General features: G+C 37.4%; 2 protein-coding genes across 11 annotated transcripts; one reads left to right on the plus strand and one right to left on the minus strand.

Moving 5' to 3' along the window:
- Positions 1-36819: 36819 nt before the first annotated feature.
- On the minus strand, positions 36820-66836 carry LOC146004038 (WD repeat-containing protein 37-like). 4 transcript variants are annotated; one of them, XR_014443884.1, is made up of 11 exons: positions 66419-66527; positions 64825-65035; positions 59009-59079; positions 56876-56998; positions 53585-53776; positions 49414-49586; positions 47097-47337; positions 46439-46577; positions 42758-43004; positions 37578-41248; positions 36820-37544 (listed from the first exon to the last, which is right to left on the minus strand). XR_014443884.1 is itself a non-coding variant. In XM_083142631.1 (10 exons), exons 2-10 carry the CDS (start codon positions 64986-64988, stop codon positions 41114-41116), a joined length of 1485 nt encoding a protein of 494 aa, XP_082998757.1. In that variant the 5' UTR covers positions 64989-65035; positions 66747-66836; the 3' UTR covers positions 36820-41113. The 4 variants fall into 4 exon arrangements, 3 of the variants coding, with proteins under 3 accessions (XP_082998757.1, XP_082998748.1, XP_082998768.1); XM_083142631.1 differs by lacking the exon at positions 66419-66527 and adding an exon at positions 66747-66836 and having other exon boundaries at positions 36820-41248; XM_083142622.1 differs by having other exon boundaries at positions 36820-41248.
- Positions 66649-118355, plus strand: LOC146004004 (uncharacterized). Of its 7 annotated transcripts, none has more exons than XM_083142583.1 (12): positions 66991-67434; positions 80414-80531; positions 89369-89517; positions 90832-90995; positions 94705-94809; positions 102320-103551; positions 107404-107851; positions 109293-109530; positions 111485-111668; positions 113017-113136; positions 113749-113961; positions 114784-118355. In XM_083142583.1, exons 4-12 carry the CDS (start codon positions 90883-90885, stop codon positions 115989-115991), a joined length of 3861 nt encoding a protein of 1286 aa, XP_082998709.1. In that variant the 5' UTR covers positions 66991-67434; positions 80414-80531; positions 89369-89517; positions 90832-90882; the 3' UTR covers positions 115992-118355. The 7 variants fall into 7 exon arrangements, with proteins under 7 accessions (XP_082998700.1, XP_082998709.1, XP_082998726.1 ...); XM_083142600.1 differs by having other exon boundaries at positions 90832-90875; XM_083142574.1 differs by lacking the exons at positions 66991-67434; positions 89369-89517 and adding an exon at positions 66649-66967.
- The last annotated feature ends 6684 nt before the right edge of the window (positions 118356-125039 follow it).

Here is a 125039-nt window from a genome sequence, read left to right on the forward strand (position 1 = left end):
TTTCGCTTTACTGCCTGAATTCACTGATTTTTACGTATCGGATCTGTCTGAAAACTATGTATATATAGCCGAGAAAAGAACATTTGTTCACAACCTCGTGTTGACAACACAATAATTGTCGCAATTTCTTTACACCTTTGAACTACATGATATTCTATTGAAAACAGGAAGTAAAGTTCCCGCCCTCGCCAAGGAAGCACAAAAATGTAAACATCCGGTGAATAGCCCCCATTATTACTTTGCCCCCTTTGACTCAGGTCCCAGGAGGTGAACAAAAGTACCCATAATTGTAAATTTTCATGAAGCAGATAAGATAAGCAGAAGCAAGTAACCCTCTTACCCCCGCCAAATTACGCCTATGATGAATGCCTTTGCATAACTGTTCAACAGAGGTTATTTGTAGGTAATGGGCGCTATTCACCGGATGTTTACATTTCTGTGCTTCCTTGGCACTGGCGGGGACTGCACTTCCGGTTTTGAAAAGAATAACATTCAGTTCAATGGTGTAAAGGCAGTGTCTTCGGAAAAGGCGACAATATTAGCGTGTTTTTTTGGTTTCAACATGAGATATGGAACAAACAATTGTTCTCAGGTATCTATGCATCGTTTTCAGACAGACCCGATACGGAAACATCAGTGGATCTATTGGTGAGCCCAACTTAAGAGTTCAGTATGGGGCTTATGGCAACAGCGTTGCCGCATGGTGCGCAGTACAAGAAAGCTCCAGCGCGCATCGAGCGTCTGCTGTAGTACACGCCGCAACAAAAGTTAGTGGTCAACGGGGCTGTTCACTGTCAAACTTTTCCACTAGAGGCGCTAGCCCTGTTGTGTCCCTAAATAATTTCGTTCGTCATCTGGTTGCCCTAAGCTTTACATTGGAGCGCGATAGGATGGCTATTCAAACGTTATTTTCAACGAAGGTAAGAATTTCTCGTGTAAATCGATAACAAAAATTGTTTAGCAAACCTTTAGGATTATGTAGCAAGTCATAAGTTTCTGAAAATTACGTTCTCCTGAACCTAAGAATTAATATGTATATTAAAGCGCAACGACAGGGTAGCTCAGACGGGCTAAATATAGTATATTTATGCACAAAGAGAACTAAACTTGACATTGTTTTGGTCGTCCCTAGCTGCCATGGGTCTATAATAAAAAATTAAAAAATAAATTTTTGCACTACGCTTTTATGTTTCCTCTTGTTGCGACTTGCGAGTATGTGCAATTCAACGGCGGGACTAGGAATCGGAGAAACTACCCAAATTACAAAGAGAAAATGTATTAAGTGGATAAGCGCATAATATTTATTATTATACACTATGCCCTATCCGATAACTTAATATTAACATATGTTTTCTTTGTATGAAGCAGACATTTCCCCCTCGTATTTTCGTCCTTCTAAAATTATAATTCCTGTAAATAAGAAAGTCCTAGAGGTTGCGAGATATGAAACAGAATGCAACATATTTTTTGTAATAACTATTCTTCTCGATAAATGTGTATGTATAAAATAGAGAACCATATTTACTAGCCATGAGGAAAAGTATGATATCACGTAAAAAAAATGAGTCGGGTATTAATAACAACTAGCTATAAAAAAGTGCAGTCGCGTGGAATTATTATGTATTATTCTTTACCAGATTCACAAGAATGAAGCACTTAAATTGTGAAAATTCAAAGTGACGTAAACAAGAGCTGTGCAAATTTTAAGGCTTTTTTTAGTTCCGATATCTTTTCTGTTATTGACGATCTTAGTTTCACAACACTGATGTTCCGACATAATTTCCGATGTTAAGATGAAATTAAACTTGCAATTTAATGTAATAGCAGCACGTTCAGCATCGGGGAGGCCTCTTTCACATTTTTCGGTGCACTGTCTCATTTGAAAAGGAACATTGTTCATTATAATTACACCAAAGCACCCCGGTCGTCGCATTTTAATTAAGGGATTAGGGTTCCATACCCGGTGGAGGCATATAAAGGTCCGTATCTCACATAAAACCGCAAATCCGTCCAGTCCCAATTAACATATCTGTGCAGAAAAGTGAATTTAAAACTCAATTAATCAATTACTAGAAGTGTGAAATAGATGAAGTTTCGTTGTATTTGTGTGAACAATGATAACAGAAAGAAAGAGATAGACATTGGAAATATTCAATCTAAAATGCTCTCGCTTTGTGTCCATCAGTTAACGTTATTGCTTTGCAAGCAACAAGTCCCGGATTAAATTTACTTAGGTATCTCATAAATCTATTCCCTATTTATGCATTTGCGTCAAACTTTACTATCTGGAAAAGAACTGCTCGATCATTTTATGTTATTTTAATATAATGATATCTAACTTTTTATAATAGTTAGTCATCCTTTGGGAAGAGCAAGTGAACCGGGGGTATTCCCGCTAGATCCGCCAATGCATACAATATGTCTGTTTTCAGAGAAAAATTCCCCAAAACGAGAAAGCACACACACAAACAATAAATTTCTTGACCTGGCCCCAAGACGGATGCCTATTCACGAACTTTTGCCTGGCCATTCCCCACCCCCTTCCTTCTTCCCAACACGTGTTTGCAGCGAGTGGCAACAGGCGGACGGCTGTTATTTTTGACTCCCCAAATCGCGCTTAACATAACAAAGGAAAGCGCATTTTTTTTATGTTCTGAATTGTAATAGAAGGTATAGACCATCAAAACCTTACATTTCCTCTCCTTTTTGCATATTTATTATTTTCTCTTCGCATGTTAACGACTTTTGTTTCTGACAGAATTGGGTTGGGGATCTCAAAAGTAAAAGCCCATAGCAGCCCATCCTGAACTCTTAACTTGGGCTCCTCTATAGGCAGTTGAGTAAAGGGAAAAGATTGGACACAAACACGAAGGAGTAGCAGTGACGTGCATTGAGGAGTAGCTAGTCTAGCAGAGATAGATCAATCAATCTCACATCTCGAATTATATTCAAATCACAATATTTATTGTCTTGTTAAAGCCACAGTTCATATGCAACACTTCCTTTTCCACGCGCTTCTCGTCCATCGGTGTGATCCGCGGGCAAAGCTGGCTGGATACCCTAGCTCGCTCTTCTTCCGCCTGACCAGTTTCCAGATAGAAACGGCCGCCCGAAGGAAAGAGGAAGATTTCTACCTCTACCTCCCTTGCCCCGTCGATCCCCGCCGCAATGGTTGAAAGCCCAGGCTATCAGGTCCCCCAGTCTATCTCCTATAGGACAGATAGGGGATTGGTTTCTCATAGATTTTTTTGTAAATCCTCTAAAGAATTCAGGGTAAAATTTTCTGCAGTACTTATGTTCTCTGTATTTACACAACCTTTTACACGTTGTACAATATGTATGTATAATACGGATGTAGTTTTGTTATTTATGAAATGGGAACGTGTTATGTGCAGACAATAATCTTATGCTTTCTTTCTTCTTTTTTTTTTCAATCATGAAATATATAATGATTAAATTACAAATATGTGTTCAGGCTCTCTCTCACTCTCGTTTTAGTAGTGTTTTATTTAAATTTACTACTCTTATAGCTCTTTTCAGTTCTTACGGCAGGCGCTCTAGACCCTGGCAAGGGAAGTGGGGAGAGGGAAGCGACCAACCAGCGCGATAAGAATCGCAGCAGCCACGTTCACGTAGTACTTATTTCCGCCATGTCGTTTCTCTCGGCGCCACTGATGTTGTCTGGTTGGTCTGCAGCGAATTCCCCGTTCCCCACTTCTCTTGCCAGCTTCTAGAGCGCCCGCCGTAAGAACTGAAAAGAGCTATAGCCTCTAACAGTCATAAATAAGGATGTATTTATTTGGGGAAGAGAACGCGTGTTCATATTGTTGTTGGTTTGGTATATTTTACTTCGCTTTTCTGCCACTTTTGGTTATCACAAAAAATGAGGATGAGTGTGATATTATGAAATTGATGAACAATCCAGGCCAGGATTCGAACCCGTGATGAGTGCGCATTCTTATCCTATGTGTTGTACGGTGCAGTGAATAATGAAATAATTTGGAATGAAAAATGTATCTCAGAACTCAAAGAGCCAAATGAATATTATTGAAGAAACTACAAAAAAAGTGTGTTTTGTTACCTGTTTTGTTTCTGTGTATAAAATGTGCTTAAAACACCAAATCAACCAACCGTAGGGGAGTGGTTATCACAGCGCGCTACCTCAACAGGAGTTCCGGGTTCGAACCCCTACCTGGACATGGGTGTTCTTCGTGTTTGTCCCTTCATTAATTTTATCGCATCATCTTCGCAATTAACCAAATGTGACAAAAAAGCGACCCTAAGTAACAAAAATGAATCAAATCATTGATTGCTGATTGCTCGATTTGGTTTATTTACTTCGCTTTTCCGCCATTTTTGGCTAATCGCGAAGATGATACGATAAAATGGATGAAGGGCAAGGGACACACACAAAGAATACCCATGGTCAAGCCGAGATTCGAACCCAGGATCTCTGGCTTAGTAGTCAAATTGTTTTTTATTTCGAATGTGGGTGGGGGTTACGTGTACTTTCCTTTAGTACTCATTCATCATTTTGCAATCTTTTCCTGTTATTGACATTCTTCTTTTAGGAATACTGGGCTCTAAAGGGGGAGGGGTGTGACCCACACCTCCTGAGTACGCCACTGACTGCTACCCCAAGTGTCGACGTCACCGCACGTCACTGAGTAGTAGGCTCTGCAGTCGGCACTTCAAATGAAATGAAAATATTGTACCTGTTTCGAAAATTCTCGTAATTGTCTAACGCATATGTGTTGACTAAATTTAAAAGTTGGAACTATTTATAATCATATTATAACGCATTTGCCTTTTGGTTGTTGATAAGCGATCTCTCCATGGGCGTCGCTGGGGAAAGGCGACCCCTCCCCCTCCCCGGAAATTGGTATCCTTCATTTGAAGTTGCAATAAAGCAGAAAGTTTGTTATTTTTAGTGTTAATAACAGAAATAAAGTTCATTTGGTTAGTATTTGAACAGAGTAATCAATGTAAAATATGCATTAGATCGGAAAAATGAGTGAAAATACAGGAACCAGGATATTTTTTCATATTCTACCATTTAATTCAAAGAATAATTGGTTCCACAGTTTTCAGAATTCGAAAAATTATAATTTTAGATGGGGTCACACATATAAACTTTGTGAGCATTTTTCTAACTTCTCAAGTCCTTTCTTGAACGACACTTGCAAAAGTTAATAACAAAATACAATAACTGTGCATTTCTGTATTGTAACTATGAAATGTAAAAGTATTAATGGAACGTAATTGTACTGATATTCACTCAGCTTGTGGATTGAATAGCATGATAATAATAAACAACAATAATAATAATAATAAAATTCGAATAACATTTATTTAATTAGGTATATAATTTATTTAGTATAAGTAATTTTAATCGTAGTAATTATTGCTATTTCTTTTACTGTTGTGATCGAAGTATTTCAATGTCTATAATTATTGTATGCTTCATTTCAACCTGGAGAAGTCTTTCCATAAACGAACGAAACTGTTGGTAGAAGATCAACATTGCCTTGGAAAATATTAATATTGTCCCTATTATCTGCATCCAAAGGATCAGGGAAATTGCCAATCTTTTCTAGGTACACTTCTCAACATCTTATTTGACCGCCCCGAAAGAATTCTAAGTCCCAAAATCGTAAACTTAGCAACATTGCACTTCAGCTCCAGGTGAAAGTAGCCAACTTTGAGCAGGTCCTTCCACTAGACGAAAAACGCTGCGGTGATAGGTTTTCAATTTAACACTTTCCATGAACTTAGAAACTATAAACCGCTATTATAATACAGAATCAAACAGAAATAATAATTTGGAAAAAGAACCTTGAAGGATATTCACGATTTTGCTTGCTCGACTTGAAATTTGGGGGGTTTGAAACACTGAATAGAGTTTTTCTCCACCTGGAGGAAATTGCCATCATGTTTGTGCAGAAAGAAGCAAATTTGTGACGAGTTTATGCCACATTTTATTTACAATACCTTGCATATTATCGAACAGTTCTCAAAAACATATATCTTGCACGACTTGTCGAGAAAATGTGCTTGAAACACAGGAAGGTGGGAGTTTTCATAAACGTCAACATGTTTTTAAGGGTATAACGTCATTAAGTTAAGGTAGAGCAGTTGGTTAGGCGCTGCTATCCTTATTTTTCATCAAGCGTGAAAGGTCGCGGGTTCAAATCCCACCCTCTTTTTTCTCTTTTTTTTTGTTTGCTGAACAGATACCGTTGATATTAGAATATTTAAAAAATGAATCCGATGCACACTTGAGGGACGTCCCTTCTGCGCATATTTCCCCTTAGAAGTTGGAGATTTCCAGGATTTAAAGTTAAAACTTTTCTTTTTAGTTATTGTTCATATGTTGTGTTAACACACACATAATGATTAATTCATAAATCACATATATGTATTCAGGATGTTATAATAATATTATGTAATGTTATTTGGTGACGGAGGAACAGTGTGGGAGGGAGACCAGCAGTCGGTAGGTAAGCCCAGGCCCTTCAAGGGCTGTAGCGCTGTGGGGTTATGGTTAATGTTATTTAAGTTATGTATTATTTGTTCTTCACTGACACCTAAAATATTGACTATTTGATTTCGATATACTACAAAAAGATGTACAGTTATGTTAAGTAGTGATGTAGTGCAGTACTGTAACGAAGGAGAGCGTTTAATGAGTTCAAATTGCTAACATTTGTAGTTTTATGTCCGTTCCTTCGTAATGACTGTTGTCAATCCCCTCACCACCATCTTACCATGCGTCTAAAACTAATAGTAAATCGCTAATTAACATAAATAAATTGTTATTGCGACGAAGGCCGATTCGATAAGAAACTACTAATAAGTATTTATATAGTGAGTGACAAACAAAAAATTCAAAACCTCATAATGATCGTTCATTCCTCACTGCTTTGTATCTAAAATGTTTGTCTTCTTTGAACAGAAAGTACGAGTATCAGATATAACAAACTTTCCCCACTAACTTTGCAATATTCGAAATCACCATTACAAGTCACCATAGCTCTATGTAACTTGATTCTGTGCATTCCACGTGGCATGTGACTTCCTCCTATCATCGAAATAACTTTCTCTTAGTATTTCCTTTCCTCTCGTGAAATACAGAGACCAATGTTAACTTCTTAGCCCGGTGGATAAACTTTACACCCAACGATATACTCCTGAAAAAAGTCCTGCCTAGGTGGAGAATCGAACCTTCGACCTCCCTCGTAAGAATCAAGCACACTACCTCTTCTCCAGGTAGCTATTGTTAATAATATTCAGTTTTCGAGGGCTCGTAGCGTCGAAATGAGGAGTCAAACAAACAAAAAAAGATCATGAAGAAAAGTTTTTGTTTTGTATTTATAATATGGATGCACTATGAAAGTTTGCACGATAAGCCTTTGCATACGTTAATTCTATATTTTTCGAGACTTGATACGAGAACGAGAATTGGACTCCGAAACCGAGACGGATGTTTATAAATGGAGACGAGACTGTAAAAGAGACATTTACAAATAAACACGAGGCAGACATTTAAAACTCTCGACGAGAACGAGACCAAGGCTACCATTCCTCGTCTCGATATGATCTTTAGTAGTGAGGTTGTAAACCAACCAATTAATGCGTTCGGGGTAAAGAGAAGTGACGGCTTTTTTCGCAGTAGAAAATTCAAAATATATTGTACTATTTCAGTATGGGATATAATGCTATAGACATGGGCGTTTCACGTTCTTCTTTTGGTATGATTAGGGTTGCTTTATTTCGTAAGTGAGAATCCAGGACACTGCTGGCCGGAAGCTGGTTGAAGATGACTCGAGGAGGAACAAATAACTGATTTGACTGATTTGATTTGGTCTGTAGTCCCATCTGGTGTGTGGAATTACGTAATTTCCTTCCCATTCGTATCCCGTCCTATACGTCTCTAATTTAAGAGAATGAAATAAGTTCGAAGAAATCTTATGAACAAGCAGATAGAACAGGTAATGTGGTAACTTTACTGAACCAAAAGGGGAAGAGACCCGTTAAACCCCCTTAAATACGCCCATGGTTACACACACTATTGCCTTGTAATAATTATACATAAACTAAGTATTGATATATACTGTGCAACTAATGTAATCTTCTGTGTATTTTCTCTTATCGGCCCAAAAATATTTGATCATAATTTGCGCAACAGAAATTAAACACAAACTGGAATTGCTTTATGGAAAAGAAAGTAAAATAGGCTTTATAAATAAAGTGAAGAATGTGAAAATTTTTATTTTGCACTACATAGGTTACGGTAAATTTCGTGAAAGTTTGGTCATCAACAAATTTTACAAACAATATTTTCGCATTCTGAGAACACGCACGCAGCAGAACCCTTTCATTTATCTTGCACGTGAGCAACAGGGATATTTCATAGAAGAATGATCATTACAAAGCATAGCATTTCTTTCCACTATCGCTCCTTCTTCAATTATTTAAATCTGTACAGATTTGTAAAACTGCTGCACGTGTTCGCTCACCGTGGGCTACCCCCGGTAAACTGGTCGCTCGAAGCAGACGACAAACGAGCTCTCTCGTAAGTAGTGACGTATTAACATGGCGGCAGCGTATTTTCAGCGCAACGCTAGCCTCGCAACTTTGGAAGTCTCGTTTTTGCCTTATGCTGGACGCAGAGAAACGCGAGAACTTGCAGGGGTCATTTTTCCGGGATATAGTTTTTAAAATTTTTGTACAAAAATTGAGTGGAAATGTCCATACTAACGAACATCAAACTATGAAAAACATATTTTCGTGGTGGAAAAATCCAAGTCATTTTCGAAATATGAACTTCAGGTTTTTCTTTATTATGAAGTGGATATATGGGAGGGACGTTACGATCCCTCAGCAAGAAAATTTTAAGTAAGCTACCTCCAACTTTTTCAATGGTCATAACTACTAATTAGGGTCCAGAAGTTGATGAAAAATTAACTTTTTTCTGACCCTTAAAAACAATGCTAAACCTGATATGTCCGTTTCCATTCAGTTAGAGCAGGAAAACACTTTCTATTTTACATTTTTTTTTGCATTTTTCGGCCTTTTTTGGCTTTTAGTTTATTTGTCAGTATTTTTAACAGTTTTTGTTGCATTTTTACTTATTTTTTAGATTTATTTTTCTCCTCCCCTGTTGTTTCGTGCATTTTAAATGCATTTACTAGTAAAACTTACATATTCAGATTTCTTGACATGGTCCTTTTAGCAAATTCACCATCAATCGAAAATACGGTCAATGGAAAAGCATAATATTATTTGTAACTGAAATGTTTGGCAATGAATTAAAATACTTTGTGTGAAGATCTACTTTGAGGTTCTTTTTCTGGACACTATTATCGCTTTAATCTGTAGTTTTAAAGTAAAATTAGTCACAATATTAAATGCAATTACACTCTGGTATACGCGAAGCAGAACTGTATTTTCTGATGCTGGCCGACTACAGTATCATAGAAGGCCCACTCTGAAAGGAGATGAATTGGTTGATTTGGTGTTTTAAGTCAACTTTATGCATAGTAAGGCTAATCGGGACTGGACCTACAGTTTAAAGTGGGATTCGAACCGAGTGCATAAAATAACGTGAACCGTGTGGTGTAGGGGGATCGTTTGCTTATGGAATGGAAGGTCATGGGTTCAAACCTACTTCTTTGCAAAATCTTTATCGGGAAGTAAACGGCTTTGGACGAGAATGTTTATCTACGTTTCTTGGATATTTCCGTTGATATTTATGCGATTTATGTCCAGCATTTCCGGATGCAGAAAGTTGACATGTAAGTTCTTAATATTTGTTAACTTATAACAGCTGAATGAGTGGAAAAGTATTTCCTAAAATTCTGCCAATCACTGAAAGATTAAAAACATTGGTAGAAGCATTACTTGAGGCATGCACAGTGGCGACGATTATGAAGTGTGGAGGGGCGGATGACCCCGCACTATGCTAAACATTATCTACTAAGGGAAAGGAACTATCCTTGCCCCCCTCCCCCACCTTGCCCCATCAGTTTTGAAACCCAATCGCCGACACTGAGCATGCTTCGCATAAATATTTACAGTAATATCATATAATATTATATTACGTTATTAGAACACTTCGTACTCGGTAAATAAAAAGGAAAAAATAATAAGGAAAGGGTGGGATTTGAACCTACGATGTTTCGATCTTGACGAAAACAGTAAAAAAACGAAAGTGCTGTCATCTAACCAACTACTCCAGGAGATTGCTAACAGAAAGTTCAGTAAAGCACGTTGATCTCAGTTGAAGCAACATTGTGACGGAGTTTCGAACCATTTTTCGCCAAGAACCAAGGAAAAGACACACTTTACAGAATCGTTTGGTGTTGTGCAAGGCATCTTTACTAAACATTTCGCATAAAATCATCATAAATTTGCGTTCTTGCATTCACATGTAACCGCAATTCTTTCCAGGTGGATGAGAACCTGTTCAGTGTTTCACAATGCACATAAATTTTCCTATTTTCAAATTGAGAACGAAGAATCTTGAAATATTTTCAACATTCGTATTTCTACTTAACATTTTTTTTTGTCTACTCATATATTTTATTACTGCTTTAGGGTATCTTTACTTTATGGAATATGAGAGAATGAAAGAACATCACGAGCGTTTTCATTCAGGAAGAGAAAATGTTGCAAAGTTGGCTACTCTTAGTTGGCTCTGAAGCGCCATGCTGCCAAATTTACGAATTCCGGACTTTGAAATTTTTCAGGGCGGTCAAATAAGATGTTGCGAAGTGTACACTTCGCAACATCTTATTTGATCGCCTCGAAAGAATTCTAAGTCCCGAAATCGTAAACTTAGCAACATTGCACTTCAGCTCCAAGTGAGAGTAGCCAACTTTGAATAGGTCTTTCCACTAGACGGTAAACGCTGCGGTGATAGGTTTTCAATTTAACACTTTCCATGAACTTAGAAACTATAAACCGCTATTATAATACATAATCAAACAGATATAATAAATTGGAAAAAGAACCTTGGATATTTACGATTCTGCTTGCTCGACTTGAAATTTGGGGGGTTTGAAACACTGAATAGAGTCTTTCTCCACCTGGAGGAAATTGCCATCAAGTTTGTGCAGAAAGAAGCAAATTTGTGAGGATTTTATGCGACATTTTATTTACAATACATTGCATAACATCGAACAGTTCTCAAAAACATATATTTTACACGACTTGTCGAGAAAATGTGCTTGAAACACAGGAAGGTGGGAGTCTTCATAAACGTCAACATGTTTTTAAGAGTATAACGTCATTAAGTTAACGTAGAGCAGGTGGTTAAGCTCTGCTATCCTTCTTTTTCATCAAGCGTGAAAGGTCGCGGGTTCAAATCCCACCATCTCCTCTATCTTTTTTTCTTTTTTTTGTTTGCTTAACAGATACCGTTGATATTAGAATATTTAAAAAATGAATCCGATGCACACTTGAGGGACGTCCCTTCTGCTCATATTTCCCCTTAGAAGTTGCAGATTTCCAGGATTTAAAGTTAAAACTTTTCTTTTTAGTTATTGTTCACATGTTGTGTTAACACACACATCATGATTAATTCACAAATCACATATATGTATTCAGGATGCAAAATGTAATGTTATTTAAGTTATGTTATTGTTTGTTCTTCACTGACACCTAAAATATTGATTATTTGATTTCGATATACTAAAAAAAGATATAAAGTTATGTTAAGTAGTGATCTAGTGCAGTACTGTAACGAAGGAGAGCGTTTAATGAGTTCAAATTGCTAAGATTGGTAATTTTATGTCCGTTCCTTCGTAATGACTGTTGTCAATCCCCTCACCACCATCTTACGAAGAGTCTAAAACTAATAATAAATCGCTTATTAACATAAATAAATTGTTATTGCGACGAAGGCCGATTCGATAAGAAACTACTAATAAGTATTTATATAGTGAGTGACAAACAAAAAATTCAGAACCTCATAATGATCGTTAATTCCTCTATGCTTTGTATCTAAATTGTTTGTCTTCTTTGAACAGAAAGTACGAGTATCAGATATAACAAACTTTCCCAACTAACTTTGCAATATTCGAAACCACCATTACAGACTTAGCTCTATGTAACTTGATTCTGCGCATTCCACGTGGCATGTGACTTCCTCCTATCATCGAAATAACTTTCTCTTACTATTTCCTTTCCTCTTGTGAAATACAGAGACCAATGCTAACTTCTTAGCACGGTGGATAAACTTTACACCCAACAATATACTCCTGAAAAAAAAACCGCCTAGATGGAGAATCGAACCTACGACCTCCCTCGTAAGAATGAAGCACGCTACCTCTTCTCCAGGTAGGTCATGTTAAAGTTTGCTACCAATTTGAAGAAACCAATTCACACATAATGTCATATCTATAATTTCCTCATGGCAATTTTCATGAGGAAACGAATTCAGATAAAATCGAGAATCGCTGAAAGGGGAAAATGATGAACATATCAATTGGCGTTTTGTAAATTGTGTAAAAATTCCGTGTTTTGAACAAGCAACCGTTTAGTTACGAAGTATTTTGTTGTTTGTTTAAAGTAGGAACAGGAGATCGAAAAGGAGTCATTTGAACCAGACTCCGTTTGACAAGAATCTTCAGCTTTTTTCCAAAGACTGTATGAAAAGAGATAGGAACGTATGAAATATAAAATATGCGTGAAATTAAAACAATGGAAACCTTGAAAGATAATACTAACGAACTTCAAACTATGAAAAACATATTTTCGTGGTGGAAAACTCCAAGTCATTATCGAAATATGAACTTGATGTTATTCTTTATTATGAAGTGGAGATATGGGACGATACGATCCCTCAGCAAGAAAATTTTAAGTAAGCTAACTCCAACTTTTTCATTGGTCATAATTACTAATTAGGTCCGGAAGTTGATGAAAAATCAACTTTTTTTCTGACCCTCAAAACAATGCTAAACCTGATATCATGTTCGTTTCCCTTCAGTTAGAGCCGGAAAACACTTTCTATTTTTCATTTTCTTCTTGTTGCATTTTTCGGACTTTTTTGGCTTTTAGTTTATTTGTCAGTATTTTTAACAATTTTTGTTGCATTTTTACTTATTTTTTAGGTTTATTTTTTCCCCTCCCCTGTTGTTTCGTGCATTTTAAATGCATTTACTAGTAAAACTTACATATTTAGATTTCTTGACATGGTCCTTTTAGCAAATTCACCATCAATCGAAAATACGGTAAATGGAAAAGCATAATGTTATTCTTAACTGAAATGTTTGGCAATGGATTAAAATACTTTGTGTGAAGATCTACTTTGAGGTTCTTTTTCTGGACACTATTATCGCTTTAATCTGTAGCTTTAAAGTAATATTAGTCACAATATTAAATGCAATTACACTCTGGTATACGCGAAGCAGAACTGTATTTTCGGATGCTGGCCGACTACAGTATCATAGAGGGCCAACTCTGAAAGGAGATGAATTGGTTGATTTGATGTTTTAAGTCAACTTTATGCATAGTAAGGCTAATCGGGACTGGAACTACAGTTTAAAGTGGAATCCGAACCGAGTGCATAAAATAACGTGAACCGTGTGGTGTAGGGGGATCGTTTGCTTATGGAATGGAAGGTCATGGGTTCAAACCCTACTTCCTTGCAAAATCTTTTTCGGGAAGTAAACGGCTTTGGACGAGAATGCTTATCTACGTTTCTTGGATATTTCCATTGATATTTATGCGATTTATGTCCAGCATTTCCGGATGCAGATAGTTGACATGTAAGTTCTTAATATGTGTTAACTTATAACAGCTGAATGGAAGGAAAAGTATTTCCCAAAATCCTGCCTATCACTGAAAGATTAAAAACATTAGTAGAAGCATTACTTGAGGCATGCACAGAGGCCACGATTATGGAGTGTGGAGGGGCAGATGACCCAGCACTATGCTAAACTTTATCTACCAAGGGAAAGAAACTGTTCTTGCCCTCCCGCCTCCCCCACCTTTCCCCATTAGTTTTGAAACCCAATCGCCGCCACTGAGCATGCATCGCATAAATATTTACAGTAATATCATATAATATTATATTACGTTATTAGAACACTTCGTACTCGGTTAGTAAAAAGGAAAAAATAATAAGGAAAGGATGGGATTTGAACCTATGATGTTTCGATCTTGACGAAAACAGTAAAAAAATTAAAGTGCTGTCATCTTACCAACTACTCCAGGAGATTACTATCATAAAGCTCAGTAAAACACGTTAATCTAAATTGAAGCGACATTGTGCCGGAGTTTCAAACCATTTTTCGCCAAGAACCAAGGAAAAGACACACTTTGCAGAATCGTTTGGTGTTGTGCAAGGTATCTTTACTAAACATTTCGCATATAATCATCATGAATTTGCCTTCTTGCATTCAAATCTGACCGCAATTCTTTCCAGGTGGATGAGAACCTGTTCAGTGTTTCACAATGCACATAAATTTTCCTATTTTCAAATTCAGAATGAAGAATCTTGAAATATATTCAACATTCGCATTTCTACTTAACATTTTTTTTGTCTACTCATATATTTTATTACTGCTTTAGGGTATCTTTACTTTATGGAATGTGAAAGAATGAAAAAAACAATCATGAGCGTTTTCATTCAGGAAGAAGAAATGTTGCAAAGTTGGCTACTCTTAGTTGGCTCTGAAGCGCTATGCTGCCAAATTTACGAATTCCGGACTTTGAAATTTTTCAGGGCGGTCAAATGAGATGTTGCGAAGTGTACCTTTGTTTCTCTATATCACTCAAAAATTTCAAGTGATCCATTTTGTTTCCGATTTTTTTTATAAGAAAATAAGCTCTGTGACGATCTGTATTCCACTTGTTTACATTGGAAAATTCGCCAAACCGGAAGTTCTTTCCCCGCCATCAATAATCGATTTGTCTGATCGATTATTTTTTGTTTACTCAGAAATAACCCCCATAAGGGGCTTCCCGATGGCGCAGTGGTAGCATCTTCGCCTTTTAATCAAGGGGTCCCGGGTTCGATCCCCGGTGGAGGCACATAGTGTTTCGGATCTCACTTTAAACTGTAGGTCCAGTACCGATTAGCCTTACTGTGCATAAAGTGGACTTAAAACACCAAATCAATCAATCATGAACGTTACTATACTGCAGAAGGTTTAACCTGGCACAGTTCGCGCCAAACCGTAGATTTCCTTCTGCTAGCCGACTTTCCCGGGTGTTACGTCAGTGTTTTCAACCATTGGCATAAGCCTTGGAGACAGCACGTGCTTTGTCCTCTGCCTACCAGGGGTCGCCGCTGCCTTCGCGTGTCCTTTGTTGCCACATTGTCAAGGAAGTGAATGCTGGTGGCGGAGACATCTGTGCTTGCACCCGCAAATGATCGCTTCCAGCCCGGCCTGTCGCCATGTTTGCTCGCTTGCACCGAAATCAGTGGCAACAACGTCCCGCAAACACGGAGAAGGTTTTGTCGGGAGCCGTGCCAGGTTAAACCTTTTGCCTTTTGCAGTATAGAGGCGGCCTATTATAAGAGTATGTAGAGAATGCATTTGCACTTTCCCTCGAAAACGAGTGATGAAAAATTTATAGGGGTGTGTGAGCGAGATCAGAAAAAAAAAATTCTGACTCCGATCCAGACTTTTCGAGATATCTAGCAGTCAGGAAATTCCAAATGATCATGTTTAGAAGTAGTATAATTTCTTGATATTTTCTGTATTATTATTGTAAATGCCTAAAATTTCTTGAAAATAACAGTTTATATTTCAGAAAAAAACGCGTGGCTTTTTACGGGAAATTTCAGACCGAAGCAACATGTGACAAGCAAGCATCATATTAAGAAAACGGACATCCGAGTGATAGCGACATGATGGCGAAATGTGCACCTTGCTGTGTTGCTTTGCTTGAAAATGTTGCATTCATTTTTGAATGTTCACTTCCATGCAACACATGTTGCTTGTCGCTTGGGTCTGAAATCCCTATACCTCGTAAATTATTAGATCTGCAATGTTTTTACTAGACCCAGTCAACACACTAACGTTGCCACAACGTTGTATGAATGTTGTATTTATGATGAATGTTGTATGTAGGGGAACAACGTTGTGATAACGTTGCATCAACGTTGCAAAAAACATTCCACTGAGTACGCTTTAGTTTGGATGATCACCACCATGAGCGCCACAAGCGTCAGATCGGAGTGTTTTGTTTATTCTGAATTTGTGTGTGCACTGACCACCAAACCTTATATTTCCTACAGCGTACACTAGATGGCAGTGCGACTCAAATGCAAAACAAACATAACTTTTAATAACACAAATAAGGATACTTTCGATTGTAATTAGTGAAAAAATGTATTTTATTATCCTTCGAAAGATGTGTTGAAGTTGTAAGGAAGATCAGAAAATAAAATGTGTTACATACAAGTGAAACTCCCATGATAAATATTTTTATTCCAGACTATATAATCAGGAGCTAAGTACTGCAAAAAAGAGCCTATCTATTATTATTATTACTATTATATATTTAAAAGTATCTAGCACGTACCGAAGAGAGGGACATAACCCTCTAAACGGATGAACGGGAGAAAAAAACTGCAAAAAGACATCATCCAAGGAGGGAGTCCCTGGTGTGGTGGATACCAAGCCACGCCAGGGGATTACGGACGACGTCGCCTAGTTGTGGAACCTTTGTCTAGATGTCGGACAAGCAGAAGATTTCATTAGACGACCGCATTCCTTCCGGTGTGTTGTTCATCTCTTCAGCCATGGGTACCGAAGGAAGACACGACTGGTCAGACGAGGTCGAGATGGAAGAGAACCTATCAACAGAGACTGCCAACCAGGATGGCACGCCAGCAGCCCAGATGACTCCACATTTCCAAGATCTGAAATCCAGAAATATCGGCGCCATCCCTCGGCATCATCCCTACCCAAGAGGTGGTTTTCGTGGTGGCCTGAACCCCCAGACCGGTGAGTAGGCTAGATTTTGAAGAATCTCGCAAGAGAGAACATCAACAGTCGATTTCCAGTGCAGACCAAGATACCAACTCCGATGGTTTTCAGTTAGTGAATCCAAGGAAAGCTGCGAAACCTAGTCAATCTGTGCCGCTTGCTGCCTCAGTGCCAGTGTCCAACGCATATCAGCTTCTTCAGACTTATACCAAAGACACTGATTCTATGGCAGGAATAGTGTTGCCCACGGGACGAGACGGGACAGGCTTTTAAAAATTCGAGACGAGACGAGATTGACCATGTGTCATAAGACAAACGAATATTTTCGAGACGAGACAGCATTTCCACGAGACTCCACGAGACGAGACAGGCCAAAGTCTCGTCTCGTGGGCAACACTAGGCAGGAACATCTGCCACCAACGGACATCAAGATGGAATTGAATTCGCGGGTGAAACAACTTCGCCCAATCGCAAGATACCTCCGATATTTATTTACAATGTATCGTCCCCGCACACATTTGTGGCTACGTTGCACAATATTCTGAAATCCGAACAGCGAATTCGATATACAGCTAGCAGTATCCGAGTTCACTGTCAAACAACTGCTGACTTCGAATCTCTCGAACGCAACCTCACCACCAAGAAGATTGAATTTGCAAGTGCACCGGTTCGACAAAATCGTCCTCTGAAGGTCGTAATCAGGCAATTACCTATCGACGTGCCCTATGATACTTTGTTTGCGGAGTTGGCAAAGAAAGGCTACGATGTGCAAAATGTACAACGCATGACGCAGAGGGACCGAAAAACTCACGTCCGGAAGCAAATACCTCTGTATCTGGTCACACTTCGCAGGAACGAAAAGTCTGCTGACATCTATACAGAAGAGTACCTTTCCTATTATAGGATCAAGATTCTGGCATATCGACCACCCAGCATCCTACAATGCCACCGATGTCAGCGCCTGGGCCACACCCAAAGTACCTGTGCAGCTCGACCACGTTGCGTGAAATGTGGAAGTGGCCACCTTACCGCAGATTGTCCAAAGAAGGACAGAGAAACACCCGCAGTCTGCTGTAATTGTAAGGAAAATCACCCGGCGAATTACCGTGGTTGCCGATACTTCACCGCCATGGCGAAACGGCAAACAGTACAACCGACGCAGCCTACACGCGCGTCGAATGCGAACACAGAGTCCTTGACCACACCAGCTGTAACCACCTCTTAGGATGGCACCAGCTATGCAAATATCGTGAGTAGTGTTGCAGACAACAGACGACGACAACGTCCTAAGGCTAATGAAGAAAACGAAGAAGATGTGGGTTCCATACTCAAATCTCTACTGGTTATGGTTAATAAAATGTACTTCGAGAAGATATTGAAGCACATTAATAGAGGACTCCAGCGAATGTCACGCGCTACAACCAGCATGAACTATGTCACGATTGTTCTGCAAACACTCATTGAAATGCAAAGTGATGGGTGCTTTTAATCGCAACGGACTTCTACGTCAGATAAATCTGCTTGTTTTTAATGCAAATGGCATCGAAAAACAGACCTTATTGCTTCAACATTATTTATACTCACGGAATATAGATGTCGCTCTTATCAATGAGTCTCATCTTAAACCTCATATCACATGGACAGTTCCTAATTACAAAATATTTCGAGAAGATCGAATTGGTCGTCGCAAGGGAGGTCTCTTAATACTTGTTAAACGTGGCCTCACTGCTATCAAGATACCAGTTCCACCTATAGCTTCGTTGGAAGCCTTGGCGGTGAAGGTCCATGCACCAAATGAAGACCTAGTTGTCATTTCAGCATATAAGCCTCCACAAGAAGTTCTGGCCACCAACGAGTTTCTTGTACTAGAAACACTTGGCGATAGAATTGTACTGGGGGGCGATTTGAACGCGAAACACGGTGACTGGCATTCTATCACCTCCAACACAGCCGGGAACGCTTTGGCTGGTATAATGGATCAGCTGGCTTTTTCAATCTCTGCTCCTCACGAACCGACGCATTATCCACACAATGGAAGTCACCCCGATGTGCTAGATGTCATCCTGACCAAAGATGTCGGCCTCACAGTGGCGTAGCGTGATTCTATGAAAGGTGTAAGGCTTCCTTAGATAAACCTGACCTGAATATAGGATAAAGAAAACCCAAAAACATTTTAACTAAATAGAATCTATTTGAATCTAAGCCATGTATGGGCATACTCAATTTCAAACACAAAATGCACACACACTCTGTTAACAATAATAGCATATGTATTACTTAATGAAAATTCTCATTTATACTGTAACCCGATTCGACGATCCTTTAGTCTGAACACCTCAATCACGTCGTCGTAGAATCGGGAGTTTCAGGCCATTGTCTTTGGCAGCTCCTTTTCAATGGATATCAGTCCCAAGTCAGATTTCCTTGCCTGAGTCTGTGTGCTGCGTTGAAATGTATGAATCCTCTTCAGTGCAGAAAAAGACCTTTCCACCGACGAGCTTGAGGCAGGAACAGTGAGGAACAATTCTGTTAGTTTGTACACTTGTTCAACAGCTTCATTCAAATGGGTAGTACGCAAGTACTCATGAAGTTCAAACACACTCTTTACTCGATATTCGGCTTCAGAATAAATTACCTGTAGCTCAACTTTCAACTGGTAGCAATTGAAAAATCTTGCATACAGATTAGTTTAGGACACAAACTCTTCTTCTGGAAAGGTCATGTCATATTTTTATTCTTATTGTGGGAAATGCGTAGAATACAATTTGCAAATGCAAATGCATTCGAGAATATTACTCATTATCATGGTTACGATATTTGCGCACATTTTGAAAAGCATATCAAGCAACTTAGTGAAAGGAAAAGGTAAAAAAAATTCTGTAAATAATAACGCTAAGTATTACGCGCATGCTTTAACATTACGGGTAACTGGGATGCACGCGCCAAACTTTGCGAGCGCTGCCGGATCTAGGATTGCCAGACATTCCTCTTTTATCGTTAATTTCGCTGCTTCTAATGGAGGTAATATCCAACATTAAACCATCTCGTTTGTGAACTTAATAGTTAGTTTACATATTAAAAATGACACCCGTTTTGTTACACCTCCCGTCAAGCATTGTTGAAAAAAACACGGGAGTCGAATTTCCTTGTTCTCTTCCGACCGTGGCAAGCATATGAGTCATACGGAGCGGCAACCATGCCAACGTAAGCTTCGCCTGCCTGGGGACAGATATTCTCGCCAGTTATCACCCACTGGTAATGCGCATTACATCTGGCTCAGAATCGGGGTGCCCTGTCATTGGTTGAGAAGATACTACGTAAGCAAACACACCCGCCATGGGCGAGTCCAAATCATTCCTTCCATTCACCTACACGTAAGTCCTCTGAAGAAGCCTTACAGAGAAACAACTCGAATCAAAACAAGTCCTCAAATATTTCGTTAAAAGTTCTACTTGCAGTCTGATATTTCTGTGTGTGTTCAAGCGATAAATACGGGAATGAAATAAGTTTTCTTCAATAATTTCAACTTGTAAGGTGGACTTACAAGCCTTACGTGGGCACTACGCCGCTGCGGCCTCAGCACTATGCCATTTGTAACTTGGGACCTCGATTCCGATCATCTTCCTGTCGCTGCTTCCATCGGATACGGTTTATATCAACATCAGTTCCGCACCTTACGAGAAGCTATTACTGATTGGTCTCTCTTTACCGCTCGTGTCCACAATTCCGTTGACCTAACTATTCCGTTGTCATCATCTGCAGACATCGACAGGGGTGTTACTATCTTCAGCAACGTCATCGCAGATTCCTGGCGCCAATCCACGACATTCTCCAGAGATCCACTCTCTACTCAGGCTACTCCAGTTTTGTACATATTAACAAGACTTGTGCGTTGGGCGCGCCGACGATGGCATCGCTCCAGATCGCCCATCCACCAGGGAGACTGGATGCTCCTTCAGCGTCATCTTCATCAATACTTACACCGTGAACGAATCCACCAATGGGATCGCAAACTTGGCCAACTGACAGAGCTGGATCCTACATTTTGGAAGATTGCTCGTAACTTAAATCAACGTCAACAGCCTACTATGACGGCCATTAATAGCCCTGCAGGCCCAATTATGGATCCCCAGAAGCAGGCTGAGCTTCTAGCCGATCATTTTTACGATCAGTTTCAACCAAACAATGATCTCCATGACGCTGTTACAGAACATATCGTCGATGCTGCTTTCCAACGTCTTCAACGCCAGCCTCCGTCGTTGGATGTTCCACCTGTCTCGCCTCGCGAGATGGCAAATGCAACGCGGAAATTGAAAAACAACTCTGCTGCCGGCTTAGACGGGATACCGCCAGCTGCACTGAAGCATCTGTCCCGTAAGGGCTACGTCTTTTTGGCGAAGTTATTTACAAACATCTTGAAGCTTGGTTACTTTCCACTTCAGTGGAAATTGGCGAAACTCATCGTACTACCAAAGCCTGGCAAGGATCCACAAAATGCCAACAATTACCGTCCCATCAGTTTGCTTTCTCATCTAAAGCCTGAATCACACGGAACTGGATATCCAGTAGGAATGCTCTAGTTGACGCTGGACTGGCTACCCATTTGCTAGTTTTCGCCTCACACGGTACTTGTTACACCGCACTTGTCGATAGTCTTTCGTTCCCATAATGGCGGCCGCGCGAGATGTAAACAACGTATCACTTCACACTTTTAAAATACGATAACTACTCAACCGAGAGAAATATCGCGTCGTATTAAATGGTTTTAGGTAGAGAAGAATGGCGCTGATAAAATACATACTTTACAACGTTTACTATACACGTATGGAAGAATATTTTAGCTTTTTCAATTGTAAACATACCTTTCGTGGGGTATGCACTCGGAAACCACAGACAAAAAACGCTGCTTTGCGAACTCACAGATTATCTTTCACATGGCCAAACTTTGCTCTGATTGGCTGTTCCACAGAATCTAGTCGAAGAAAGTTAAGCCCCTATCACACAGAACTGGATTTCTAGTTGGAATGCCCTAGTTGACGATGAACTGACTTTCTGGGTAGTAATCATGGCCACCTGGCTGACGGCTTGACTGGTTTTGAGGAATAGAACATGTTCTAATTGCTACTAACTTCTTCGACTAGATTCTGTGGAACAGCCAATCAGAGCAAAGTTTGGCCATGTGAAGATATTCTGTGAGTTCGCAAAGCAGCGTTTTTTGTCTGTGGTTTCCGAGTGCATACCCCACGAAAGGTATGTTTACAATTGAAAAAGCTAAAATATTCTTCCATACGTGTATAGTAAACGTTGTAAAGTATGTATTTTATCAGCGCCATTCTTCTCTACCTAAAACCATTTAATACGACGCGATATTCCTCTCGGTTGAGTAGTTATCGTATTTTAAAAGTGTGAAGTGATACGTTGTTTACATCTCGCGCGGCCGCCATTATGGGAACGAAAGACTATCGACAAGTGCGGTGTAACAAGTACCGTGTGAGGCGAAAACAAGCAAATGGGTAGCCAGTCCAGCGTCAACTAGAGCATTCCAAATAGAAATCCAGTTCCGTGTGATAGGGGCTTAAGTAGCAATTAGAACATGTCCTATTCCTCAAAACCAGTCAAGCAGTCAGCCAGGCGGCCATGATTTCTACCTAGAAAGTCCGTTCATCGCCAACTAGGGCTTTCCGACTAGATATCCAGTTCCGTGTAATAGGGGCTTTATCAAGCTTTTTGAACGAGTTATGCAACGACGACTTCATGAGATCATAGAAGCTACCCATCTGCTCCCAGATCACCAGTTTGGTTTTCGCCGTTCCCATGGGACGAACGAACAACTTGTTCGCGTCGTTGACTACGTAGCGATTCGTCTTGATTGGAAGCGCCGAGCATTAGGATTATTTCTCGATGTACAAAAGGCGTTCGATCGAGTTTGGCATGCTGGACTCCTGTATAAACTGCGACGAATGAGATTTCCACTCAGCTATATAAAGGTCATAGCTAGCTTTCTGTCTAACCGAAGTTTCATTACGTCCATAAATGGGCAGAAATCGACGCCAAGACTGGTCCATGCTGGGGTACCTCAAGGATCGGTGATTTCTCCTATACTTTACTCTTTGTATACCGCAGATGTACCCACCCCAGATAAAGGGATAATTGCCACATACGCAGACGACACTGCACTATTCACTTCCGGCAAACGTGTGCTTCAGTGTCAGAAACAGATGCAAACTTTCCTGCCGATCTTTGAACGTCGGGCTCATCGGTGGAAAATCAAGATAAATCCAGAAAAGAGTACTTCAGTCGTTTTTAGTCTATCCAATGCCAAAGAAGGGGCCAGCTTGCAACTATTTCAGCGAGATGTACCCAGCGCCAGCGCTGAACAAGTTAGATACTTGGGGGTGTTGATTGATAAACGCCTTACCTTCGGACCACACATCAATGCCCAGACTAAGAAGGCCAAACAGAGGATAGGATATATATACCCAATGTTCCGGTCCGTGGCACTCACACTCGAGACACGCCTGCATTTATATAAAATGATGGTGCGGCCGATATTACTATACGCCAGTCCTGCCTGGCAGCATGCAGCGAACACTCATTTAATTAAACTGCAAAGAGTCCAAAATCGAGCTGCCAGAGCAATTGGAAGGCATCCTCCTCTTACTCGCATACTCCAGATACATGAAGATCTGAATTTAGAGCTTCTTGATGTAACACTACGACAAGCCAAACTATCCTTTTGGAATAAAATAAGAGGACACACAAATCCATTAATTAGCAAGCTGGGGTCGGAGAGGCCTCGTCATTTCCGCATTAAACTCCCGAGATTGGAGTAAATTTTTGATTTTGTGTTATGTATGTGGTGATTGTAATTGTTTTGTTCACTTTGGGAACACAATATTTTACACTTCGAGCGACAGTGGCCGAAGCTTGTTCTTGTTATTATGTATATGAAGTTAATTGTTAAAAATGTTGTCTACGGAATATAACAGATTGGAGTCAAATATAAGTATGACACTCCATATCGATTATGACATATTACCTGCCTGCCTGCAAAAAGAAAGCGATTACCAGGTGTAGTTAAAGATTGGTCAATTCATCACCATCTCAAGACTAACAATTGCCTATTGTGGTGGAGCAGGAAAAGTTTTTATATGTAAAAAGAAACTGTGAGGTTACAAACATGAGTTTTTCCTGTTACGCATATGTATTATATACAACAATGGCTTGGCAAGATTGCTAATAGCTTACCATGCGAAATAACCATATTTTAAATATGCATTGTTATATTCATAAATTACACAGGCAGCAAGGTAATGTTGCCAAAAAAGTTGTGGCAACGTTAACCCCTGACATACCTAACGTTGCTACATAATATTCAGTATATGTTGTGACAACGTTGTCAACCAACGTTGCAGCAACGTTGAAAAAAATGACCCTTAAACGTTGACACAACGTTTTCATAATGTTGTAACAACGTTAGGTATGTTAGGGGCTAACGTTGCCACAACGTTGTGGTAACATTACCTTGTTGACTGGGGAGAATTATCCACATTGTCCTCATCATAACTATTCCACTATGTAGTACTTAATGTAGTTTCCGATCAAAAGGAGCATGATAAAATAGAATTATCAAAGTTTGTCACTATGAATTGAGAATGAGAATAGTGGAGAACTGCAAATGTTCACAGTGTTTCATACAAACACCACAAATAAAATGTTAATAAGTGTTATCCATTCTTTAAAAAAAAGCCTTTTATATACAACAATGAAGTCATTAAGTTAGTTGGACCTCCCTAGTGATGGCATAGTGGATGTCAAGAGGAAATGTCCCAGTTACTCTCAAATATCAATTCCATTGTATCAGAGATGAATTCTTTCAGGTCCAGATGGTGAGGCATTTGGGTGCATAAAACCTTACAGCCTTGATGTATCCCCACAGGAATGTCACAGGGCAGTGGCATCTCGTGGCCTCAAATTTGGCCGGGGCTTATTTTTTAAAGAATTTAAAATATAATGACAATTCACATGAATTACAAAAAATAGGTATTTTTTTCTTATAGACTACAAAACTGGACTTACTTTTTTGAAAGAATTTAAAATGTAATGACAAATTACATGAATTACAAAAAAAACGGGTATTTATCTTCTTCTAAACTACAAAACTGGACTTAATTTTTTAAAGAATTTAAAATATAATGACAATTCACATGATCACAAAAGAAACAGGTATTGTTGTGAAACATACCTTTCTACGAACATTCAACGTTGACTCCTGATCTTCTGCTCAGCAAATTTTGTTATTACTTTTTCGTTGAAGCCCTCTATGTTTGAAATGTATTCTATCTCTATTGTAAGCAAGTGCCAAGGCATTTGGTCTGTCTTGTCCCATTGCATTTCTTAAGCAGGTTTTAATACGCTTCAATGTACTGAAACATCGTTCAGATTCAGCTGTTGTCACTGGAATTATTAAAACTATGTTTGTCATTTTTACTGTTTCTGAAAAGGTATCCTCTAAATAATTTTAAATAAAAAATGAATGCAATCTATTGATAGAGTTTATGTTTTTCAACTCTTCACTACAATAAAGAACACGAAGTTCCCTCTTTAGTTTTCCCTCTTCTATGAAGGGATAATAAATCTGGGAAGATGCCTCTGATTAAAGATTGTTCTCTTTCATTATGTCCTCATAGAGCAAGTTCATGTCGACCACAGAATTTTAAGCAATCCATAATTCTATTTAATATATGCCTATTTTTCAAGACAAATTCATTGTATTTGTAATTTACAGCCTATGTCCTTCATCAATTTGTGTTCGAACATCAACCCTGCCAAACTCACTCAAACATAGCGAATGAAAGCCACCAAAACACTACAGAACAACACGCGAGATCGAACGCGACGCATCGGAACTAGCCCCGAATCAGCACTCAAATCCATTGGAGTCTCCCCTCCTCTCTCTGCTAGCATGTGACCTTCACTGTAGCGTAGGTGGGTGTAGGCCACGCCTTCCTTTGCGACGTGCCCCGGAAAACGATAATTGACATCAATGCCGCTAGGAGCGCTGTTGTATCCATTGCAACAGACGATGAATTTAGGTGGGTAAAAATCACCTTTTAAAAGACTGTGTGATAGTTATGCATTATGGTGATTGATAATTGCGTGAATATGTCAATTTTTCTTTAGGGGCTAAGCCCCGGAAGCGCCAAGGGACGAGACGCCACTGTCGCAGGGTGACATGAATGCCAGAGCAACACTGTCACATGGCCATTTGCAGCTACAATTCAACATCGCATAAAACCTTACAGTCTTGATGTATCCCCCACAGGAATGTCACAGGGTGACATGGATGCCAGAGCGAGCAAGACTGTCACATGGCAATTTGCAGCTACAATTCAACATCACAGTAGATGCAGATTACGAAAGTTGTTTTAGCAAAAGTAGCACTTTTAGGTTTGCAAAGAGAATACATTAATTGGAGTGGAATGTGCACTTATTTATCAATGTAATTCTTCTTCATTAATGCATTTCCCCAGGGTATGGTTTCACTAGTGCATAGAAACCATATTAGTAGAAACTCAGCAGACTTCACATTATTATAACTCTCTGGCCTCCCAAAAAGATGTAGAAGGGCCTAAAAATATATATATATATCTTACATTGAGAAATGTTTTAACTGAAAGTGGGGAATGAGGTGATATCTTCCAGCTTAGTTCCTGTAACATTCAGCTAGTATGTTGTGCAGTAAGGGGGCATGCAAGAAAATTGCCATTGTGGATCAGATTAGATGGTTTACTTTTTGTGTCTGCTGGAAATTCAAGACATGTTATCCCTCAATTATTGAGGTTCAATCTGCATGCTGAAAGTTCATGTGAACAACTAACTAATGCTAGCACGGATGCCGAAACCAGGAAGGGAGGGGGCTTGCCCCCACCCCCTATAAGGGGCCCAATATATAACTTTCAACACAATTTCATTTTGTAACAAAATATTATTTGAGATGGAAATTCATAAATTACTTGAGGATTTTGTGGGAAATTATGAAGGATTCTGCTCTGAAATGGGCATTACACTCTACCTCAGTATTTATTTTTCCAAATACACAGTTAATTAAGGAAAACGCATTGTATCAGTGGCGTGCCCAAGGGGGGGGTTGGTAGGGGTCATAACCCCCCCCTTTTGGGCCAGAATTCCTAAAAAAAAGAACATCAAAGGGAGGAAAAGATGGTAAAATGAGGACCGACTAGTAAGAAAAGTACACGTAACCTCTCCCTTTCGAAAATCCTGGGCATGCCACTGCATTGTATATTATAATTATGCGCGAGAATAGAGGAAAAAGCATGGGAATACTGTAGTCCTCGTGTTCTTGAGTGAGCCAGTACATCGAAAAATAGGTAGGTGTCTTTATTTTTCACACGAATATAAGCTACTTTAAACTTAAATTGTCGGGGTCTGCTTTTGATGTATTGGTTACTTATGAACTTCTGAGGCGCCAAAATTTGGAATATTTTGGCTATCACTTGCATTCGAAAGAGGCAAAAGAAACGAACAAGAAAACAAATTAATCGTCTTTGTTCAGTATGTAGAAGTGAATTGTGGTGGGTGGATGATGTTGAGCTCAGCGCTGAGGAAGGAGAAATGAAAAACTTGAACACTGACTACGTATTTCAAGAAGAAGTAAAAAAAGAATGTAAGAAAAAACTTGGTTTACAAACTCTTACATGAAACTTAATTGGCTTAGACACATTGGCCTTATCAACCTATTAATTATGAACTTTATTATCTAACTACTAACTAACTCCCTAGCCTTCTTAAACCCGAAGGTTCATGGCTGCAGCAACACAGGCCTTCCATCTTTCCCTATCTTCAGCAAGTTCTATATACTCTTTTCCATCCCTACCGATTTCCCTTAGGTCCATCTCAACGTTGTCCCTCCATCTTCGTCTTGGCCTTCCTACAGGTCTCTTACCATCAGGTTTCCCAACAAGAATCCTGTAAACTCCTCTTTCCTCTCCCATTCGTGCCACATGGCCTGCCCATCTAAGTCTTCTTGATTTAATTATTCTAATAATATCTGGACATGAATACAAATTATGTAACCTTCTCGACTCACCAGTCTCCTCATCCCTTTTAGGTCCAAATATTTTCCTAAGGATCTTATTTTCAAATACTCTCAATTTATGTTCCTCTTTCAATGTAAGGGACCAAGTTTCACACCCATATAATACTACAGGCAAAATTACTGTTTTTTATAGTTTAACTTTTAGTTTCTTAGATATTAAATGAGAAGACAAAAGTTTATGAAGAGAGAAGTAGCATGCATTTCCTGAATTAAGCCTACTTTTTATTTCCTCTTTCATATAATTTTCATTTGTTAATATTACTCCTAAGTATTTGAATTTCGAAACTGGTTCAAACGAGTTGTTATCAATAATTAGATTTTGATTATTACCTAACACTTGGTTTCGGCCCGTAAGCATATATTTAGTTTTCTCTTTGTTAACTTCCAAACCTATCTCTTTAGCAGTTTTGAAAAATATTTTAGCATTATTCTTAATTGTATTCACATCATCCCCCAGTAAGTCTACATCATCTGCATATGCTAACAACTGAGTCACACCATTTAATTTTAGTCCTTCTTTAGTTTCTTTTACCTTCCTAACAGCATATTCTAAGGCAAAATTAAAGAGCAATGGAGATAATGCATCTCCTTGTTTTAACCCATCATGAATTGTAAATTTGTCAGACATATTAATACCCACACGAATTTTACTTTCTGTTTCACTGGTGCATATTTTTATCATACTAACAAGCTTCTTAGGTATTCCAAACTCTACTAATATATTATATAATTTATCTCTTTTGACCGAATCATATGCTTTTTTGAAATCAATGAATAGCTGATGGACATTTTGATTATATTCCCACTTTTTTTCAAGTGTCTGTCTGATGTGAAAAATTTGATCTGTAGTTGATCTGTTACGTTTAAATCCACATTGATAATCACCTATAATTTCATTAGCATATGGGGTTAGTCTTGTTAAAAGAATGTTAGACAATATTTTGTATGTTGTTGAGAGTAGAGAAATTCCACGGTAATTATTGCAGTTCATTTTATCACCTTTTTTAAACACAAGAACAATTATGGATTCTTTCCACTGTTGAGGGATTTCTTCTTTATTCCATATTAAACAAATTAATTTATGAATTTGACATATTAATGAATTTCCACCATATTTAATTAACTCAGCTGGTATTAAATCAATGCCAGGTGCTTTGTTATTCTTTAGCCTTTTAATAGCATCTTTAACTTCAGTCAACTTAGGTTCTGGAACTAAAGGTTCTGCTGTGAGGACTTCATTTACTTCTGATTTATCTCCTACATGGACATTTAAAAGGTCATTAAAGTAGTTCTTCCATCTATTTAGAATATCGCTTGGGTCAGCTAGAAAATCACCATCTTTATCTTTTATCAAGTTTACTTTAGGTTGCCACCCCTTTCTAAACTCATTTACACCTTTATATAAATCTCTGATATTTTTATTTTTGCTGTTTGTTTCAATTTCGTTAATTTTGTTTTTCAAATAATCTCTTTTTTTACTTCAAAACGTGCGGTTAACTTCTCGCTTTATTCTATTATAATTGTTTAGATTTGTATCATCAGAGTTATTTAACCACCTAAGTCTATCCTGATTTCTTATTTCTATTAGATTATGACATTCATTATCAAACCATGGCTTACTTTTTCTCGGTTTATGGTATCCTATACTTTCTTTAGCTGCTGATTCTATTGCATTACGTATGTGATCCCAATTCTTATTTACGTCTGTTTCAAATCTATTTGACAGTTTAATTTGGTAATCTTTCTTAATTCTTTCATCAGTAAACTTTCCTGTATCAAATTTTAGAACTTTTAGATTTTGTTGCTTATGATTTATCACTGAGAGTCTTTCTCTTAATTTAGCAATTACTAAATAATGGTCACTGGCACAGTCAGCACCTCTATGTGTACGAACGTCAATTATACTAGTATGCCTTCTCTTATCAATGAGAATATGATCTATCTGATTATGAGTTTTACCATCTGGAGAAGACCAGGTATATTTATGGATATCTCTATGTTTAAAAGTGGTACTTATCACAATTAAATTCTTTGAGGTTGCAAAAGTAATCAATCTTATACCATTATCATTACTTAATTCATAAAGACTTTCTTTACCAATCGTGGGTTTAAATGTCTCTTCTTTGCCAATCTGTGCATTACAGTCACCTAACAGAATTTTCATATCATACTGAGAAAATTTATGAAAGACCTGTTCTAACTCTGTATAAAAATCATCTTTAGTATTATCATCTTTATCTTCCGTTGGAGCATGTATGTTTATTAAAATAATTTTACACCACCTACCCTGTAAAACTGCATATGATATCCTATCATTAATAAATTCTACTGTTTTAAGAGCCGAGACAATTCTATTATTTATGAAAAAGCCTGTTCCAAAATTATGATTTCCAGTACCACCATAGAAAAAAGTATAATTTTTAGTCTTACAATTCCCTTCTCCTGGCCACCTAACTTCCTGGACAGCTACTACATCTAATTTATACTTAACTATCTCATTAACTGTACACTGAAATGCCCCAGGCCGGTAAAGGCTCAGAACATTTCAGGTGCCTAATTTAATATCCTTATTCCTAATGTAGATCTTATCCTTAGTCCAGGGACCTCCCAAAGTAGTCCCCACCCGGAGATCCGAACGGGGGACTATTTTACCTCCGGAATATTTTACCTTGGGAACATCCATGGCCTTATATTGCTGTTTCTTGACATTTTTTTTATTAGTATTATTTTTTTTTTTACAGTGCAGAGTTGTCAGCTCTACGCCTAACCCCCAATATGAATGAAGGAACTACTACACAAGAGAACTTTATCATCATCATTATTATTACAACACTTGGTTCGGACCCATCCCGAAATATAGTGCCTAGGATGGGGTTACATAACTACAATAAAAAAGAGGCTGTCTTTGTACTGGGTGACAAGGAGCCTGGTTTCGCACCTGCAAATGGCATTAAAGTGGCCTATCCTGTCCCTATCTCAGAAAACTAAAAGTACTTTGTGGAAATACCAATAAGATAAAAATGGAACATTAATTATGTCAAAATTGAACTATCGAACTAGGATGGTAAAATGAATAACGAAACGTAAATCAGTTTTTAATTTATTATATTATCCTCATTCGCAAGTTTGTAAAATATCTATAAAGGATATGCTAGAAATATTTCATGTTCTGACCCGTACCCATGGTGCACTACTTAAGAACAGCAGAAAGACTAGTGAGCTTGCTTTTGACGGTGTATTCTTTGTCTCAAAAACTGTTTACGAAGTATGATGACCAAAAACATCTTAACTCTGTGGCACAGTGTCAAGTACACAAGGAAAAACTGGATAATATTGACACTCAAGGGACCATGAAATACTTCATTGAATGTTGTTTCCCTTCCTAAAAATTGCAAATATTCTGTTTTGAAATATGCCACTGTTTTATTTAATCAAGATTAGTAAAATTTTTACTTATACCTGTAAACATGTACGTGCTATTTCATACTGCATAACTATCGCTAGTGTTACACATTTATACAATGGGGTCATTCCATGCCAAATCGACCAATTTCAGAAACGTTTCCAGGTCATGGTTATTTGATTTGGATGAAATTTGGCATGAAGGTTCAATCATGTCTGAAAGGCTCGTATTCCAAATATTAGGTTTCTCCAAGAAATAGTTCTTGAGTTATAGCCTATGGAAGAAGGTGGTGCACAACCTATCTTGGAATGTAGGTCCTGTCACACCTTTTTACCTGTGGTACTCGAATATTTAATTATCCATTCCTTTTCTGAAATGAAAGGGTGTCCTATGATAGTCAATTCACCCTGTTAATGTATGCCTAAAGAATTGTAAATAATCGTCTACTTCCTTTCTAGTGATTTTTTGCGAGGTTAAAGCCCAATTTTGTGATTGATACAGAAAAGTGGTCATCTTTTCCAATACATGTTTTTAAACAATAAACGCCGAGATGTGAAATACATCACTTTTTTTTTTCGACTTTTGGAGCATACTGCGATTCAGGCAATTTTAAGAGATACATGTCTTGAGTGCTACACAAAGACAATTTGATTCTGAATATATTTGGGGGAGGGGGAGTGGGTGCAATTTGGCCCGAAATTTTTTTACTGCTTTTCCATTAAAAATTATATTTTCTCTCTGAAAATATCAGAAGCAAGTCCGCACTTCTTGCCACGAAAATGAAACACATATCCAGCAAAATGCAGGTTCTGTTTTAAACCATAACGTTCCGGCGTTGCCTACATGGGGGCCTGATGAAATTTAAATTTCATAAAAATATAGTTATATTTAACTTTCGTCTTCTTCTTCTACTTGATAAGTGAAAGGGAGAGAAGTAAGAGAGAGAGAGAGAGAGAGAGAGAGGTGAAATGAAAATTAAGTTTATTCGACCATAGGCGTATTGTCTAGTGTGTACGAAAGAAAACGAGATATAAGTTTTAACTCTAGGATTCATAGTTTCTGAGATAACAATTTTTGGAATTTTGAATTTCCCGTTAAAAAGCATGGCTTTTATATTAGAAAATATTTTTGTAGGAAAGTGTCATCAGTAAGTGCACAATTCTTGCTACGAGAATGAAATACATATTAGGCAATATGCAGGAACTGTTTTGAACCCTCACGTCCGGCGTTGCCTACGTGGGGACCTGACGAAATTGAAATTTTGTAAAGAAAAAATAAGATTATTAACTTTCGTCTTCTTCTATTTGGTTAGTACAAATTGGATCTTTTCAACAATAGGCGTGTAGCTGAGACTGTACTGAAAGAAACAAGCTATAATTTTGTAACTATGGCATTTGTACTTAGAGAGATATAAAGCTTCATTTAAAACCTTGCGCAATTTTAAACTTCCCACTGAAAACGCGCTGGGCGTTTAAGGGTCTACCTTTACTGTGCACTAGGGCCTTGCAATAACAAGTTGAAATTTTGACATACATTAGAGGAAGGTCTAATTATGTAGTGTATGCAACTTGGCTTGGATATCTCTTGTGCCTTTTGTGCTACACCATTTCAAATATCCACTATTTTCCAGCGATTTTTCAATTTCTTGCATATTCACCAAATATAATATGGATTGGGTGATATATATGGAGACGGCATAATGTGTGCATACTGAGCTCACATCAGGGTTACTAGAAAAATTAATGCCACCTTCCTGGTTGGATTACAGTTGTAACAGCAGGCACACAAAACATGCATTTTTTGCCTCATAAGGCTTTTTAAGGCATATTTTGGGGTATTTTATTTGCTAACGTAAACAAGCTGAGGGTATTTTGATGCAATACACGTGTTCCTTGGTGAGAGGATTGTTTGGTGTGTAAATATCACTAGGCTGTGATCAATAGTTCCAAAGTTATTGAGTCCTGAAGTTAGCTCTGAGGCTAATTTCTCATATTTGGATCACATTTTCTGTTGCACACCACCTTCTTCCACAGGCTATAACTCTAGAACTATTTCTCGGACGAACCTAATATTTGGAATACAAGCATTCCAGACATGATTGAACCTTCATGCCAAATTTCATCGAAATCAAATAACCATGACCTGGAGGCCCTGGTCGATCTGACATGGAATGACCCAATGCATAACCAACTTTAATTGATTGAATTGTTGTTTTAAGTCCACTCGATGCACAGAAAGACTAATCAGAACTGGATCTAGTTTAAAGTGAGATCCGAACCACTGTGCCATGTGCCTCCACCGGGTATCGAACCCAGGACCCTTGCTTACAAGGCGACGACGCTACCACTGCGCCATCGGGGAGGGCATAACCAACTTTAAAAAAAAATATGGTTGTGCGTATATGCGTGAGCATGTGTGAATATATTAAACTCCCATAAAGGATTGTGGGGAAAAAAGTACAGTATATCAACAGAATATGATAATCAAATTCTCAATCAAAAGTTACATAATTTTATAATCCCAATTTGGTGATTTTTTTGTCCAGCTCATCAAGTTTGATGTATCTTGATATGTATATTTTTGTTGTCAGAGCTAGTAATTGTAATTACAATTTTTCAAAGGTTAAGTCAAGTGTGTATATTAATAAAAAAAAAACTTGGCTCCCCCCCCTTCCCCCTCAACAACACACACACGGAAAGAAATCAGTCCTTATGCTTTGCTTAGCTTCCTCCAAATATCTAAAGAAATTGGCACCTATGAATGCTTGCTTGCACTAACACTAACACTCATGGATGTAAGTAGTGTTTGCACTGTACACATAGTTGTAATAATATCATCATTACTTGATCATTTTTGTTTATTATGTATATTTATTATTTACTTTGATGGGCCAGTTTTAAGGTTCATATATATTGGTGACATGAATACTAACCTGATTTTTATACCCTGTATATATAATCTTTGTGATGGTATTTTTGAACTCTTGGCTATTGGGGTAGGCAGGGGTGTAGCTGAAGAGCAAATCAGCAGAAATTTCCTACAACAGGTTTGGATCATCATTAAGGGGCTATAAAAGAAAAGGTGAAAAGGGCTCGCCTCAGATGTTCAGCAGATTATTGAGAGGTGAATAGAGAGTACCTTTTCTCTTGCGAAGTGGCTGTGATTAATTTCTCTAATATACACACTTGCTAATTTCACATTCTTTTAATAGTTTACTTGATGTGGGAAGCATAGAACACACAAACACACACACATTTTTGACCACCGTTTTGGCACTGAAGGTTTACTTTCATTTTACTTGTTCAAGTCAATGGCTACACGAGTCCACACACACTCTCCGATATGGGTGACAGGGTACAGTAACATGGGATCTTTTAAATTTCTTCTGTTAATATGCTAATATGAGGGGCAGTCAAATGAAAACCGAACACCCGCTACAAAGTGACAATGGCGTTTGTTTTATTCAAAAGTAATTGCCACAAGTGTTGACATTTATCCCACTGGGAGACGAGACAATCAATTCCAGTCTTGTAGAAAGAGGTAGGTCACTGAATGATCCACAACCTCACCCACTGTTGCACTTCCTCATCCGAATGAAACCGACGTCCACGAATGTCTTTCTTCAGGTCACCAAAAATGTGGAAGTCACAAGGGGAAAGATCGGGGCTGTACGGAGGATGTTCAAGCGTTTCCCAGCCAAATGTCTGAAGCTTATCCCTCACCAAATTGGCAGTAGGGGACGGGCGTTATCATGCAAAAGGATGATTCCGTCAGACAGCATTCCAGGGCATTTTGACTTTATGGCGCATCGCAGTTTCTGCAACGTGTCTGCATAGTGCTGCGTATTGATTGTGGCTCCATGCTCTAGGAAGTCGACAAGCAGAGGACCCTTGCAGTTGAAGAAGCTCATCATGACCTTACCGGAACTCTTATGGACAGCTTTGGATTTCTTTGGCGGGGGAGAATCGACGTGTTTCCATTGTTGGCTTTGCCATTTGATCTCAGGCTCAAAATGGTGGTACCACGTTTCCCCCCACGACGATACATGACAGAAACGCATACTCTTCCTCGTGGTACCGCTGCATGCAAATTTTTTGGAACTGCAGGTGATCTTTGATACTGGCATGCACAGAGCCATGACTAATGCCAACCTGAACACGAATTTCTTCCTCTGATTCATTCTTCGGTCTTCCCGGATCAGACCATTGATCCTCGCAATCACATCAGGCGTAATGGCTCGATGAGCCTGTCCCGGGCAGGGATCATCTTGCAGTGATGTGTGTCCTTCGCGGAATCTCTTCTGCCACTCGTGCACAGTTGTCAGGGACATGCAGTGTTCACCATACACTGCACACATGTGACGATGAATTTTGCGTGTTCCAGCACCCTGAGCCACCAAGAAACGAACCACACCTCTCTGCTCTTCTTTGCTTGCCTCCATATCCAATGCTGGACGAACACACTTTTCACTATGCTCACCTCCTGAGCAATGACGAAGCAACTGTGTGGACCTGTGCATTTTCACTATGCATTTCTCCTACCCTACAGATGGCAATATCGATGCATAACAGTGTTGCCAACTTTTGCGAGGAATGTGTTTTATGATGGGTGTTCGGTTTTCATTTGACTGCCCCTCATAGAATAAACCTCAATACAGTTGAACCTGAGTTATACGTACGTATGTCAAGGTGAAGAGAAAATATTATGTATAACTGAGAATTACTTACAAATCAGAATTAGATACCATGTCATATCATTATCAAAATACTGTAATTGTATCCATTTTGAGGAACAAGATATATGTAATACAGGTTATTTCTGTCGTAAAGTGGTAAATTAACAAATCTAAAATTTTGATTCTTAAATACATTTGCCACTTTATTAGTGAACACTTTGATACTGAAATACTACAGTAGGCACTATAGTTTTATAGTTTTACTACTCAATTTTTAAGAAAATAGTCTAAAATAGCATTGCATGCTGACCAACTGTGATGGAAGATGCTTGCCACTTACCACCATACATAATTTGTGATCATATTCACTTTTATGCTTACGTAAGTAAAGGTCTCAGTTTGCCTTCAACACCCCACGTATATGATTTACAGTCTAGATGTTTTTTGTACTATAACCCATACAGAAGTTTGGGAACAGCCTGTGTATTCAAATTGCTTCTTCAACCAACATGCAATGCACTGTTGGCAAATTTGGTCTTAAAGGAAATTGTTGTTTACCATTTTCACTACAGGACTTTCTTTTTGCACCATCCATTTTTAACAGTGTATATATTAACTACAAGGATGTTTCACATGGAGTTTTCAACCCTTACATTACATATATAAATGACTCATGTGAATTAAAATAAAACAACTTTATTATCTGCAGAAAATATAGAGCTGCAATACATCACAATATGTAAACATGTATCCAGAGAAATATTTACAATTATATTTACATGGACACAATTTATCTGAATGTACACATTTTTAAATGAAACACTAGTAGAGTACCTGTCACTTTGGCAAATTTTTATCGTTTACGATGTTGGTGGCAAGATTCAGGTGGGAATTATATACGGACATTCAATTGGAAAGCCAACACTTGGAGTGCAGGATTTCAACTTAACAGGAATGAGCGGATTCAGCCTTGTTATTAGTGAACAAGTTTCATGTGAAATTACCCACATATCCATAATAGAAATGAATATTTACATTGAAAGATGAGGCAAATAACCATTCAATTCTTATGATAAATGTCAATATAAATAGAAATCAAATTCATACAATGCATGCTTCCAGATTTCAGACTTTCTCAACTTCTCCTCCACAGAATCTGAATATGAAGTAAGCATCTGTAATTACACTCCACTTGCTAAAAACTGTAGTGGAGAATAAAAGTACAGCATTTCCGGTTGTAAAATGCAACTACAGCAGTTGATTACATATCCCACTCCATACCATTGTGTCAGAGATCGATATTTTATGGGGTTCTACCTCAACATCTTGTGTGCGTCTTCTTGGCATGATGCAACACAAAGAAGAGAAGTTTTTAATATTTTATTTCCCTCAATACACAACCTCCAAGTGAACCTATGATTTTCAATACACAACCTCCGAGTGCACCTATGATTTTATGCATTTTGATATTAATTTTAAAAAAGTGCATGGAATTAGATTAAAGTAACTATTGTAATTTTATTATCTATGAATGCAAATAACTGACTGCTTTAACAAAGTTCACATGTTACTTTGAAAAATAAATGTTTCCTTAAAAATTTTCTTGTGTAGTTTCGAAGGTTAATGGTTGTAAATAGTGTCAATGGTGTGAAAGATATTAATTAACCAAAATTTATTTGTGGAGATTAATTGCTTTCCCTTTTTTCTGTAAAAAGTGCATTATATATTCTTCTATGAAAGTTGCTTAAATGTGTTACATAGACATGTCAAAACTACAAACTGCAAGAAGGCATCAAGTGAACGAAGTTAGAGAAGATGAATAGCAACATGTAGTCATTTGATTTTTCTAACCCAAGCACTCTATATTGTCATACAGGAGGGGACTTGCTCATTTTTACAGAAACATCATAGTAACGTTTACAAATAACAACAAAAAATGGACATGTAACAAAACAAATTCCAATAACAGAAAACAACAAATTAGTGTATTTTATACATGGTAACGAGTGCATACAAATACATATATTTTCTTTTGCTTGCACAAAAGTACCTTCCAGTTACAGACATAGCAACAACATGATGATGTAAGACTGCAGCACTGGTGTAGCACCACCACACAACAATAACATTGTACAACTCTCTCTTTCATTCAATAAAAGCACAACATGAAAATAATTTATTTTTATTCTGAGTTGTGTCAGGTCTCAAGATTTTTGTCCAAGTAACTGTTTGTGACATTTTATGCAAAATGTCACTGAAATGTCTGAAAATCAAACACTAAGAATATGAGGTCCAGTGTGAAGATAAATTGGAATAGGATAACTTCATTCCCATCATACCAGGATATCAAAATGTAATTGAAGAAGATATCAATGAGGTCACTATAACTGGGAATTGTGCGAAGGAACCTTTACTTGGACAAAATTATAATGATATGAATGATCATAAATTTACTCGAGATATTCTAGGAATAATGATTTAGAGTCTTCAGTACTAATGAAGTATGGAATCAATGTTATATTATTAAGCAAGAACCACATCTCACCCAATGGTCTACACTAAACATTTTGTATTTTCATACATGCTAAGATACAATACTGTCCTTACATCTTACTGACCTATTACAGTTAAATAAATCTGCCAATAGTAACAATGCAAATAATTGTTTTATATATCTCATATGTAGGGCTGGGTTGATGCCACTTTCAACCAATACCCATACCAATTCCCACTGATACTCATGCTTGTCAATTGTAATAATTACAAGTTGATCAAAATATTGATTAATATTAGTGTGTAATTATTTCACTCCAATTATATACATCAATTTACCAGAGTTTTGCTTTGAAATATTCAAGAATTGGCATTAGAATATTAAAATACATTTTATGTAACCACAAAATCCAGATTTTCAGACAAAACTGGTGCAAAATGATAAGAAATTTTGAATTTTGCATAGTTAGCAGGATAATTAGAAACTGTGAAAGTGTCATGGCAATTTTGTAGATCCCATGACAGACCAAAACATTGGAAAAGCATCAGCTGATACCAGTATCAGCTCAACCCCACTGATATGTATGAAATTTACTTTATTCTTTGGTTGTTTTCTCTTTGTATATTTTCTTTTCTTTTTAAATTTCTAATGCCTACTGGAAAAAAAAATATCTTAATGAAAACAAAGAAATAATTTATTGAAAGCAGTGGTTCCTAAGGTAATTTACAATTGTATATAAATAAATATTTTCATTAGGTATGATTTCAATGCTCTTGTTAGCAATTAACTGAAAAGCAAATATCCCGCCTTTCCAGTTTCCAAATATTGTATAAACTTAACTTTTCTTTTAATGCTCTGAAAATATTTCTCAATACTTCTCTGATAGATTTGCATGTAAAAGTTGCAACATATACTGGGATACCTATCTAAGTGTCTTGGTAGTAGCATGCATCCTAGAATGTGGTATAAGCCCTGATTATATTTTCATTTCTGGATGTGTCTCCAAGTTTATGGCATCTGATGTTATTCAAAAGGCAGGAAGAACTCACAGAAATCATGGTTGTTAACTGCAGTGAACATTATCATCATATATCACCAGAAAAATTTTCCAATAATGTGTTGCACGTTTTTTGTCATAAATATAACTACAGAAACATATTTTTATCATTATTACTGGGGCTGAAATGAATCAATAACTCTGTTATTGATTTGAAAAAATCAGATGCAATTGAAACTCTGATACTATTGATTGACAAAGGGAAAGTTCAGAAGTTGAAATTAGAACATATTATGAAAATATATAAACTATGATTTCATAAAGAATTTTACAAAACAAAATTGTGAATTAATGACTTCTATGCATGAAAATGATATCTTGCTACAAAAACAGGAACAAACACAAGAGGACAAAAATAATTGCGTACAAAAAAAATGACACCCAAAGTTTTAACCCTATCCTAGACCATTTGTTTTAGGTGAATTATCTTCCTAATGCCTATGGAACTATGAACACTATCCAGTGTTCAATAGATCTAACTTGTGTTTTATATTCATTTTTAATTTCACTATTTAGATGCTACTTGTGCAATTTCTAAAAAACAAAAACCACCTTTTCCCCCTTATCCTACCTTGTAAAAGAGAGAGAGGGAGGAGAACAGGAAGAACACAAAATATATTAATCACTTCCTAGCTTCTTTAGAAACATTTTGTATAAGGCATGATTGTTAAAATTAAATCACTTCATATCTGTCCAAGAAATCGAAGGATTTCATGTTTTTCTCCAAATTCAAGAGCTCTACGTTACATAAAACATCCATCATCAAGTACAATTTCAAATTTCCTTCCAAATTCCCTTAAATTATGATTGGACTAAATACAAAAATTGATTTTTGCCTGCACTTAACTATCGTTAACATAACTATTGCAATCATTTCTATAGCATTTAAATTACTCCAGCATTAGCAATGCATGGAAATTTTAATTGAAGAAGGCTTTGAAAAGGGATGGCTGTGTTGGCAAAATAGAGGACATACATTGAAATATATATAAGAATAATTACAATTTATATGCCTATTATGGATGATACTAGCAACATCAGATCCATTAGATGCAATAAATATTTCTGATTCAGCTTCCATTCTTCCAAGAAAACATAGAAATATAAACAATAAAATATCACCATTTATGTAGCCCATTACATGTCTGTGCTTGCAACAATAGACAAAAAAATACACAAACATTTAAGTTACACCCAAAATCAATATTTTAAGTTTTGAAAGGGAATAGAATGTTGAGAAACGTACATTTTCTATGAACATGTTTATTTGTACATGTCGGCTACACTGAATTGCCCGTGCTTCTTTATACCATTAGGGGTGTAGCTACTTCCCCCACACAAATTTGATGGCAGAAAGCTAAAAATTACCAAATGCTATACTGGGAACACCATTTTTTTCTTACCTATTGCACTTCTCAGTTAATCTTTAGAGTCCTTACATGATTGTATCGACCAACCCAGAACTAATCTATCAAATCCACAAGAAAATAAGTTGCATGATAAATTAGTAGCTTCATCAGCCCAAGCAACAGAGCAGACCATTCTACGGTGACCCTGAAAGTAAGAAATAAAAGCAACATTACATCTCATTATGTATGTTCACACAGAGCATAATGCAAAATTATCCTATTGGTAAGGTAAAGTTCCCCATGCAAGTAGCACCTTGCGATGAAGGCATGTTTTAGGGGATGTGGGGGTAGGGCACCACACATTCTTGATCTGAGCCATTTTGGAGGTGGTGTGATCAGCATGCTTCAGCAACTTCTATCACCCTCCCTCCCCTTGGTATCCATTGATTTATGTGGGGGACAAGGCTAGAGAAATTCTGACCTTAGATCAGATCTCCTACGTGGCAGTCAGACACCCTATCAACTAGACCACCGTGGCTCATCAAAATAATCTTATTAATTCCACCATTTATTCCTCATGTCCATAGTAAATTTGGATTTCAAAGTGTCATTGTCAACAATGATACAATTGAAAAATAGATTTTTGAATTTTACATATGAGTAACACCTCTAGCTCATTGTTTTTCTTTCAAAATACAGCAGAACCTGTTTTATATATTCTTCAGGGGTATGTGTCTTAATCACCTTAAAGTGTGAAATTGTAAAATCCGAGCAAAAATGAAACATGTATTGGCTGAAACAGAATTACTTTCCAAATGTCCTTTCCTGCCTATTCCAAAGCTTACCAGGCATCTTTTCTTTAACCTTCTCTTTTTGAGTGAGAGAAGCTAATCAGCAAACTACTCTTCTTGTTTGTTGTAGATCAGAAATGTGCAATAGCCCAAAATGCATTGTTAGTTTCAGATGCGAACATCCGCAAAATCAAAGTCAGCCACATCCAGCAAATACATTGCTAAGGAGTTACTGTCACCGAGTTATGAATAGAGACCAATGCATTTTATGATTTTTGTATCTACACACACAATTGCCACAAGTGCCATAGTTCATATTTACAAAACTTGAAAGAAAAATTTAAATTTTTTCGAATACAATGTTTGTAAGTAATTGTTTGTAAAAAGCAGTCCTTTGCAAGGTCGTGTATTTCCTGTCCCACAATTTGAATTTCAAAAAAATTGCACTAATTTTTAAAAACATCGTAATTTTGGGGTAATTTTGAAAATTATGGACTCCTAATTGTCACACATTGTGAACATTTTGAAAAAAAATTGTCATTCTCATATCTAAAGGAAAGGTAATAAATACCTCCTTAATATGTTACACTTTAAATAACTGCATATTTTATTGTAATGAAACAAGACTGAAATAAGATCTGTAGTTTTCAAGAATTTGCATGTTAAATGCTGCCATCTGGTGCAGGTTTTGCTTGAAACCAGCTGTGCTGACACGATTAAAGCATAACTGTGCCAGTCTGTGGTATTCAGTAGTCTTTTTTAACACATTTGCACTAAGCGTAAGATGGTTTCACTCTCACTTGCATTGTCCAAAATGCATATAAGAATATGAAGAATATATAAGGTAATACAAAAATATTCATGATGCTATGTGCATCCAAAGTCACGCACGAAATACACTGGATACCTATTCACTTACTAACCTGCCTACTACTTCTTGGTAGCCTTGCTAACCGTTGACCTGACATATCAAACAGCCTAACTTGACGATTATCGTGCGGAATTGCTATAACGCCACTTCCTGACACAGCAAGGCGGTTCACTGAAGAATCAGCACGTATGGTGGCAAGGGGTGATCGCATGTTCCTCAAGTCCCACACTTTAACACTTCTATCATCAGATCCTGAAACCACTTTATCTTCCTTTGTAAAGACAGCACAAGTAACTGTTCTGAAAAGGTAACAATTAAATGTCTAAAATGACAATGTACTCGGAGCACTATAGTATCTACAAACACATCAGGATTATAGTCCTCCCTATTTAGGAAGAAAACTGAATCGCAGTGGTTAAAACAGATTTTCTTGATTAATTGACATACATTGCATCTTTGATTGCATTTGAATTATTCCATTACAATACATTTTAAAATCATTATCTGAACCACCTTCCTAGCTGATGTTTACTATAAATGGTGATAAAGACAATAACAATTTTCCTGGTTCCATGGTCTGTAATTTAATGCACTATTCTGTGATTCTGTTATTTTCTTTTATGAACGTATCTTACAATCAGAATGAATTTAGGCTCATTATATTGAATTGACACCAATTCTGTTTTTATATTCATAACTACATTATCACAGATTTCCAATTGTTTTTAATGTTAGGGAAGGCTGATGAATTAAAAATAAAAGACATGATAAAGATAGGATAATAAAGATTAGGTTAATTGCTGGAAGGATTGTTCACATTGTTTCTAATGTTTGTCCTTCTTGTTATTTTGAGGCAAAATCCTGTCATATAATAATATAAAAGCTTAATAAACAGTTCGTGTTCAGTGGAATACTGGTTATCTGTAAATTTAATATACCTTATTTGTATCAGTACAGATTTCAAATTGGCCATACCTAAAGTACAGTAATAAGTTAATTTTATTCTGCTTTATAAAAATATTAGTCTTACTCTAAAATCTGTGAAGTACATTTATTCATTATTTCAAGAAATCAACTCATCTGACACTTTAGAAGCAGTTCTATTGATATTTTACTTCTCTATGTGATTCATGAAATATATAATGAAAAAAATATAACCCAGTAATTTTACAAGTACAGTGCAACCTCGATTTTATATTTTTCAGGAGACCACACTAAAAAAACCTAAAATGCAGGAAAATGTAAAATCGAGGAAATTTTTGTTACATTTTGCTATGTTGAATGTATAATGCAGGAAAATGTAAAATTTGGGAATGTAAAATCGAAGTTCCACTGTACTAGTCTTTCAACTTGCATAGCAAAATTCCTTCAAATTCTGCCAGCACTATATAAAAATAAATTTGAAGGTAAAATACTGACACAATTGGCAACCTATAAATAGGGATGTTCTGAATCAAAGTTAGTAAAATAATACTTAATGAGGTAATTTTCTACAGACAAATTTTAGTGTTTAGAAACACATGTATTGTATATTTGCAATCTAAAGATGTAATTTTTCTGGAATTGATCTATATTAAACTACCAATAACTGTAGCATAAGTGTTATTGCTGCAATCTAAACTTTTAAAACATTAACCTTTTGACGCCCAAGACCTTTTTCACAAGTAAGCCTCTGGGTACCGAGCCGATTTTGAGCAAAATGAAGAGTTTCAATTAAATGAGTGTAGATTGGAAGCTAATTGCCCTAGAGAGATGAGTGATATACTGTTGTACGCGGAATGAACCAGAGATTCAGACTATATGAAATTTTTGCAAATTCGGCGTATATGTGGCGGGGGGAGGGGGCTAACTCTCAAAATTCCAAAATTTCGGGAGAAAAAATTTGGTTCCCCCACCCTCCTCCCAAGAAAAAAGTACATGACAGTGTCGACATGCACATGGAAATTACCGCTGACATGTAAGGAACACAAAAATATTTGCATTATTATCATATGACCAATGTAACTTGAGTTGTACCCCTAAAAGGAATGGTCGGCATGCCACTGATTCAAGCTTCGAAATGCAGCGGTACCTTGAAATGACTATAGCTAAGAAACTAAATGCCCTAGAGATATGAAAGATATACCGTTGTACGCAGAATGAATCACAGATTTAGACGATATATAAGTTATGCCCATTCGGCGTATATATGGAGGGGGGAAAGGGGGAAATCCCCTGAAAATACTTTTTTTTTTAAAAAAAAATGGGGTTTCGCCCCCCGTTCCCTGAAAAAAAAGGATATGAAAAGTTCGAAATGCACATAGAAATTATCGCTGGCATGTAAGAAACAGAAAAATATTTGCATCATTGTCGTATGACCAATGTAACTTGAATTGTACCCCCAAAAGGAATGGTAGGGATGCCACTGATTCAAGCTTCAAAATGCAATAGCTCAGAAACTAAATGCCCTAGAGATATGAAAGATATACCGTTGTACGCAGAATGAATCACAGATTCAGACAATATATAATTTATGCACATTCGGTGCACATATGGAGGGGGAAAGGGGGGAAATCCCCTCTAAAATACTTTTCTTTAAAAAAATGGTGTTTCCCCCCACCCCGAAAAAAATGGCAAAAAGCACAAAATGCAAAATTAATGCAAATTTGGTGTATATATGGAGGGGGAAGGGAGAAAACCCCAAAAATTATTTTAAAAAATTGTCACCACCCAAAAAATGTCCGCACTTGGGCACAAAACGACACCTACGCACAACATTCACAGACGAAAAGCTAGAACGTAGTGACAAATGAGCGCCAATTCTTGCAGCTGCTTGAAATTCTATTTTTAGACAATGCTGGGTAACCAGTGTTGCCACTTGTGGACACTTGTGCTAAAAAAAAAAAAGGTTTCCTTCAGCGTGCTTCGAAATTCCATTCTCACAATGCAGATTCAACAACCAGTCTTCCCCCTCCCCCCTGCTTGCACCCTCACGGAAAACTTTCATTTTGACATCGGATACTGTCGGTCTTCCTTTGTCGGTAAAAAATTGACCTTGAAAAGAGAGGCAAAAGAGAAGTCCCTTTTCCCGCCTTTCCCCCTCCATTTTCATGAAGACAAAAAAAAATGCAAACAACCATTTCTGTTAAATACATGTGTTAGGAACAATATAAAAAAATAAAATCAAAATTCTAGCCAAAAATAGAAAAGTTATAACATAAAAACTACGACCTTGACACAGCATCTCGATCGAGACGCTTGGTACCCCGAGGGTTACTTTTGGGTATCTCGTTCGAGACGCTTGGGCACCAAAAGGTTAATCTTTCTAATTTTTTCACAACAAATTAAGCACAAAAATTATTAAAACTTCACACATCTTCATGTACTTACATTTGGTCAACAGTGTTCATGATTTTTCTGTCCTTTGTAACTGTATATTTGAATTGCTGGGTACTCAGTTTACATAAAATAGTCATTGCAGTTTAGCTGCAGAAAATTAAATTTGCAAATATCATTCCCATTGTTGCTCATTTTTACCATGAATACAATCTGTGTATTTGTAATGCACTTTTTTATATATGTGTGCACCCTTTTCATTTGATGAACCTTACAGAGGCTGTACAAAGACAAGTATTACTATCAACAGAAAATGGTGAGCTTCAGGGAAAAGTTCAGCCATAATATGTACCCATGCTGGTATGGAAGGGAGGGGGGGGGGAGAAAGTGTTATATGAAGAAAAAAATGGTTGCTTACTCTGTATGGCCTTGAAATACAGAAACAGAATGTATTGCTTCTCTAAAATCCCACAAACGAAATGTAGTGTCCTTTGAAGATGTTACCACTAGCCTTTGGGAAGGGTGTGACGATGTGTGAGTTAGCTCTTGGTCGTGACCTACAAAAAGAACAATAATTTGAGTAGATGAACTAAGCATCAACTAAATTTCCCATGATTAAGGTCACATCTTGTATATTTAATAAAATTATGTTCATTTACAGATATAATTTGCCAAACTGATAAAAAATTGCATTTTCTTTTTTTTGCACAACTGGAATGTTCATTCAAACAATCACACTAGGCCTATATCTATATTCTCAGAAAATAAATTATATTTCAAAATATTATGAAAAAATTAGTGCATAGGCTCTCCAATATCAGTGGAACCTCGAATTTACTTTTCTCAAGGGAACAAGACAAAAAAAAACAACAACTTAGAAAGGCAGCAAAATGTAAAATCCATAAGAATGTTACATTTTACTGCTTTATTGTGACCATGAAGACTGAACGTATAATGTGGGAAAATGTAAAATTGAGGTTTCACTGTACCCATGTATGAACTGAAATGCAATATTAGCTCCCATGCTGATAATCCCTATACTGTAGACAGACAGAATCTGATTCTAATAAACTTACCACTAAGAGACTGAAGTAATTCACCAGTTTGCACATCATAAAGGTTGGCAGTACGATCCCAGGATGCAGTGATCACTTGTTCACCTCCAGGTAGCCAATCAGCTGCAATAACAACACCAGAGTGTCCCACAAATTCTGAAACAGGAGTGCGGAGAGAGGGTGTACCTTCTATTGGCTGTTCCTCTTCCTGGAAATCCTCCTTCTCAGATGAATCCACCTCATCTTCCGATGAGTGGGTTTTCTTATGTAAGAAAATACAAACTTGAAAGCTACAGATTTTAGTGAAACATCACACTATTATTTATGCACTGAATTGTACCCATGGTAGTTATACTGTGTATGCTGTTAGAAAAAACATGAGTTCAGCCAATATACAACCAGAGGTTTTGTGGTGTTGCCAAACTAACTGCTAGCAGAAGAGAAAGACAAGAGAATTTGCTGTGTGTCCAACATTCAACAATATTTTTTGTGTATATAAAATGATAAGCGAATAAGCAAGTAAACAATAAGCGAATAATTTTACATTGCCCTTGCTATGAAAACTCTGACTGAAGACTCGCAAATCACAATGTTCGAGAATGTCCACGACACTGAAGGGTCATTGTGCATATTGAGACGAATTTAACACCCATTGTTTTCCAAGACACAACAACTCAGCTGCGTCAACGAAAAAACAGATGGAAGGAAAATGAACAGGTTGTGTGTGTGTGTTGAGACATATTGTTTCCCAGTGTTTCTTCAAGAAACAATAACTCTCACAATAGGCGACGGAAATTTATGGGACTTGGACAGTCAGGTTTAAAATGTCTTGCCCCATCTTATGATTAACCTTAAAGTGGTGAGTTTTTTGGAAATTTCTTACCTGCAAGAACACAGCGCCACACAGTTTCCTGACTGTACAACGTTGCACTCCTGCGATAGGCTGGAACATAAACAGGCTCGGCACGGTCCCACCCAATATCGCTTCTAAAACCATATGCCGTATAACAAAGATGCATTAAAAAAAAAAAAAAAAAAAACACAACTTGCACATTGCCTGCTTGTAGAAGTACTGTAAATACGAGGTACTGTGTAGTTTAGTTTGTAGATCATTGTAATTGAAATACCAAGGATCCAGGTGTGATCTGAGGTTGAACCACAATTTTCACTTAAATTTTCTTCAAGTTGTGAGAGTTCGGCCCCTCAGTCCCTAGTTTCTATCCGGCCCTCTGGATTACTATCCTTGTATTATTTTTTCAATCTCTCCTTCCACCTCACCCTGGGTGTCAATCGAGCAGATTATATTAGCGCCGGAATTACGAAAGGGGGGTTTCACATAACAATTTATATATTTTAGTCCCTGGTTCGTTACACATGTACAGAAAGTGAATAAACAACTGGTATAAAATGGACAGTACTGTAGTTCCTGGAGTTAATTCAGCAAATCATAATATTTCGAGTAGGATTATATTGGTTTATTATACGTAGTTATATATATATATACATATTTACATAGCGTTTCCATGTGTGCATTTACATAATCAACCAATCTCCTTAATTCAACATAATTGCGCACCTATGGCTTACACCATCGGCACTTCCTTTACCGCAGAGTTAGCATAACTATCTCTGCGGGCCTACCCTCAGCTTAAAGGATATTCCGTTCATTTCAAATGCGTTTCCTTACACCTTCACTCTTTCTTTTGGGCATCAATTATTCAATACGGAAATATCCACATACTCAAGGCTTTTTCTAAAAGGGAACTTGGGACAGCAACAGGGGTTGGTTTACACCAAATGCTGCATTATTATATTAAGTCTAGCCACCAAAAGTGGACTCAACTTGAGGAGACTTTCCACGCCGTCGATCAATGGGGAAACACTGTTTTTTTGCTAAAGCCCACTGGCGTTTTTATAGTCGAGGTAAACGTCTGTGGACGTGGACCCTGTAGAAATGGAAAAATTCCACTGTAACGGTCTTTTGAAAGACAGCTAGCTCCCCCAACCGGGAAGCTAAAAAACAGGGGAATCTAATATCCAGTAAAGCACAATCCAATAAGCACATACACTTACATCCAGTAATAACATAAAAGTACACTCACGGAAACATATTACTTAACCCTGCACCTTGCAGCTGGCCAGCAATTAATTAATACAATATACAAAACCAGTAATGGTCAATCTGACCATTACAAAGTGTGGCATAGGTGTTTTCTAATAGCATTTATTATTGAACCAAAAGTAAACATATGAAATTCTATTTGAATTTTGATGTTTTGTGGAAAGTAAGAGGTACTTTGGTGATTAAAAATTCATTAAACATGCAAAAGAAACTTACTGGTTGATCCCATGCAACAGCAGCCTGCCACACGTGTGCCGACTGGTCTCCGCTGGCAGTGAGAACAAGATCACGGGATGGATGGAACCTGACAGAATTGACTGAACCACTATGACCTTGGTATTGCAACAAACAACGTCCACTTTCTATACTCCATATGCATGCTGTATGATCTGTAATCAGGAATAAAATGAACAGTGCTTTGGAAAACAAACATCATTTGTACATGTGTATCATCTTAACTTAAACAAATGCATAAAGATATGATTATGTTGAAGTGAGCAAATACTGGCAATACTTTTCAGGATTCAGGGCATTCCATGAACCTTCGGGTTTAAGAAGGCTAGAGAGTTAGTTAGTTAGTTAGGGCATTCCATGGCATGTGCAGAATTCTGAACACACACACAGAAACCAAATCACAAGGAATTGTGAGTATTTTCCATTAATTCTGGACCAATAAGTGGATTATCTCATACGTAAATCTAATCAAGTGGAGTAATAGAAATTGAAAATGTTCCTTGAAGAACACAAATAGGTAATTACCTTCTTTAACTAATGTATGTACCAAGGTGACTACAAATGCTCTGTAATAGAAACTGTATATTTACAAAATGAGGGTATATGAATTATTGCACATTTATATTTTTAAAAAATGACAAAAATGGCAGGAATTTGCTCTAATTACAAACATGCAAGACTGGTAATAATATCAGAGCTTATTTTAGGTGATACTGATAGGGTAGCAAGCAAACAGTTCCATCCCATTTATAATTATTCTGATTGCCGTAATGAAGGACTGCAAGTTGTCAACAAATAATTTAGTTTTGCCTGCGTGCACCTAAAATAATAAAAATAAATCGTTAAAAAGATCAAAGATCAATTACTTACGTGTGTGAGTATGAAATGTCGATCAAAACAACGTTTCAGAGGTCAAGACTGCCTCCTTCTTCAGGTTGATGCGTATTCTTAGACACCTGACATGGTGTCACGTTAAGAAAGTGTTAGTTGGGGATACAGGTAAAGAAACCCTTATGGAAAAGACTCCACTTTGTAGCTAAAGAAAACTTCACTAATAAAACACATATCTAAAACCATGTATTTCCAATTCTAAAAACACTTAAAAGAAACATCCTAATCGGCTGTTAGAAGCCACCTGGCCAGTGCTTGGGAGAAGCAAATGTGCAGCGTATGAAAACCTCAATATGCTGACCAAGGCAGAAATTTATTTTATTATAAAACATAAACTAAACGTAACGTTTCAACCTTCTAGCAAGGTGTTCTTCAGACTATGTACCAAGTACAAATGTAACAAGGCACAAGAACGGGACGATATATATACACAAAAATACTCCCCTCCAGACTATTAGAAAGTTGTTATGGAACATTCTAGCAGGTGGCTTTCCCTTGTCAACTTTACTTTCACCTGAAAGTGAATGTGGTTGGACTCTATCTCTATTTCCTTCATTCTTCTTCCTTCTTCTCTCCCCTTTCTCTCTTGTCCTTTCCACTCTTTCTAACACCGTCTTCCATTCTTTGTTTATCATCAGTCCCCCATTCCAGTTCATTGTGTCTTCTTCACCTTTCTTCTCTATTTGCTTGGCCTCTTTCCATTTTCTCACTAGCATTCTCTTCTCCCTTCCTATCTGTTTAGCCTCATCCCACTCTATGCCATGTCCTGTTTCTCTTGTGTGTTTAAATATTGCATTTCTCTCTCTCTTAAGTTGTACATCATTCCTATGTTGTTTCAACCTGTCTTTTAGCCTCTTTTTTGTTTCTCCTATGTACACACTCTGACATTCTTTACATTTCATTTCGTAGATAATCCCTTCCTCTTCCCTGTTTTCCTTTTTCTTGTTAGCATTCTTTACTATTCTTAAGATGCTTCTCCCTCCCTTCCTATACGTTTTAATGCCCGCTTTTCTAAGCATTTTGCATATCTTTTCTGTGGTCTTCCCAATGAGTTTTTCATATCATGGAAACAAGGCTTAATGGTGTTATAAGCATATGCTCAACACTGAGAAGGAAGTTACATTCCCCTCTGTAGTTTTCCCCTCTTGAAACTGGTGCCTCGCCAGTCTAAGGTGAACTCAACTTCCGCCTCGGCAGCCCTCTTAACCTCAGCTGTAACATGGAAACCCATCTTGGCGTTATTATTTACGGTTTTATCCCATTTTTTGAAAAATGCAATTCATCCTTCTTCCAAATTGCTGTCGTCTCTGTTAAGTTTATTCCAATTATCTGTGCATATTCAGGATGTTTCATAAACATTCCTATCCAATTTGTTGTTCACTTTCCTGATAACTTCCCTTGTTGCGATCTTATGTTCACCCCACCTGACACGCATGCTTCTCCCCGTCTGTCCCACGTATTCCTTCCTGCATTCGCATCCAATCTTATAAACTCCCTTTTGCTCTTCTGGGTTATCATGCCTATCTGCTCCCCCTTTTTTATATCCTGTGAAATGCTTTTCGATGCTTCGGAGCGCTTTCATCCTGCATTTTACACCATATCCTCTCACTGTCTTTCTTTCGGAGACACCTTTCCGTTAGGGGATTCTGACAACATGAGTTTCATTTCCGCCCTCTCCTACCGCGGTTTCATCTTTCCCTTCCTATTTAACGCTGTGGGAGCGTTCCCTCCTAATTATTTTCTTAACTTTCTTGGCCACCCTTTCCATATCCAGTATTGTATACCCATTTTTTACACCATCCCTCTTTATCCATGCTTCCTCTTTTTCTTTTTCCTTTTCGTCATTACATAATCTTTCAGCTCGGATGAAAAATTAAGGTAAACATTTGACTTTATCCTATTGGAGTGTTCGGATTTCTTGTGGAGGTACAAGTCACCTGCCAATGGTTTACGAAAAATCCCCATTATAATCCCTTTGTCAGTTTTGGTAAGACACAGGTCCAAAAAGTTGATCTTCCCGTCAACTAGGTTTTCCCTGGTAAAGCCGATTCTGACATCTTGTTTTCCTAATTCGGTAAAAAACTTGTCAAGTTCATATTCGATCACATTATGAGGATGTCGTCAACATACCTCCCGTAATATTTCAACCCCTCCCCTACTCGTTCCAAAGCAGTTTTTTCGACGTAGTGCATAAAGATATTGGGCACAAGGCCTGATATAAGGTTGCCCATAGCCAACCCTTCTTTTTGTCGGAAGATCTTGTCATTTACATAAAAGTAATTATATCCTGTTACCAGGAAAAACCACCTGAAATACTCCCACGCCACCAAAATTTCAACGACGTTGCCTAACAACCATCTTTGGAAGCAGTCACCGGCTTTATCCCGGGGTACGCTGGGATACAGATTAATTACGTCAAAGCTACTGATCGTGTCCAATTCTCCAATAACTAATTTTTCAATGGACTCTTTTACCCTAACGGAGTTTTTAACACTAAATTGGGTGTCTACATTAATTTTCCCCATTCTCTTAATCAACTCTTTGGCTAAATATTCACTTCCTTGAAGCCCTTAAGGAGTTTCTTTTTTTCCACACTACCCACCCAGTGTAATACTGGTTTCAATGCCTTTTTTGACCTCATACTTAATCTTATTGGTAGGATTCCCTTTAATTCCTTCGTAATCGTTATTCCTACAACTATCCTCCAATTTGTTATGATGTTCCAAAATATTGTTGGAAATCTTGCAATCATATTCTCTGTCTTGAATGAGTTCACTTTAATTTATTTTTGGCTGTGGATAGTTAAAAAACAAAGCAGGAACACTTATCTCCAAATTATTGAAAAAAAATTACAAGTTTTCTTTGACTTTTGTTATTCTCTGCTGCTTTTTGCTAATCGTGACGAAGATGAGTGATGATTGATGATATGATGAAGGGACACTTATAAAAACACCCATGCCAGGCTGGGATTTGAACCTGGGACTCCAGGCATCCTAGTATGCTATGCCAAGGAGGTCGGCTCTACAAGCTTGAAATTGACAATAAGCAGTCCATTCTTGCTGAGCTTAGCCGCAGAGTGGATTAGGGCATGGCATACCATTGTATCATTCCTATCTTCTACTTTCATCTGTTCATCATTGTCTTGATTAACACAAGAAGCAGGCAAGCAACATAAAGAAAAATAGAGAGTGAACCATTTCAGTCTTTGCAATTAGAATATCCATGCTGAAAATACCATAACAAAGTTGACAAAGGGCCTTACCTGCTGACGATGTCCCTATAATGGGATAGCCAAGCCGAGATACTGACACTTCCCACACACCATCCTTATGGCCTAAGTATTCTCGAACATGTGAGCAACTTACAGTAGGACCTTTAAAGCTAGACACAATCTTGCTAGTTTGGGCTTTCAATTTGTGTGCTGTCTTCACCTTCTGCGAAGAATGGGACACAGCTGAAATAATAAGAGCAGAACTTCATTACATTTGCTGATTACAAGTTTCTACCATTAACCGCTTTCCTTATCACCTCAGCAAGCACAATTTTTATTATCCTGAATGAAATTGTTAAGTTAATATCTGCCTGGTAATAGAACCAATGGTAAGATTTGCCATGAACCACCTTACTACTTTCCACTTTTCAGATTCCAATATTTTCTTAACATTAAACAGCAAAACTACAGACTTCAAAGTCTATGAACCTGAACTAATAACTATGATCTTAGAACTGTAATTAAAATAAAAATTTATAAGACTACGAGGGACGTTCATAAAGTAATAATTATTGCCAAGAAAGAATACAGTAACGCACATGAGTTTTTGTAAATGAATCAGTCTTTCTTCACATAAACTCCACCCAGAGCGACACACTTCTCCCATCGATGTACCAACTTGTGGATGCTCTTGTTGTAGAAGTAATGTGTTTGGCTGTTCAGAAGTCATTCACCGCAGAAATAAATTCATCATAGTCATCGAAAGGCCTCCCACGCAGGGGCTTCTTCAGTTTTTGAAAGAGGAAGAAGCTGCTGGGTGGGAGGTGGGGGAAATATGGAGGGAGAATTTTGAAGCCCAAAGTGGCTGCATAAGTCATCGTCTCCAGAGCAGAATAAGCGAAGGCATTGTCATAAAGAAGCTGCACTCCAGAATTATGTTTTGTATTATGTTAATACTAATCCCTAACTAATGCTCACATCCATTATGATGGCTGCAATGGTAATAGGATAGTCGCGAGCACGAGGGACTTCACTTTCTTCACAATTCCAGGTTGCTCCAAGAATGAAGGGTGACTGCTGCATTCCTCACCTTGCAGTCAAAAACAAAAAGCGAATCACACCTCGAACTTCAGCAGGCTCCACAAGCTGTGCAATCTTGGTTTTCTGGGCCTCTAGCGGTGTTCCGCAGAACTACTACATGCGGAATTTGTACAAATCCGATAGATAAAGGCTTCCCCACACTGCAAGTTATTGAGACAAGCTTGCAAATAATAAGCAAAAATTATTACTTTATGAACGTCCCTTGTATGGAATAAAATAAGAGGTTCAACCTGTATGTAATTCTATAAATTATTTTGACAAAAATATATTTTTCATGTATCTTCATGTGGTCCAAGTTAAGTTGGGATACTAAAAATCCATGATATTCATATTTACATCATTTTTTTAGTTGAGAAAAGTATTCTAAATTTTAAAACGCACAAGGAACATGCAGATAATTACCAAAAATATTTAGAGCACTGCTTGCAGGGTTTAGTAACTAGGTACACTATCACAAGTAAAAGATAAAAGTTCACTGTGCACATAGCACTGTGCCATGGAGGCACATTTAGGGGATGTGAGGTAAGGGCCCCACACATTCTAAATCTTTGTCATTTTGGTGATGTGATCAGCACCATGCTCCAGCTGCATTTACCCCCTCCCTACCAGGTACCCATTGATTTTGAGGCTAGCTCATCCACGGTCACTTTGTGCGGGGACAAGGGCAGAAAAATTCCGACATTAGATCACCCACCCCACTCTCCCATTACATACAAATGTATGGCAACATTAGATTAACATTTGTACATAACCTGCTATTTACGAGGGCCACTATTTATATTTTGAGTCTTGGCAACACTGATTGAAGTTAGGCACGATTTGACGTTTGCACGGAATCGTCTGGCATTATTGACCATAACGTACTTCAAATGTTTTGTCAATAGCTGATTTGTGTTGTTTACTTTGCCTTGGAGATTGCGCGACAAAAATAAAATTGAATTAACTCGTGAACATTCTTGTGCGATGATTTTTGACGATTTTCGACGTGGATTATCAAGACAAGAGTGCATCGATCAACTTACTTCCACAATTGGCGATGAAGCCCCGTCCTTTGCCACTGTGAAACGCTGGTATAACGAATTTAATCGTGGCTGCCATTCGCTCACCGACGAGATTCGCGAAGGTCGTCTAAAATCAGTTGTTGTTCAAGAAAACATTGATGCTGTGCAAAACCTAATACTGCAAGATCGTCATGTGAGATTGAGGCAACCATAGGCATTAGTTCCACCAGCATATATAAAATATTACATGATCATTTAGCTGTGAGAAAGGTATGTTCTTGTTGGATCCCACACAATTTGACAAAAACTCAAAAAGACGCTCGCATCAATTGGTGAAAACAAATACTCAATAAATACAATCGTGGTGCTTCAAAAGACGTATATAAGATTGTAACAGGTGACGAATCATGGATATATGCATAAACAGCAGTCGACTGTATGGGTGTTTCAAGATGAACCCAATTCAACAAAAGTTGTTCGCGCTCGAAGCACATCGAAACAAATGATCGCCTGTTTTTTCGGGAAAACTGGTCATGTGGCAACTGTGCCTTTAGAGGAACGTAGAACGGTCAACTCTGAATGGTACACAACAATTTGTTTGCCAGAGGTCTTCGGTCAAATACGGAAAACAAACAAACGCTGTCGGATCATTCTTCATCAAGACAATGCCAGCTGTCACACATCTCGTCTAACAACCGACTTTATGAACAGTCAAAATATCAAATTGATGGGTCATCCACCACACAGTCCTGATTTGGCACCCAATGACTTCTTCTTGTTCCCGAATGTCAAGAATAAATTGCGTGGACAACAATTTTCGTCGGCGGAAGACGCCGTTCATGCGTTCAAAAACCATATTATGGAGGTGTCTCAAGAAGATTGGAAAAACTGCTTTGACAAATGGTTTGAACGAATGCAAAAGTGTATTGACCATAAAGGAGAATACTTCGAAAAACAATAAAGCAGTTTTCAATGCCAAATTCCTGTTTTTTCATTGTTAGGCTCAAAATATAAATAGTGACCCTTGTATAAATTATGATAATAATCCTAGTTTAAAATAAACACATGTTTGCGAATGGTGGCAGTAAGTCACCAAAATTAATAGACGATAAAAGCATTTATTTGGTACCAAATACAGACTTATTACTTTATGAAAGATTGAATTTGAACTATTGGTACCCTTAATTTTAAGAAATGTATTCTACCTAGTTATTATGCAATTTCATCTGCTTTTACTTACACTTTTGCTTTGTCAATCCTTTAGAAGATGTGTTGTCAAAATCAGGATAGTCATAGCTTTGCTTATCACTGATGAAGGACTCCCGTTCAAGCTTCTCATTTAAATTCTCTATCTTCTCTTGCACTATGTAATAAATAAATAAATATTGAAACAAAGTTTACAAAACACATAAAAGAAGGTGAACATTTTCTGTATTCAGAAACATATACTATAATAAAATGTATGTGGATTGTGTGAGTTACATTAAGCACATATACACTTTATGAAGTAAAAAAACACACACTTTGAAGTTTACGATTCACACAACTGCTGACCAAATTGAACAGTTGTGACATACAGAGTGCTCTGCGAATGAGTATACTCATGTGATAACCAAGCTTCAAGTTCAGTATTCTGGAAGTTAATTATTATGAATATTCACTTTTAAAAGGTGAAAATTCAAAGAATAAAATGTAAAATTCCAATCGGTATCTAGCCTTCAGGCTCAGGTAACAGAAGTTCATTATTTCACCATAACAGATCTCCACAATATAAAAACAACACAAAAAGTTCTTAAACCACATAAAATTTTTCAATTTCTGGTGGAATTATGTCGTAGAAAATGCTGCTTCCTTGCTTGCAGTACACAGCAACTGGAGAAATTTTTGTTGCATGTAGGAATTTTATAGGAAATGCCAACAAGACTAAGATCAATAAAATAATAGACAACCACCTCATCTTCCCCAGTATCTATGAAAATGGATAAAAAGCAGGGGATTCACACCATAAGAACAGAAGAAAATTGAAAAGAGAGAAACTATAAGGAAAAAAGAAGAAAATAAGGATGTACAGGAAGAGAAAAAGTATGAGTGTGCCATTCAGAAGAAAGATGGAGAAAAAGATAAGAAACATCTATGCCAAGTATTACCTAAGAGCAGCCTTCAAGCTATCAAAGAGCATCGAGAAATGGTTTATTGAATACCAAGGAATGGTTTAATGAATACAAAGGAACGAAGGAGAGTGTTGAATTGGCAATGGCAGGGTTATATGAAGTAGAATGTGATACAAGCAAATACATAGGAGAGACAGGGAGAAGCATCAACGAGAGAATTAAAGAACATAGGAGAGACATTAAAGAGGAAGATCCAAGAACAGCTTTGAGTGAGCATATGTTGACACATATGACATTAAGGAAGTACAAATGAAGAAGAAGTGGGAAAATGAAACCGAGAGAAAAGCAGCACAAACAAAGCAAGTATGCATAAACAGGGGAGAGAAAATGAACAAAAATGAAGGGGAAATTGGAATGAAATGGGTGGAACTGATAAAAAAAAAAAAACAGGTGGAAAGTATGTTGGTTGTTTCCTGAGCAACCTTCTATTTTCTGAACAAAAATGGAAAATTTCCACTTGCCAGATAAGTTAAAGGAGAAAGGGAAGGTCAGTGCCACCAGAAGGAGGAGGGGAGTGAAGACAAGAAGAGTAGGTTACAGGATGGAGGGGAGGGGGAGAAACAGCCAGCTATGACACCTGCAAGGTGGAAAAACCAGTTTACCTAGGAGGAAATAAGGACACTTCATTCCTTAGAAGTGTAGAGTGACTACCCATGTGAGGTTCTGTTATTGTATGTATATCTCAGTGTAGCTAATAAAATAAAATTAAAACCACTAAAAATTACAGTGTTAGATTATTTTGCACCTCAACTTCACCAACCTTTCTGATAATTATGATCATAGTGTCAATGTACTTTGTTATCAATCAGATAACAACAGAAAATTTTACTTTCATATTCTTTCTAATATCTAGTATTACAAAAGTGAAAATTTATTACAGAAATTTGAAGGAATCATAAGAACTCTATTACGATATTTGTGTGTGTACTTGTTATTTAGCATAGCTTTTCTCCAACTTCTGGCAGATGATTATAGGAAATTGATGAAGGAACACTCCAAAAGAACACCCATGCCAGACTGTAACTGAACTTGGCAACTTCTGTGGCGAGATCAAAAGTCAATCAGTTAGTGAACTCGGTCACTGAACCAGCTCCTACATTTACAGTCAGATCCAGTAAATGCCATAAAGCTATGAAATTTAACAATACCTTTAGTACTTTCGCATGGTGCAATACATAAAAACATGAAAAAATGTTACTTACATGAAACATTCTCTGCATACAATACTTCAAACTCTTTCTCAATTTGTGCAAACAGCTCATACAGCCTGTTCCTGAGGAAAAAATAATTTTCTCTAAGATCACATATAGAAAATGAAATAGTTTTTCATAAAGATATTTGATCAAAATTTGAAAGATTCATGCTCTACATGCAAGTAAGAATAGGGTTTATTCGTCATTGATGAGCAAATTATGTAATTCTAACATATTATTGTGAACCAATTCAAGACATTTCATTTTGTCAAATCTAATAAAATGCCAATGGACAAATTGTTAAACCATTTATATAGGATGGGCACAAAACAAAAATTTCTCAAAGTTGACAATGCTGACCCTACTTTGTTTCATGATAGTATCAATGGCACTATGAAGGTTCAGATATTCAAATAATGCTGCAACTAGATGAGAGACTGTGCTTGCATTTCATAAATCCAAAATCATGGCGTATACATGTGATTGACTGAACATCTGTGATTTTAGGCTGCTGGGAAATTTGAAACCGTGGGTTCTCATTGGAGGAATTGCAGGCCTTTACTGGAGAACAATCTCTTTGGCATACAACTGTAGGTAATGGTTCTGCATGCTTAATGACTTTTTCAAATTTTCATAGCAGAAAGACGAAGTACTGCAGAATTGTAGAAATGATCATTACAGTAAATTTAAACATTGGTGCACATAGTTACCACTACTTGGGAGTGCTGAAAAATGCAATTTATCAGTGAAAAAAGACCTAAAAAGAATCTTATGTAAGCAACCACGCTTCACATTAACAAGACATTTTTCATTCATACAAGAAAGAGAAAGTATTGCAGAATTGTGCAAATGACTGTGAAAGTAAATTTGAAGCATTCTGAAAGTAATTAGCACTGTCTGCAGTTCAAAAAAGCCCTATTTATTGGTGAAAAGAAGATGTAAAAGGTACCTTACGCAAATAATATCCCTGTTCCCATTGACAAGGCTTTTCACAGACTACTGTTGACAAGACACTAGAAGTAAATAATCGATAAAAATCAAAATGTATGTGTTAACAGACAGTATGTGTACCATTATGAAATCGGAATTAAACAATTGAAACTTGGGCCCAACCATAAGTTCAGGCCAGTTGTATTCCCTTTCAACATTCCTGCAAGTTAAAAGTATGAGTTTTAGTAAATTTAATGCAAGTAAAATTACTGAACAAAAGAACCATAGTATTAAAGCATTTTCTGTCAATATAGTAAAACATTTTTCATTACAACTCATAACTGAAGGCTATTTTGTTTTTGTGCCCCACCATGCATATTCTGATGCAGATTGCAGTACTAAAAAATAAACCTCAGTGGGTTCAGTTATAGGATAACTGTAAAACATAGGTTTGAGAAAATTATGAATCTATTTCATTAGTGTCATAAAAAGCAATAAAAAAAATAATTTTAATCTATATATAACATTCATTGTATGGACACGGTGGCTCAGTTGGTAACGCGTCTGACTACCATTCTAAAGGCCCCGGGTTCGATCGCCAGCCAGTTCAAATCTGGGAACTTTTCTAACGTTGGAAGCGGCCCTGGTGCCCACCCAGCATCGAATGACATGGGTACCTTGGGGAAACCCTGGGGGGTAAAGGCGGTCAGGGGCATGATGCTGATCACATCACCCCCATTCACGACTGGATCAAGAAAGTGTGGAGTGTTACCCCCACACCCCCTATACGCCTTCATGGCGTGGTGCTAAGGCATCCCTCCAGCTAGGAAAATTTGCACAAGCATCCTCCACCTGTGCCTCTGTAGTCGATCGATAACAACACCCACACCTATCCCCAAACTCGACCACACATCCCCCCCTAAAAAATGTCCACCACCCAGTGCTACATCACAATATACAGAAGGTTGTTCGCTTTATATCCGACCATGTTTGACGGGAACACACCTTAAGAGCTACCGTGCCAACACCACCGATCATGTTCTACTGGACCCCCAGCATTGTGGACTATTGCCCGGCATCGCAGTTTCCATTGCAGCAACCTCCAGTGCAGGACAGGCATGGGAATTCTGTCCCACTCCACCCTGCAAACTTTCCATAGATCATCCAGAGTGCCCAGGCGGCGATGTTGAAGACGTCGTTTCAACAGTCCAAATGCGCAAAAATCCATTGGATCCATCAGGGCTTTTCACAGGTATGTCTTCAAACGGAATGACATGAATTCCTAATTCCTCTGCCATTTCCTGATAAAAACGTAGTGATGTTATGGCGGTATGACTCGACGCCTTGTCCAGATGGATCATCACCTGGTTCGCGTCCATTCCATACAATTGTGGGATGTCTCTCCGATAGATAGGTGTCAGAATGGAGTCTTGGAAGTATCTGGCATTCACCTTCACGTTTTTGTCCAACTTTCCCTGCACTTTAAGAACAAAGTTGCTGCACCCCTTGCCGTCAATGTCACGGTATGTGATCGCCTGAATGTGACCACCAGCAGTGATAGGACATATGATTCATCCATTGTGACAACTTTCTTCCATTTGGAACCCGCCACGTACTTTTCATAGTTTCCTGCAGTTCGTCTTACGTTCGGCAATGTGACGCGGTAGAAGGTGGTGCACACGGGCCTTCTGCACACACTTCAACCTGAGGCGCTTGCAAATTGTTTTGTTCACGGTGCGAGGTGAAATCTGTGCGCCATATAACGTTGAGTCGAGGGATTTTCTTGGCACGCCAATCGACGGATCCCCCTTAGCACTACGGGTGACACTTTGCTTGCAGCCCTTCTCCCGGTGGTTTTCGTGGGTGAATGTTTCGCAAGGAGAGCCTGTTGTGTGTAACGGGACACAATACCTTTGCAGTAGTCACCCAGAGTGTTAACCCATTCTCCCGACACTGTTTCACAATGCGTACGTATGAAAACTTAGCATGGAAAAGGGCCATTACGTAACCTCCCAATACCAGTTGCTTTTCGGCGCCCTTTGATAACATTCACTACCAACACTCACGCACCTACAAGGTCAGACACAACACTGCTCCCGCCAGCAGACCCATAGTTCCAGCATGATACACCAGGTGGCAGCACCGAATCAACAATGGTCGGATATAAAGCGAACAACTTCTGTAGTTGATACTGATGTAGGCCTACTAGCACTAGTGCTGCATCGAGGTTTTTTTGCTCGATTGTCTAATAGTTGGCAAGGATAATGCTAGATGGATTACAGAACTTACTGTTTCTTCGCACGAGCGAATAAGGCTCGAACATGCAAACGATCGGTATACGCTCGAAGCCCAGTAGTTCACGTACAACAGTAATTTTAATTTGTCTGTGGTAGTGGGCCTTCAAATATGCTCAGTGAAGTGAAAGACGCAGTGAAAATGAAACTAAAGCGAACATAGTCATCATCCCCTCCATGTTAAAATGTAATTTACTCTATCTTACTATAGCTCTTTTCAGTTGTTACGGCGTGCGCTCTAGAAGCTGGCAGGGGAAGTGGAGAGCGGGGAAACGACCTATCCAGCGCAACGAGACAGGCCAGTTAGAGAGAGAGGCTGCAGCGTTGCCAGAGTAGCGGGAAAGATGAGTTGAAATCGAAAGAACCATGAAATACAGACGTCCCATTGTTCGCGTATGGCCTGAGAATGCGTATTATCCCCATCTTGTGGTCAGTAGGATACCGATAAGTGTATGATATCAAGTGTATACGTTGTAGGAATTCTTTTGAATTGTACCGAATGGTAGCTAGCTAGCATTGTCCATTACAATCACTGCATCTTTGATGTTCCTTTCGTCAAGCGTATCTAAAAACTGCAAAAACCACTGAAAACTAATTTACATTTCTGTAGAAAACCAGTGTGACTGGAACCTACGTGACAAACAATAATGCTCCCACCTTTACCCACGAGTACTTTTAAACCCCCTGTACCCTCTTTATTTTGCCAGATTTTCGTTGGAGCGTAATTCTGATGTCTGTACGTTTCATCTAAATGAAATACCTATAGGGAAAAGGTTCCTTATTTTTTAGAAGATGCATTTTTCGCAAAAACGTTACTCTGGCTGTAACTATATCGGCTCTCTCCATCAGAAATCGTCTACCGTCATTGCTCTTTTTGTACTTGAACCCCATATACTTCAGTATCCTCCACAACAACGAAACTCCCCACTGAAAGCTTATTTGTGTACGCAAATGAACGAAAACTTGTTCAGTGTTGGATATTCAGCCTTTACATAATACCCGAGGATAATTCTTCTTATTACGTTGTATATCTTTATCGCAAACGTCGATTGCCTTTGTGATACTGTTCCTTTTGATTCGTTTGCACGGTGATTCAATTTACGTTGAACCCGATGCCTCAAGACTGTCTTTGCCTTCCCTAACAATACGCTGCACAGTTCGCGTACTCACTCCACAAGTTTCCTGCCTTGGCTACAAACTACCTCTTTCCTGTTCGCCATCGTACGATACTTACTGCGTTAATAAGCACAAAGCTCCCTATGGAACAACGAGAGTACAAATAAACGTCACATCACTTGCCACATACACGTTTATCGAAGAAACAATGCAGTTAGGCAATACATGACGTGACAACAATTACTCCCACGCATGTTATTCCTACATTCCGCTCATAACAAACAGGAATCAACACTGGGGCAAAACACCATCAGCAACGCGGTGAATTGGCAACACAGCAACGTGCAGAACGAAGTTAGCGCTGCAGCTTCCTCCTGCAACTGCGTAACTCTCGGCTCCACCGCTAGGTGGTCTGTTCTCTGGTTGGTCAGCGGCATGTTCCCCACTCCCCACTTCCCCTGCCAGCTTCTAGAGCGCACGACGTAAGAACTGAAAAGAGCTATAATACAGAGCAATATATGAAAATGAAGAGATGATTATGGGCTGAAACTACCTACATTAATTTTACACATATTTGTACGATTATTGTCACATTGAAATAATATTTGCTATTCTATATATTCGAGCGAATCACACTCGAGCAAGGGAGATTAGATCGAGTTGAGCGAGCGAAAGTGGTTCAATGCAGTACTCTAACTAGTCTGCTTCACCTCCAAAGCAAGGAAATTAGTTATGGTGTGCCAGGAGGAGGTGGCCCAAGTTCCTTTTGTTTTATTGCGATTTCATCATGCCACGAATGCAATTTTTACATGGTTTGATTTTGATGTACGTCTGTTAACACACACTGTGGAGTTTAAGCAATTACTTAAGGTTTTATTCAAAATATGCTTTCGTGGCTAGGTTAGGCAGGTTAGGTTTGGTTCCTTTAGCATTAAAATAAAGTCCCTAAATACATTCTACTGAGGTTCCGAATTAATTCTACGATATTTACTGTTGCTTGTCAACGGAGAATATCTTGTCCATGAGAAGAGCATAAGGTAATTTTTTCGAGATAAATAACTTTTTTTTTAGTCCAAACAGTGCTTATTACTTTAAGGAAGGTTCAAATTTCGTGTTACAATGTTTTCCAAAATTCTACGATAATTAGTCTTTGTGCTAGGATAAATGATACAACAATCAGAACGGTTACCGGAGGCATTGATCCTTGTGATAGTGGTGTGGCAAACTTTGGCAATGTGATGACTGGCACACACACCTTCATACTGCCTGCCATCTACAGATGTAGCAGGAAGGTAGCTGCGTTATGTCTCCTACCCTACAAATTTCTAAATAAACACTTCACCATCAGAAGTTTAACGTGAAATCACTCAGCCCAAGAAATTCTTATTAATACAGTATATCCTAGAATTTCGAGATCCCTTACAATTTGTTTTCTTCCTGATCATAATTCAAAGAAAAAGTGTCATAAAATAAAGTGAACTTTACCTCAAAGAAGGTGGTATCATTGTGTCTCCATCCATGTCTCCACGAAATGTTGAATATTGGTAAGAGTGTAAATCTCCATCAGTGCCACTCCTCACCCGAGGTATGTTAATCCTCTTACTTTTGGGTGGTTTCCCCGCCGTACTATGACCTACATCTTGAGGCATAGTGTTTATTTACAATTCAATAAATTTAATATCTACATGGAGTGTGACTGAAATATAAATCACAAGAAATCAAGATATTTCTAAATACCTGTGTTACAAAAGTTTATAATTTTGATTACAGGTGCCGATATCCATGACCACGCATATATTCTGGTTCGAAATATGATTTTGTAAATTAATGTGAAAATTCCATTTATTCAAAACAAAAGCTATGATTTGTTTCTCTGCAAGCGCACAAACTAATTACTTTACCTTTTTCATGAATACAGCAAGTCAGGCATTTTTTTCCAAATGTACATAATACATTGCAGAATAATGATTTGATAATGAATCAGGCTAAAAATTGTAGAGTGCTGTTAAGCTTCAATGTATCCCGATATTATTATATTTTATTGAATTTGGTAACAGTTTCATACATCGAAGACACATTTCTTCAATTTTACACAAGAAACTACTTACGGAAATGAGTATCTCCAAAGTTTACAATGTTCTTCGAGGTATTTTCTTTCATCGTGGAATATATTTGACCGGGAAATCATGTATTTTTCAAGACTCACAATTGCCATTGCTTTCATTTGCTTGCCCTACGACAACCGGATGCTGTGTACATTGGATGACGTAAGCCACTGTCAGTGTTTCAAACCCCCCTTCTTTTACTATGCTTGCCTAACGTAACCTTATCGAAAATGGTTCGTGGGGCTATCGGTCAGCTACCGTGCATAATGGTTCGTGGGGCTATCCATCAGCTACACGTGCATAATGTATAATTTCCACCGGTGACGAACTCGATAGTAGGTATTTTTTGGTGAAGACTGTTGAAACACTGCATACCCACAATGTGAGTCAAGATGTGCCCGCCATATTGTGTGTTCCGGAAATGAAGAAAGGAATAAAAAAAAAAGCAATCAGAATGTGAAAAATTGCGTTTGATTTCGTGTAAAAAGCATAATGGCACCTTGAACTATGATCCGCAATACACAATTGGTAAGTACGAACCATGCGAAAAACATAATATCCGATTTTAATGTGTCTCCGATCTATGAAACTGGTACCTTGAATTTCACTTATTCCTCCAACATAGTTATTAAATTATCTCTTTTAAATGAAATTTAACAATTTCGCACGTAAGTAATTACAAGCAGATGCATTTTTTTTAATGTACAGTATTCATTCATACTACATGGTATTCTCTATGCAAACATTACCAACTATTGAGGGCTGATGTATTACAACTACAACTCATGCAGGTTATTATCTAAGCGAAACGTAATGACAAGAGGAAACTGTGTACGGAATCGGCACCATAAAACATCCACAAAATACACTGTCATTTTAAGCTTGAATCAAACCTAAGTTTCTTTTACTTATTAACGCACAACTGTATATACATACTGTAGAACATAAAAAGACAGAGGGCAAGCACTACATACTTTGATCCTTGGCTGTCACAACATTCGGCTCATCAAAACACTTCACGCACTTTCTGCAAGTTTATGCTTCCAAATGAATGCACTGCATGTCAATCAACACGCAAAGTACACTATTGATTCCTCACTCAACCAATCACGAAGAATTTATTCGTTACGTCATGACATTGGGGTGTGCTTTACCGCAATGGCCGCTAATAGTGTCCACCATACAAGAGGCATAGGGGACCTTTAAACTTTAAAAACTTCTTAATCCGTAAATGATTTAACAAACTAATACAAAAGTTCAATTCTATAAATTATGAAAAACATCTGGGTTCGCATGTTTTACCTCAAACCTTCTTACTGGTGGCTCATTTTCCTTAAAGTTTCAGCAACCAGCTGAACTTTGGTGAAGTCCTTTCGGTTCAAGGCCGCTACCATGCGCATGGCTGTCCAGAAGATTTTCAGAATAGGCCCAAAAAATGTAGTTCCTTGAGCACGACAATTTATTTTGAAACGCTTCGATTATTTCAATTATGTGCTTCGCCAGAAACATACATGAATCAAGTTGTGAGTGAAGTGACGTGTCACTATACATCGATTTAAGAAATGTGTTAAATAAAAGCATTTCAAACCATAATTATTTTCTTTTGGCGCAAGTAGTTTCGATATGCCTTTTGAGACAATATTCTAACTTACGATAACACCATTTTGCTCCTATTATTACCCACTGTGCATATAAATGATGCTGTGTATAATATTAAGGGTTTATAGTATCTACTTATATATTTGAAATATTCTTCTAATACTGATATATTGAAGTTGCAAATACTCAGGTTGACCTGAGGCCACAGCACATGATAATGGATTCCTGCGCGGCAGCCATTTTGCTGCATATTTCCGTGCTAAGGTTCTTCCAACATATTATACGAGTGTTTTAGTGTTTTATCTTTGGTTAATGAAGAACATAGCAGTGTTTTGTGATTGGATACCACCTAAATGAATTCGTCCCTGCTCACTAAAATTTATTGTGAGGTGTGAGTATTGTTTCTGTTTCCTGTGAAGCTAGCTAACCTGCTAAGCTTCATGGCTAGGAGTGACTTCTTTGTGAGATAATTCGAAAAGAAAGTTATTTCTGTGAGAAGTTGGGTTATTATGAAAGAAGAAAGTGCATACTTTACTTCTATGTATATAGATGAAACGTGATACTTAAGACATTAGGAAGTTTTAGTGAAAAACTGGAATTGTTGTATTGGAAACTTAAGCCTAATCCAATTTTTCGAGGGAAAGAAAACTTGAGGGGAATGTACATTTTTCAAAGATAGTAAACTAATCTTAAAGCTAGAGGGTACACGTCGACAACTCTTTGTGTATGTCAGCAGTTGGAAACAGTGTTGTACCAATTTTAGCAGTTAAGTCTGCGAGCAAGACCTTTGACAGTTGACAGTCAAAATGTTTTGCATGGCTTTGGCGAGATAAGGTAAACTAAGTTTGAGAAAATGTGCTTTTTGTTTGTGTCGTTTTTGTAATTCTTCTGTTTTTAATTGGATTGTGGTCTTTATCTTCCATTTCCGGTAAGGAAGGCTATTAAATGATATTATTTCCATACATTCGAGTCTTGTCCAAGGAAGGGTTTTTGTTGTTATGAAGGAAAGGTTAGGCTTATTCAACTTTAGATGAAATTCTGAAATTTTGTTCCATTCAATGTGCTAACAAGATGCGTACCTTGCAAAAGCTATTTGGATAGTGTTGTAAAGTATTTGCATACCAAGTTATTTTATCACCACCTTTGAGACTAAATGCAATTAATTTGGCCCTTTGTTATATTTAGTGATTGTTTAACAGTTCCCTTCGGATGGAAAAGGTGTAAGGTTAAACTTGCATGTGAACTATTGCCAAGTAATGCTTGTTTTTTTTTTAATGAAATATGGTAGGCTAGATTCAGTTGAATGAAAGGCCACAAGTTTGTAGCTACCTTACATGTAAAGCATGGAAGTGTTTGGGAAGTCTTTTACCAGTTGCAGATATTTTGATAATGTTTAGTACATGTACTAATGTTTTGCTAAGAACACTCACTTGTGCTTTTGAACCAAACACAAAACATTAGAAACTTTATGCACATAAGCATTATAGGCCTCCCTGATGGCGCAGTGGTTGCGTCGCCACCTTGTAATCAAAGGTTTCCGGGTTCGATACCCGGTTGAGGCACATAGTGGTTCGGATCTCACTTTAAACTGCAGGTCCAGTCCCGATTAGCCTTTCTGTGCATAAAGTGGACTTAAAACAACAATTCAACAACACAAGTATTATATTTGGTAACAGTTCCTTATATTGGAAACACATTTTTTCATTTTTACAGAAGAAATTACTTACGGAAATGAGTTTCTGCAAGCTTTCCAACGTTCATCGAGGTATTTTCTTTCATCTTGGAATCTATTTGACTGGGAAATCATCTATTTTTCAAGAGAATTAACTCACCGACGCACAATTTCCATTGCTTTCGCTACGTGAACTGCATGCTCTGCACGTTTGATGACGTAATCCACTGTCAATGTTTCAAACTCCTTTTTTTTTAAACTATGCTTGCCTAACCTAACCTTATGAAAATGGTTCGTAGGGCTATCTGTAAATGGTGCATGGTGCTACCCGTGCATAATGTATAATTTTCACCGGTGACTAACAGGATAAGGTATTTTTCGGTGTAGAAGGTTGAAACACTGCATACCCACAACGTGAGTCAAGATGTGCCCGCCATATTGTGTGTTCCGGAAGCGAAGAAAGGAATAATAAAAAAGCACTCAGAATGTGAAAAATTGCATTTGTTTTAGTGTAAAAAGCATAATGCCACCTTGAACTATGTTCCGCAATACACAATTGGTAAGTACGAACCATGTGAAACGCAAAATATCCGATTTTCATGTGTTTCCGATATACGGAACTGTTACCTTCTAGTTCGCTGCACTTTTTTTACTCTCTCTGCACTTTCACATCTAGTTGGTTACATGGTGCAACACCGAATCGTCTACTTTGTTGATTTGGTTTGAAGTAGTGTATTTGATGTTGCACTATGTTCTGGAGCGGTGTATGGTTGCGTGGTGAGTACTAAACTAATGAAATGAGCATTTAAATCAGCAGACAGGCATTTGTTGAATCTTCTGAATGTGAACAGTGCTTATCGTCAATTCCTACCAACACCACCTGGTGTCAGAAAGTGCAACAAGCTAAATGGGACTATTATGTGCTGTTTCATTTTTGGGATAACATTGCACAGTAATTATTTTTAAAATAGAAACAAATAAAAGCTCGCTGAAGTCTCATACCATGGCATTGGGTCTGAAAAATGTGCTAACGAAATTTTTATATTCAAATTACTTTCATGTTCATTTTAACACAACAAACTAAAAATAAATGTCTGATAAAGGAAGCGTGTGTTCTTAAATATTACAACAAAAAATATGTTTATAGGTTTTTAATATCAAAAGAATTGATTATTACACTAACTATAGTTTTCACACGTAGCACACTTTCTGCAACTCACGGCTCCTTTGCATGATGCTTCTCAATTGACCATTTAGCAGATCATTTGGGGACCAGCTGGCAAGTTTTAGGAGTGTATGCTAGATTCTGCTAGTAATGATATGCACTTTATGCTGGGTACCTTTGTGGAATTGACTAGTAAGTGGCCCTATGCAGAGAGATCTTTTCAGTTTGAATTATGAATTCATGTTTGATGAGAAGGGAACAAAGGAGGATAATCCAGTGCCAGTTTTGTAATTGCTTTTCTCACGGATTTTCTCTGGATATTTTGTTGCTGTAAATATCACTTTCACTGTTGCATTGTCCCTCATTTTCTATTAACAAAATGTTCTCTATTCAGTTCTGTTGTATTAAAAAGATTGAAGATTTCTCACTTCAAGAAGGTTGATACAAATGTTTATATTCACATGATGTTATTCAGTCGTTTCTACTATGCAGTTCAAGATTTCTTATGGGAGACTAGTGGCACCACTCTCCCTCCCCATGTGCTCTGTGGAACCACTTCGGGACATCAAAGGGATATGATATGCTACTGTACAATCTAGTGTATGCTCATGAAACATGCCTAACATTGTCCACAAATGATCATAAAAGTTGCCACTGAGTAGCACCATATGAAGATATCCTGGTACCATGTTGCAAAGTTTGGTTGATACCTAACACAATCACTGAATCCACAGTCATATAATATAAAATGCCACTTTGGGTCAGTATGAAAACAAGTTCTTGATAAAGGCTACAACACACACACTGAATATTTGGGTGTTTCAAAAATTTTATGCTTTTTTGTTTTCACACTTAAAATAAATGAACATAAGTATAAGTTGTTGAGATCTGCCTCAGTGGCCACATTTGTGTGTATCAGGGACGTAGGTAGGTTTATGTTTGCGGAGGCCAAATCAGTCATTTATTCCCATGAATATACTTCCAGAAACTATAGCTAAACATTACCAATATACAGGGTGATTATAAAGTTTCAATCCATTTCTGTGAAAACTGATTTTAGAATCAAACCAATAATTAGAATGGAAAACCTAACACATAGTAACACATAATCTATCGAAACTTCTACAGATAATGTAAACCCAACCTCAGAGTAACACATAATCCATCACAGGTTGCACTGAGCCTTATTCCAAATGACCATCCTGCATATCCACACAAAGCTCCCAGCGACTCCCAACGTAAGGTTGGGTTTACATTATCTATAGAAGTTTTTATAGATTATGTGTTACTAAGTGTTAGGTTTCCATTCTCATTATTGGGTTGATTCTAATATCTGTTTTTCACAGTAATGAATCGAAACTTTATAATCACCCTGTATATACACTGTAAAAAAAAAAAAGCATCACTTCATTATTTTTGGTCGTCAACATTTTGCTCGTGAATTATCAGTTGTTTTATTAATTTAATTCGACTTGTCGATTTGTTTTCCTAACAATTATATAAAACACTATATCTGTACAATATATTTTTATTATTTAAGTCATAGTTACGTACATAATGCACTTGACAGAACTAATATCAAAATTATTGCAAATATAGCTTGTAGTACGTTCTCGCACAAAGACAATTTTTACAAGTAAAAAGATTGAACAAAGGTTTTAAATGCATCATGATATGTCAATTTGAAATGATAGTAAGTAAATACATTGACTAGTACTTAGTGTGGCCACCCCTGGCCTTCCTAAGTGCTTCCAACCTTCGAGGCATGCTATGAATGAGATTTTGACAATTATTCCACCTCAATTTCATTCCAAACATGTACAATTGCTGCCATAAGTTCCTCTTTTGACCTGTACATCTGATTACCAAGTTTTTTGCACATCATAGTCCACAGGTTTTCTATAGGATTCATGTCTGGAAAGTTGAGCGACCACCAAAGTCTTTCAATATTCATATCATGAAACCAGTTATTCATCACCTGAACATGGTGACAGGTTGCATTATCGTCTTGAAAAATAAAGTAGTCCAAATTCTGTCCAGAAAAATGATATCCTGCAGTTTGTAGAACTTTCCGATTCAGGATTTCCAGATATTGATCAGCCTTGACGGTCCATGTGCAAATATGCATCCTGCCAATCCCTTTTGCAGAGAAACATGCCCAAATCATAACACTGCCACAAAACTTTTGAGTTTCTAAACTACAAGATTTTGCAAGTTCTTCTCCCTTCCGCTACCACAGTTTAACTGAGCTGTCATTCCCCAGCAATTTAAATCTTTTTTCATCACACAATAACACATGTTCCCAATCTGTATCATTCCATGCGCCATAACATGTGACAAACTCACGTCTAGCTTTTGCATGTGCGTCAGTTAGTCTGGATTTTTTGCGTGGGACGTGTTTAGAAACACCCTGTTTCTTTAGTCGGGATACTACAGTAGCATGAGTAAGATTAACTCCCACCTTATTTTGAAGTTTATGTGCAATTTGGCGTGAACTCATTCCTCTGTTCTTCAGTGCCATGTCCTTTATCATACGATCCAGTCAAGGTGATGTATTTTTCTTTCTGCCACAGTGACTTCTCAGTGATGATTTTCCATGTTCTTGTTACTTTTGCAGGCAGCGGCTAACTGTGGATTGATGCATTTGAAGTTGTCGACCAATTTCTCTCTGAGAATGACCATCCATATGCAAAGCAAGAACCATTTCTTGCTTACGTGGTGAAATGTCACACTTTCTGCCCATTTTTTTTTTTTCGAGAAAACACGCTCAAATACACTACACACCACCGGAACACTTCACAAAATATGATAACGTATCCAAACTGTCAATAATGAACATGTAGTTGCAACATAAAACACGTCACAAGTTGCACTACTAACAATCGTTTTACAGATTCCTAACAATTGATTACAAAGCCTTGCAGCAGTAACTGATTGCAATTTGGATTTTCAAAACACTCCTGCATATAATGTTTGCTATCCTGTATATCATTATTAACAAATCATATAGATACATGAACCCAGTTTTTGACAAGCAAGTATAATTTGATACTAGAAATGAAACAAAACAAACGGAAAATTCTGCTAATCCCATTTCTTCGCAAGAAGACAATAACTTAAATTTACTTTCATGAGCTCTGTTTATCATCTTAGTGCTGTTTTGTTTTACTATTGTTTCTTGCCTGTTTAAAATGGATTATGCTGTACTGGAAAAATTTCAATTAATAAATACTGCTCCATATTTTTCACCCTCTTGCCTCTGTCCGTTCCTTCTACCCAGCTCTCAGCTCTCCACCATTGCTCAAGGGCAGCGATGTTAACTCTTAATATAATTCGGACCGTGCTGGTACTCGACACACTGTATTTAACATCGTTAACATTTAGCTAGCAGAATGAACAAAATTAATCTAAAACAAAGGATTATTAAGGGAAAAATTTGCATTTCACAAAAGTAAGTTTTTGTTGCCAATCCCTTCTTTCATCTTTTCCATCTTCCCTTAATTTTTCAAAGTAAGAAAAGACCGCTCCCTCAAATTCGTCCGGTTCAATACAAAGGGTCATATAGTGATGACAGTCCTCTCACAGGAACAATTTATGATAGGCAATTCACAGAGTATTCGGGATGCAGTGCCATCTTTGGTTTGCCAGCGACCTTTGTGCCAAAATTTGTTGAAACAACCTTGTTGTATTGTTGTATTTCAAGCTTTGTGCTGGTGTTTGGACCACCTTATTCTCCAAGATGATGTTATCCTGAAGAAAGTGAGATTGCATTTTTGTTCATATTTCTGGCTGTGAGTTTAGGCTAACTACATGTGTCGCTCGACCCCCTACTATTGACCACTTGTCGGAGTCTTTGATTTCATCTGTAAAAGGGAACATTTGCAACAAAAGTTTTTAATCTCTGGTTTCTAGGTACTTAGGGCAAGGGTAATAACCTCAGGGCAGGCAGATATGACTTTGGTTGCAAACTGGAAGCAGCGAAAGTGAGGAAATTTGGGTGCCCTACATTTGCTTCTAAAGATTATCTTCAAAGTAGAAAGTTTGGTCCCTGTGCAGTGTTTCTAACTCTGCTACAGATTTACCTAAAAATTATATATTGTTTAAATTTAAGATAATTTTCATTCGATCAATGAGTCACAACTCTTGGGAGGCCCTGGCCCCTCCCCTAGCAAGGTCCCTGGTGTGTATCATCACCAGAGGTTCTGGTTCAAATTGTAGCTAGGTCAAGAATGTTCCATTGTATTTGTTCCTTCATTTAATTTTCTTTCATTATCAATAGAGTGGCAATATATAAGCAAAGTACTAATAATATAAGCAAGCAAGTGAGGTTTACTCTTTGTTGTTTAGAATCTGGAGGACTTAAGTTGCAGTGGATGAATATCTGTGAAACTCAATATACACACCCCTGAACCCAAGCACCCAGTTATATCACTCCTCAATTTTGTGAAAGTTTAGTTGTTTGCACAGTTTGTTTTGGTGTACTTGGTTGTTTAACATTACTTTTCACCTCTTTAAGATAATCTGAACATGGAACTTTTCATGGATATCATTCCCTGGTTAGCTGTTTGTGTGTGTATAGCAGCACTGCTGGTCACTTTGTACAGTACAAAGATAATGTAATGGAAATTGTTTATTGGTATTTTTCTGGTCAATCATTGTTCATAATTTCACATTTTCAGCTGTGAGTAAATTGTGAGCCATGATTATCCCAATAAGGAGAGGTTATACTTTTGACACTTCCTATCCCTGCTCTCATATTAGTTACCACATTTAAAGAAAGGAGCTTGTGGTGGTAATTTAGAATGGAAGACCTGTGACCATAAATATGGGGTTGTTCACCCACTGCACCCCCTCGAGAATTTCGTTGAATTTTTTCAATCGAAAAATTTCAATGTTTTACATAATATAAAATTGGTTCCAGCACACAGAAAACATCAATAAGGGAGATACAGTGCTTTTCACGGTCAAGTCGTCCGTGCAGTGGCAGCTAGCATGCCACACAGTGGGAACGCATCTACCGGCATTTAGACCCGCAGCTTTCCGCTGATCTTGGCACTGGACACATCAGTGCTACATTATCCAGATAGCTGATGCCCAGTTTGTGAAGTGTTAAGGTGTTAACAAGTGTTTTAGATTGTTTTGTTTTTTGTGTATGTATTATTAGTGCTTTTCTGCAGTCTAATAATTCCACCATATACGTACCATTTAAAACAACACATTTTTATGTATGAATCTTACGTCATTACGAACTCTTGTAGGGAAGTTAGATTGCATTTTGCAGCAGAATTCCAAGATGTTCCTGTTCCACACACAGAGACAGTGTTCGAAAAATTTAGGAAAACAGGGTCTGTTCTTGATAAGCAGAGAAGGGTAAAACAGCATGTGCTTAACTAGGCGTTAGAACTTGATTTGAACACACAGCTCATAAATCCTTCAGGCACCTAGCACAAAAAAAAAAAATATATCCATGACGTTTGAGTGGCAGGCTACCAAACTTTTAAACTTTTCCAACATCTCTTGTGACAAGGTATGTGCTCATTTTAATTGTGACTGTCAATGTACAGTTGAGACTGCGTTATACATAACTCAGTTCTACGCAATTCTGTTTTATACATAATTTACTCTAGGTCCTGGCAAAATATAATTTAAAAACATGATTTGTACATAATTCAGTGTTCTATGTACTAATTTTTATTGAACACAGTTGATTTATACATAACCAAGCTACAAAAATGTCAGTTTTCAGTTGCTCCTGGCCAACTGATTGGCCATGGAGACAGAAGGAGGAAAATTTACCATCTTCACTAGAAAGTAAAATGTATATGGGAAGTGGATGCTAATCCACATAAAACTAAAACTGAAGTAGCTGCAGATTTAGAAATCAGTTGTACCACACTTGGCACAGTGTTTCAAAAAAGAAATGCTATTTTAGATGACGATTTTTTAAAATTCGGTAGTGAAACCATTAAACCAGTGGTGGCAAATAGGGGAGAACTCAATCGCCACTACTCTTTAAAACTATATTGTGTACTGTAGTATTCTAGATTAAAGTGTTTGGTAATAAAGTGGCAAATGTAATGTATTTTAGAAACAAACTTTTAGATTTATTAATTTGCCACTTTATGACAGAAATAACTTGTATTACGTATATCTTGTTCCTCCAAAATAGATACAATTACAGCATTTTAATAATGATCTGACATGGTATCTAAATCTGATTTGTAAGTAATTCTCAGCTAAACGTATTATTTTCTCTTCACATTGACGTACGTGTAACTCAGGTTCAACTGTAAATGTGCGAGCTTATTTTATTACATAGGTAATGGTTCCAGTTATGTGAATGTTGCATCCAGTTTGCCAGCAGACGTTGGTGCGCTAGCTGCTACTCCACAGGCGACTTGACAATAAAAGGCACTGTATTTGATCACGAAGTATAACCAAAGAACACATCTGAAATTTCTATCACCTCCTAACCTAATCTAAAATTATAGCTGATGCTATATTCACTTGCATGAAGCATTCAAGCTGTTCTGTTTCATGGGAAGGTAACATGCTAAGATAGTGGTCGTACTTTACTTCATAATAGCAAATCTCCTCTAGCTAAAAACACCAGAAAATGTTCATAAACAACATAATCTTCATAAACCATGCAAAATATTTCAGTTTCTTGAGGGGGTACAAAGGGTCAAGAGTACCAATAAAGTGGCCTAAATTTGGACCACCATGTGTATTGAGCTGTGTACAGATCGTCAATATATTGACTACCACCATGTGGCAGAAAGTAATGAGTCATTTCTTCAATACTACTAACGATATTTCAATTCTATCTTTTTTATTTATTTGTATGCATATAAGGGTATGACATACTCAAATCATATAACAATACATTTATTGTTACCATTTTTAACAAATGCAGGTTTTTAAAATGTTGATTTTTTCCCTCCAGAAATTGTTCTGTAACTGATGAATGGGCATTACTCTTCAATCACAATTTTTTGTTGATATATTTTCCTTTTTTCTTGTAGTAATGAAAACAGAAAACTTATTCACAAGTTGTGGCAATTAGGGGTCCAACGGGGATCTGGAATTTTCAAAATTACTTAAAAATTATGAATTTTCTAAAAAAATGTTTCATTTTTTTTTTCAAAAATGTAGTTTCATTTTTTTTTTCAAAAATTTTGGGATGAGGATTACATGTACTCAAAGAGTGGTGTTTTGTCATGCTTTCTTGGGAATTTGGTCCATCCAGCATCCATAGGACAGACACTAGAGGTGATTTTTGCAGAGTTTTTCCCCCAAAAGATGGCAACACTGCTTTCCTTATAAATTTTTATTTTTCCTCCAGAAGTATCTGCCTATTTTCAACGTGACTTTCATGGTTGTAGGAATATATCACTGCTACATTATACATTTTTCCTTTCACTTTGGTCTATTGCGGTGGCAGTGTGTGTACCAGTCTGGAAATCCAGTTTTTTTTTGTTTTTTTTTTTCACGAAATTTCAACAAAACTTCCTTTAGTTCTGGAAGTAGTATGTGTAGCAAGCAGAACATATGTGAAGAAACAAAAAATATGATATAAACAAGAAATTTTAAATTTTCTGTGGACTTCAATTTGATGGACTATACCTGCCGCAAAATTAGTTTGGTATTGAGAGCTGAAGGAACACGCCACACGGTGCTGCCATATCATGCGGTACGGTACGCAGTGCAGCCGTCTGACGCTGTGTTGAAGAAAACGTGTTATGAAAACGAACAACAATGATGAAATGTGTTATTGTTTTTCGAGGAAAACATAATAACAATGATGACAACAATGATGAATGTGTTATTGTTTTCTCTCTTCATTTCCATTCCCTTACAACGAACGAATTAATGAAACGAGCATTGTTTACAGGTTACTTTTTCATTCCATTCTGAAAATATTGAATATATACACTCTCAATAATCATTTCTTTCCGAAGTCGCCGTTAAAGTCTGCCCATCTTTCAATTATACCGCAACTGAATTACACAAAGTCCAGTTGGTGAGGCATATGACTTTTACGCGGGAGACCCGCGGTGGTTTGGGGAACTTTCAAATATCCTTAGCAGGCCTCCCCAATGGTGTAATGGTAACGTCGTCGCCTTGTAATCAAGGGGTCCCTGGTTTGATACCCGGTGGAGGCACATGGCACAGTGGTTCGGATCTCACTTTAAACTGTAGGTCCAGTCCCGATTAGCCTTCCCGTGCATAAAGTGGACTTAAAAACAACAAATCAATCAATCAAATATCCCTAGCGACTCCGGAGTCGACTCAGCCCAAATGAGTACCTGGGGCAAACCTGGGGTAAAGGCGGTTGGTGAACCACATCACCGCATCACCTCCATAATATGGCCTAGGTCGAGGTTGAGAATGTGTGGAGCACTACCTCCACATCCCCATGTGCCTCCATACTTTACTTTATTTTGCATCCATTAATTTTTTTGTATGACAATCCCAGAGATTTTATGACTGTCCTTAGATATGTTTTCCCACCTTGAAAAAGTCCTGAATCTTTCAACGAAACACGCAGTTTCCCTACAGTGGGATGAACTTTCCTCCTATAATAAGAGTAAATATGGCGACGAATAGCATCTTGCTGAAAGGTATCTAAATTTGTCATGCGTTTACCGATATTCCTCTTCTTTCCTGGGGTTTCCAGTTTTGAAGCCTCGCATTAATTTATTTCTACCACATTATATTCTTCTTTCCCTATGGTAACAATAGTGTTCTTAGACACGCTGACAGCAGCAGCAGTCCTGTCCAGAAATGATTGGACCCCCATTGTTTCTCTCTTGCTCAAAATATTTGCGCACAGAACAAACGATCTCCCGCGTTTGGCCTTTGAGAGGAATTCCTGGAGTATTGCCTCCTGTGCTTGACATTCTTCACACAAGCACAAGACATACTCAAGCAGAATACAGAAAATTATGTACAGAAAAATAACACACTAAAACAACACGCTATATACAACAGAGAATACTCTAAATTCAATAAACACCAAACAAACAACATGTCCTCTCCCAACAACATGAAAACTGATCGCAGGAAGAATTGCCCGATAAGCGGCAACACTGAGATAAACGTTTTCTGTTGCTAGGTAACCAGGGCTTGAGTGAAGCACTGGGACGATTTTGATTGGCTCGCATGCCAGCAACCAACCCTCCCGGAGTAACGTAGACCCGCTTTCTCCACGTGCTTCCCAAGCGTCAATACCAAACTAATTTTGCGGCAAGTATAGTATAGAGTATTACTGGTAGTTTGAGTAGAAATTATATATTAAATATTCAGGAAAGGGACTCCTGTTTTGAATTCTATCTACTACAATAAGTTGCTCTTGTTGCAGTATTAGATAAGGGAATGTTTGGTAGATAGTTATCCAGAATAATATATTTCTAAATTTTACTGCACCATAATTGTTATAAATTTTTAAAAAATAAATATTTGTTAATAATTGGCCAATACATTTCAAGCATTAGTACATAGAAACTCCCACTACTACTCACTTGCTTCCCTCCCTCTACCAAAGAGTCAATTAACTTTATTTTTCCTCCTTCGTTATTTCTTTTACATATTCTAGTTCTTGGTTAAGTGGAATTCCAAGTATTAGTTCGTGTACATTAATTGTCATAATAATTTGGTGTGATAAATTTTTGTTTCTTGCTCTGGAAAACCTGAGGAAGTCAAGAGAATTTTGTTTTTGCGAAATTGATGACGTGCTGGCTAACCATATGGTAACACTTTTGTGTATTTTAATTATTTTCTTCTTCTTTTAACTTTAGTTATTATTGTGAGGTAAAATGAATAAATTTCACATCTGCTTTAGTCCTATAATTTGGGGTGGACTGTTTCATCTCTCTACGAAAATTAGTTATCTTGCTTCGATTATTGTGTGCATTGCAGCAAGTTTGAAAAGCATGCTTCTGAAAAGTTCCCACCCAGATAGGCTTCTGTCCACTAAAGCTTAAATGCTGGTGTTTTTTGCGCACCAAATCACCTCTTGTGGAGGAGTTATTGGGGCCAGTATCAGTTATTTTCAGATCTTTGAAGTAAATTTGCGGATGTGCGAGTCTGTAACTGTACTTCGATCTTTAAAATACATGCATTTCTTGCTCCAATCTTTAATAGCTGGAAATAAATTATATTACTACTTACATAAATATACATATGTTTATATGTTTTGCTCTAGCAAACAACTTTCTCTGAATGCTGGAACTGTCACTAAAATTGAGAGACTAATCAATTTTATTTTCGCTATAGGTCTTTTCTACTCTTACGGTGGGCACTCTATATATGCTGGGAAGGGAAGTGTGGGGTAGAGAAGCGACCAATCCAGTGCGATAAGAAATTCAGCAGCCTGTAGAACAAAAGTGCACATAGTATTCCTACCGCCATGTTGTAATTATCGGTGCTACCGCTTTTGTCTGATTGGTCTGCGGTGTAGTCATGTATTTTTGCATAAGAAGTGTGTTAATGATGTTTGTGTTCTGAATTAAAATTATATTCTTGTTACAGGTGGAGGACAGGACATCTCTGTATGTTGAGCACAGGAAGATTTCTCATGTGTATTAAATCATCAAATTAGAATAGAGAAAAATTTGTTAGCAGTGATGAAGTTTTTACTAGTAGAAAGGTAAGTATGAGAGAAGAATAGTTTAGCAATTAATTTCCACTTTTAATTAAAAATTTCTTCCCACTGAATGTTCAGTGAGTACTGACCTGGTATAGGTGTGCTATTTTTTTTAATCATCATTTATTCCAGTCATTGAAATTAGCCAAAAGTGGCAGAAAAGCAACATAAAATAAGAAAATACAAATACAAATACAAATTATTGTACTGATCACCCGATGATTTGTCATAGGAGAAAAGTATAAAAGTGTAGTCAGTAATTTATGGCCTGTAATTATTTAAATGCTCTTAATTTACTTGGTGTATTTTATGGACTAATGCGACTGCCTGCACTCCCCCATTCCCCAACAGGGTATCAGTTATCACGACTTGCTGAAATGCTATGAGTACTAGATGAGACAGAAATGTTTTTTTTGGTTAGTGTGGCATAACTTTTTTACATCCATTGTCATTGCTAGGGATGGATGAATCTTGATATCAAGTAATTTTCTATCTCTACATTGGATATTCAGATATCCAAATATCTGGATATTCGGATTATCCAAAATGTGTGGATATTCAAATGTGTGCATTATCCAGACAGTTTTATCATTTCTGGGCTATCCAGAAATTCTTTTATTTGTCATTTTCATATTTCAGTGTGTGTATTTTCCACAATTTCTTCATCAAATCTGTTTGATCAGGATATTCTGATTATCCATATTATCCACTGCATCCAAAATGGATATCAGATAATTTGAAATCCAGGTACCATATCAGTTATCTGGATTTTTGGCCATCCCTAGTCATTGCCAGTATAGGATAGAGGAGTAATATATATATATATATATATACTCCAAACCACTACCAGTGAAACCCACCCGAGCCTCCTTCAATTTACCCCCCCCCTCCTCCCAAGATCCACCCCCCCTGCCCACCAACCACCCCTTGGAAAGATACATCACTGCCGTCATTTCCACCACCTCTGACAGCTCATTCTTAAATAACTTTCACAACCAACCTAACCTCAATCCCCCCCAACAGAAAGCTCTCAGAGACCTCCGCAACAACCACAACATCAAAATCCTCCCAGCTGACAAGGGGTCCACCACGGTGGTCTTGAACTCTCAAGACTACCTGGCGGAAGCCAACCGCCAGCTGGCTGACCCCTCCACCTACAAACCCACCACAGTTGACCTATCCGCCGAACACCTCACCAAAATCCGGGACTTCATCCACACCCGCGGCCCACCTGAAGGCCTAACAGCTCGTACCACCGCCATGTTAATACCCGACAATCCCCGCACCCCCACCTTCTATCTATTGCCCAAAATCCACAAACCTGGCAACCCTGGCAGACCCATTGTGTCCAGCTATAACTCACCTACAGAACGAATCTCAGCCTTTGTTGACTCCCATCTCCAGCCTCTTGTGAAAGCTCTGCCCTCCTACCTCCGTGACACCAACCACTTCCTCCAGAAAATCAGCACCCTCCCGCCATTGCCCCCAAATACCATCCTTGCCACCATTGATGTCACTTCCCTCTACACCAACATACCTCGCTCCCATGGCCTCCGCTCCATAGAATTCTATCTCAATAGCAGACCCAAACCTCACAACCCCAGCACCAACTTCCTGACCCACCTAGCCCACCTTGTCCTCACTTGTAACAACTTCACCTTCGAAAACCAAAATTTCCTACAGATCCGAGGTACAGCCATGGGTACCAGAATGGCCCCATCCTATGCAAACCTCTTCATGGGCCAACTTGAGCAAGAGTTTTTGGCTACCCAACCCCTCCAACCCCTCCTCTGGCTCCGCTTCATCGACGACATCTTCATGCTCTGGACACATGGAGAACCATCCTTGTCAGCCTTCCTGGACCAACTTAACCACTTCCGTTCCCTAAAATTCACCTGGACACACTCCCCCAACCAGATCACCTTCCTGGATGTGGACGTGCACATCGAGGGAGGACACCTGACTACCTCCATCCACATAAAACCCACCAACCACATGCAATACCTACACTTCTCCAGCTCCCACCCGTTCCACACCAAAAAAGCAATTCCATTCTCTCTGGCCTTCAGGGGACAGCGAGCGCCTGAACACTTCACCCACCTCCCGCCAGAATTATAACCTCCGCCTACACCAGGCCCTGGTTAACCGTGGATATCCCTCCATCCTGGTCACCAAGCAAATATCACGAGCTGCCTCACATACCACTACCACCAAGAAACCTGCTGCCACCAACCCACCTGCACTCATCACCCAATATCATCCCCACCTCAACAAAATCAGGCACACACTGCACTCTCTTCTCCCAATCCTCCACAGTGATCCCGAAACCAAAAACATATTTCCCGACAAACCCAGGGTGGTTTTCAAACGCCCCCCTAACCTCCAAAACATCCTGGTCCACAACACTCCTTCACCACACATCCAACACCCCCCTGCCCATAAATGCAACCGACCCAGGTGCAAGACCTGTCCCATCCTTATCACTTCTCACACCCTTCAGGTGCACACGGCCACTGGCAAATTTACCCTCCATCCCAAAGGGACCTGCCATGCCTCAAACCTTATCTACATCCTCACCTGCAACATCTGTGGTGATTTTTACCTGGGGGAAACATCAACGGCCCTCAACCTCCGCATCAATAACCACCGCTCCTCCACCCACAACCTTGACTTCACTGTCGCCGTCCACACCAACCACCACAACATCAGTTTCAACGACTTCTTCCGGGTAGCGATCATCCACCTCCTACCCCAACCAGCCAACACCTCTGTTCGCAAAAGATGGGAGAGGGCCTATATATCGGCCATGAGTTCAACCACTCCACCTGGCCTGAACAAGGCCACCCAGTAATGCCCAACCCTCACCCACCCTCCCGCCCTCCCTCCCAACTCATCCTACACACTCACAGTTTACGACGAGCCTGGTGACGAAACAGTGTTTTTTTCGTTCTACGCACCGCTTCTTCTTCAATGGGGACCTGGCAACTCTGCAGGACCCCAACTTCCAGTTCCGTCTTCTGTTTCTTCTCACACCGATGATGCTATAAATTAGCGAAAATTTTGAATTTTCCTACTGTCCGGTGAGTGTTTCCTTTTACCTTATTTGATTTTTACTTAGCCCTTTTGGCCCTCCTTGCTTTTATCCAATATATATATATACACACACACACACACACACACACACACACACACACACACACACACACACACACACACACACACACACACACACACACACACACACACACACACACACACACACACACACACACACACACACACACACACACACACACACACACACACACACACACACACACACACACACACACACACACACACACACACACACACACACACACACACACACACACACACACACACACACACACACACACACACACACACACACACACACACACACACACACACACACACACACACACACACACACACACACACACACACACACACACACACACACACACACACACACACACACACACACACACACACACACACACACACACACACACACACACACACACACACACACACACACACACACACACACACACACACACACACACACACACACACACACACACACACACACACACACACACACACACACACACACACACACACACACACACACACACACACACACCCGCGCGCGCGCGCGCACGTGTCAAAATTATTGGGGGGGGCTCTGATCACTGAAATAAATTAATGAATGACTCACTCCCTCCCTTTTGTAAGTTTTGGGAATCTCGTAAAAGCCCATGAATTCCTTAAAAATGTTAAAATTTTCATTTACAGTTCGAATGCAAAATGTAAATTGTTCACGTATGGATATGTCACAAGTTTTGTCAACCATAATAGCAAAATATTCCCGACTCTTAATATCTGTTACCACGGAGCATAAAACAGATGTTCGTAATATATCAATGATCTCGTTCTGAATGTCATGTGAGAGCCATTTGTAACCCGAATGTCCCATCCACCCTCCTTGTTCAGGCACATCTTCTTTTGAAACTCTTTTTAGTAAAAATGTTAACAATACTCATAATTATATACTTAGTATATAGTAATAAGTCATGTGTTTTGCTGTCTCTGGCCATAGCTCCCCCCAAAGTTGATGGTTTAGCTGTCTCAGCCCTCCCCCCCCCTCCCCAAGTTGATGGTCTAGAACGTTTGTAATGTGTATTTAAAGTTGTTCATGTGGCACAATTCAGAGTAAACTTTACAAGAGAAGCAAAATAATACATTAGATCCTCTTAAGCAAAATTATTTGGGGGGCTCTGCCCCCCCCCCCCATCGTTAACATTGGGGAGGCTCAAGCCCCTTGGAGTCGGTGCCTATGTATACGTGTATCCTAAATTTTCCAGCGTGCATCTTCCTCTGGGCAGCAGCCCAGGAAGCATATATGTGCAGTGTTTGAATGGAAAATGTTATTCAGGTACAAACAAACAAACTTTAAAAGAAACACACTTTCAGGACATCTAAACGAACCTAATAGCTACCAGTTTTCCATTCTTTATTGCATGTTGAAGACTGTTTTTTTTTTCTTCTTTTCAATGTTCAACTACTGTGTACATTTTCAGTGGGTGTTCATTATATGTAACTAGGCCTGAGCTGACAAAAATGTATCACTAAACACTACTGGAAGGAATCGGTTGTAATTTAATCACCAGTACTGCCTGATACTTTTCCAGAATCTTGTGCAGTTCGCAAAATATATAATTTTTATTATTTTTGGAACAACATTGTAGAGATGTATTGATTTTGTGATAAAATTATTATCTCACCTGAAATTATAAATATTTTACGGCATCAGTAGGACTTAGTGTGCTGTCACATAGGTGTTTTCCTCTGGGCTTCAACCCAGTAGTCACATATGTGCAGTGTTTGAATGGAAATAATGGTATCATCTCGGCTCTACATATAACTTTATTGCTTCATAAACAGCATAAAGGGGCCTCAGTGATGGAACACTTTGGTAAAGAAAATTTTTTATGAGTAGTAATACTAATAGTAGTAATAATTACAAATTTAGAATATAGTCTTTTTTAAATAAGATATGTATAACATTGAAGAGGTTTTCTCAGGCATTCAGCCAGGTGATTTCCGGATAGGCTTCCGAGCTTTCGAGAGCTAACTTCACTCTCATCTTCAGGGATTGAAGTGCAGAGATAAGTCAGGGTGAAGTTGCCCGAGAAAACCTCTTCAGTATTCGCCGCCAGGAAAGCTTCAAGAATTTTATATATAACATATATATTCCCTAATGCTATGATGAGTTATTTTTTATTTCTCTTTGTTTTTCTGTCTTGTTTAAATTGAAACTTTAACAGCATTCAAAGGGGACATGAGGTAAGTCATATTTATGTGTGTGTGTGCTTTTCGGAAAGAAATGTGAAAGCTTTTGTAACATATTTTCCTTTATATACATAATGGTAGTGAGAGAAAAGGAGAAAGTAATGCCTATATAAAGGATGAATGTAAATGTACACAATGTGGGAGTCCAGACAAGTTGCTGCTATTCACAAATGTTCTACGAAATGTCCCCAATCTGGAGAGTCAGACAAATGAAAATTAGTCATGGAAAGCCTAAAGATAGAGGTAAAGGAAAATCAGTGGTATGTTTAAGAAAGTCAGGGAAATCTTTAAACATGAGAATGCAGTATGTTTTAACCTGGCATAGACGAGTGGCAATCTTCTTGTCACCCAACACACTTGCACTTGGTGTTGTGGACCTATATCCTCCTCCTTCCCACTAATGATACCATTTTTTAATTAACAGTGAGCTGGATGAGCAATTATAATGAATGCATTTATACTGGAGTGTGTTTCTAAGGCTCGTAGCATTGAAACTAGACATCAATAATCAATACGTTGCAATAATATTTTTTTCCATCTTGATGCCCTCTACATGCTGTTGAAAATTGCATCTTTCATGTGAATGTGTCAGTTATGCATACCTACTAGTTAAACTTTTAGTTTTATGCCAGAAATACATACATTATGCTCCGTAGAAGCAAAGGTCAATTAAGTTATTTTAGTATATGATTAATGTCAGCATTTGCTCATTGAATCAAATTAATTATCATTTGCTAAGTTAACCTAAGTATCGATTGTATGATGATTTTTACAAGTTATAGAAGGGAATGAGGAATGTATTAAGAATATCGAAAATGAATACAGGAGTATGTTTTGACTAAGTGGAATAAAAAAAAATGCCTGTTAATGTACAGAAAACATATCATGAAAGTACATTGTGCAAGTGACTACACAGTGTGAAATGTTTTTCTTCATTGTGGAAAATGCATACACCTGCAGGAGAGGAAGGGAAGTTAGGTAAACAAACAAACAAGGCTAGCTCAATGAAAATGTACACAAAGTACAATACTATAAGCATACAGAAACATAACACCAAACCTGGCTTCCCTTACCCAGTCACTTAGCATATAAGAGCAGGATGGAAAAATCATTCTGCACAAAAGACTGCAAGTTTGTTCAGTATGTTGCTTTATTGACATGTAATTCAATTAATAAAGCAAATGTATGCACATAATGATGATATTGTAATTACGCAATCGGAATTCAGGTTGCAGTTACATTTTGTTTCCTCATAGTACTACATGAAACAAGGGTTAAATTTTGTGTAAGTCTACAGTTATGAGTATGCATGACATGTGGCTGGGATGGCTCTAATTCCACTCTCTTCACTATTTCACTTTAAATATGGAGAGTCTGCTTGAAAAAGCATAGCAATGTAATCAACATAAGGCAATGTTATGGTTGGTCATTAACTTAGTAATTTTGGTACAGTGGCCTCCTGTGACCTGTCCCCAGCAAGTAACTAGAATCCAGTGCAGGATGTATAGAATACTTGATGAAATTCTGCTGCTTCATTGGCCAATCCCAGTGAGTGCTTTGCTCAAAATGTCTGCACTGAAAATTCTGAGTTTGAGTCTCAAGTCTATTCATATATTGTATTGCTTTATATCTTTCAATTCCTGTTATTCATTATTAATTCTAGCCCAAGTTCTTTTTGCTTTATTGCGATTTCATCATGCTAGGAATGCAATTTTAACGTGGTTCGATTTCGATTTAGTTCTGTTAACACACACTGCGGAGTTTTAGCGATTACTTAAGATTTTGTTCAATATATGCTCTCGTACTTAGTTTAGGCAGTCCAGGTTTGGTTTTCTTGGCATTAAAATAAAGTCCCTAAATGCATTGTACTAAGGTTCCGATTTACTTCTACATTAGTTCCCACTAGTCTACGATACTTACAGTTGGTTATCAACGGAAAATACAGTGTCCATGGGAAGCGCACATGCTTGCGTAAGGTAATTTGTAAGTTGTTTTTTTTCAACATAAATAACTTTTTTTTTCGAAATCCAAACAGTGCTCTTTACTTTAAGGAAGGTTCAAATTTCATGAGAAATGATTGCCAAAATTCTACAATAATTTATCTTCCTGCTAGGAGAATTTTAAAAAAATCATAAAACAATCTGAACCGTTACCTTAATTCTCATTGTAATTTACCAAAAGAGGTAGAGGAGTAGTGTAAACTTATCAAATGCAAATAAATGAATATCTATTTGTTTATCTGTGTTATGGCATTTCAACACCAATAAACAATAAAGATGATTTAATCTGATATGCTGTGGCTGTTTATCACCTCAACTCTGAAATTAATTATGCTAAAAATAACTCAGTATTATAACTGGGAGGAGATTTATATGCATTAAAAAGAGGTCAAAATATGCACTAAATGTTTCTAAAAGTACTGTAAAATATGTGTATATGTGTGTTCAAGTACGAGCACTTTATGACCTTTCCAATACCCCCCTGAAACATACCATGTCACTATCCATGTTAACTCAAAGATTTGAATGAACTCCCATCTATAGACCCACATTTCGTGGTTGGTTGACTAGCATAATTTCTTGCCATGGACAGTGAAAATATTGCATATCTGTTATTTGTGTTTTAGGAATTAGAAATGTTTTATTTGTTAGCGAAGGTCAGCCTTGTCTGCTCTACTACTAAGAATTTCACAAATATTCACAACAACCTGTCCAACACAGTCAGAAAATGATGATTAAGCTGCTTAAGCTATGTAAGATAAAAGTAAATTTATATGAACAACCCCACAAAGCACTGTGCATTTTTTTTTACACCTTAGCATAGAGTTTACAGAGCCCTGAAATTCTCGACAGAGCATCCCTCCCCCCCCCAATCCTAATGACATATTTCAATTTATAGGGGATGCAATGATCCATGGTTAGGGTGTTATTTTCTTGTGACAAAGGGGAATGATGCAAACTTTAAGAAAAACAGTTCCAGTATATATGCAAGTACATGTAACATAAAGCATCACCAGAGTATTCCAAATTGAGTGAAATGAATTACCGTATTTACTCATGTATAATGTGCATTTTTTCCAAAAATGTTTGCCCCCAGAAACTGTGATGCACGGAATAATTCGGACAGCCAACATTAAAACCACAGTTGTTTTCACTATGTCACTTCATATAACACGTATATATCAACAATTGCAAATACAAATTACCGGGTTGGATTAATAATAATTTTTAAGAAAACACTACAAAAATGAATGGTCATTCCATGATTTTTCACTTTGTAACTGAACGTTTTGCAACACCGAGAAAAGCGGCACTGAGCCGTTCTGGCAGAATTCGAGCATGTACCTCCCGTCACACGGGATGTGTATCAACAGTATTTATTGGGCGAGAAATAATAGAAAATATCTTCCTGAGTGCTGCAAATTCATAACATAATTTTGATCTCGCTTTCTTCTACTACAGAATAAATAAGGTGGTTACTGAAATGAAAGCTTTGGGATGCTAAACACAGTGGATGAAGAGGTGGAGGTGGTGTGGGTCGGTGACTCATTGTATGCACAAGATGAAATTCTCCTCTTGGTCCACATAGCAACAGGAGACTCTTTGAATAGGTATGATGTCATTTGTTCTTGATTGGCATAGCGACAGCTTTACAACCTACAACTAAGAGAGCCACTTCTTGTACCTGAATTGTACCTCACATTACATACGAGATATAATTGTTTGTTGCTTTTCCCCACAAAAACCAGGGTGTGCGTTATACATGCGTAAATATGTAATCCATTGAACACTCACAAATAAGGCAAATATGCAAAAATCTGCCCCTTAACACCATCCTTATTATCGCAGTCAGATGTGTAACAGGCACATTATAGTTTCTCCATACAGGTGTAGCTGTAAATTCTTTCAGTGCTCTTCAGGGAGCTGTGTATTGGGTTTAGGTAGGGATGTGACGAAGCTGAAAATTTACCGATGCCGATGTTCTCGCCGATAATTTTTGGAACCGATACCGATGCCGATATTTACCGATTCCAATACATAAGATTATTAAACAGAAATGGGATGTTATTTTCAGCATGACAAAAATAAATTTGCTATGTACATTTCTATTGCATATCATATGTATATACATATATATTCTCAAGAGATGCGAATGTACATTTGCATCTACAAAATGTTATGTGAACCTTTAAGAAGAACATTGATTCTCAAGAGATTAAACATTAGTACACAAGCAGTTCTTTGAAATGCAAAATGAATTCCTGTTATGCCAGATTCAACTTCAGAAACACGAGATTTGGAAGCACTTCAGGAAGTAACCTACCTCTTCTCTTATCACAAATCTGTTCAGCAACACTGAACACTCGATCACTGAATACTGATGCAGCAGGTATGCCCAAGTATTTTCTCAGGACTTGCTTCAGGTTTGAATATTCATTTTTGAATTTCCAATACAACAGCAGATCCTGGTTCAGCAATGTACTGTTTTATTTCCGATTTATAGTTAGGTTGATCCTCTGAATGAGTTTGCAATAATTTTATTACAAAAACTCTACAATAATGACGAATCATAACCAAATTTTCAATAAATCTTACAAAACTAGAATATAAAACTTATTAGCAGGTAAAAACTCTAGTATAATTTGTACCGGTTTAAATATCGGATTTTTGCCGATTCCGATACCGATGTGTCAATTTCGGCCGATTTTCATACATCTGTAATCGGCTTCGGCACATCCCTAGGTTTAGGTATATTTTTTACCATAACTAATAAGTATTACACACACAGGCACATGGAAATATTACCCTGAAATGTATTATTTTCTTATTTAATTAATAATGTATTATTTCTTGGAATATATTTTTGGTTTCATAAGAAGGTCATTTTTCATTGACTAATTGTTTTTTCATTTGTATTTTTGTAGACAAGCCTTTAATGGATTGCAGCCAAATGGAAACGGAGAATCAGGTACAGGATGTTTGAAGGGAAACATATCCATTTCAGCCCAGTAGATAATAAACCTTTGTGCTCTTATTCTAATAAACTTTGCAAGCAACATCGCCTTAATGGCTATGCCTTTTGTATAAGGTAAGATGGTTACAGAATTGCAGTTGCTTTCTTTGAGAGTATGGTATTGTACCATACCAAAATTCTATGTAGTCAGACCAGTTCAAAATAAAGTAAAGTATTAGGGCACAACTCGTATATCATACAGATGTTAGATGAAAGCTGATTCTAAGGTTTGTTTAAGCTATTTTAAGTCATATTTTTATATGGTTTGAGACTAAACATGCATCTTCATTCTTGCTACTTTATATTTGAGCATTGTAAAACTCTCAAAATAATAACATAGTCATGAAAAGATTTTAAAAAATCTACATACCCTTATTCGTGTACCACCATCTTGAGTTCCAAATACCTAGGAAGAGATATGTAAGTTAACTTGTAAAGAGTCGTTTCCACTGTGACGAAAGTATATACATATTGTTGTTTGTGTTGACTTGTGTGAGTAAACATGTTCAAGAGCTCAAAATCAGTTGTTTTTGTGCTGCACTGGCACTGCAAAAAAATACAAGAGATGTTATGCGACAAAGAGGATCATCATTACCTTGCTACCGTAAATGTGTTATTTGTAAATGCAAGAAAGCATGTCGAAAGTTGTGGTAAACGAAAATGCTTGGACGATGGTAAAGTTTAGATCAGGGCTGGATTAAGACTAAATTGAACCTGATGCTTGAAATCTTCAGTGAACAATAAACACGACGACGTTATTGTTACGTCACAGCACAAAGAATAATAGTAACCGTATAATAAATAACGCTGTGTCTAGGCGTCCGAAATTGGGCCTCCAAATTTCATTCTAAGATTTATTTTCAGGTTAATATAGCAAAAGAAAACTGTTCAGCTTCTGGAAAATTCTCGTCTGTTTTCATCTGGGCCTATTTCAGGAATGGGCCTAATGCTGCAGCATCAATAGCACCCACCTTAATCCAGCCCTGGTTTAGATATTATTGAGCATCCAATTTCTATGAATTTTTGTGATCGGAAGCCCAGGGTTTTAACTGACCTGAAATACTTGAAAAAATCTGAGAAATTCAGGGCTTTTCGGGGAGTTAAAATTTATACATTTTCCCTCCTAATACTTTGTGTCAAAGGAAGAAGAAGAAAATTGAGATTAAAAAAATGGCATATGCCCCTGTGCCCCCTCTCCCCCTAATAGACTGAAGTGAATGAAAAAAAATAGTATGTAGCAGTGATACATTTCTACAACTTTGTAAAGTTTCGTTGAAAATGGACTGATACTTCTTGGCCAAAAAATAACATTGCATAAGAGCAGCAGTGTTGCCAGCTTACTTACAGAACAGTATCTGGAAATTCGCTTCTAGGATTGGCCTATGGATGTTGGATGGATCAAATTTGGAGGGAATTACAAGATCACTGTCTGAGCATTTTGGCTTTCAGAAATTCTGCTTAATTGTGGAAATATTTGAATTTTTATCCCTTGCCCCCCTTCCCCCCTTAACCCTTAATTGTCACAGGTTGTTTTGAAAATATGTGGAAAAAATCAAAATTGATTTGGTAAAATGACTGGGAACCCATATACCTTTCCGTATTTCATTTGGACATTATTGTGGATAAAACTGACAAATTCAACTTAGTTGTGAAAATGCATGATGGGCAGAAACATGGATCATTGCCAGTAGAAGCTGGATTATCTCTCTGTATCTCGCACAAATCGATACTGTATTAGTTAGCACAGTGCACTACGATGCCAGGGGTCCCAGGTTTGAATTCTGGCCTGGGTGGGGGTGTTCCTTTATCAATTCCATCATATCATCCTCATCTTCAGGATTAGTGAAAAGTGGCAGAAAAGTGAAGTAATAAATCAAATCAATATTACTGAAATTTTTCCAGGCATAGAATATATGAGGGGTATGTTTCAAACGCAGATGAGATTCTTATTCTTTGACGCTCATGCATGTACGAGGGAGAGTCTGAAAATAAGTTTCCCCTGGCGACTGGACAGAGATGGGAAGGAAAAGCAAAAAACTTAATTGAGAAAAGGAATAGCATACTTACTTTATTTTTCCACATAGGAACCCCGGACATTCAGACATTTGTCATACTGTTTGATAAGCTTCAAAAAACCCTCTTGGAAAAAATGAGTGTCCTGTATATGGAAGAAGTGTTGCACGAAATGTGTCACCTCAGCATTGCTTCCAAAGCAGCTTCCTCCGAGAGCCTTCTTCAAAGCCGGAAACAGATGGAAGTCACTCGGCGCGAGATCGGGACTGTACGGCAGATGGGTAATGCGCTCCCAACCAAAGGTTGCAAGATTGTGTTGCGTAGCCCTCGCCGAGTGCGGTTTCGCATTGTCATCCAACAACAGCAAGGCAGATGTGAGAAGGCCAGGCTACCTACGCCGAATAGCTTGCTTCAATTTGGACAGGGTGTGACAGTAACGTGCAGCGTTGATGGTTCCTTGTTCCAAAAAGTCCAGCAATAAAACACCATGGGCATCCCAAAAAACTGTGAGAAGCACCTTACCTGCCGAGGGAGTTGTCTTGATCTTCTTCCGGACGAATGTTTACACTCCATTGATGCGGCCTTCATTTGTTTTGACATAACTTCTGGCCCATACACTTCCACTAGGCGGTTATGAATTTCTGCTCCCGATACTCCACGTGCCCATTCATACCGGACAACCGCTCTCACTTCCTCCTTTGACCACGAATTCAACATGCACCTTCTCTCCATATCTGGCGGGCCACATCTGAGAGGCACCTCCCCTCGTTTGCATGCACTACCCTCACGCCATCTGTTGGATCGCGGTCATACTTCACCCACTGGTGTATGGGTGTCTGTTGAGTTCCAACACGGCCTGGTTTCCCCCATTGCTGTACGATTTCCCTGGCAAAACTGAGGGGGGGGGGGACTTATTTTCGGACTTTCTCTCGTATAACAAAGTAAGAAAAAGAATGGATTGTTCAGAAAAGTGTAAAATTATAAAATCAAATAGGCAGTTTTTAACAATTTTCTAAGTATCAAGTGGTTGTTGGAGAAAAAGAAAATCAGCCTTCTTTCCTATGTATAGAAAAGTTCATTTAACTCACGACCGGATCAAGAAAGTGTGGGGCGTTACCCCCACACCCCGTATACGCCTTCATGGCGTGGTGCTAAGCACAGGGGAACACTTTATCTTTTTTTTTCTTCTTCATTTAACCTCCTTGGTGCACCTGCACTTTGTCAGTCGATGCCTTTCATTTAATATTAATAATTATATAAAGCCTGTTATATAAGTAAATGCTAAAAATATACAAACTTCCATATTCAGAACAAATATCAGTGCATGCCGTGTTGAAAAATTCATGCTTTGCCACTCTTAACTAAGGAAACAGTCAGAAATTTCCCTGACCCATATGCACTACTACCAATATAATTCTTATAAAAATATATCCCGTTTCAAATTTGCCATTTTTTTACTGTGATTAATTTATGATTCTTTCTAAACATTTTTCTTACTTCCATTGTTATTAATAACGTATTATATATTCAAGGCAATGATATCTGAGAATGACATTCAGAAGTATTAATTGTATTATAATAAACAGTCAGTTTGTTGCAATTGGTATGTTTGATTTAAACATGTTTTTAAATTTTTAGTTTTTGTAAAAATGTGCTGCTTTTCTTCAGTTTGCATGCTAATGTATTTTATTTTATGGTTTGATGAAATAATACATCTTTTTATACTTTTGTTTCATAATTTTTTTTCAATTCCATTATTTGTATTTGACAGGCATATTCTGGAGGACAAATCAGCTCCATTCAAACAATGTGCATATGTAGCAAAGTACAACAAACAGAAATGTACCAATCCTATTCCTTCAAATGAAGAAAGGGGGTAGGCAGAATTATTCATTTCATAAACTAACATTAATATAGTTATATTTTATTCCTAACAATAAAGTACAAACTAAATTGTAAGATAGCTATAACCCTATTAAAACTAATGAAAAACCCAGCATTGGGAGAATTTTCAGTAAGGGAGTTTCTAAGAATAACTATGATTTTACAAGTAGGAGACCATCTATCCTCAAAGTTGCGTGCACATCTTTTACTTACTTTGTATGAGTACCTACTTCCAGTTCCTGGAAAGTTTTGCATTTTATTTTATAAAAAATGCTACAATGTCTGTGGTGTGGATTTATATATTTTTTCCTTACACTTTTTCTCCGTACCTGTGCATTTATCATATTTTTTTGGCATTCAATACACAAACCCATATGATAGTGTACAGTAAATAATCATTTATATATTTCACTTACACCTTCATATATTTACTACTTTTTCAGTTATTAATATTAACATAGTTAAAATAACAGGGTGTCTTACCAGTCTGGAAATCCTGAAAAAGAATAGGAATTTACTTATTCTGCATGTGAAAAATGTCCTTTCCCGGAAAAAAAATGTTTTGGTAGTATAACTCTTACCATAGAGAATGCTTGAAAAACAGTGACAACAATGGATAAGTCCTTCACATGAAAGGTCTCTGTCCATATCAAATGCTGTTTGTCTTGTGTTTGCTTATGCAAAATATTTTTTTTATACTGATAGCTTTAGTGTGAAGCCTTTCTTCTTGATTTTGATATTTTGTTCATATTAGTTTTTGTTTGTGTAACAATGAAAAATTATGTTTTCTAGAAATAGAGAAGTGAAGCTTTAAATTTGTTGTTGTCAAACTACAGGGTGGATCAAAAGACCCCATACATAGGCACTTCACTAGAACCACAACATATATTCAATATGACCGTCATTCCAGATACACATATGTACTGTCGGATTAAAAATTATAGATACTAAGAAGTTTGGACTCCCAATTAAAAATGAGAGACCTACATAAAAACAAGTTACATCAAAATTTAGATTATTTAATTCTGTGTACGATGTAACTAGTTTTTATGTAGGTCTACTGGTTAATTTTTAATTGGAGTTCAAACTCAAGTATCTATAATTTTTAATATCAGTAGGCATTGCATCTTATCACATTGAACAGCCTGCACTTCTCCAGCATTGTGGATACACAAGCCTCGGTGATTCTTTGCCTAAGATGTGCCATGCTGACAATCTTCACCTTATACACTTGCACCTTCACATAGCCCCACAGGTAGAACTTTGGGGGTCAGGACACTGTGGTGGTCATTCCACAGAACCCTGTCATCTAATCCACGATCCTAGAAATTGAAAATCAAGACAGTTTCGCCCTTGGTGAGTGAAATGTGGAAACATACCACCATGCGGAAAAATGTGGAAGCTCTCCCCCATTCACTACCAACGGCATGACAAGGTCCTGCAACATTTCCACCTATGTCATTTCTGTGAGATGGTCGTCTATGAAGATCCGTCCAATGATCTGTGTGTCTCAGATCTTGAACCAGAGCGTAACCTTTCCTCTGCCCTGCTGTTCGTTATCACGGAAGGAATGTTGGTTGCTGTCACTCAATGCATGTACTCATATCTTGTGTTTGTGCGAATTACTCACAATTACTGAATAATAAGTATTCTAAAAAATATTTAAAAAATACTAAATTTATTTTACTTACGATTAGTGAGTATGCAAAATTTCCAAACAACGTTTCAGGAATCAACTGTTCCCTTCATCAGGTTTCTTCTTGACTAGCGAGATCGCCTCATAGCCACGTCAAATTGAATTAAAAACAAGGATAAAGGATATAGGAATAACTATGGTAGAAAAGGAATCCTAAAACTTGCCCAAACCTGTTAAAACTTCCATACCCCCTACTATCGCTAAGTAAAACCACAAAAGTTTAAAAGACACTCTTAACAGAACCTGTTGAAAATTCCATACCTCCTCCCTAAGTAAAACCACAAAAGTTTAAAAGACATTCTTAAAAGAACATTCGACTTGAAAAATTAAAAGACACACACCAGTTCATTTACGCCCATGAGGGTTCCAGATTGTTCTCGCAGAATGCAGGAAGTTGTCAGATTCTACTCTCGCCCACAAATTTCCCCTTCCCTCCCTCTACCTGCTTACGTCACTTCGTACTCAAAGTCACAGGTTTCCAGAGCATCGCGAATTACGTCCGGGGTGACATGAAAAACTATTTTATTTTACTCACGCTTTTCCCATCTTTTGAACATCCTAATCCAAATCTCATCAACATTTCCATCATCCCTATTTAATTTTTTGGTCCTATCTTTGCAGATGTATGCAGCCTCGTAAACATTCCTGCTAATTTGTGTTTTCATTCCGACCAACCTCCCTTTTCTTAATATTATGTCCCTTCACAATAATATGTTCCGACAGCCCCATTCTAGGAACTCCTTCCCTTATATCTTCATCATGCTCACCTCATCTTATATCCATACTTCTACTCGTTTGTCCGATATATTCCTTATTGCACACGCATCTGATACTATATACCCCTTTTTCTTCCCCCCACCCCCTGGCCATTTTCCCTAGCCTTTCCACCCTTTTTGTTCTCAGTGAAATGTTTTTCAAATATTCTCGGAGCCTTCATCCCACATTTAATTCCATAGTCCCTTCCTACTTTCTCAACCCTCTTGGAGACCACTTTGAAATAAGGGATCCCTATATATCTATACTTCATTCTCTCCTCCTTCACTTCCATCTCAACCTTTTCAGTTTCCTTATTATTTCCTCTAATCTCACTCTCGCAAATTTTGCGTGCCCTCCTTAGATTTCTCCTCAACTCAAACTCCTTATATCCATTCCTTTTGCACACTCCCATTATCCAATTTTCCTCTTTTTTCAATTCATCCTTGTGATTACATAACCTTATTGCCCTTATGAAAACGTTTAGAAAAACATTGTTTTTAGTTCTCTCTAATTGTGCAGATTCATTATTAATGTATAAATCTCCGGCTAACGCTTTGTGGAAAACTCCCATCCTAATGCCCATTCCATTGTTGATAATCCGAAGATCCAAAAAGCTAATCATGTAATCTTTCATTTCTTACTTCGTAAATTTAATACGTTCCTCCTGTCCCCCCAATATACTAAATATCTTGTTTAAGCCATTTTCCTCTTCTATAATTAAAATATCGGCAACATACCTCCTGAAATATTTAATCTCACCTTTCATTTGGTTCATAGCTGCGCTCTCGATGTAATGTCGGAAAATACTAGATATAATTCCAGAAATCAGGTTCCCCATGGCCAACCCTTCCTTTTGCATGTAAATCTTGCCATTGAAACAAAAATAGTTATAACCTGTACACAAGTGGAACCACCGTACATACTCCCATGCAATAACGACGTTTGCCCTTTTTTCCATTAACCACCTTTGCAGGCAGTCCACGGAGAGTAGAATCTGACGACTTCCTGCATTCTGCGAGAAGGCAATCTGGAACCCTCATGGGCGGAAGTGAATTGGTGTGAGTCTTTTAATTTTTCAAGTCGAATGTTCTTTTAAGAATGTCTTTTAAACTTTTGTGGTTTTACTTAGGGTTAGGGGGTATGGAAGTTTTAACAGGTTTGGGTAAGCTTTTAGGATTCCTTTTATGCCATAGGTATTCCTATATCCTTTATCCTTGTTTTTAATTCAATTTGACGTGGCTATGAGGCGATCTCGCTAGTCAAGAAGAAACCTGATGAAGGGATGAGTTGATTCCTGAAACGTTGTTTGGAAATTTTGCATACTCACTAATCGTAAGTAAAATAAGTTTAGCATTTTTTAAATATTTTTTAGAATACTTATTATTTATTCAATGCAAGTTCTGGTGATTTACTCATCCAAGCGCATAACAATTTAGCCTCTTCTGAGACCAAGGTGCTTGCTATGAATGTTGCATTCTGTGTTTCACACTGTGTTGCCTACTTACAAACCTGCACCCATTGATTGAAATCATCTTCGCTCACGTGATGCAATTTGTGAGATGATGGTGTGACAGAGACCTGTCTCTGACGACAGTCATCTCGTACCCTTCTGTTGACTCTTCCTCAAATGATGCCAGAATGATTGTCGATGTAGCTTCATTAATAGCTGTTTTACAGCATCCTGTTTTCTAGATCTGCAATGTTGCCAGATGACTTATACTTCTGTATGAACTTGTCCACTGTATCCTGTGTGATCCCTGGATGTTTCCCATGATCCTCTTGAATTCATATGCCAGCTCCCTCCAGCTTCAAGTGCCCACTATCAGGATCACCTCAGTGCGTTCCTTCACATTCAGCGACATTCTTTGCTGGAAATTAGAAGATAGAAAGGTTTTTGAATGGTTGAATTTCCTATGTATGAAGACTTGTGGCCCACCCTGTATACCTCAGTTTGATATAGTAAGTATTATTGGCATTGAAGTCCCATTAAGGAGGGAGGGAGGGTTCCGGTAACTTCTCTCCAACCGTAGAGATTTTAAATACAGTGCGGTTAAAATGTACAAACAGAAGGGGTAGGAAGTGCATTTCCACTCACCCCCTCTTACAAATACCATTTTAGGATATAGGATTGTGTTTTAAACTCATAATTCTGTGAAGGTTAGTGACAATCGGTGCTTTTTTCTGGCGCTACACATTAGTATGCCATACAAGCACCTTTTTTTTTTCCTCGGGTTAACAGCCAGGTTAAGTCGATGTTGGCTTCCAATGTTTCAGGTGCATTCATTGCTCTCATCATCAACCTTTTTATAGTTGAGAAAGAAACGAACATTGTATTTTAAAGAAAGAAATGTATATGTGCGTGTGTAACTACATTGACTTGGTTTATTTTACCTAGCTTTTCTGCTGCTTTTGGGTAATGGCAAATAGCTACATTGATGAATGATTATTTATAAACATACCACAATATTTCAGACTAAACCTTTAACTTTCAATAAGTTGCAAAGTCTGGTGATGTTACTTGTGTTCACTAAAGATATACACAGCTATCTTTTGAGATATAAGGTACAGTGGCTCAAGTTTAGTATGTAGTGCCTTGTGTGCCCACTGAATGGTTATACATTAAAATATAACCAGACTTGAGACCCTGAGTTCCACATGAAGCTTCCGAGCTTTTAGCAGCAAGTAATTGGCATTCCAAGAAGTATGTGAGAATAACCGAACCAGTCTTCTAGGAGGTATTCTCACTGCTGTATTCTAGTTGATGATCTACAGCGAGAAAAATTTTCTCTATCTATTTATTAACCATCTTTTCAAGGTTAATCCAGATGAATTAATTTTGAGACTGAACATGCTCAAAACAAGAGTGACATGTGCATGAATTTCAATCCAAGAGAACACATAAATACTGTAGTTATAACATAGTTGTAACTCATTACTCGATACAAATATATAAAGTCATTTAAATACAAAAAATAGAATACATAACACAAACTTAAGAGATTATGAGAAACATACAATATGATACACAGTAACAGAAAAAATCAAATTTTCTCAACAGGGTACACCAGTAACATGTTACAAATGATGATGTCACATATAATATGGCTGATATCAACATGTTCATGTACATTAATTGCTGTAATGATCTGGTTTGGAAAATTTTTGTTCTTTGTCTGGAAAACCTGGGAAAGTCAGGGAACTTTGTTCTTATGAAGTTGTAAACACTCTGAAGAAGTTTTAAACATACTACATCTTAAATTTCAGCATTAATTACTGTTGATTCAAAATTAAAGAAATTTCAAAGCTTATTTAAAACTTCAAATATGTAACATTACATTTTTGTGAAAAATGGAAGGGAGTGTTGAAGATAAGAAACTTATCATGAACAGCTGAGGTAGGTAAGCTGCTTTTCTATCCCGAATATTACCCTTACCTCATAAACAAGTGTAATATTTGTGTAATGTTGCATTTTAACTATGTCCGAGCCAATGTGAATACCAGTGTGTCAGTATGGGGAATCTTATCGATATCAGTACAAAGTCGTATCAACTCGTCCTTCTATTTTAATACCTATACAGGAACAAATGTAATTCTCAACATTGTAGGCTTTAAATTATCTTTCATTATGATGAAAGGGAACATTTTCCTTATCTCTGTCAGTACAAATGCTGGATAGATCATGTTCCTATTGGTCACACATGAACAGGTACCAAATATAATTTTCAAAATTTATATTTCTTATTGTTCCTCCTGTGAACTGTGGCTGATACAAACAAGCAAGAGCATATTATGTGTTTATGAACCTATAAGGTGGAAGCAATTTTTAGTCCCAAATATGCATTTTGCATTTATTTTAGAAGTGCAAATGTATGTATCAGAATATTTAGATTTGATTATTGCTTGCTTAAAAACTTAACATTTATAACTATTATTACACACCATGTTCTACGTCTTGTACTAGAAAATACATTTTTATACATTATTTAATATTATAAACAACACTTTAACAAAAGAGTAAAATAAAATTAGAAATTATGATTTGGCAGCTAGTTTTGTCACAAGCGTTTGGCCATTTTTTAACTGAATTGTGAAAATATGTAATTCATTGTATTTGTTCCTTAATTCAGTGTGCATACAAATGTGCTGTTTTAAGATGTTACATACTGAATAAAAATGTATCAATGATTTATGTGTTGTACTATTACAATGATGTTAAATATTTTGTGTACAGTGTGTTTTATAAGTCCTGCAGGATTCTAAAAACCTTTAACTTTTATTACAATGAAATAATTAATGTTTGATGTGGTTTGGTTCATCACCAGATCTCCAGCTAGGCATCATTCACGTCCAAACACTCTTGCAATCTTTGTTTGAATCTGAGAATTGCATTCTGACGGTGCTCGTCCGGAATGTTGTGAATCATATCCCGTATCTTGAACTCAGGTCATCAAGATCTGTCTGTTTCTGTCCATGCACCTGTGTTTTGACATGTCCCCACAGCCAGTAATCACAAGGCTTAAGGTCTGGTGACCTTGCTGGCCAAGGTGTGGGTCCTCTGCAGACAGCTTTTTCCTGCATCATCGCAATCTTGTAATCACGTGATCGCCTACACACATGTGATTCAGCAATATGGTGAGAACAAAATTTTAAATTTTCCTCTGTGTAGAAACACAATATTTCATTGTAATAAACCTATTACTTTAAAAGTTAACGGTTTTTAGAATACTGCAGAACTTATAAATCACACTGTACACAAAATATCTACCATCATGATAATAGTACCATATATAAATCATTGATACATTTTTATTCGGTATGTAACCTTAAAACAGCACATTTCTGTGCAAGTGCCACAAACTGCAGAACTTCTAGAACATGCTGTAACTAAGAAAATCATCTTCTGAAAAACATACAAAAGGCATATGGTGCTAGATTTTTATTTTCTTTCTCTACTGGGCTGTGAATGTTAGCAGAGCTGTTATTTCTCGTTAATTTGAATTCTGTTAACATGGTGATCAGGTATTTACAGTATTAATGTGCTCATTTATAGGTATTGTAACAGCCACATGCAGGTGGCTGGCATGGCACCAAAGAAGGAACGTCGGTGTAAGAAAGACAAGATGGTTCCCAGTAAGGAAGAACTACCTCCTCCCCCAATGGATGGAAGACTGAAATTTTCTGACAGACTGAAGGCTCTTTTGAAGTCTGGGAGTAATGCTGGTGCCACACTTATGGATGACAGTGATGAACCTGAAGATCCATATGCCTTCAGCGAACCAGAACCTGTAACCAAGCCGGAAGTTTTGAGGTTATATCAGAATGCATCAGCAGTGCATTCAAAGAAGAATTTGGCATTGACTTCGAAAGTGTATCAAGTGTCTGCTAAAAGTGTAAAGGCTCCAGTGTACAATAGTGAAAAGACTGAGGTAAAGAGTGTAAAGTTAAGCAGTAATGCAAATAGTCAAATCCCTAGTGTAAATATGGCCACGTTGTACCCAGCGTTGTCTGCCTCCTTGGGACATTCTCTGCCTGTGAGAACTGGTTCCCCCAACTTTAATTCACACGTGGTGAATTCCAAAGTTGGAATGTCAAATTCGCCTGTGCACAAACTTCTAGCAGTGGGAACCAGTGAAACCAAAGTTTCTGATGATGAAAGTTCCAAGACAATGAATAGACTACAAGCTAAAATAGCACAGAACAAAGTCATAGGAAAACATAAAAAAGTATGCTCATCTAGTCAGGGCCCAAACTCATCACACCACCTCCATGTTAAGAAAAACTTACAAATACCTCAGACATACTTGAGGACTACAGCAGATATGCAGCCACGGAGAGAGAGAAGCTTACTAGAAGAACAATTATTAGGATTGAAATCGGAACCAAATGCTAGTACACCTTGTAAAACTATCTTTTCTAATAGATCAATATTTTCAACACACTCATCTCAGTCAGCTTTGAAAAAGGAGCCTCGACTTAATCATCCATCACCATCTTCCCCTTCTCATAGGACATCTTCATCTCCTGTTCAACAGCCATCAGCTCTCCAGACAGTGAAACCATCTCGCCATCCAATAACGTATAGATCACACCACAATGTTTCCCAGGCTAGTTTTGTCACCATTCCAGCCAAGCGAAGTCGTACCAAAGGTCCACAAACTCAGGGTTCAGGACGCACAGTTCAGAAAGACTCTTCCAGATCCGAAGTGCTACCGTTTGCATTGACAAGATTGCAGCAGATTTATGATACCATTCACGAATACAAGCAGGACCTATATCCATTAGGTAAGATTGGTTTCTGTAAATGCATATGATCTGAATTGTTTGATCAAGCTTTTTAAGGGCTTTACATTTTAGTTTGAAAGGAAGTTGCTAATATATTCACAATAATGGCATACAGTGCACAAGAAGTGGTTGAAAGGTTGAAGCCAGTACAAAAGTAGAGGTGGAATAGAGTAGAAAGAGAAGTGTAGTTCTAAAACTACAGAGGAAGATGGAGAGGCATGACTTTTATCATAAATGTCTGTGTGATGACATAACTTGGACAGAAATAACTATTAGAAATTTATTCTCACTCTTAGTGGACTTCAAAATAGAACAATTGGAATACGAGAGTTCCAGATATCAAATCCTCTAAAACTTCAATTTGTTGCCAACTTTCATTTAGTTATTTCCTCTTGTATACCAAGAGCTATTTGTTTGATTGATGATTTGTAGCACCTGGGATAGGTTTCCATGCTGTTTACTATAATTTTCTTAGCTTTATTGTTCAATTATTGTGATGTATAAAAGCATTTTTTTCTTTACCAAGCACATTTTGCATACTACGTAAGATTTCAGATGATATCATGTCAACCAGAGATCTGTCCGAAGCCAATTTCTGATACAGGAAAACCTCGTTAATACGAAGTTCAAGGGACCAAAAAATGTCAACTTCGTATTAAACGACTTCGAGTTATCCAAACTTTTCAATATGTCGCCTGTTTTCAGGTGTAAATAAAGTAGAGTATAAATTACCCCCACAAAGGATGTTTTATACTTGGTGGTAGCTCAGAAAATAAGCTTTATATGTACTATATAATAATATTGTATGTTTTAAAGAAAGTGTAAAAAATGTTACACAAAATGAGAACACGGAGCTTAACGCGGACACAAAGATTCCAAGGAGACGGTTAACACCATTTATCCTGCCTAGTTATACAACCGGTTATGCACGGGATGCATGTCGTGGCAAAAAGTCTTATAAAAAACGGTATTTTCTTTTAATTGTGCAAAGTCGTTGCTCTTCCACGAAATTCTTACAATTTTAGTTCATAAGAAACCCATTTGCCCGGAGACCTACGGAAAGGAAAACAATCTCGTTTATTGCAAGAAGTGAAACTCTGAAGAATCTTGACAGTAGTCACACTGGCGCGAGCAAAAGACGGGAGATAATCGGACAGAATGAATATTGGATTTTATGTGCGTTCACTAGAACATTGTCCGTTACAGAATTAACTGGTAAGAGAAGATTCTCTTGGGAGAGAACACAACCTTTCCCTGGCACAAAACAAAACAAAAAAATCGGGGCTGTAAATTTCATTCTGGTTGAACTGTCTAAAACATCGTAAAAAAAAAGGTCACGTATTCTTTGCTTCAGTTAACTTCATATTCGCCCCCCCCCCCCCCCCCTTTGCAGGGATCAGTTCAAACTCTTCCTCAACTTGCATTGTAATCCACTCTGAAAAAGTAAACACACAACTTGTGATCTGTTTGCACCGAATGTGTATACTAGGACACATTAAACAGTGCAGCACTCGATAATCACTCTGGTTTGGATCCCACTTTAAACTGTATATTTAGTCCCGCTTAGCTCATCAGCATAAATTGAACTAAAAACAAGCTTTACGAAACTTGCGTATTTTCAGATTAATCGACAATTTATTGTAGGTTTCTGGAGGTCAAACACTCGCTCCGCCAAAACTTTTCCTCTGGTATTCCTACATTGAGCATTGCTGTTTTTTTTTTAACAACAGCACGCTAATGGTTCTGAAGAAAAGCGGGGATTATATGGCTTTGTGAGATTCAAAACAATGAAGCTTATTCCTTCGCACAGGATGAGTCATTGCAGTTATCGGCGAGCGAGAGCTTTCCAGACGCTAGACTAAACACTTGCGCCAGCTGCAGCGTAAACACAATGAGACCGGCTGGAAGTTAGAGCAGCAGGTGGCAGAAGGGAAATCATCGGCATTTTAAAGATAACGCAGTTGTCAAAGACCGAACTTTTATCAGCAGTGTGAAAAAAAAATGATCCTTGAATTACCTTTTACCATGCAACAGACAATAATACGGGCAATATTTCCTATCCAGACAGCTGCATTCAAACAAGAAAGAGGGACCTGAATTCTGCAATTATCACATTACCATGCACACCAGTGGCGGATAATAACCTGTTGTAGGAGAAGGAAGGGGTTCACTTTTCTTTTACTTATCATGCGGTTTTTGTTCGTTTTAAAGAAGGTATTCATAACTGTTTGCTTTTTTTTTAGACGCCAAAGGAAAGGAGCCAGTGTGCACACACAAGCAAGAAAATCGTGGCCGTGGCAAATTTTATGACCGGCACAGTTGGGAAACGTATGAAGCGGGAAACTGAAGTTGCAACATACGTAAGATCGACGTCAACTTTTGCGGGAAACCTAGATGACAACGCATTAAGCGGGTTGACGATCTTTAGTTGGCCTATGCGGCTTTGATTATCTAACAGTTTCCCTTTTTTTTATGAAGTTCTACAGGGCACAAAGAACACGCTTTTAATGAAAGTGGTTACCGGAAGTTGTCGGCTACCAGGCCAAAAGTTGCTCGCTCACAGGAAATTGCTGTATCTCGAGCTCAGAGCTAGACAGATGGGTGAGACTTCCAGGCGGCACGCGTCTTGTATTTTGGAACATTCGTGCGATCTTATCTCGCATTTGTCATCTAGCACTGGCGAATATTTCCAAGGTGGCGCATTCAGCGGGGAAGGAGCTTGACTTCCCATGCACATTGACAAAGAATGTCAATGTCCAGCGGGCATTTCGGGCTGCTTCCCTCGAGTTGTCAGCAGCTCTTAGGTCAAGGAAACATGTGAAGTTAAAATAACGTCCAAGCTCTCTCCACATTCGATCTTCTCTTGTCGACTTACGCAGGTGTCTACTTCGAATTAAGCGAAACCAGTTTTGCGGAAGGGTCTTGTAAACAACTTCGTATTAAAAATTATCCGTATTTCGATTTATCCGTACTGAAATACATTATAAATCCTATCTTATCGGCTGGGGAATGGGAAGAACTTCGGATTAAAGGGTACTTCGTATTAACCAATATCGTATTAACGAGGTTTTCCTGTATTTGAATACCAACAGAAACTTGGATACCAGAATCCGTAAAAATCTGACATTTAAACTGATTCTGATGCTCAATATTTCTTACTTTTAAAAGTTTTGTCCTAAAGTACACATTATATTTTATCCATGTTCAATACAATGTTGTATTGTTCTGTAGGGGAAAAAGTGGAGGTTGGGAACATCGTAATGCTCTCATTCATCTGATATCTTTCTAGTAAATGTGAATAGCTGCTCCTGTACCCATGTAAAATCTCAAGGATATCATGAAATACTTTTTTGTAGCAACCAAAATATTGACATCAGAAAAGTACAAACAGTCCTCCAGAAAGAAATGATTGCCGAGGATGTTGGAATCTGTAAATACAGTGAAACTGCAATGTTAAACTTTTCAGGAAACCAAGGCAGATAAACTTAAAATGCAGGAAAATGTAAAATCAGAGAAAAAAAATTGTAACTTGGGGCTTTATGTGAACCATGAAGGTTGAATTGGCAATTCAGAAAACATAAAGTCAAGATTCCTCTGTATGCTTCTTCGTTTAATTCTGCAAAAATTTAATGTAGTAGATCTTGTGTAATTGAATTTGATGTGTGTTAGGTTTTGTCGACAGCATAATGAACCTCACGAAACACACCAAAGCACTTATGGAACGGCCAGTTGCCATAACTCAATATCATGTGATCTTATCATATTAGTATTCATATATATTATTAAATGTACTCAAGGTACATACAATTGTTAATTGTTCGTACTTTTTTAACATCTCACTGTAACTTACAGGGTTGGAAGTATCAGAGAGCGAAGACAGTGATAGTGAGGCAGAGAGCCTGGTGCAAAGGCATTGGTTCTACAGTTCAATGGAAAGTGAAGGAACACCACCAGATTCACCTCCATTTCTTCCATTTAGCACCAAAGACTCAGGTCGTTTTTCTGAATTGTGTCTTCATAGCAGGCATAATGAAGGTACAAAGAACTCTCGTTTGGATTCTGATGGATCTGGGACCAACTTGTCCTCTTATGTGCGGTCGAATAGGCTAAGTCAAGTTAAGGCTGAATTTCGAAGGAGGTATAACCAGTATTGTAATGCAGAACTTGCAGCAAATGTGCAGCAGAGAACAAAAGGAAATATTGTGAATGCTGTTGTGGAGGCAGCTCGCAAGCATCCAAACAAAGCAGCTGCTTTCCTTCAAATTAAAGGGAAACAAGACCATCGTAAAGTGAAGAATAGGTGAGCAACTATTTAGATTAGAAAATTACTACGTTATATGATTAGAGAAAGGTAAAGTGAGCCCTGTGCTTTGCACCACAGCATGAAGACGTATAGGGGGTGTGGAGTTAGGACCCACACTTTCTTGATCACGGCCGATGATGTGATCAGCACCATGCCCCTGGCCACCTTTACTTTACCCCCCCCCCCAGAGTTTTTACAAAATATGCATTACGTAAAACATATTAATATGGTTCAAAATCAGTAGACTGCAAACAAATCAAGTATTTTAGTTATTTTGATTGGCAATATTGCAACTCTTCATGAAAATTGATATAACAAGAAGATTGAGATTAAAACTGCTTTGCTGTTGTCAGCCAAAAATGCATGAGATTTGTTTATTTTATTTGTAAATTTTGCATATGGCTATCCACAATAAGGTGAATATACCCACTTATGAAGAATATGTTAAAGAATTGTTTTAATGCAAAATCCAGTTGCTTAATATTCATACATTCATTCAGTTTCATCTGATTGATTTGTAGCGTACCCATGAACAGATGTGTTGCTGTTAGGATATAGACTAGATATAAGATTTTATGAACTTCGATCTTTCTGTTACTTTATGTATTGTTGGTGTTGAATGCGTCAAACATGCATCTTTTTCAAGAGCTACATTGATTATACAAATGCACATAGCTCTTGAAAAATGCACGTTTAACACTTTGATTGCCACAATAGAATAAAAGAAATTTCCCTGGGGCCACGATGTTTTATTATAAGAATATAATAAAAACATTGAAAGCAATATGTTTCTTGACGATTAGATGAAGTGTATTAATTGTAACAATAACAGCATCACTAAATAAGATTTTCACAAACCATCTGCAAACTTTTGTCCACAGAGCCACTCTTGACGTAACATGTATGTTATAGCACAGTAGCGTGAATTGCCGGTGCATCACTAGGCTCCCAAGGTAGTGTGAGTTAAATCCGCTTCATGAGGCCCCAGGCATAAAACTAGCGCGAGTGCAATATCAAGAATATTTTATCGAAATATCAAGAATATTTTATTAAAGTATACATCAGAAGTAATATTGTGCTTACATTCAAACAAATCAGTGTTCATATACACACTGGTAACATGGACAATACCTATACTGGTATCAATTTGAATCTAATTGCCATACAAATAAAATATTTTTACTTCGCATATTAGCATCTTCGTTGCAGTGCTTAAATCTTGGTAACAATTATTTAACATGTAAATTATAAATACAGAGACTCTAGTACTCACTTTATCTGCAAAACTGTTTTTTTCTTATTTTTATTAATTTTGGTGGCCACTGCCACCATCCTCGTTAGAACTTATGTTGCTTGGCGTGCTTCTATAATAGAAGTTAATAGAACAAAGACAAAACATTTCCCAATTAAGAATGTAAATTATATTTGTTATTTTCAGGTCAAAGATGACAATGCTGATCAAAACAGCATGCAGTTACAGGAAAGGTGAGGATGACGAATGTACAAACCTAGCTCTTCCCTGTACGAGGCATTGTGTTCGACACATCATGTACAATGTTGACCAACTTTTATTTGAACACTGTACGGCCAAGTTTTCTGATAATACCCAGTGCTGTGTACCTGTTTTTGATATCTGCCATGAATTACCTCTTTGTATAGAACATGCGAGGAAAAGGGTAAGTTAATTTCCTTTTCATTATGAAGTTACATACATTCTATAACTGTAAACGTAAGAATAATAAAAATATCTACCTGTAGTGTGATTCTATTTGATGAAGATGTATATGTGCCACAAGTGTTAAAATTCTGATATTTTGACTACAAAATTGTCCAGCTCTAATACAGCAGTTCCATGTACACTTCTATAAAATATAAAATATCCATATCTTTATTACTTATGAAATCTGTTTCTTGTATGCCAGTTACCTAGTTTCCACGGCCCACCTCCACCCATTTTTTTTATGTAAGAGGCTGGTTGTTCTATGAATTTAAGGTTTCATTTTTGTATCTACATGTTATTGTGCAATACAACTTCAAAGGAAAACCGACTATGTATTGGAAAGTACAGTGGAACATTGATTTTGTTTTTTCAGGAGACCAAGCTGAAAAAACTTTTAAGTTTTAAAAACTGCAGGAAAATGTAAAATCGAGGAAAATTTTTACAGCATTTTGCTATGTTTGGGCCATCTAGATTAAATGTATAATGTGGGAAAATCCGGGAATGTAAAATCGGGGTTCCATTGTACACTTTTATTCGCTTTATAATATAGCAGGGTTGCTACACGTCTGGAAAACAGGGAATTTGGCTTGTCACGGAATTTTGCAGATCGTCTAGAATTTACATGCATTTTAGAGTCTGCAAGAGAAAAAGTTGCAAAATGAACAAGCAGTTCACTTCCACTTCTGGATTTGTTTCTTGTGATTCCACTCCCAAAAAAAATCAGTTTAGAAACTTGTTTCTTTCATTCTTATGATTCTCAGTCTTGTGCAAAATTAAGGTTCCTTCTAATTTCTGTAATAAATTTTCACTTTTATAATACAAAATCTTAGTCTTGTTGGCATTTCCTATAGAAATCCTATATGTAACAAAAATTTCTCCAGATGATCTGAACTTATAAATGTAAGGAAAAAAGCAGCATTTTCTACGATGCTATAAATCCACCAGAAAATGAAAAATTCTGTATGGTTTATGAACTTTTTCTGTTCTTTTATATTGTGGAGATCTGTTCTGGTGAAATAATGTACTTCTGTTACCTTAGTCTGAAGGCTAGATGCACATGATTGTAGCACCCAATACATTTGATGCCGATTGTAATTTTACATTTTACTCTTCGAATTTTCACGCGTTCTTGTGTGTGTAGTGTGTAGAATGAAATTTGCTAAGAAAAAGAAGATGTGAAAGTGAATATTCATAATAATTAATGGATTATATTATTAATTTAAAAACACAAGGTTCAAAAGCAAAAATCATGATGATAAACATGTCTGGAAAAAAAAATCATTTTTGGACTGGAAAACCTAGAAATGTCGAGGAACTTCACAATCAAAAAATCGTACCAACCTTGTATAGTAATATGTAATAAACAATTAGCCATATTGGAACGAGATTGGTGTTGACACTTGATTGGAAGATAAGTGATAGTAATACGGTGAACTTTCTCTGTTAATTACCTTCAAATATATAATGAAGATGAAGTGGTGTAATAACAGTTTATTCATTAATCCCATTTTTATTTGAAATTTAGATTTTACTGTAAATTATAAAAGTGTTATTTTATTTTCATGGTTAACTTTCTTTTCCAATTGATGGCTCTGGGTTAAAAATCTTAAATGACATTTCTTTCATTGTCATATTATGTCTCAAAGGAGACATAAGAGCCAAATTATTTTTGTGTGCAAACCCCACACTGAGTAATCAATGTCATTACTGCCAAAAATATCAACATTATTACCTAATCTTGATATGTTTGTATGTGTGTGTGTGTGTGTACACGTACATGTGCGTACAATAAAATAAAGATCATAAAATTAGCAATGTTTTAACATTGTGTTGGAATTTTTTTCTTATTTTTGACAGAGGTTGGATATGTAGTTCCAAGGAAATTGAAGCTTGACATTTCTTTTTTACAGGACAACTATGACAAAATGTGTGCAGAAACAAAACCAAAGAAAGCCAGAAAAAAGGCTAAAACCTCAGCTATGACCCGTCCAGGTAAACGAGGGAAGAAGAAAAGGCGAATAAATAATGTTCGGTCAAGGTCACCTGAATCATCTGTTCTAGATCTATCTGTGCCTCAGCAATCTGAAGATGCTGGTAAGTAACTTTTGAATTTACCATTTCATGCCTGCACATAGAATTTAGTGTAATTTAATTCACCAATGAGCCATTACATTATGACCACCTACCTAATATGGTGTAGAAATACCTTTAGCCTGCAGAACCATGTCCACTTGGTGAAGCATCGATTCAACGAGGTGGCGGAAGGTATCCTAGGGTATCTCATGCCACAAGCGCAACAGCAGATCCTCCAGTTTGGTGTACACTGCAGGGCGGTGGTGATGTAGCACGCTTCTCCAAGGCGAACCAATGTCCTGGTAACCAATGTTGTACCTGTGGGCAATTTCTCGGACTGTGGCCCTGCGATCACTCCGATCAATGTGTGACAGCCTCCGCTGGTCTCTGGCATGAATGAGCTGATGACAACACACAGCTGGACGACATGTCGTTGTTTGCCCATCTTTGCACCATTTTCGATATGTGCTGACAACAGCCGTGCCGTTTCAGAGATGCTGGTACCAAAACATTGAGCATTGTGCCATCATAATTTGACTTCTATCAAACTAGGAGAGATCGGCCGCTTTTCCCATTCTGATGACAGAGACACTACTAAGAGCGAGCCTGTAGACCTACCCAATATATACCATACTGCCAGCATGTCACGTGTTACTTTCCACACTCCAGGCTTGCTAAATATTTCCGGGTTGGGGTGGTCATCATAATGTAATTGCTCATCAGTGTACAGTTCACAAGATTCAGCTAAAATGTTCTATTTTTTTTCCATTTACCAATAATAAATGTGTTTCTGTGAATATGTCCAAATATTTTGCAACTTCAAGCCTACCTCTGAAGATAATGTGTAATTTAAATTTTATATCACCAAGTGTACCCAGCTGATGGGTACTAATCAGATGTTATTTCAATAAGCATAATATTTTCTTCATCAAAACTGCTTACATATAAATGGAGAATGGCATATGAAATTTTGAGGTACATTAAATTATTTTTGAACCTGCAATTGCTGTAAAATTGCTTTTTACAAATTGCAACCTTTTTGTTCGACTTTGCTGGGTGGGGGGGGGGTGTGTGTTTGAAATTCACTTTTCCTTCAGTCAGCGCAGAATATCGATGTACTTGGATATGTTTAGTTTTGCTCCACAGTTCTAGTATTGATTTTTGACAATTATATTTTAAAACTGCTAATGCAACTGCAAGTATAAGGCTTTTTACAATAAACATTTGAACCCTTTTGTATCATAATTAAAACTATCACTTCTTATTGCATATGTAAAGTTTTATGTTTCCACATTGCGAAACTTTACATATGCAATAATAAAACTTCATTTAACACTTCCATCATGAATATTACTTTTTACTTTGGTAGATATGAATGTGGAGGAGGTATCATCTCCTGCGGACAATGCAAGTCACTATAGTCTTGAAGAGTCTGCTGACAGGCTTAGTGGTCCAGAAAATCCAGGGACAGCAGAAGAGGAAGAACAAGGTAAACCTCAAGATACTAAAAATCATAAGCTGGCATTTTGGGATATTATTATTGTAACCGTTCTATGCTTGTTTATAGTCTGTGTTTATCATTGAAATAGAGTACAACAATATGATACAGAAGTATTAAGTGTCACAAAATTAATAACAACAATAATACGCATAAAATCTGTTTGTCTACCTGTATGTAGCATTACTCATTATTAGATACTTTAAAAGTTTTTCCAAGCTTTCGATTCCATCTCGGAATCATCACCAGGGCTGGTCGAGAGGAGACGGAAGGGACGCGGTTGAGCTACTCGAGCTATGTTCCATGGGTCCAGATGCCAGAGCCTCATTGACCTACTCGAGTAGCGCCAGTGGAACTTCAACTGGAACGTCATCGGAATCTTGACGGCCCTGATGATGACTCCGAGATGGAGTCGAAAGTTTGGACAAACTTTTAAAGTGTCTTGTATCGTGCTGTTGTGTGTTTTGTGTTGTTTTTAACAAGATTTATTGTATTGTTTTGTAATAGGTAGTTTGCAATGGATACTTATAATATTCAAGACATGGATTTGATATTTAATTCTCATTATAGTTACTTAATACTGAAATTCATTGCTGTATTCAGGTGACATTGAAGAGGACACAAGGACAGAAACGTTTGAGAACAGCCTCCCGGAGGAACCTCTTTCGCCTGACACCATGAGTGATGACAGGGGTTTGGAGTTGCCATTGGACACTGCTGAGTTAGCCAGTCAAGCATCTCGATTGTTAGAGGAGCATGATCTTACAAACGTTTTGAACCAAATACCTGCAGATGCCTTTAATGACTTATTTACAGGTAGGTAATATCTGCACTTGAAGCTAAGAACATTGTCCTATAAGAAAAGGGGAATGTTTTTTTGTTTTGTTTTTTTTTCTTCAGAAAACTCTTAGTTGAAAAATTTTAGCATGCAGAAGTGCAACGAGTTAAAAAATATTTAATTTCATTACACATTTTTATTGAGACTGGGAAGGTCAAGTGAATTAATTCTAATTAGATGGGAAACTGGAAATCTGAATTTTTCGATATGCATAGATCCAAGGTGCATGTGAAAATGAATTTAAATCAGCAATACTGGTAGTGTTTTTTCACCATATTAAATATATGGATATGGTTTTTAATTTGTTCAACAAGTTCCATATTCCCCCCACAAATACATATATTCAGCACTCACCAGGTGTAATAATATGCACTCACCAAGTGTAATAATATGTGATTGTCAGAATAGCAAACAATTTATATATCAATGAGAAGAATAGCAAAATTGTGAACCATGGACCATTAATGCTCTTCAAGGAATATTTGAAATTTTATAGTGGTACTTTATTGGTATTTGTTAAAATTTCATATTGGTCCATCCTTAGGTACATTATACCTAATTGAAATTTTCGAAGAAGAAATGCATTTTTTTAAAATTTATAGCATGCCTTCTCACACAAGTCATGTATCTTGTACGACAGTAGCAAATTAAACAAGCTCAAATTTTCCATGGAATACTTTTCACAGAACATACTTTATTAAAATAAATCAATGTCTGATTAAATTCAAACAAGCATTGTTCAATAGTGAATTTTGAAGTGTGGAGTAATTCTCATTTATTTATTTCTTTTATGTTGTTAGAAGGAAAGAATGGAGAGTATGAGCCTACCAAAGAGGAGACTGAAGAATTGGAGAGGGCATTGGCGGCTGTGGATAAAGATGTAAAATCGTTAGAAAAACTTTCACAAACCCAGGGACTTTCAGATTTGGAACTGCAGGAAAGTATATTGAATGCTAATATTGATGAACATACATTATCTCAGATAGCACAGGGAAACATGCCGGTAGAAAACATAAACTCCATAGCTACTTCAATGCCTTCAGGGGAATTGACTACTATGTCACAAGTGTACTGTAGTGTTAACTCTGACCCAGTTGTGCAGAGTGCAATAGTGAACCCTGCATTGACGGAAAGTGTGCAAAACACATTTGTGCATGCTCCGAGTATGGTGTCGAGTATTAGTCAGCCAACGGTAGTTGGAGGAATGATGCATAATGCGATAGGGAATGGTCATAACGTGGCAAACAGTATTGGGCAGAATCTCATGCATCGGGAGACAGGTATGATACAGGTTGCTACAACATTGGATGGTGGAATGGGCCAGAATGCCGTGATAGCTAATCTGGCAAGCACACTTGCTCAAAGCCCTGATGGACAGGTTGTCTCAAACAATTTATTTCCAGATGGGACAGTCTTGCAACAACAGTTGGCAGACGGGACCGTTCTTCAAAGTAGTATTGCAGCTGCTCCTGGTGTTCAACTTGTCCCAGACCTTGTACAAACCCAGCTTATCCCGGCAACGGGGAATTTCGTTTTGACTCCTCAGTTAGTGGCAGGTACCACGTTCAATAATGAAGTGTCTGCAGGGTCTAATTTCCCCAGTGGTATTTCACAAGTTCCTAGTACGATAATCCCCCAAGTCATCGCACCCGGGATTCCTGTATCCGAAGGTATTGCAATGAATACAATGAGTCCTGGTCAGATAATCGTGAACGCAGTGAATCCTGTGTTCACCTCCATTCCATATCAGAACGGCTACATAGTGAATTCACAGTTGATTCAGCAGGCCCAGACCCTCGTGACGAACCCTAAGCTCCCTGTTCAGGTTGCAACTGAGGTGAAACAGAGTGATATTGTGAACAATGTTGATTCCACAGTTGTGTTTTCTACTAGTGATGGAACAAGTTTAGTTAATACGTGTTCAAGTGGATTTACTACGGCTGTGCCACCACAAGCCATTATGACAAACACTATATCTACACAAACTCAGACTGACTCACCATCTTAGCAATATAAGTTTCACTAGATGAGTATATTTTGGAACATCTGTAATGTAAAATGTGGCTGTAACATTTTCGAGTGCATAATTAATAATGAATGCCTTGTACAGCTATTGAGTATTAACAATTGCAAGTGTGTTTTGTTTTTGCATTGGAAAAGGTCAAGCCAGTAACAGCAAGATAATTGCTAATGCCGGTTGTGAGAAAGATGGTGTGAATCACTCTATGGAATTCAAGCATTAATGTTAGTATAATGAAAGTCCTCTTTGTTTACGTTTTACATATTTATTTTGCAATAATCTTTTACAAATGCCAGCATGAACTAAGTCATTACTTTTTTAAATAACTGATCTCATGATTTTTATTGTCATTAGAAAATGACCACATGCAAGAACGAATGTTGGCAGTTGATTTTAAAAAGGATAATTTGCATTTAATGTGTGTTCTCAAAGAATATTCACTAGATTGTTGTGGTGAATTTGAAACAATACAGAGATTTCTGTAATGTACCAAGTATTTCCTTTATTTCTAGAAAAAACTAAAAGTAACATGACAAAATGTTTACAATAAGATTGTAGAATGTCAACGAAGCTGTCATTTTGAGAATTATTTTGATTCAAAAGTAATTACTAGTTATTTTGTTTCACGCCATAAATTTGAAACTCTTGAAGAAAAGGTTTATCTGTAATATGATAAAAGCAACTTAATCCCTACCCATAACTTTTAAGTTGGAATTGTGGTGTTTTAAGAAAATGTGAGAGCAGCAGTGGTAAAACAATGATACCACTGAGACATGAGATGCAAATAACAAAAGACCATACACAGCATTGTAGGGGAGTGGCAGTGACATAAAAATTTGTTCTTTAATATTTTGAAGTATGGTGCTTCTTTGTAGCTTTAGTGTGTCCGATTCTAGTTACGTTGTATAAGAAAACAGACTGTGAGAAGGCCAGTTTTCTGTAATCCACTTCAAGTCTTGCCATGATATTTTTTTTATTATTTTTTTAGCAGGTGCCAAAAGGGCAAAATCCACATTTCAAACAGATGCTCCTCCAATGTTATTTTTCATCCTTTGGGCTTTGGAATGATATGACTCAGATTTTCACAGAAAGCTGGACAAGTAGAGGCAAGGGTGATAAAACTTCATTGTTGATGTACATTTCAGCAAGCATTGATTCTCTGTATACAGAATTCATGTTATTTGTATAACTGATCGGTATGTAAGTACTATGCCACTGGCAGCAAACATCGATTGTTCCAAGGAAAATCAAATTTTCCATAATTAAACTGAGGGGGGAGGGTATTTATTGTGGGAAGTATTTATAAACTATTTCATTGAATATGATCGGCAGGGTAGATGTAAATATGTGCGTTGGTGGCTTAGGTAACCAAATAAGCCACATTATTGACTCGATTCAAATCAGGAACCTGTACAAATATTGTATGTTGACATTATTTATGAATAATCTTTTTTGTGCATCTTTTCTGTACCCAAAGTTTTGAAAACAATTACTTAAAGTGCATCTCAAGATGCAATAACTGTTGGTAGAAATAAGTTCTGTCTGATATGTCGTCACTGTTTATTGTTGATTGTCTCAGTTTTTGTAAACATTTATTTAAAAATTGTCCTTTGCATGCTGTGATGGTGATTGCAGATTAGCTGTCTTAACCTTCTTATGTCTAATTTTGATATTTAATGTCATTATTGAAAAAAAAAAAGTTTTTAAATAACATACCATAAAAGAGTTACTTAGAAGGCTTCAGCACATTTTGTGTAATGAGCATACGTCCTTCTCTATGTAAATGATGGTAGTTTGCATACACTATGAATGAAATAGGAAGTGAATCCAATGGACTTGGATTATTAATTTGCCACAGTCTATGTAGTTTTGACTAGTACAGTGTATATTTGTCATTGTCATAATGTAAATGTTCATTAACCCCATATTGGGGTGATTAGACTGGATGTGTGAACTGTATATCTGTATGTATTATAAATATATTTTTATAGGAAATTGTTTCAAATGTGGACATTTTTTCTTACGTATTCCACCTTGGAGGCCTAGATTTTAATAGCTATTTAAAAAAAATAACAAAAAATATATCTAGGTGGAATAAGAATGAAGTGTGATTTTTCATAATTGTAATTGCTTGATCATTTGTGTAAAGAAGTATCAATAACAAGGCATGTGAATTTTGCATATTTATTTTCAAATTTTTTAGTAGAAAACAAACTGCCTTCCTCCAGTGAAATAGGGATGTGATTTTTGTGTTACTGTACAAGATAGATGTAACACACACATTTCTCCAAAATGAGAAATGACAATGGATTTGTTGTATGTTAAAATGACATGTTTTGAACAACAAAATTTGCCATGCAGTATTAACTGGTTTTGTTATTTCAGTAGCACAAGTCTTGTGTTTTTGCATGTTTTTAAATCATCCTTTTTCCTTTAGTCAGTATTTTTTTCTCTTTTGACTCCAAACGAAAGGAAGTACCTTTGTAGGTGAATAACAGTGTCCCCTAAATTGAATAAGCTCCTCCAGTGTGGGTTTTTTAAAAAGAAAAACTTTAGTAGACTGAAAAATTTACATGTGGTGATCATAACATTCCAAAGTCTGAACGATTGTGTTTCATTGGGTAATAAACTGATTCATCCACTTATAATGATCATAATTCATCCTTGTTGAAAGTAACTTAAAGCAGTAGAGAAGACGTTAAATATCCAAAACCAGGGTTGGGGGTTTTCCCACAGGTTTTTTCAGAAAGTGTAAATTATTGCTCTAAATACTTACGAGTGTCAACAGTTTGAGAAACCTTTTTCAAAAGACTTTGTAGAACTTGTAATACTCCAAATAATGAATGCAATAGAAGTCATAGTGGGTTTTATCACGCAATATTTTCGTCATGCTAAAAAAAATATTTAAAGGAAAAAAGTAGTGGAACCCTGATTTATGTTCCGGAATTTTACATTTTCCTGCATTATACATTGAATCTTCATGGTCCAAACCTAGGAAAATTAATAAAAAAATTTCCTCGATTTTACATTTTCCTGCATTTTCAGTTTTATCAGCTTGGTCCCCTGAAAAACATAAACTCGAGGTTCCACTATGTATTTCCAGATTATGTTTGAATGTAGCTTTATAATTTTGAAATAATTTGGATGGCAATACTTTGGGTATCGGTCACTTCCTCATGTGGGAAACCATAGTGAGTGTTTGTGGGGATTCAGGATAAAGAGGAACGAGTCCTCTATTTAGCGACCATGATATCTGCCATAAAGTTAGTCATTTAGATAAAATTCTTTCTGCAGCTATGAAACTTGACAGACTGCAATAGCATTGCATGCGAGTGAAATCAAATGACATATTTCAAGATGGCAAATAAGAAACTGATTTTTTCTGATTTTTTTTACTGTCTACAATACATTTTTGAGAATTTATCAGTCCACATTTTTACGATAAAACTTATAAAATTATATTCATAGTTTAGGAGGGGGAGTGGTGGCAAAATCACAAACATTGAAACCATGAAAACTACCATACATGTAAAGCTTTGGAGTTGCAATTTTTACAGTTGTGAGATACATTAAAGGATTGGTTTCACATTGCATTTGAGAAAAAATGGTCAATACATTTGAAGATAGCAGACAAAATGCTGATTTTTTGCTATCTAGCAAGAGCTTTAAATTGTGCTCATATTTGATTCCACATTTTTGTATATTAAAAAACACGAAGTCTCATCAATGTTCACAACTCTCAAGTTTGAAGTTTTTAATAAAAACTTAGTTTTTACCACTTTGCGTGGTTTAGGAAGGGTGGAGGCTGAAAGGGGTGACCTCTGAAAGCAATAAAATGCCATTCTCTCTCTCATGTAGCCTGTCTTGAACTGATTTTTTTTCAGGCTGGTGAGGCTTTGGCACCTGGTCCTCTGCTGAGCTTGTGTTCTCTTTTCCATTCATCATGTCGCCTCGATTAACCAAAAGTGGCAGAAAACAACATTAAACTAAATAAAAAATCCATCAGGAAGAGTATGGGGAAATCAGATTTTGTGACCACAACAACTGTAGCAAATTTTGAAGTTTTAAGCTGAAATTCATACAGCAACTAGATACATGCAGTGAATGATAGATGTTGTTTTGCATTAGAGTGAAATTGCTCAAAGCATTTCAAGCTGGTGAATGTAAAATTGATTTCTCATGAAGAGGTAGCTCCAAATTCTGATGTCTAAGAACCTACATTTTTGAAGATGAAGAAAAGTGACTTTGCAATTTAGCATCACTTAAGCTATAGTTTGGCAGTAAAAAAACTGAAATATAGGAGAGTTTCATGTAGGAAAATAAGTATGTCCACATTATGGTGCAGAACTGTGCTTTCATACAAATTCCACAGATGTTTTAGTTGTGTGCGTGATGTTGGGTAGACTGAGTGCAATCACAAACAATGTTGTGCCAACTGGAAATACCACTACAAACTTCATATGTACAGTGTCTCTCAAAAGTTTTAGGACAACGACATTTTAAACTAGGCAACCCAATTTACACAAGCCGTTGGTGGGTTGCGTGCAGTGTTAGGCTCAATTTCAGGGTTGCCACATGCACAACAGATATTTATAAAATACGCGTTAAAAATATCACTATTATATCGCAAATGACAAAATTCTTTTTGAAAGAAAAAAATAGGTTTTCTAGTATTTCATTGCTGATGAGTCTACAGTAAGGAAAAGAGGTGAGAGGAAACGAAAGGTTACAAAGGAGAGGAGAAGTAGAGGAGAGAAGAAAGATAGGATAGACGAGGAGAGGAGATGTAGTGAGGAGAATGGAAAACGATTCGAGGAGAGATGAGGAAAAAAAGAACAAAGAAGAGAAAAGAGGAGGAAAACGAGAGGAGGGGAGGAGACGAGCAGAGGGAAGTGGAGAGTAGAGTAAAGGAGAGAAAAGAGAAGATCGAAAAAAGAGAGTGGAGTGGAGTCGGAAATCTAAGACAGGAAAGGAGATAAGAAGAGTGGGATAGAGATAAGATGCGAGAAAAGTAGGGAAGGCGATATGAGATAAAAGCAGAACAGAAAGAGGGGAGAGAAGAGGTAGTTGCAGAAAATATCGTCTGAGCGTCAAGAATGGATGCATTGGTCAAATTATCGACATGAAACATTCAATAACATTTTGAAATGTATTGGAGAATATATTAGATCGGTGCGAAATGCCTTTTGGCTGAGTTCAGAGCAAATTAAAATCTTCCATGTAAGATCTTTGATTTTACCTGCGATTACACCACTAAAAAAATGAATGTAATTTTTAATATTTATAAGAATTATTCAATTTTTCTCCACTTCTCGGTTCGTTGAAATTGAGATTTTGTAATTCAATATTTCCCCTCCCCCCATCGTTAATTCCAAACTGAATCATTCCGTTTCACACGGCGTGGACAATGAACACAATGGGATATGTCTAAAACTTACGAAAATTTTCTGCCACCGGAAGGGTTTGAACCTACGACCATCAGATAGACAATCCTGAACGGTAGCCACTACCCTACAAGCTTTCGCTCCTCAAACAAGGTAGAAGAAGGACTACACCACGCCTTTACCTTCGAATGAAACAACAATTTTTTTAAGCATTCTTTCCCTCCAATATTGTAAATGTCGTTTGGTATACGTGTAGTTGAACTTTTACTTTAATTTTGATTTGCTTTCTTGTAGTATAACCGATATCTTCGAGAAATAATTTTCGAAGTGATTAAAAACGAGAATATTGGTAGTTGTGAAAATGCGAGTTATTTCTTTTAACTTATTATTGTGATCAGATATTACTAATGGAAAATATCTAGAGGCTTGAACATTACAGGACGATGTTCTTTTCCTGTGATACTGTAACAGACAAAATGCTTGTTTACTGATGCAAGTCTCGTGTCCAGAACAGTCTTATGAAATGTATTTGCTGTTGCGTAAGGTAACACGAAATAATTACACCGTGTGCGAACTACCAAATCTGTGCAACGTTATACGTAAACAGGCAGAAAATTTTATTCATAAAATCATGTCACATTTGACAGTATTAGTCAAGAGAGACTCGTGGGACACTGTGTTAAGGTGCTGGACTAAATCCTTCTAATTTTTCTTCCTCGAAGAACAACAATTTCTAAGGAAGAGCAACAGTGATGATCTTTCTTATTTCTTTTAAAAGCTTACACTTTCCTTTAATTGGGTTAAAAATAAATAAGAATATTGCTTGCATTTCTGTCATTGACGTAGACCAGGGAGAGAGACAGACAGACAGACAGATATTACAAAATAGTTCAAATAGTGCGAGCGCCATTAAAAAGTCATGATAATTCTATGTTGCGTACTTAGAATTATTCATACAATAAAGAACATGTCTAATTGTGAGTTAACAAAAAAAAAAACAATAATAAAGAGACATTTTCGCATCACGATTGCAGTTCGAAAAAGTCGGTACAGGGATTGAAAGTAACACACTGTCCTGACTAAATCGGTGAATCGCACGTCTGGTAGCCTTGCATCAATGATTATAAAACTAAAACCACTCAATATTGCAGCTTGAAGACTTTTGCGCAAGAAACAGATTCATTTATGCAAGAGCAAAATTGAAATTTTTACACATTTCAAAAATCAAGGATGTTATTTTCGTATTTATTTATTTATAGGTTCACATTTAAATATTTTTGGGTTCGAGGGGGGAGCATGGCCCACATGGCCCCTCCCCTGGATACTGACCTTACGTAGACAGTGGAAGAGAAATTTTGGAGAACCTTTCTATTAAATTTAGTATTTACATTCACCTTATGCTCAGATAGGTTAAACCGTTTATTGACAATCGTGAACTTTTCGTTTAATAGATAATATTTGGTTTTAGACGACGGGAGAACATTGGTCGAATTTCCTTTCTTGCTCTTTTGAGAGAATATATACTTCTACAATAGCAATCGCGTTCGGAAACAGTGAAAAAAATGACTTGGTTTTCAAAGGCAGACAAGCTTGGTAGTCTAGCTTGCTCGCGATCAAAGTGACTCACTCACGCTATTCAAGGCCGCTTCTTATCGCAAAACACTGTGCTTCAATGCACAGTGTCTGCACCGAGCACGTTACAAGTGACCAGAGTCGAATTTTAAAGAGAATCTGAACAATGGTAGATTTAATCAGAGGCAGCTAGGTAGGCACCAGCTCAACATGCAATAGTTGTGATAATTCCTGACAAACAAAAAAACCGTATTGAATAATTATTGGGATAGTAATACGTGTATCCGCTCCTTTTTAACAATGTAAGCTCGAAGACAATCTGTATTCCATTTATTTATATTGGCAACTTGGTCAACCGGAGGTTATTTTATCGCCTTCGATAATCGAATTGTCTGATCGATTATTTTTTGTTTACCCAGGAACATGCCTCATAGGAGATTTCCGAGACCGGGTTACGCTACTCACTCGTAGCTCCCCAATTTCTTCAAGATGGTGGGTTGCTACCGGTCCCATACACAGGTCGAGAACCTAGAGAGTGAGTACAGGCGGACTCGAATCCATGCCGTCCTGTAGTCGGAGTCCAAAGCACAGCTCCTTAGACCGCACGGTCACAGAGGAGGACTTTTCTTATTTTACCTTTGGCTAATCGCGACGATGAGGATGAATTATGAATAGAAAAATAAAGAAGGTCACGCACAACGTAGAGGACGATCTTCAACCTCTTAGGTGACGAGTTCAAGCCCTAAATATGAGGATTTCAACCTTAGACGACCTCAATTTCAAAATTATAAACAAAATGCCTACTTACACTAAACTTCTCATTAAGGCCAAAATAGTGTGTAACTGTGAAACTACCCCTGAATACAAATTGACATTTTTTTCCATGTGAGTAAGAATTAAATGTGTGATATACAGAGATAGATGATACCTTTTGAGAAACAATTAACTGTACCCTGTCCCAGCATCTCTGGAGCAAAGCTACGCATAGCGGAAGAGAAGTGGGGAGAGGGGAGAGGGGATCGAGTGGACAGAGCGAATCAGTGCACGCTGCTGGGAAGGATGGTAACTGCAGTGGTTTTCCTCCCTCCACGCAATCCCATTCCTCTCACGTGTTCATCGCTGCTCAGATACTTGTTTTCGTTCACCTGCTCCAGAGATAAGTGGGACAGAGTGTAGTTCGCATACATGTAGCAAGTAAAGAAACTTATCCCAGAATGAAAATTTCACATAGTTTTAAAACGTTTGTTTAAGCAATGAATGACTAGAAATCATGCCAAAATCTAGTGGTCGAAAATTAATTTCAAGATATTTCATATCTATTCACCATATTCCAAGTTATAAGGAACTATTTCGTAGATGTTCATGAAACCGTTATAAAATTACAAATAAAATATATTCACAAGCTTAGATATACTAATACGAAGAAAGAAATTCAGAGTTAAATTTCAAATGCATGTGTATAAAGTAATTCTAGAAGTACAGAGTATATCTGAGTATTTAACTTTTTTTGCAGATAACGTTTACAATATTGAGGCGACAGAATAATTAGGAACTGTAGCTCCAAGAAAACAAAGGGCGTAGTGTATTGGTTAGAGTTTTTGAAAGCATTGCGGTCCCATGTTCGATCCTCCATACTAGATGTTCCTTAAAGAAGAATCCCTTCCATTAAACAAGAGCATGGTAACATTATTTGTAATAGCAGTATATAGTGGCTACATTGTTCTGCATATGGAATTTATAAGAAAAAAATAAACAAATAAATGAATTGACACACGTTCAACGGGATATTTTTATATATAAGATCGTGAATTATGACACTCTAACGATAATTGTGTACTGCTTCAAAGACATTGACAAACATTAATGAAATAACTATTTATATGTGTGGCAATTCAGGACATGCTAATTTTACCCCTTTTCCCAATTGAGTTCAATGCAAGGATACCTCCACAAATATCGAATGAAAAGTTCTTACCATGTGCAATTCTCCATTAAATGTTTTCGCCGAGTCGTACTACTTTCGTTTTCTTTCTTACAAACAATACTTGTTTGCACGTTACATGCAGCAGAGTTACATCTA

Source organism: Lepisma saccharinum, chromosome 1 (assembly GCF_977018435.1).
Source record: "Lepisma saccharinum chromosome 1, izLepSacc3.1, whole genome shotgun sequence".
Taxonomy (NCBI): domain Eukaryota; kingdom Metazoa; phylum Arthropoda; class Insecta; order Zygentoma; family Lepismatidae; genus Lepisma; species Lepisma saccharinum.

Coding starts and splice junctions, on each gene's coding strand:
- LOC146004004 (XM_083142574.1), top strand. CDS start 90,883: ATGTTTGAAGGGAAACATATCCATTTCAGCCCAGTAGATAATAAACCT. Junction 90,996..94,704: donor GGCTATGCCTTTTGTATAAG/GTAAGATGGTTA, acceptor TGTATTTGACAG/GCATATTCTGGAGGACAAAT. Junction 109,531..111,484: donor TAGAACATGCGAGGAAAAGG/GTAAGTTAATTT, acceptor TCTTTTTTACAG/GACAACTATGACAAAATGTG.
- LOC146004038 (XM_083142631.1), bottom strand. CDS start 64,988: ATGCCTCAAGATGTAGGTCATAGTACGGCGGGGAAACCACCCAAAAGT. Junction 53,777..56,875: donor AGGATTGACAAAGCAAAAGT/GTAAGTAAAAGC, acceptor TTATTATTTCAG/CTGTGTCCCATTCTTCGCAG. Junction 49,587..53,584: donor TATAGGGACATCGTCAGCAG/GTAAGGCCCTTT, acceptor TCCTGATTACAG/ATCATACAGCATGCATATGG.